We start from the raw sequence: 117,365 nt of genomic DNA, 5'->3' as shown, positions 1-117,365 counted from the left end.
GCTCTTTGGCGATATTCTGTACAATATCTGAGGTAGTGTCGCTGTATGCTGATTCGATACCTGCAATATATATATCCCCAGACCAGTGCTATTATATACATTACCGGCAACGAACCAGCAGAGTAGCAGCGATAGAAAGCCTAATTCTTCTAAACATATTTCAAATATCATTGTGTGTCGGCCTGATCAAATGAAACACACTTGTGGCGCTCAAAACGCTGATCTGGCTGGGTGCGTGCCCGGAAGAACGGCGGGTATGATTATTTGGAAAATGGTGGTTATGATTAAGCAAAATTCGCGCTGCCAGCACCTCTCCCAATGTGGTCTAATGGAATTTGCTGCATTTACTTTCTAATAACGGCTCGGGTTCGATTCATGCAGGATAAATTCAGATGACCTTTCATCCGAAAGTTTGCTGATGAGTTCGTGGCGTTCGGTGGTGACATCGAGGAGGGAGCATTCGATCTAGCACCGATTATCAGCAGCTGGCGCAAGGTGGTGTTCGCCACACACCATGCTCATGCCCCAGATGAGATCCCCTGCTACCAGCTGCGAACAGCACCCCGGCCGGGCTCTTGGGACTGGCCGAACCAGGGCTGTGTTTCACTGCCCTTCTATGTCAGCATGATTTCTGGTAGCTGGAGGTGGTACAGACTTGCCGTCAATATAGTCTGGAATCAGCATAGGCAAGCCAGAGACGAGTTAGCAGGCTTCAGCTCGATCCCACGTACACGAGGGCCCGGGATCAGTCTGTACTACGGGGAATGGATGTAGCCATACCTGCCAATGCACGACTCTGGGCAGATCTTCAACTGTGTCAGGGCAAATTACCACTGGACGAGAGATTCATGGTATTTTGCATACGACAAACTTCGACCTGACCTGAAAATGACTGGCCTCGCGGCGAGGGGTCTCAGGTAGATCTAATCCACGGCCTGTCTAATCGCTTGCTCAGCTGCAATCAGGGGTTGAAATAACTGGCCTTTAGACTATTGCCAATAACTAGTTCCAATTTGCTGATTGATGCTCCTCGGGAAAATATTTGTCCTTTTCTGTGGTCGTCGATTCTCGGCTTCCCTTCGTTGTCGCGGATGCTCCGATGGCTCGCTCGGTCAACAGTGAGGCTGGCTCATGGCCACCGACAAGCCCTCGGATCGGACGTGGGCAGGAGGTTCATAGCCGTCAGAATATTGCGAGATACTAATACATTGACTGTCAACCTTTGCCTGGACAGGGTAATGCCGGAGAGACGAATGAAAACACTTTGGAATTTTACCGTATGGCTAAGCAGAGGGCATCAAACCTTTCTGAATTGGGCCCGATAATAAGCCAGGTGAAGTGGCCGTGTAAACCACGTCTTCAGAGACAGCAAAGGCGCAAGCGTAGTGAGATTCAGTGGCTTGGCCCATCAGGCTGGTGCAGCTGGTTTAGTTTCGAGGACGAGGGGGGAACATAGCTCGGTCAGGTCGAGTGTAAAATTGAAGCTCGCCCTATGACGAAAAAGAATCATCAGCGATCCTTTCTGAAGAACGAAGAGCCACGAGCGGATAGCGATCATTTTGAGATTGAAAATGCAGTACTGGGCGTTGGGAATGGGCAAGGAGAAAGCACTAGGGGGACTTACAAGACAACGAGCGCCTCGTAGTAGAAAGTTCGCCATCCTATGAAGGGGCCGTCAGCACATAATATCCGCTCGTAATTTTGCCGTAGTTTTTGAACTTACATTGTCGCTTATTGCTGTCCACTGCAGGGGACTGTATAAAGGATGGCACCTAATTATCTTCAATCATTAGCAGGTAGCTTATGAACGCAACTTGTAACTCACCGTGCTCGCAGCTTGGACCATTCCAGATCCAGATCCTGAAAGGATCGTTCAATGGCTTCTCAGAGGAATAGCGGAGGCGGGGCTGATATCGAACAATTTCCATGTTAGCATGATTCCGAATGACTGGGCAGCTACACTCACTTGCTGTTCGAAGACCTCTTGTGTCGAGAAAAGCCAGGCTAGTGCGATGCTACAAGTCAGTCAATTTCGTTACACGATTTTGAAGTCAACATACCAATTAGTAGCCACGGAAACGAGAATTGATCGATATTCTCTTACCCGGAGTGACAAAGGAATGCTTGCGAACGACGGTTCTGCTGGTGACGGGCCGGGTATTTATAGCAATTCAGCCAGGCATTCAGCCTGCGTCAATGAGATCATCATTATGAATCGTGAGGGCTCAAACAAAAACTACTCTTCAATGATAACTGGCTCAACATTTCATCATTGATTCAAAGCAGCTCTCAGAGACATTGCCTTTTGTTCCTGGTGATCAAGAACATGAAAAATATTTTCTGGCTGTTGGCATGGTTTCAACAGTCATGAGGATGCCGCAGAAAAGAACCGACGACGGTTATCACCATTCACCACCGTGAGTCCGCCCTTTAATGCGACGGGTGAGGCGACGAGGTCATGTCATTTCATTTCATTCACCGGTGATGAGCCCATTACTCCACGCAACGAACACCTCATCAAAGACAGGCAAACACCATGCCATATTGCGACCCTAGATCTCTACCAGCCAAGCCGCGGTATTTTTCATTGCCTACCTCGTATATCGGAGAAAACCTATTACGCCTACACAATATCAAGCAGACACAGGCTATGGTGCAGCCTGTGACTGATTCGCACAGCCCACATCTCGCGAAAGAGCTCCATATATAGTTAGTGAGTCACTAGATCGATTATGCTTTCGCAGAACAACTTTTTCTGCTATCGACCTCGTCTTTGCTTATAGCAATACTTTGTCAGGGATATACATGAGGCATACACGCAAAGTGGAGGAACGGACCCACATGGTGCATCTGGGTTCGCGAGAACATGTCGGAACCTCCACGCCAGGCTACAGCCGGCCATACTTGCAATCAACATAGACTGTCAAACAACAATTTGCTGGGCCTTGCTGCCATGAATAACGATGCTGACCTCGCCGAAAATCTTCTGCAACGCAAGGCAGATGTCAATGCGCTCTTTCGAGAAAAAACCCCTCTAATGAGGGCTCTCAAGTACTCATCTATTGATGTTTGCGGCTTCTTCTAAAAAGCCCCGTACTGGATACCAACATCCAAAACCAGGCGCAAGAAAGCGCGCTATGGTATGCTGTCACGTTCGGAACTTGTTCTGTGCTACAAAACTTGCTGCAGATCCCGAGCCTCCGCGTCGACCTGCGACACAGACGAGGACGAACGGCACTCAATCTCGCGGTTTGGAAGATTCACACGCGAAATGGGAAGGAATATCTGGTCCGAGACCTATTTAAAAGAATCGCAAAATTGGTACTCAAATTCAAGGAAATCGGTATTGCTTTGGTGGCATTTGACCCGTCGCATGCTGGAGTTTCATAGGCCGCTATTCGGTATCTTTTGCATGCTGGAGTCGTTTAGATTGAAAAGTTCAGTTCTATCTTTAACGGGGTTGAGATTGTGTCTGAGTTTATTGCCCGATATGAAGAAGTCGAGAAAAAGCAGCTCTCAGGAACATCGGTGTTCAAATCCCAGCTGACTGATAACTTGGTCAAGTTATATGTCGCGATACTTGAGTTCTTAGCAGGTGTGAAAAACTTCTACTCAAAAACGCTTCGTGAAGTCTTTTATTCCGTCGACTAATCCAATAGTAGCACATGAAAGGTCTGTGTGTGGCGGCACATAGGGAATTTGAAGCTGTCATCTTGAACCCCAGGGCGAACAATCCCGATTTTCGAATTGCATGATCGTATTCCTGCATCACACATTATATCTATAGATAGGGGCCTTGATTCATTACTTTTCCGGTTGTAATTAATTCGAGCTACTAGTTAAAAGGTACGGCTGCTTAGGAAGCCCAAGTATTTATTATATCTCACTTCCGACAACGCTTAACCACACGGCCTTCTTGTACAGATTGGCCGCCTCTGCCCATGATGACCACCCCGTCTGGCACGTTCATGATAGCACAGTTTTGTGAGTTGTATGGCAAGTTAACTGAGACTAAGAAATGAATACCACCGATGGAAACACCGCCCTGATAGTGGTTGGTTTAAGAATCGTTGTATGTCCACATGTCCACAGCATCTCTCCAGGTCATGAAGAAGGGGTTTTGAAACGAGGCAACGCCTTGCTCCCCCAATTCATGGATCCAGGGGTGGCCGCCACGGGTCGTGGCAACATGTTCTGAAGCGACGTTGTGGCCGTACCACCACCACCGGGCATGGTCTTCAGGATTTGAGCTCATAGGTGGGAGTCCGTATACCTCGATAATGCCAACTGAGAAGAAGCCCCGACAGTCGTCACACCAAAAGCTTTCCGAGAGGTGAGCGGCGAGTGCTCGAGAGGCAGCAACGCGCTTAGGACTCAGAGGAGCTTGTTGGTTGTGCATCAAAAAGTGAACGAGCGACCACACTTGGTTAGGTTGCGATGAAAGCGTGGCCGCGCCAGCGAGAGCTTTGTTGATGTCCGAGTCAGGAACGTCGGCTTGGGCGACGCAATCCGAAGGACTTCCGTAAAGATTGGGATCCGGAATCAGTTGCATAACTTGGTTGAAACTAGGTATTGTATCGAAGAGTTGGGTCGGCCACAGAGCAGCGACTATGTTGTAGATCCTATGCTGCGTAGCGAGCACACTCACGCCGACGTTGCTGGTGCGATTCCAGTAGGCGCATTCTCCGGGAGAGGCAATCTCGCCCGGATACAACAGGATAGCCCTGCGAATAGCTTCCACCGCCTGGTTCATGGTAAGGCCACCTTTTGGGGCATCGGATTCCGTTCTCGGACACTGTGTAGAATCCCACCACGGACCAGCAAAGCATATATTGACGGGCCGTTGGACCACGCAGGTCGATGGGCGGACCTCAAACTCAGCACCCGTGCAGGTAAGTCCAGGTCCACAAACGAGCGGGCGAGGGAACGGCCAACCATTTTCTTCCCGGGCGTAGTTCAGACCAAAGTCGGGTTCAAAAGGGCCAAACTCGAGCGGGTTGCCAATGCAGCTCTCCTCCTCCTTTCGGAATGAAACGCACCTGCCCCTCGCAGGTTTCCAGGCTTCCGTCTTGGGTCCAAGTTTGATGCCGTAGTCGCCGACAGTGCTGGCAACGCAATCGGCATTATAGCTGGCGATCAACGCCTCGTCAGTGGAGTTCGCGACGATATCGGCGGCAGTGAAGCAGTATTCCCATTGGGGAGTAGATCCATCACGGGCCATGGCCCACGGACCCCATCTCTCGTGGATGTCGATCATGCACCACTCATCGGACGAGCAGATACCCGGCTGTTCATAACAGTCGACTCGAGCTGGGATCGGACAATACACGTCGTCGCAAGTCAATTTGATAAGATCCCCCTTTGCGGCCGTACGGATGACAGTGACATCGCCGCTCGTGTCGGCGTAGGTGATGTCTTGGCTTGCAAGGCTGCAACCGCCCTGAGTGAACCACATTGGCTGGCTGTCATCCGGCGTTCCGCATTGGACGCTGCCGTCGTCCCATCCCTGGATGGTGTCCACTGAGTAACTTTGCGACACGCGCTCGTCCCGTAACATTGCCCAGCGGTCATGAACCGCGGCAGGCCAGGAAGCGCGGTAGTGTTCTGGGTTCGAATGAGCATTGCGACAGAATGTCGAAATGACGAGGGCGAGAAAGACTTTTCGAGTGCGTGGCCAAAATATCGAGGATGCCATGTTGGCGGACAATTTTTGCCAAGGCTTGGACTTGTAAGTCAAAAGTGTCGCGTAATTAGTGTGTCCTCAGTGTTGGGAATTTTCTATATATAGACAGCGTGGACACCAAGCACAGTAGCAAATCACTCCACGAAATCCACGCGTAGACCCATGCCGCGCATACAAACTCCATTCCACGAGAGGTCCGCGATCCTAGTTAGCTCGCGAGTCCAGGGACCATCCATTCCATTAAGGGCTTCGTGGCGTCGGCGGAATGGGCTTATGGCATGGCGACAGCCCAAAGGGCATGGATAAGGTGCAGATACACAAGGAAGACAAACAAAGCAGAGTAATTGGCAATGAAGTCTCGTACTGACCCCTCTGACCATCTGAGGTCAATCTCCATTTTCCATCCCTGCCTTGTAGCTTTTCGGGCATGAACGATGGTGCTGTCTGGCGAGAATGTGCCAAGTCGGCAATGCATAGAATTCTTCCTCAAGTCAGCATACCATTGCAATGCCGACTGAACTTTCTGGCCTGTTTAGGTTACATCACAGACGGATGATCACGCATCCTACGCAGCTCGTTCGGCATCAAAGATCATTTGCCACTCACGGGTTAGGCAGACTTTAGGAGAGGTGAACTCAGAGGTATGAGACCGGTGAGCGACGACACGACTAGGCGTAGAGAATGATAGGGATATCTAAGGTATTAGGCAAATTCCTAGCTACTAGGCGATTCCTGACTACTAAAGTAATTCCTAGCTACTAGGTGAATTTAGCAGATGACAGTCGAAATGATACTTTGAAGCTTGATGGGCAAATCCTGCCCCTTCCCCGTTCCCGTTTGAGCAAATACAGCGTATTCCTTACCTCGGCTAAGTAAATTTTGTAGAGGGTCTTATCCCTCCAGCTAGGCTGTGATGATTGGATCATGTTGGGCAGTGTCAAATGGAAATCCCTTGAAGACAGAGAAAAACAGGGTGGAGGAATAGAGAAGAGGCTTGAGGCTAATGCATGAAGGGCTACCCGAACCTGGGCGAGGACGGCTTGAATAAAAGATGAGACCCTATTGGCCCAATGACAGCTCAAGACGGGCCGCGGTACGCAAAGGCGGTGGGTGCGAGAATAGGGGAAGATCATGTTGTGATATGGGGCTGGTGCAGATCAGGAACCAAGCCGAACCATCGGAATTAATCCCGAGATTTCTATACGAAGAACCAACTCGTTGTATATATATAGCCTAATGTTTCCCTCTGAACAATAAAAAAAACAAAGTAATACCTCTGAACTACAACAGATCAGATGTACCGCGGCTGCAAGCAATGCGACACCGCTTCCGACCAGCCATGCTTGTACGTCCTTGTGGTCTTGAGTGGGCGCCATTGTTAATTGTCGTTCATATGAGCCATTACGGTCGCCGACTTTTTGGATATATATGTCAATGTCTTGGATTTTCATGGTTCGGCCATCACGTTACGTAATGAACCATGGTTCTTTTTGCCACCCTATTCATCACATCACTTCAGAATCGCAAAGCGAATTTTTCATCACCAGACGGACTAACTGCCCTTGCTGTCGGCTCCGGCCCTACTTGATAAGGAATTCTTATATGGGCTAGACCGCACTATCTACCCCAGCGGGGCTAGACCCGTTGGAAACAGTTTTAGACTTTACAGCATCACATGTCAACCACGAAAATGCTTTGTTTGTCCGATGATCCACGCATTGTCGAGTGGGGCATGTGGATCGGAAAAAAGGCCGAATTTTTCAGTAAAGAAATCTCCTTCGTTAAATACTTCAGAAAAGTCAGCAAACTTTGAAGAAGTCCACTTTAGGATATTGAAGCTTAACAGTCAGAGAAAGCCTTGATAAGAATGTCGGAGAACTGTCGGTTCTCTTACATGCCTGCGAGCGCCCAGGCCTCTCGACAAATAATCGAGCAATCTTCCTACACAACTACGCCAGATCAATCTTCCACCGATCCAACGCCTCCATGTGGAGAAGCAGTGTTTAAAAAGCCGTTCGATGCAGACAGTCTCCAAAAAGTCGATTTATACCTCCAAATAGAGCAAAGATGTCATGCCGAAGACATTGAATCTTGTCGCGGGAAAATGATCGAAGGAATGGAAAAGAAGAAAACAACAGGTCGGCAAACAGATATTGCTCAAAAGAGGGAAATCAGTTGAGAATTACACCTCAAGAGTCTTCACAGTGCCAGACTGACAAATTATAATATACCAGAGTCTGCTCAGGATAACAACACCACCTAGTTTATTAAGCGCCAACCTGAACCTGATGACAGCACTATTATGTATTCAGGATGAGTACGAAATGACGTCATATCATCTGAAAGAATCCCTGAGGAAAAGGGCTGAGTTCATTCTTCTCGTTAACTTTCATAATTCATCGAATATTGGTGTGCTCAATTCCATATACTCATCTCGGAAGAGGGAAAGAACATGCATAGAAGACGTTGCGGGCAATGAAGAGGCCCGGCAGCTATAGCATCAGGATGAGAGGGATAAAGATCCCTCTAGAGTTACGGTGGGACTAAAAGCGTAAGATATCCCCGGTCCTTGATGAAGAACACCTCGTACCAGACGTTCCAGCACGCAGGATGATCCACCTGTGAGAAGATCGTCGTCACAGAGCTGCAAAGTACCTAAAGACCAGATAATGGGTATATGTAAGCAAGAAGGGCAGTCCAAGTAGGAAGCCAATGGGCCATATACTGATATTTAATATTTGAATCATGGTGTCATCGCTTTAATATCTTCAGTGAATCCTCGAAATCCTGATTTTCGCATCTCGCATTATTGCACTACAAGTATTAGATTGAGACCGTTATTATCCTAGTCCGTTTCGCAAAGCTGATTATCGGCGGTACTCCTGCAGGATGAGAAGGAAGTAATAGAATATACTGACTGAAAGGTTTTGCAAGAATGATGAATTTCTTTTTGATAGAAGGAGCTCCGGATTTTCAACGAGACATATACTGATCTTGGAATCAGTTAGAGTGCCGACCAATTCCAAGATGTACGTGGGTTGCTTTCCTATGTTCAAGCTAGATTTTGCGGCCTTGGCGGACCTTGAGACATCGTTGGCATCTGAAGGGCCCGAAACTGAGATATTAGTTTATGTGTTTCAAATTCCTAACTCCTGCAAATCATTGCTGCAGGCCCTTGGCAGCGGGTTTCCAAACGCTCAGACTTGATTTGAGTCTCAACATTCTAGGCGAGCAGCATGTATTGAACTCATGATCTGTAGGTTGAACCAATGTCGAATTAACATAGACCTTCCGAAAGCTTAAGAGTTTGCTCAAACATCGCTTAAAGTAACCTGATGTACTGCTTAAACACTACGTTCTGGTGATACTGTCTGTCACATGAGACTCCTTAAACGCGATTACGAAACACCCAAGAGCAATCAGGCCTGACGATTTATGTCAGGGGCCCATATTATACCGATCAGCTGGCCAGAACCGAAATTTAGTTTTCCATGGTTGCTAAGTGTTGTCGGGCGGTTATGATTTAAAGTGGCGTGATGTGCGGGGTAAACCGGCAATTCAGCGTTGGTCGCTAACAAGTTTCAGAAGGATAAACCCGTTTTTCAACTTCCAGTAGCAACTTTCAATGCAGCGACGCTTCTAACGCGCATTTTCCCGACGGATTCGACTGAACGTCATGATTGCAGGTTGAAAAACCACGTTTCATTGAAAAGGCGGACAGCACCTGAGATGACAAGAGTTGGACTGGGCGGGACTTCTCCTGGACAATATCTACCATGGGACTCACCCAGGAAGCAAAGCTGGGTGAGGCGAATCCAACTCAATCACCACCGCTGGATATCATCCTCTACTGTCTCGCATGTATTTTCATGACGGTTATGTACGCCAGATCTACCTCGTTTCGTCTTTTCTTATTCTGAATATCATCCATGGCTATATTGTACTCTTAACGAGTGCTGACCTTGGTTTCTTCAGGATTATACTTAGAACCAGAATCCTTGCTAGCGGTATGCAGCATAGGAACTCACTTAGCAGTCAACAGGGCTTCTCATTCCCTTCCTCACAGCGAAAGAGCCTAAGATATCTCACGGATGCTGCCCCAGTAACACAACTCGGAGTGTGGTGGGCATCACGGCAAACGGCAAAATCTCCTTTGTTGGCAAAACCTGATCCAGTGGACTGGTAAGGATTCCATATTGTCAAGGATGATTCAATTGGCTAAGGCTTTAAGTGTTCCAGCGCTATATGTCTAGATATGGTAAGGAAGACACAAAGGGTACACTGCCTTCAGTGCTGTCATGTCTTTCACTGCCAGTGTATAGAAAGATGGTTCCTCGATGGTCACAACACCTGTCCCCTCTGTCAGCGGGCCCTTTGCCCTAACACTGACTATATTCTAAGTTTGGTGTGAAGAATACAAGAACACATCCGACACAGACCCTGTAGTAGCTGAGCGTGATACACAAAGAGATGGTTGTTTGATATCACAACTCTTGACCAACTCTTGACCAAGGACTAGTTTTCGCATTTTACTTCATATGCCAAAATCACCAGTGGGATTGAGAGGTAGTGATCTCACTCCCTTTTGATTGAAGAGGGATACGGAGCGAACGTTGAAAGCTAACATGGCGCCGTAGAGATTTAAAACTTCTTTGAGGAAGAGATAATCGGCTTCCTTTGTATTTTCCAAAAGCACCTGATCAATTGCTAGGTTTTGATAGACGCATTCTTGCTCTTTGCTCAAATTCCTCGGCTGGAACTCCAGGTTACACTCAGCTAATACCTCTCTTTATTGGATGCGTGCTGTAATTTTCGATAACACTAGTAAAGGTCCTAGTATACCAGCACTATTGTTCCTCCGCCGTGTTCGGAAAGTTGATTATCAGTGAATGGAGCAATTGGCATGACCGATCACCACACGTAGGTTGTGATAGGGTTTGCAAGCCTTCTCTGCTAAGCTTCTCGCGACTATCTGCGAAATAGAAGATGTGTGAAGGTCATGATTCTCGTGGGTACAGCAGAGCAAGAATAATTGAGTTAATTCGTGGGATTCACAGATCAGACGGACGTAGTGGAATTAGAAATAGAGATAGAAGTAGTGAATGATGCCACACCATAATGCAGGGTCCGGGATGGGCAACTACCACTCGAACTACTGACAATGGATAAATACAGAATGGCACCATCAGTCTGTTCATTGACGACCCTACAGAGGATCCATGCGCTGCCCACTGGTATGGAGGATTTGTGGAATCTCGTGCGAATTTGTCTGTATTGGTGCTAATTCACGATCCCTAGCCCTTGTCTATGCCCACGATCGAAATTGGGAGGTCCAGAGGCCCCGAGCGGCTCGATCGACCATGGTTGAGGTATACATTGGTGCCGTCCAGCGCCTTTTAGCATCCTTGTACACTAGGTAATGAGTTTAGACTTCGGCATTGGAGTACTGAGCATAGTATAGACTGCCCCAAAATCGACTACATCCTGAATGGCAGCAGGATGTGAGTGAAAGATTGCAAGTATGTTCCGGTGCTCCACCCCATCAAGTTATCATAAGCTTGACATCTGCCAGTGCTGTACGTGATACCTTGCTGTCTGTTATACCTTTTCTTTCCCTCTTCTCTCCAGCAGATTGGACATAGCGCGCAGTGCGTAAATGAATCCATCTTGGTGGTATTTAGGGCTCCTCGGTGCTAAATAATTCGGCGCTTGAAGAGCCAGTTGAGCGAATTGAGAGGGCAGAGGGCGTGCAGTTTGATAGCTTGGGAGACCGCGCCTCCATGCCATTCCCGGCCTGGCCATTCGAATACGAAACCCATCCGTTCCTCATGTTTCATGGTGTGCGGTCTGCTCTTCAATTGGCGAGCAGACAGTGACATTCTCATATCCATACCTGTGCTGAACGCTATAAATTAGGTGCGATAGCTCTAGGCTACTCTCTTCGAATCATCTAATCTATGGTCTAGTTTTCTAATATTGGGATGAATCGGATTACGAAGGATATCCGAGAGTTAGATTCGCCCGATTGACTGACGACTTACCGTCCAATAGTCTGGATACTATTGCCCGGCCGGCGGGGAATATCTGGCAGGGGACAGCTCTCTACCCATGGTTCTATCTTACCATGACGCTAGCTATGGGAACTTCTCCATCTACCCTTACGTTGAAATAATTACACTTGGAGATAATCATGAGCTAGTGGTACGAACCACACAGTACCTAAACTTGGCGCGATCCGCCCCCGGTCACATTATGCTGCGCCATAGGGTAATTCTGGCCCAGGCCTTTCGAAACCCCGGTAGATAGGACGGGAAACACATTGCTCGGAGCTCGAACATATTGCCACCGAGAGATAGTCCAATTCCAATGAGGGTCATCGATCCGTGAATTAGAATGAGCATTCTTCTATCCCGCGCCGACGGCCGAAGTGATTTAGAGCCGTTTAGTACTTATCATCAGCTGTCAAGCGCACCTACTATCAAGTCTTGTAACATCATAAATAGCGGGATCATTAGCCACTGTGATAGTTAGCTTTCTCACATCACCTTTTGCTCTTAATTCATCGCCAACTGCGATCGGTCCAGAACTATCAGTCGCCTGTTCTGCTAGAACCAACTTCAGCGGTGGCTGTACATCGAACCGAAGTAACGTGCCTATATATGATATTGTAGAAATGGGTCTGATTCGGTCGCAGGATTTGCTACTCGAGAGAAGTGCGTGATGCAGTCATTGGAAGCTCCAATCGGTCGCTGCCATTCCTCGAGCCATGTTGTGGGTATTCGAGGGGGCCTGAAACTGAGCTTCATACTGCTCGAGCCTGTCATATACTTGCAAGGAGACGGAAAGCCCGATCGCCATTCCAAGAATCAGCCGGCAGTCTCTCGGGGTTATCTCCATCTTGAGGTCACCAAGCCGACCAAAATTAAGAGCATATGCGTCTCCTTCCATGGTCTTGCTAGGTTCCAGCCGTTGGGGGGTACGTCTTTTACCTGTCTTGAGCGCTATTGTGGCACCACCAATGTTTTTTTATGTGGCTAACTCATCATTCTATGCATTCACTAGGAAGTACTAGAAGACAGGATCTGATCACATGTGGTATTACCTACTTTGAGAACGGGCATGCGACATTACAAGACAGCGGCTATCACAACTTGTGCGAGAAGTCTATATCGGCTCAAGAGATTGGTCAGATTGTCAAAATCAACGCTCTAGCATTGCAGGTTGAGCAACTTTTACCTCCCGAGTATTATTCAGGCAGCTTAGATCGGTCTGGGCTTCCGCGCCCTTGTAGCGAAAGCCCCCAACATACCAACAACAGTCGCCCGAAAGGCCATTATACGATGTTTCCTGCTGGCGGTTATATCTACCCTTTCGAGTTTCTCGTGCACGACTCATTTCTTGAAACTATCAGCACTGGGCTTGTATCTGTTCGTTACTACCTCGAAGCTAAAATCGAATTCCCTGGAATTTTCCGTTCACAAATGCGTTCACAACTGGATATCCCGCTCCTTCGATTGCCTTCAGAAAACTCACTGGAACTAACTGAGTCAATTATTATCTCTAAGGACTGGCGTGAGCAGCTTCACTATGATGTTTGTTTCCTCGGCAGAAGCTTCCCTTTAGGCTCCCGGATACCAATAAGGTTGAAACTGACTCCTTTCATCGACCTAAAATGTTGGTGGCTGAAAGTATATGTGTCTCAGCAAATGCAGTACTGGAAAATGGGACGGGAAACTCGCGTATTACAGCTGGGTAAAAGAAAAGTGCTTCTGTTTGAAAAGCAGGCGGGGAATGAATATAGAAGCACCTATCCTGGCAGCAAAATCCGGATCACTTCAGACCGGGACAAAATACGACCGACAGATACGCAAACTTGGAATCTGCTCGGGGACGTACTGGAAACACGTGAAATTGAATTACAGGTGCAATTGCCCAGATGCCCTGAATTGAAAGAAATACCGCAGTGGCAACGACTTCATACAAGCACCAAAGCAGGTAAACCTGATGTGAACCACTGGATCCAGGTAAGGATCCCCGAAACCTGCTCAGCTACCCTCTGCCTTGAAGACTGAGCAATCTATACAATATGGCTAACTCTCGTACAGATCGTCTTCTGTCTTTCCAAGGAAGATAGGGATGGGACAGCAGCAAAAAAGCAGAACGCTTTCCAGCTCCTAATCATCGAAACACCCATCACTGTTCTATCCTGCAAGGCGACTCTGTCCAACATCTACGTTCCGTCATATGCAGTTGAACCCGATACGAAAGCAATGCCATTTCAAAATTTGGAATGCGACTGTGTTGGCAATGACTTTACGGAAAGTATTGCACCAATGCACAAAGCCGAAGTGTCAGAGACTGAAGCCAAGTCTGTTGAGCAAATCTTTCTAGACAATTTAACAAGGCCAGTCAGCTTCGAGAGCAGCTCCAGCGATATTAAGCCGCCTGCACAAGCCCATATAAGTAAATGGAGCTTTCAATATATTTTCCAATGAGTAGCACCATGAACAGCGACCGGGCAATATCAGAGTAGGTCAGTCAACTTCGTCATGGCCTTTCGGCGTTTCCCGATCGAAGGTCGCTCTCCCACATTCGTTGACATGGGGGGAAGGTCCTCGGTATCTTGGAACAAGATGGGCTTTTGGGTTTCCAATTGGAACTGAATTGTCCTCGCCATCCCGAGACTTCAATTTCCATCATAGAGCCAGAGCACTTCCTGCAACTCTCACCTGAAGGGGGATGCAGTCTCCAATGCGACAGGCGCCTTCAATGCGGTCATCCCTGCAAGCAAAAATGTCATTCGGAGTTACTTCACAAGGTTGTCTATTGCTCGGAAACTTGTCCTCGATCACTAAAGGGCTGCACACATTCTTGCCCAAAACGCGGTGGTGACCCTTGCCCAAAAAGGTGTAATATCCCCGTTCATGATACAAAACGAATTCTTCCATGCGGACACTCGATGGCCACTCTTCCATGTTGGCAAGCTCAAAATCCCGATCTCGTCCAGTGCCCCATACTTGTAAAAAAAGCAGGTTCCGCGCTGTAATCATACTGTTATTGTCGCCTGCCATACAGATGTTGATAGTGACGCGTATATATGCGAAGAAACTTGCTAGGTCGTGTTGGCATGTGGACATAACTGCAGGCGCTCCTGCTGTGCCATGAGAGTACCCAAAGGTCAGGAAATTGAACATGGAGCCTGTACACAAAAGTGCGGAAGACCATTCTCCACCTGTTCTCATGCCTGTAGCTTCGAATGCCATGGACAAGACGCATGCCCTGCATGTACATCACCTCGTGGTGTAGAGTGTGGCCACTCTAAATGCCCACAGCAATGCTCTGAGTCATGTGCACCTTGCGCTGTCTCACAATGTCTATCATCATGTCCTCATAGTACTTGCTCGATGCCTTGTGCGGCGCCCTGCGATCACATCCCATGCTCTTTACGCTGCAAAAATGTTTCGTTTCGACATGCGGTCACCAATGCCCGTCCGTGTGCGGCGAAATTTACCCCTCGGAGAAGTACTGTCAGATATGCGCATCCGCCGAGATCAAGGAGACCCCCGTGGACTTCATCTTAGGCGAATCATACCAGGAGATCAATCTCACAGAGAACTCCTGCATCTTTCCGAAGTGTGGGCACTTTTTGACCATCGAGAGCATGGACGGTCAAATGGATCTCCGAAAGCATTATTGTCTGGACGATCTGGAAAGGCCTACCGCGATATCTGCATCCTCAACACCATTTTCGATTAAGGACATCCGGACATGTGCCACGTGTCGCGGGTCATTGAGAGGACTTTCTCGCTATGGAAGACTCGTGAGACGTGCATTGCTCGATAAAGCAACAAAGAAGCTGATTTTGTATGTGAACCAACGGTACATGCCACTTGCCCAGGAGCTACCCCGTGTACTCTATGAGCTACAGAACCGCAATAGACTCGAGGCACTAGCTGCGGCGGTGTTCCGGGGTAATATACAAGCCAGGCTTGATGGACCCTCTGCGCATCAAGTCGAACTGATGAGCTATCGGATCAAGAAAACATCCAAAGTCCATTGGAGCGGCATTCTGGCTCTTCGCTGCAGGTTAAAAGAGTATCAATAGAGGATGAAGCTGGAAGAGCAGCCATTCATCCAGGTCCGCAATATGGTCGAAAATGCACGTCGACGTAAAACGACTTCTGGCCAGTTCGGCTTTCATGAAAGCGTACTCCAGACTAAAGGACAAATTCAAGCCGCTGTGCTGCTGCTCCGCTTAGACTTGGCTCTTCTGGGGGATTTCATTTTCATGAAAAGCCGTGTACACTCTGTTCGGGATCAGAGTGACTTGTTTGCCAACCCGAAAGAGAACAGAAAGGAAAGTCGGCTCCTGATAAGCGACTCAATATCTTCCCATCGCATCATCCAACAGGTTGAAGGACATATTTTCCTTGCACAGCTTTACACCTTGGAGCTACAAACCTCGAAACAGTCATCGCACGCTGAAGACTTACGCGAAAAAGCTAGAAACGCTCTCGAAGAGTCGGAAAGGCTTTGCAACATGCATCCTAGCCAGACACGTGGTTTAAGCCAGGAAATTTAAGGTAGCAGGTCTATGCTCAACGGTGCAACACATTACGCGCCAGTGACCAACGAAGAACGCATGGCAGTCTTGAATGCCATGGCAAGTGAGTTTCGGGGAACGGAGCATTGGTACTAACTAACAGTCACCTCAGGCGGCATACTGAGATTCCTTAAGCCTAAGGCATCTCAGTATGCCGCCTGAGGTGACTGTTATTGCGAGAATGGGCATCCGTTTACAATCGGCGAGTGCGGGGGAGCTATGGAGTTATCAAGATGTCCAGATTGTGGATCAGCCGTAGGCGGTCGAAATCATCCAACTGCTGGCGGAGTGACCTCAGCTCGCGACTTAGAGCAAGCATTTGGGCAGATGCATATTGGCCCTTGACTGATTTCAAATGTCCGTTGTGTTCTTTTGGAATGATCACTTAGCGACCCTACTATCATGAGTCTGGCGAATTTTGCTCATTGCCACTTAAGGCAGCGAAACGAGGCAGGGGCCGAAGTCGGAAAAGTGGACGAAGAAGTGAGGGCGGACGGATTAAAACTCAACCAGCACTTGATGCGACGGGGGAAAAGCTCACAATAGTAAGATTCCAGGCAGTTGGCCAGTTCACACCAGACTCGCGCCCGTCGCCACGTGCTAAACGGTGGTTAAGACTGCACCTCAAAGCTGAGCAGATCGAAGTCAATCGCGTTCGCAGACGAATTCAAACTCACTGCATACGCTTTTTCCCCGGAGTGTGACCCATGTAGCTAGTATTGATTGGATTCTAAGAGGTACCCAGATATTATGGCGCGAGGTTTCTTTTGAGGCTTTTTGAGAGTGAACACTGGGAACAATCTCTTGCTTATATGGCAGTCGACGGATTTAGCACGCAGTATTCTGGCAGACATATTCTATGAGACTCATGGAAGTGCGCGCAGGTTGAGAAGGCTTGAAATATCACATAGCTTAGTACTCGAAGGGAATCTTTCGCGCCAGCCAAAGCGTGACCGGCGTAATGTAATTCAACTTCTAATTCGATCTGAAGAGTCCGAGTCGCCATCGAATGAGACAAGTTAAATTCAGAAAGAACGCCTCTTTATTCCACAGTTATAGGGCTCTATTATGATGAGTCTTTCATCAAAGAAACCATAAGTCAACTAGGAAAACCCGCCTTGATCTTTCCCCAAATGTACGCGTTCTCCCTTGTCAGCTACATTCGGAAGGGGTGGGTCCTGCCTTGCCGCTTAGCTTCCTGAGTAGTCGTTCTCTGGGTCATCGCAGGTCGAAGGGTCCATGCCTCCAAGTCTGGGGGCGAAAGCCCAGAAACCCAGTTCCTGCCCCCAAATCAACACTCAAGCCCAACTTTCTCGCCATTCTGCCGATTTCGCCGGATCCTGCTTTACCTTCTTCGTATAGAATCGCATTTCAAAACACACTCTCAGCTTCTCCGCAAATCCTATCTTCTTCAGCTAGCATTTTTCTCTTGAATTGGTGTGGCTCTTGAAAGAATTGCAGGAAGAATCCGTTGTCTTGATAAGTTCTAGCATTTTGGGTTGATTGTAGCGCCGACTCGCCATGACTTAGAATCGACGCCTTCATTGGACGTCTGAACGCGTTGCCGACGTACTGATAGGTCAGTCTGAACACAAAATTGATGGTGTAGAAGATGCCTATCAGCTCTGCCACATGAACTGCCCAACGGTCCATCTGTCCCATTTGAATTTGTTCGGATTCCGCTACTTCCAGATTTATATCCAGTGCGACCACAGACGCGCCTAGATTACAGTTAGTTTCTCTCTCGGTTCTCCTTGGACTTTTTGGAGATGAATTGTCATCCCTTGTTGCCACTTCGGCCCAGGATCTGGCAGTCAGCCTTGCCGCTTCGATTTGCGCTCGCAAAGCATTCAGCTCTTCGTGGGTTTGCATTTTTTGTTCCTGAAGAATATTCTGGCCATGTACAAGTTCCTGAAGTTCATTCTGGGTGGTTTCGATTGCTGCGGTTTCATGGCGGATGACATCTTTCAAGGAGCCGATGAGCTTCCACACACCCTTGGCCGTGATCCGACGGATCCGACGGTGTAAAGGTATTACCGTTTCGAGGTCATTTCCATTCATTGTTCATCAAGCCGGCCGCGTCGATGACGGTGCGAGCTTGGTGGTCGTTCCCAGCTCAGTCGCGTCGGGCACAATATTGTCAGTGAACCTGCAAAAGAAACAATCATTGGCGATTCATCCTGTGTAAAATGGACAAATACCCAACCTTCACCCAATATCCAACCTCATGGCCATGAATATAGGCAATAATAATGGCAATGTACCAGGGTGGACTATACCGCGAGTGATTCTGCTGTCGACAGTGGAAGGGCTCGGCGAGCATTGACTAACAGCGCGCAGCTTGAGCTGGAAGCATTGGCTTAAACCTAGCGAATCGTAAGCCCAAGATGACCGATCAAAAACCCCCACTGATGAGATCCTACCAATCATATCTGGTTCTGAAAATCAACATGAGAGTCTGCTTTCGGCGCGATCTACCCGTGACATAGTCAGCAGAGATCACAGGGAGGGTCTACATTATCACTATTTTCACACCCTGAGTAAGATTCCCAAAGCTAGACAAGGCGCATACTTCAACTCGACTCGTGTAACACTAGAAATAGGCATGATTCTCAGGGAATCTTTCAGCATGGTGTCAAATGCTGGCATCGATCCACATACCTGCCAGGGGTGTAGTTCTCCATCGATCATAGACAAGCTAGAGGCGATGTTGCAAGCGTCAGCTCAATCACAAGTATGAGAGATCACGTTCGGTCCGAATCACGGAAAGCAGGTTCAAGCCCAGGCCATCTTCCGATGCAGACCTGTGCCACTTTGTGCTCTCTTGTCCTGGCACAAAACATAGGCCAAGCTCAAGATGTTCAATCGCGTCAGTCCAAGACGGGCGAGGTGGAAGAGCAACTAATCATGTCTTAGGGCTGGGCTAACTGGGGCGTGTTTTCAAAGAGACCGTTGTGCTGGGGTCTGGGGGACATTTTTATAGTGCTGCGGGCGCGTTGCTGCTAGCGCAGCTGCGATCGAGGGTCCGACCGAGTTGGCCCTCATATCGTGGCGTGCTGAACCGTTTCAAGATTGATTATATACTTGTTCGATTGGAACCCCTGTTTTCATCTCGATGAAAAACTATTCTGAAGTCTTATTCAGGGTTTCAACGTCGCTTCAACGTTCGTGACGCAGCTACCAGATCAAAACACCAAGAACGCATTATGTCAACTTTCATAAACATGAACTTCTACTAGTCAAAACCAATTCTGCGGCATCAATTAACTTGTCCTAAACGATGACAATCGCTCATTTCGATGATGAATATTTGACACCCAACATCGTAGGGATATATCCGTATGCAGAATCATCGACCAGCCTACTTTTGATATCTTATTGTTGGGATATTTTGTTTTCCTGCTTCTACTAGCATCAATTTCTGTCTAATATGCTATTGTCAAGGTGTTGGTTTGCGTAAAACATCGTATTCTAGAGGCCCTGCAATCACTGCTGGTTTTTAAGAATATATTCTCCAGCGATCTGCTTGGTTGAGCCCATCGCAAATGGAGGGAGAGCAAGTAGAAAACTGGACAGATGCGGAACTTAGCTAAGTCACTGTGAATATTCTAATGTAGACTACCTCGTTACGATCAGAAATTTTGAATAGTGTTAAGCAAACACTGATGCTGGGATCTTTTCCCATCAATCCCTTTTGCCGGTTCAGCTCTTGGTGGTCATCCGGAGCCGCATGCCTGACATCGATTTCTCATTCATTGCATCGCTGAGCGTCTACCCACAACGGTGCCGGCCATTTACGCTAATAGACCTACAGGGCCTTGATAGTATGTAGATATCGGCAGTCCTTATCATGAGAGCATATATGGTATCCCTGCGAGTTCAAAACACGGGGAAAGAATTCACAACATGTCCTTACCAAGGGGTATTTTCCGAGCCATTATGCAACATAGGCCGACTATTATCACTCGCCGTGTGTATTATTGAAGATGAGACCAACCCTGCAAGATGTGAATAGAATATTCCGTAAGAGCCTTTTTCCTTTGCCTATCCTTCTCTGCCCATTGATTGTACTACAAAGACTTCGACCACAGTAGGCATAGGGTGTGTGTTTCTGTCATGGGTAGTCATTTGTGTTAGATGTCCACTATCATTGGATTTCTCATAAATTAGGGGGTCCCTTGCATCAGCTAGAGCTCGGGCAGCTATCGAGCCCAAGAAGCTATAATCGCGCCACTGATTTAATTATTCGAATTTGTATCACCTAAACGTAGTGGTAGCTTTCATTCCCAAGGGATCTTGCTGGCCGTTTTTCTGGGGGCACGACACAGCAATTTCGTTCTGTAGAGGGAAATCGCTTGACAATCTTTGTTGCAAGTTGGGGCATTTCTTGGGGCAGCTCCCACTTTCAATAAGCCAGCCAGTTGGTTCGCTTCGAGGCTGAATAGATAGATCACAAAGTTTTGATTATTCGCTAGCCCCTGAACTTCTCCATTATTAACCTGCCGCACGCAAAAGGCCTTAACAGGACGCTGTCTCTCAACGAAGCGAAGCCCACATCACGGTCGAGTGGTCTTGCCGTTCGAAGGTAACCTATCGTCTCCGCCACTGCTCCAGGAGAAGTTTGGCTAGATGGAAATTACCAGCGTGCCGGGACAACAACTCAACAGGGAATTTGGTCAGCATTAGGCCCTCACCTTTATTGATCAAGAAGGAAATCTTCGCCACAAGACGTCTCTTTCCATCTCCGGAAGTGCCCAGACTATTCTGTCCCCTCAATTGACCTCGAAGTTTCTGAAGGCGGTGGCAAGATCAAGTAAAGGCGGCTTTCCAACGCCTGCTCCAGAACTGCCTGACAGCAAGTCTCTGAATCCGCCCACATCATCGCTAGCGCCTACCGTTCCTAGAATGGCAAAAATAGGCGCAAATTTGCAACTCAGAAGAAAAATCCGTACCCAGGAGCGTAACTTCGATGTCCAAATGGCCACAATATCTGTCAATGACCAAGGGTTTCTCCGTCAATACTATGAAAAGGTCTTCCAGAATTTACAGCAAACCAATTGCCGGGTTATTGCCAAAGCCTATATAAGACTCGTCGAGCCTCGCAAGAAAGCTCAATATCCCTACAATGGAAGGAAGACCGTGGCAGGCAAAATACAGCAATTCAGTCCTGAAGAGACAAAACCGCCATGGTGGCCACTTGGTGTGAGCCACCACGAACCCGACCACCTCCCTAAAGTTGGTGAGAAAAGCAGTTATTTCCCCCTTGATATTGACTCAACTGACCCTTGAATCAGAGCGCATTAAGCTGCTCGTCCATATCCTTTGCGAATTACGCGCCAGCCACAGAATCACCGCGCAGAAGTTGAAAGATGCAGGGCGGCCTGTTCAACTGCACATTTCTCCGATCGAACGATTACAACTACTGGACGAATTATACCACGTTAGAGAGGAGGAGGAAAGATTCCTGGATTCAGTGACCGGTAGGTTCTTACTATTACCTGCAAGCTCTAGGCTAACGAGGTGCAGATGGAAGTGCTAGAGTCGCGATTTCGCAAGCAAACTTACCAAACCACATGGAAGTTGCCTACGGACAAAATTCTTGGGGTATTGTGAGGTCTCGGGTTGAACAAAGGTCAAAATACAAGCTGTCAATCCATAACTTGTCAATGCGCATCCAACCTGCCAAAAGGATGATTCCATTGAATGTGCCTATGGGCCCATATACTATCGTGAATGCTTCTCGTCAATCAAGTCTTTTCATAGATTCTGGCGTCAGCCATTCATCGCTGTCTGTATGGCCTCGAGACCCAAAGCGAAAGCGCTTATGTGTTGAGAATCGCAACTCAACCACAAGAGCTGTAGATCATGAAACGAAAGTGTGTATTCTCTCCGCAAACCTTGGACCGAGCTCCTTAAAAACTAACGAACCCTCTTGAGGATCCCTGTAGACTGCCTACACAGCTATTGGCTGAATTCAATAGTGCATTTGGTGATCAATTTCACCTGGATGGACTTAGGCCCATTGGAAACACCACCGAAACAGCGCCCCGCGCTTCCGATCGTCAGATAGATGTCCACGTTTCCGACTTGGGTTTAACTCCAAGAGTTGAAAATCTTGCAAAGCCGCAGCAATCGTCACCTGGCCGTTCTGGTTATTTGAAACAAGCACGTATGTCCATATACTTCTCGGTAGCTTCTGATCAGTCTAATAATGTCTTAGTGCTTTGTTTATATTTCCGCACATACAAAGAGGCTGGGTATTTTGGAGACGATGATATTTATTTCGCAGTCTACCTCAAACAGCGGACTACAGAGGATTTGGTGAGGTGCGTGTGTGCGAAATCATCCGCCAATTATGCGCAGGTAAAAAAGAAAGTGGTTGTGAAGTCAGATAGAACGATGGCCCTGTTGGATAATGAATTTGTGAAAAGATTAATCACTGATCAAACCCTGGAGATTGATTTCATACCAATTTCTCGGGGTTTCAATACTGTAGCTAAAAGAGCCCAGCCCCTGGAAATGAGAATAAGGATTTAAAGATTCCAATATTCGAATCTACACAGTCGTCATTATGTTCCAGAGAGTACCGCTTAGAATATGGCAAAAGTAGCAAGGGATTATATATTTTCAGTAACTTGATGAAAATTACGAAGTCCTGTTACTCAAATTCTCTTGGAGCACTAACACAGTTGGACTTTCTCCGCCAAAGAATCACTGATAATATCTCATCATTGCTACTGTTACAGTCTCGCCGACATGGGGTACTGCAAGGTTACCCTCGTAGCGGAGACATGTCACCGTTTGCAGCAAAGTTTCAATGGTCTCTCTGCTAAAAGGATCATAGACATTACGCCATTATTGCTACAGTTACGCTATCTGTTGTGATATGAGGCTGGTGCAGATCAGGAACCCAGCCGAACCATCGGAATTAATCCCTAGATATCTATACGAAGAACCAAGTTGATTTTCCAATCAACTTGGTTCTTCTCGTTGTGTATATATAGCCTAATGTTTCCCTCTGACAGGAAGCGACAACTTCGCGACCTGGAAACATCTCATGACCTCCTACCTCAAAGCGAGGCAAGTCTGGGATGTCGTGTTGGGCGACCTTGAGCGTCCTGACTGCTCATTCAAGTACGCCAAACCCATTACGGCGGACCCACCCGTTGGTGGAACCGCACCTCAACGGGGCGGTGAGGCAACGCGCGATTGAGGCGCGCCTCGAAGTGGAGGTCCAGGCATTCGAGCGCCACCGTGAATGGTCGCGCCGCGAAGCCGAGGCCTACCACACTATCTTCCGATATCTGTCCCCCCCATATCAGTATCCATGTCGCGGGGCTAGAGACATCCCGCCACCTCTGGAATGAACTTGAAGAACGGTATCGGCGGATAGAGCTCGCCACGTTCTGCGAGCTGTTCGCCCAGCTGCGTGAGACCACCGGCGAGCGTTGAGGCAGTGCACGTGAATTCGTCGATCGTGTACGGATGCTAGTCCATCGGTTGAATGCGATCGCCCCTGGGTCCATCGGCGACAGAGCGCACATTGCAATCCTACTGACGCAGATCGGACCGGAATACATCCTGATTGTAGATGCGATCCAGAATGATAAGGATCCTGTCAACCCGGCAAATATTGGCAACCGTCTAGCAAATGCCGAGCAGACGGTGCAGCGAAAGGACGCTGCAACGTTCCCCCAGAGAGTCCCCGGCGGAACAAGCCACCCCTTCATCAACACGGTGCAGAAAAACACCAAGAAATGCAATTACTGCAAGAAGCGCGGTCATGTAGCTGCGGAGTGCTGGAAGAAGCAGCGCGAACAACAGCCGCCTATGGGCCATGCCCTGAAGGCGGAACGGAGTGTTTCCGGCTCACCAAGAAATAATTTACAAAATATACCATCAAGCCAGATGGAAGATCGGCAGGGCCCGCCGACTTCCAAGAGACCGAGGATCAATATCGTGAGGGCGAGGGTGACGACCCTTTATACCTACGCACCGCAACCCCGGTGGATCCTGGACTCGGCTGCCACCAGCCACATCTGCTGGGACCGGAGCTGCTTCAGCAGTCTTCGGATCCATCGCGAGATGTTGGACACGGCGGGCGATCCAGTGGAAGCCGAAGGGATTGGTACGGTGAAGCTCACGCTCCGGGGGAAGTTCAACCAACCTCTGGTGCTAAAGAATGTATACTTCGCGCCACGCGTCGGGATAAACCTGATCAGCGTGCCGAAGCTACTACGAGACCGCTATTTGGTGGTGGCGCACCCGCAGAACGTCTTCGTGCAACGCCGAGGACGGACGGTAGGGACCGCCTACCATGCGGAGGAGGATCTACTGATCCTGCGGTGCCATGTGAGCAAGAGATCCCGAGAGCGAGTCCACCTCGCGAGGGCGCCGGCGACCCATGACCATGCAGATTCCCTGGAACCGCAGGCGGTGGCCATGGACGTCGACGACCCTCGAGAGTCAAGTGACGTAGAATGTACAGCGTCAACCTCTGAACTCGGTGGTAAAGCTCGGATACTCGAAGCAGATGCGGGCACAGGAGGGGACTAAGCCTCCGAAGCGCTGTGGCACGCTCGGATGGGATATCTGAACCGGGGCGACTTGAGGGTGGCCCTCCGGCAGACTGGCACTCCGTACCGACCGCTGACGCCGGCGCAGCTGCAGGCAACGCCGCAGTGCCCGGCGTGTATGTCGGGTAAGCAGCATCAGAAGAGGAACTCCCGTGCACGACGGCCACGTCTGCATTCAACGAGAATATTCGAATTGATTCATTCGGACATCATGGAGATGCCAATGGCCAAAGATGGCTCCAGGTACGTGATCACCTTTACTGACGATTATTCTCGAGGCTCGTGGGCATATGCCATGAGATGGAAGCATGAAGCGCTCCAGAAGTTCCAGAGCTTCGAGGCCTGGGTGCACCGACAGTTCGGCGCCCGGATAAAAAGGTTCCTCACCGACAACGGGAGAGAATATTTGCCCATTGAGACACATCTCGAATCCCAAGGAGTTGAATTTGATACCTCGCCGCCCTACTGCAAAGGGCAGAATGGACTGGCCGAACGTACCAATCGCACCATCAGGGAGCGGATCAACACGCTCCTGTCCAATGCGAACCTTCCTCCTTCCTGGTGGATCGAGCTCTTGGACACGGTGGTCTATCTCAAGCTGCGCGCTGCAGCATCGATCTTACAGAAGAAGGCCCCGTATGAAATTAGACACCGGGAGCCGCCGTCACTGCTGCATCTGCGACGGATCGGCTCCCGTGCATGGGTACTGATACCGAAGGAGCACCGAGCAAAACCCGGGCCCAAATCATCCGACTGCCGATTGCTGGGTTACTCCGAATCAAACCCGTACAAACTTTATGAAGTTCATTCGGGAAAGACAGTCTTCTCCCATGATGTCGAGTTCGACGAGAGGATCCCTGTAGCATCCATCCATCGAGGGGGAAACAGGTGATAACCTCCCAAAAAAATGCTTCTCCATCACCGGTCTTTCCAACAGCGGTTCGGTACCACCACCGACTAGCGTACTGTCACCTGTAGTGATTCAGAGGAACATTGGTTGTCTTATTTCAGCGGGAATAGATAAGGCTATATACACAACGACCGTTGGTAAACATCTGCAGGACCATAAAGGAGCATTATCCTAAGCTCAGTCAGTCAGTGGCCATGATGGGCCGCTGTGAACGGTCGAAACCGCTGTGGCACAGCCCTGGCATGGTGGGGCCCTGCTGTGGGCCCCTTCGCTTTGAAAATCGATCATCCGAGTGCCGCAACAATGCAGCGTCAGTTACTCAAGCGCTAGGCTCTTTTCATCTCCGTATGGGCAGATACTCTTCAATTGAACCGCGTACTCAGAATAGGGCCAAGTCTGCGTCGCGCAGAGATCCGCCTCGAGATCCGCCGCAGGATCCCTTCCCAGTACGTCGAGTTCAATGAAAATGGAGAATTCGCTCGCTGCGTTGAAACCTTTCTCCGTATCTGTCCTAGCTAGCTGGCACGGTCTGCCGCGTCCATGGTTTCCCAAATGTGGGCCGTAGGCCAAGCGGAGTCAGGTGGGGTAGGCGTGACACTGCTAGACTGGCTGGACTTCATGGAGGAGATCGGTTTAATAGAGGTTTAGGATGAGGAGATCTTAAGAATTTCGAAAGAATGAAACAATCTGAGAGGACAATTGTGACTTTTCGACGCACGTGGTGCCCCATTAGAGCAGCCGTCATAAACACGTCACCTCTCCTCTTGGTAAATAGTGCTTATCCCCAGGCCCTTTTTCGATCTTTAGATCGTTAATGCAATATTCGTTACTTGCTCAGGCAAACAGTTCCTCCGATTCAATCAACCTATCGGTTGATCATGGCCTCTTCGTTGTTCCAGCAACACCTCCATATCCAAATTCAAGATGACTTGAAGTATGACATCCGTATCGAAAAGTCAAACTTTGCCAGGTATTTCTACTACTCCTTAGTATTCAAGGCGGTATTGTCTGACATATACGCAGCGGCCAGTTTTACAATGAGGACGACAAATGCGATAACCTGACTTCTGACGATGTTGACGACATGATTATTCGACATAACGGCGGTATACGGATGGTCTGCTCCATGTACGGATCTCAAGGAAGAATCGATCTTGTTGACGATGTAAAGGATATAAGGATTTGTAGTTTATCCTGAAGAGCCTCTATGCAGCCCGGGTCGTCGAATGAATTCGAGAATTTAACGACGATGCAAGTTACACGGTTGAAATTGGCACGTGGAACGAATCTGGGACTATGGGAGTGGTTCCTGTTACTATCAAGGAGAGATTTTGATCACAATTGCTGAAGCTCTTGTCTCAATAGGCGTTGTGATCACTCTCTCTACTTCGAAGGTCCTTGTTGGTACTCGTAGGCCGGGGGGCCCTCGTTCTCCCGGTAGCACCTCGGAGAGATTCTCCCCCGTCCACACGGGGGGCCGCTTCACGGACAGTCTCCTTCGCACTATTCTCGCTGCTTTTGTTTCCTTGCTGATGATACTTTGAAATCGTCTCGTCCTTAGGTCAGATGTCCCACATTTTTTATGGCGAATTCAATCGAAAGCGGCAAATTTTGCGGATTGAAAATGCTCGATCATGACGATATTTGGCTAAGAACTTGTGAAGCTCCATTAGATTACCTGTTGAATACCCATCGACTATACAATCAAATCACGAATTCACCTTCAAAAAAGCGCAACCCCAGATTCATGCTCTGCAGTCCACTTGTACCATCATATTTGGCTGTAGAGATGCAAGATTAAATTTTTTTAATCCGTCACTCTCGACGCGCCTGCTCGTTCTTTCGAGTATGGATGCACGAAACAGTGGCTCGATGGAGGGTCGATGATCGATCTCAATGATCGAAATTTCGATGGAAACCAGCTTGATCATATCGAATATATAGCCTCATTTTCCCTCTTGAATAATGATCCATCTTCCTTTGAACCACACCAGCTGCCAATCCCGACCTGGAAGTCTTTCGAAGACATCACTTGATGTTTCACTGAATTGGTCGTGGTGAGCAAGCAGCCCGCATGGACACCTCATGACATTTTGCTTCTACATTTTGCTTCTCCGACAAGCGGCTCATCGCGAGTGAGTTTTTCGTATTGTCTCCACGGAACGCAACCTGTCCGCTGAGCGACCGTGTGGCCTCAATGGGCTACGTTCGACCGCTCGAAATTTCCTAGAACCCCCGAATCTGCGTTCAATTAATGAAAAAAAATGATACGTGACCTGATAGAATTCGTCATTCTTCCGAGTCATCTGGTTAAATGGCCAAGACGCAAAAAGATTATTGCTGTGGTTCGGAGGTATGGAAATGATTATTATTACTCGGAGGGAAACTTGAGGCTCTATATACAACGATAAGAACAAGTTGATTTTCAATCAACATGTTTCTGCGTATAGATATCTCGGGATTAATTCCGATGGTTCGGCTTGGTTCCTGATCTGCACCAGCCTCATATCATAGCAAGACCTTTAACGCTTAGTAAATTGTTGATGACCAAACCGTGGAGTCCCGAGCCAACCGAATCCCCCGCCCACCGCGATCGACGTGCAGCTGATCACGGCCAATCCCTGACGCGCAGCTGTCTGATCGAGCTCTTCCCAGATTGCCCCATCCTGAACGGCCACCGTCTTAGACCCTAGATCGGCAAAGAACTTTCACATTGCGGACAGCACGATAATGATGCCCCCATGGGTCGTAAAGGAATCCCTGTACTGCTGCCTAATTAGCACTGATTGCTTTCAAACCTGAAATTCCTTCGCTTACCACAACAATCAGAAATTCAATGGCCCAGATAAATCAAGGAAGCATTTGTCTTTTCATGAGTCGAACTTGATCAAAATAATGCTCATAAGTCTTCAAGATACTTCGCTGCTCTCTCGAGATATCGGTGGGCAGTGAGATATCTCGACCTATCTGGCACCATCTCATTGTATTTGACGAGGATTCTTTTAGGAATATCGAATTCATCAAGCTATTGGATGAGACTTGATCGCAAGAGATGCTGAAGTGATTGGCAGTGTCGGGCGCTGACATAGATAGAGATGGGTGCATCAAGAAATAACGGCATATATCACAGCAGAAAGGTCCTTGCGATGTTTTGCTGTCGCAGGTCAAGCATATCTCATACCCCAAGGGCATATCTGGAGAGATTATTGGTGGAAATAGAAATGGTCAATATTTTCTCGCACAGTAGCTGTTGCAAAAAGAAGTTTTATTATATCCCTTGGTTACTGACTGCATCATGCATTATAATAGGTAGGGTGGGTTCAAGCGATCATTTTGATTTTATGGGTCTCTGGGTCTTCCTGAAAGAGAATGAATCTATGGATGGGATAATGACGGACGACGCTTGGTCTCTGAGTGCTACGTAAGGACCATTAAATTTCATTGGTCGGAAACGAATGCCAGTAGATTACGACCAGGATGAATATATGAGAAAGTCCACATGAGCCATCTACAGTAGGTGGTTGAAGAGTCCTGATAGCGCCCTATTGGAAATGCTATTGGCTGGCTGGTAGAATGTGGCAGAATTTTTGTAGAGAATTTGGGTTATTAGAAGTCATGCGATTGGTTGGGTAAATTAGCCGCGCATTCAATAGCTGGGACTAGGCCTCGCCAAAACCCGACGTCAGGCCCGCGAATTTCAAAAGCGGCCGATCTCCCCGTCCTATTTTCACCACTTATTTTGAATTCAGGGCCAAGTGGCGTTCAATGTCCCAGAAAGCTTTTCCTGCCAAAACCTGCTTTGCGTCAGTATTATTGGATGCAAACGGAGATCCTTGTGGTACGCATACTGTGGCTAAGGAATTAAAAGGTGGTGGGTATTTCAAAACCTCTTGCAATTTTCTTAGTTCAACTTACTACTAAACTACCAGATTACGACGGCTGGCATATCTTATCCACCTATCTACACCTTATTGACTCAATACATCAAATTATTAAAGATACGCATCTTTCGATCGCGCAAATCTCGCTCACTCAATGCTATACCACTGATTTCAATGCCATGGCATCAAACTCGGGAGCACACCAGGAATTCGGGGAAGGTCCCCGCCTACAGGATAATGCTGCCTATCAGGACGACAGTGCGCTGAATATATATGCTTTCGCTTGGGAGCGTCGAGCCAGGGTAGCACGGAAAGACGCTGATGCAGCAGAGGCACAAGAACAGTGGGAGGACTGGGATTACTATGTCGATCTAGCCGATCTATGTGAAGGGATGGCCTGGAAAGCTCGCTGTCAGATGGAAATCCACGGTATCACCTGAAGGTTCGGTGAATGACGGTCGATCGAACTGAGATTGAATTTGACCTCTGAGATCTAGGATCTTACGTGAGTTTCTGGACTGTTTGGGATAAGATTGGAGTATAAAAGTTTAGGCAGGGAGCTTTGAGATCGGTTATCCTGAATGTTTCTTAAATAGCCTATGCTAAGAACTTGATCACACGGGCGCGATTGCCATATTAAACATGGCCTTCTCTGCTAGCTAGCCAGCATAGTACACCATCTCATTGTTGGGGGCAGGAAATGCTATTTATAACTCGAAAACGGCTTTTCATCACGAGGATGGCAAATATAAGATGAAAAAGGCCCAAACGCAATTAAGAGATTTTCATAATCTTGGCCACAGGAGAATTCCAGTAAACGCTGGACTTTACAGCGACCATCAATCAAGTTCCGTCCAACGTTCACCTAAAATGGATGTACTTTCTTTGTAGCTCTCCCAAATCATCTCGCATCACAGCAAATATAAAATGGACTCCCCGGATAAGTTGACTGTGTGTTAATCACCCTTCGCGTGGGTCGTGGGTCAGTCTTCCCAAGTCATTTGCGTGGAGCTTTATTTGGCTCCCAGCTACGACCGTTTGGTAGATTTAAATGACATTGAGCTCACTTGAAACCTAGTTTTCAACCTGATATAGGCCGGAGACATAGAAGACATATGTTTTATGACCGACCATAATCCATGTTTGAAGGCAATGATCGTGAAATACATGGCGACATGGTAGAGGGTGTATTAATTGTGACTTCGAGACCTGGTTGAGGCAAATGGGACTAGTTTATTCTCTTAGCTTCTATAGAAAGATTATTCGATTTACTAGTTGAATATACGATCAAGGTTTCTTAAACTATCCTGCTCGGTTTTCACGGATGCCCACCATACTATCAGTGGTTTGGGTAACGCTTTCTTGAATTGTGCTAATCTTTGAAATCTGCATTCATCCATCGGGAGTTGGCAAATAGCTCACGTTTCCATATATGGTGATCAAGCGCTCAGAGTCCTGGCGTTCCAGGTCGCTCTATTGCCATTCATTCATTGATAGCGACAAAATTTAGAAAGGTATACTCACAGCACCATATCGACCGTACACATTACAACGATACCGTATAAAGCTGGCAAAAGCAAATGCGTATCTTCACGGGAACCGGAGATTGGCCTGTCCGTTATTAGGTCTCGTATTGGACTTCAAGATAGTAATGCAATCATTTACCGAACTTATTGGAGATACTATATATTCGCTATAGTATCGTATGATATTTCATCCATTTGGGGAGAAAAATAACCGAAGCTTTAGTATCCGTTGGTTTTCATGGGTCTAGCGAAAATTGTACACCAGAAAATCGGATAATCAGGTGACGAACTAAGGTCATATCTTATTGTCAGCGCATCGAGTGGTATTTTACCACTAGCAAGCGATTGATCACCCAGGAACCCACATTTCTTTGTGTTTTGTATGGTAAATTGGTTCAACTAGCAACCTCGGTGTAATAACCACCGAGTATACGCACATACCGGGGGGGGGGATTTCAACCTGCCCTCGATCGCATGCTTATTTCGATTCAACCAATCATTTTATCCTGAATTGGTTCCGCTTGATCTCATTCGTCCTGAATGCATACTAGTCCATACGCTTTTAACAAGTGCTGATAAGCTAAAACTCAAGCTAGGCTACGTATCGCCACGAAGACATAATTGGCCCAGTTCTGGAAACTGTATTTACGGTAATTTTGATGATCTACCAGAAATACATCAAGAAAAATGATGGGATTTTCTTTGACCATATTAGGTTTAGCGCTAACTTTGTGGGGCGCCAGAAAAGAAGGCGCGAGTGTCAAGGGGGTAATCTGCTCTCGAATTCACCGTATACTGATTCGGTCGTTAATTTATCTTATGTCGGAACAGAAATGTACGTCCAATCAGGTCCATGGATTGTTGTCTGGTTCTTGTTATGTTCGCTCACATACTAATTTGTATGCGACCGACCATGACTAAGACTCTTGGCTAAGTTACAATGATACATACTGACCATGCCTTACAATACCAATTCCCCACTGATACCGACACTTTAATTAATAATAATTAGTACAGATTTTTAACTATACAGTATGGAAAATGGGTCTCATGAACTACACTGAAAAGATGCGAAGACCTATATCCTGATCCGCAAGACTTCGTTAGATTGGATCATATTATTGTACGGTTTACACTCTGACGTCTTAATTGTTGCACTACGGCTAATATACTATAATGTTGCTTTCGTTTCTTTTTCTTTCCACTTCTTTTAGATTGTCAAGTTGACATACTATCATACGGAAGCTACCAGTATTAAGGAATGTGTGAGAGTTTCTAAGTGTGGATATTCCGAATTCTTCTCTCGCTGTCTACAGTTACTTCGCAAATGCAGTAACGAACGTATTCCACACCAATATATCCAGGCTCTTCCTCGCTTCCTTCACAGCTGCACTCCCAAGTACTTTCTCTCTCATCTACAATCCCAAAGTCAGCCAACTGTTCTCAACCACCAACAAAGGTTAGAAGATATTTCAAGCTCACCTCACTACCCTCCCACCCCAACACACCAACCCACCTCTTCTCCTCTAGATTGAGACTCGTCCCTTGAATACTATCGCCATTCCCATTCACACCACCCGCCTCTGCAACCGCACTAACAAACTTCTCCCACGCTCCCCTCGCCTCCACTACTTTCTCATCCCCCTCCCCGATCTTCACCTGCCACACCTCCGTCAGCGCATTCCCAAACACGACACTCGGCCCGAGATCCGTGTTATAGAGCTGTGGGACTGGCGGGGCAACAGAGTGAGGCTTCACGATGGATTTGAAGTTCTGGAAATTGGCTGATGCGACGAAGGTGTTGAAATGTGAGGCGTCTTCCCACTCTGTCGAAGAATCAGGATCAGTCTATGTTCGAATTTGCGCGAGCGCTGAGAGGAGGGAAAGGATAGTAGTAGGACGGGAATGGAACATGATGACATCAAGAGAAAGGAAAGGAGGAAAGGGAAAGAAACGGGGAAGGAAGAGGAAATGACGAACCAAGCCCAACACAAAGTCTGAAGTCCCCCGACACATCATTGCCATTCTCGAGGAGAATCTTCCCGAAGTATTTAGACTTAGGAGGAGTGGCATGTGTATCAAGGATTGTGATGAGAATAGGTGCGATCTCGGTGGTGAATGTTGCTTCCGTTACGGGATCTGTCTTCAATGTTGGGACAACCAACTCGGTGAAGGGCATTTTTGCTGTTGTGTTTAATCGGGGAATTAAAGGATGAGAAATTGTATGTGAGATTGAAGAGATTGGAACTGAACTTCTTATATATATTCTTCCCTCATCCACTTTCTATCTCCTGCCTCATACTAATCATTCAAAAACCCAACGGCCGAAACTCACAATTCGTCCCAAAACAAGTTATGTATTACGTCATCTTTTAACAAAACCTCGGGCCGAAGCCGAAATCTGCTCGCATTTATAATCCGGTAAGCTCTCATCGTTGAAATTTTCGTGCACTCAGGGTAATTCCAGTAAAATTCCCGCAGCAAGAAAAGCGATCCACCCTTAGAGCGGGCTTGCTCTATCTAGTTGATGAGAAGTCTGAGTAATCCGCAAACCTTACCCAGACCTTTCTGTCGAGCGGAAAGAGTGGTCAAATACCACTAAGACGCTTTTGGGTGGGATGTTCATCGTCCGCCCAATTCCCCACGTATTCGTGTGGTATTCGGTGTAGACTCGGAGTATGGTGTCGTAACACACCGAAACTAGATGATACAGACTCTCACGAGTGTTCAACCACTCTCATCTTTAATCAATCAATCATATGATTCTATTGGACATGTTCAGTACTAGCCAGTACATCAATTCCTTATCCTGACACTTTCCTCCGTGAGAGTGGCGGTGGTGTGTGTCTGGTAAGTTTCTGAAGGGGTGGTATCAGAGAGCAAACTTGTAAAACAGGCCCGCGGCCCCATCAGTCTCGTAATAATTCTCGATGGCTCCTTAGAATCGCTTATAAAGGTGGTTCTTTTGATGAGTGATCAAAACCGTGCTGCGTGCTGGTCTAGTAACAAGCTGGCATAGTAATAAGGAACCGGGAATAAAACAGATCGACGCTAGTTTTTCGGCCTATCTGCCCGGATGAGTGATCATTGATTTATCAGCCGAATACCGCGTATAGTGGTGGGTTTCGCCACTAAACGTCAGATCATATGGGGCAGATGGATTAGTCAGATGAGCACCATCAACTAAGTTAATTAACTCTCACGACAGCGACCAAAATCTCGCCACCACCACTGCGCAGAGTACCAGCATCCGCCTAGAGTAAACATGCAGCGATCCAAGAGTAATAACATGATCAGTGTAAATGTTTCGTCTGCGGAACGAATACCGAAGCGTATTACTAAGGTACCCGTTTCTGGAGATGGGTTTAAGAGAACTCAGACAGTATACTCTTGGCCAGCGGGACCTTGAGAGATTATAGCACCGAAGGCTACAATTACGGCTAGCACAGCGAGCCTATCGCTACTGCACGGAGACGATAACCTTGTCTTTGCAGCACCGACTCGAAAATCTGCAGACACAGATTCAGAATCTACATCGGACATTTCAAGCATTGGCTCCGCAGACAGAAGACAGAAGAGTGTGAGGAAGAAGTTTCAAGTGAGGTTGGCCCTGGGGGACGAAGGGGGCGATGGTGACGTTGTTTGAGTTTTCCATGTTTTTGTGCCCTACGTAGCCGAGTTCGTCTCATTTGTAACCCATCATTCTCGAGCGACCATTCAAGGGTTGAAACTAGTCGGCGCTCTGGTGGTGGTCTGGTTGCTTGCTATGCCGTGGATACAATCCCTTGTGACCCCAAGAAACACGGTTAGGCGTAGGGATCCGAAAGGAATATGATTATTCATGAATAGTCATGAATATTTGCGAATATGAATAATATGAATTGAATAATATGAATATGAATAAGCCCTCTATTCATATTCGCAATATTCATGAATATATGAATAATTCATATTTATTCATATAATAAGATACCATACATAACCATTCATTTCATTACATCCCAATACATTAACCAAGCTGCTCCTATACTCTGGTCCATAAAAATTGCATACGAAACTTTACTTCTAAACCACTCAATTTACATGCATGCACCTCTGAAAATCTATGACTGAGACTTTCCTCTTAATAACATCAGCCATCGCATAGTCTCCGCGTCAGACGGTGCCTTCGGAGGCCCAAAACATCTCGAGCATTGCTGAACTCGCGTTCAATCCCGACCTCTGCTGAAGGGATGGGTAGATAATCGCGAGCGGCTTTTGCCATCAGTGGGAAATTAAACGCGTTAGCCTTCCACCACTTTAAGACCCATTCTGCGTCTGCATCGCCGATCATATGATGGGACCAGTTGACCGGCGGGGAATCCAAATATTTATCAATATCCGACAAAGAGACCTCTTTGGATGGCTGGACTTTGCGCAGAGTCTTCCACATTGTTTCTGACATCCCAGGTGGACGTAGATGGTCAACTTCACGCGACACGAATGGCTCTGGAGGGTATTCTTTTTTTTTAGAAATTCCCGCACTTGAGAGACAATAAGCCCTGAATCTTGCTCGCTCATTTGAGACAAAATCAAAGACGACTTGATGCGCGGATCTAGCACGGAAGCCACATAATAAAGAAGGTTGTCGTCCATTTTTCTAGCGAACTTGTTCATCTTCCGAATCCCTCTTTCCACCGCATCGCGAATTTCAATGTTCACATCTTCAAAATCTCCCTCCGCATTTCGAACGTCATTTAACAAGTCATCCAAGCTCCAGTAAATCGGTAGGCTTTCCACAATTGTTGGGCATGCCTTTGAAACCGAGTTTGTGTGGTCCCAGAACGGCTTCAGAATCTTGGCTACTTGCTGAAGTGTCGACCATTCGTCATCGATAAGCTGGAGGGCCTGAACTTCTGGATGTATCCGCACGAACTGCCCCAGCTCAGTTTGTAGCCGAAGGGCATCTTGAATCATGAGATATGTTGAGTTCCATCGGGTGTCAACGTCATAACTGACTTTTTTGCTTGGTGATACTTCTTTCCATTCTTGGCGGCGCCGTGGGCTACGGGCGATCCATAGCGTCAGCAATCGGATTTTCATAATTGCTCCTTTCGTGCTGTGAAGAGAGTTGAATGCTGGGCTAGTATGAATGGCCATATCGTCCAGTATCGCCTTCGCTTCTCGAGCTGAACCAGCCTTTAAAGAAGCTAATACATCTTTGCAAATTAGATTGAGGACATGGGCAAGGCAAGGAATAAAGCTCTGTCGTCCACGGAACCGCATCAGAGGCCTGATGCGAAAGCGGTCATCGTCATTATCATACTTCTTGAGGAGCTGGTCATGCAGGCTATCGCAGAGTGTCCCGTTATTGCCCGCATTGTCCCCCGTGATGGTCAGGAGCTTAGGCGCGATGTCTAGCTCGTCGAGCATCTTCAGTACAACTTCCGCAAGGTTCTCTCCAGAATGGGGTCCATTAATTTCGGTGAACTCAAGGAGCTCTTCTCGCTTTTCAAAATCAGGGGATATCCAATGACCAATGATACCCATTATCGCAATCTGATTTTCTGACGTCCACACGTCAAGAGATAATGCGAGTGTCCGGCTACTCCTGGCAAGTTCATTTTTCACGTAAGCCCTACCCGAGTGGAATTCCTCCTTAATTCGGTTAAAGAGAGTATCAGCGGTTTTGATGGGCAAAGTAGTCCCTGTTGCTTCGATAAGTGCCCTGAAAGCCGGCTGCTCCACCACTGTGAAAGGCTGTCTTGTTTGAATGACCCATTGGACTAGCATTTCTTCAACGCTAGCCTTCTTTCTCGGTGACGCCAAGAACCGGTCGAGGCTTCCTTCGACCGCGGGTAAGAAGATGGAGTCCGGCCCAGACTTGATACGATGCTTGGTCTGGAGATGCACCAATAAATTCGAAGTGGAACCGTAGCGTGCTGAATCTCTGGAGGACCAGCTGCAATGCTTGCAAATAAGCAGTCGGTCTTTTTTCGGTGGGCCACCCTGCCGACACCAAGTGTTATCCAGATCTGTGGTCCAAAAGTGCTCAATGGTCCAACTAGAATACGACTTGGGTTTTCGTCTTTTATACGGGTGTGGACTACTCGTATTGCTCCTGCTCTCCGAAAACGCAGGATCAAGCGGGGAGGGCGAGGAGCTAAGCAAAGAGTAAGATCGCTTCGAGTGAGGTGTGTCTTCTGGGTCCCTAGATGGGGAGAGCTCAGGAGAGTAAGGGTGTCTTTCACAGGTAGATTCCTCAGATTGCTCTGAAGGCGAAGAAACCAAGCCATTGTGTAGAGCATTATAGTCCCGACGTGGAAGACCGCGCGTCCTCCGCATGGACGGATTGGGTGAAGATGCCATGCTACTATTTCCTGGTATCAGTATATCAAAGTGGTATCGACGGTGATGCATAACATACCTTGAGCTATCTGGGCTGGGGTTAGAAACTGACAGGGGGCTTGAGGATAGGATGATTGTTGACAAGCCCATCATGTTCGCGCTTTATATGCCCTTCTTGACGTGGAAAGTTGATAGGTCTCCTTTGTGTTTTCTGCAACGCGATATCGATGATTTTGAACGTAAACAAAATGCAGCCAGGGTCATCTGAGGCTCTGGCTCGTGAGGCAAACGCGTTTTTCACGTGCCATTTCTCAGGACTACTTTATGGACGGAGTTTGAAATGGATTGAACTTGAACCGGGAGAATGAGCAGATCTATTCAATTCATTGCCCAAGTTGGTTCGCAATTGCACTGTTAGATATATATAATCTTCACGGATCTTTGTGGTCGTGTCAAGTTTCTATGAATAGGCACTTATGAATGAGTATCATATCTCAAAAAGATCAACTACGGCACATCATACCGGTCAAATCCTATATGAGCGGGTTGTACCTTCCAACATATATTCGCAACGGAGATTCACAGTCCAGCGTTGCTGATGAAGTGATGGCATTGTGAAATCGACATCTAAGCGCATTTCGGTAATACGATAACCGCTTTACCGGACAAAGTATTAATGCGGAGAAATTTCACGATATGAATAATATGAATGCGAATATGAATACGGCGTTTATTCGCGCGAATAAAAAATTCATATATTCATATTCGCGGAGTGCGAATATGAATATGTCGTATATTCGCATTCCTTTATTCCTTTCGGAACCCTAGCTGCATTATCGTCGATATAAGGGGAACTGTGTCGATACCGCATAGAATGCAATCACTATAGGCCCCACATATCAGAATGCATTATGTGCCAACCGGATACCCCCAGCTTGTGTCTGTCTGATTTCGTTGGACCTCACCTGCAGAGTCGATTGCTCGCTGGATTGGTAGCTTGACATCATCAAGGCTTTGTAGGTACTGTAGTACAAGGAGGCACTTCATAACGCACTATTCTCGCAGCCTGTATTGGATTTCCAAGCCTTGGCAAGGTACGTCGATTGGGTTCGTGAGGGAACAGCCGAAACAGGGCTGATCCAAAGTATCTTTCACACCAGCATCGATTCAAGTGACTGACAGCTACTATTACCTACCATAGGCGTTGTTTTTCATCGAGAATAGACAAGCCAGAGGCGGAGCAGCAGGCGTCAGTTCGGTCATAGGTACATATGAGAGTTCAGGCTTAGTCCATAACAGATAAAATGTATGTGGATGTAGGCGCATCATAAATTCTAATGTATATCCTGGTGAAGCGGGGGAGAAACTTATTATATTTTTTGCCCAGGGGTGACCAGGGCTGACTAGGGAATGTTTCGAGAGTGGCTTGTTCAGGTGGCAAAAGAGATCTACATGGAATATTTATAGTGCTGCGGCCTGCTTTGTCGCTGGCACAGCTTCGATCACCCTTGAGTATTGTGAGGCCCCAAAAGACTGGCCCTCAGGTTATGCAGTGTATTAATCATTTCACCATTGACATTATTTTGCTTTTGTTGGCACCGCAATTTCGCTCTCAATGATCAATTATGCCAAGGTCGATTTTTTCAGTGTCACCATCGTTTCAACATCCGCGGCACAGTTACCAGAGGTCAACACATCAACGACGCGCCGTGTCAACTTCTATAAACATGGCTCTGAGCTAGGCGAGATACGTGGTTGCTATTTCTACAAGAACCTCCACTGATATCTATTACATATTGATTAGCGCTATGGAAGGGGCCAATAAAGGGATCAGGTGAGAATGAGAACGGTCGGCTGCTCTGGCGTCAGTTCAACCTCGGCTATGGGGTTCAAACCCAGATATAGGTATGTACATATTAAATTGAAAGTATAAAAGTCTCGCACCAAGGAAGTTCCAGCTGAGACAATTCGCTACCTTTAATGATAAGAATATCAGTAGTAACTGACCCAGATTATTCCTTCCTCTCCTCAAAGCACAATGCTCACTCTCTCTGGTTCATCTACCACTTACCACCTATGTTTTTCATGCTTTCTTGAGGCAATCTGTAAACCTTTTGCCCCAATTTGCACTAGTTATTGTGTTAGAATAGTGCTTGGGTCAGCTAATATCCAGAATACAGAAAAGCATAACACTCACCTAGTGTTTCGCATTACATACTCTTCTAGCCTCTTATAGTTTTCGGCTCTTTCTTTCTCTCCCATAGTAAGTGCTATATGAATAGCATCAACAGATTCGTCAATATCCCATGGATTAAAGATAATACTTCCGTCGAGGACCTCCGCCGCACCAGCAAATTCAGATAGTACTAGGCATCCGTGTTTCAAACGTTGGGATGCAATATATTCCAATGACACCAAATTCATACCGTCACGTGTAGATGAGACTAGGCAGACATCTGAGACGGCATAGAGTGCCACGATCTCCTCGAAATCAAGTGAACTGTATAGAAAGTTGACTGGCGAAAATTCAATTGAGCCTTGAGACAGATCAGCGCACTTCACATTCCCTCGGGCTCCAGGAACTCAAACGAACTAACCATAGTTTCCATTTAACCTGCCTACTAGTTCATTGACTTCTGTCTGGAGACTCTGATACTCTCTAACATCTTCTCTCGTTGGCACAGCAACTTGCATCAAAACGAGCTTCCCAACCCATTCAGGATAGCGACTCAAGAAGGTTTCCAACGCGCGCAGTTTCTGTGGCACGCCTTTGATATAGTCCAAACGGTCGACACTGACTATCAATCTCGCCCCTTGGTATCTCTGTGAAAGCATCCGGATTCGATCTTGGACGTTTCCTTTTTGGAGTGTTTCTGCGAAGCGCTCAGGTTGAATACCGATTGGGAAGGCATCCACAGTTACACTCGCTTCGTGAAACTGCACGTAGCCCGCGCAAGTAGGAGTTTCCCTGATAAAAATAACTGAACATCAGCGAAAATGGATTACGTTGGTGGATGCAGCGGCAACGCACAAGATTTCAGAGCAACTGTTCAGGAAATGCCTTGCGTAACTGGTGGTGTGAAACCCAACAAGATCGCAATGTAACAAGCCTGTGAGGATCTGTTTCCTCATCGGTAGGATTCTATAGACTTCACTACTTGGGAAAGGGGTATGTAGGAAGAATCCGATTTTGACTTCAACACCTGACTGTCGTGTACCTTCGCGAAGGAACTGCGGAAGGAGCATCAAGTGGTAATCGTGAATCCAGATGGAATCCCCGTCATGAAGCTGTGGAATGATTACTTTGGCGAAAAAGAGGTTAACGTCATAGTAGGCATCCCAGGCAGCCTTTTCAATACGACTCATTTCATGTAGTTGGTAATGAAAGAGTGGCCACAAAGTGGAATCTATGCATAAAATGTCAACACAAGCATCTATATAGTTTATGCAGTCGCAATCGTCTAGCAGCTGACGATCTGCTCATATAAACCAGGGAAAAAGTGGAAACTGACTTGAAAATCCGTTGTAGTACTTGTCAGCCAAATCACTATCCAGGAATATGGGTAGCACATTGTATTCGGCCACCTTCTGAGTTACAAGCTCCTCGTCCTCCCGAGGTATCCCAAGCCCTGGCCATCCAAACCAACGGAAGGGCATCGATTTCGTTAGGCCGCTGCGCCAGTTGATTGAGAGCATTCGTAACTTCCGCTCTCTAGCTTCTTGATTTTAATGGGTAAACGATTCGAGACAACGATAAGACATGGATGTGAGGACATCTTTCATAATACGCCTTTCATAAATATGGTCCTGTGTGGAAAGCTAACATATACTAATTTCCTGAAATCTTGCTACAGGCTGTCAGGGAATAAAAAGGTGACCTGATGACTCTGGTCATGGCCTTTACATAAATAATCCTGTAAGTTAACTCAGATCTAGGAGAATACGTCATCACTCGCCTACCAACAAAGTACAGATAGTGCGACCAAATATGGGTCCATCCATTAACTAGGCCTGGACATCACGGACAGCTCCGGCTATACTTTCGATCGCGAGTATTCTCAAGCATCTTCCAGCCATTACCTAATTACCCAGTAAGTGAACAGAGGGATAAGCCACTACTTCATCTGGGATCGATATCAATCCCCTAGTTGGCTTGGGACGTTGGATATTCGGAAATTTGAGTTTGAGCCGATGGAATGTCAGCCGCCTATGGATAGAATTGAAAATTCGAGATATTTACTTGAATAAGGGCAAGTATAGAGCGGTCTAGTCCCTTCTAATCAGGACTAGGGGGTTAGGGGTTCCTACTTTGAATATCATTGTACTGTCTTTTCGCCCTGTTACGCAGTGGTGTATTTACGTTACAACAATTATAAATACAAATTTCGCCACTTCCTGCTCCATTCGGTGAAAAGCCCAAATTAGAGACCCGAGCTACCATGTTCCCTCTCCATGTTGATATACCTATCCCGTGGTTGACTACAGTCATGTCGCTAACTCAGCCCCTGGTTGCCGCAACATCAAGCGGGGGCTTGAATTCGGGTTGGTTTGAATTCGGATTCATCCACTGAGCGGCTCAGCTTTCGGCTTCGGCAATCCAGGTCGCTTGCTGATGTCACCACCTTCATGTCATGCCACTCCCACAAGTTTAGTAGATTTTGATTTACCTATGGCTTGGTACTAACTGTTCATTGTGATGTAATCGAGGGAGCAGTACAGCTGTATTGAGTAAGCATGGGGCGGGGAGTGGGCATTTTAAATTGTGCCGTGATATACCAGTCATATTGTTTTTATTCAATCCTCCTAGGACCATCACAGCAAAAATACAATGAATGCTAAAAGTTCACCTGTTCGTGACTCTGAAAGTACGCAAGCATGGCTGGTTGGCAGTGGCATCGCTTCACTTACTGCTGCCGTTCATCTTATTCACGATGCGGGGTTACCAGGATGCAACATAAATATTCTTAGCCACCATGGCGAGACAGGAGGAGGAATCAGGAGCTCTGGAGATGCCAATCACGGCTTCGTCCTGCACCCCGGATGTTTACCATACTTCAATGATGAATCGGTAGAGAATTTGTTGTCTCTGGTCCCGAGTGCTCGAGTTTCAGGTAAATCTCTATTGGACGCAGTCGGAGATTTTGAATTGAGTGAAAGATTCTCGCTTGGAATGAAAGCCCAGACTCGTTTTTTGAGAAACAAAGAAGGAAAGTGTGAGCGATCCGGTGGTGCTCACCTCTCGATCGGGCCGTATAATCGGCTTCAGCTCCTCAAAGTCCTGGTGGAAAGCGAAAATTTGTTAGGACATAATCAGATCCAGCACTTCTTCGGTAATGACTTTTTCGCTACTGACTTCTGGGTCTTATGGTCCACTACGTGAGTTTGCTGGGTTATGATGAACAACCTCCATTCACTGACTCACGCTCACTGGTAGATTTTCCTTGCGACCTTCGCACAGTGTCATCGAATTCCAAAGATGTCTTCGCAAACATCTTCCCAATATTCATTCACTCAATGATGTCAGGACATTGGATCGCACTCGGTTTAATCTATACGAATCTATCATCTTGCCAATTTCGACATACCTCAGATCGAAAGGTGTTAATTTTAATTTTAATGCAAAAGTTATCGATATTCGATTTGACATGGACGACAATTCAAGTGAACCAACCACTGTTACTGGTATCGTTATCCGCCAAAATGAGAGAGAACGAATTGTCATTCTGAATCCCAATGATGTTGCGATTGTCACTATTGGGTCACCCCACTCAGGCCACCAGGTGGGAAGCAACTTGGATCCCCCCCTTCAGCCTTCTGTTCCAAATGATTTCAACTATGAGGACTGGTCACTATGGATCCATCTCGCGCAGAAGTCTACCAAGTTTGGTGTTCCTTTAAATTTCAATTCGCACCCTCAAGAGTCTACACTAGTTACATTCACTGTAACACTGCATGGCTCAGAGTTTATGCGTCTCTATCGCGTGCTGACCCATGATGTTCCTGGGTCTGGTGCGCTTCTTTCGTTCCCCGATAGCAACTGGCTACTTAGTATCAGTATTCCTCACCAGCCAGTATGTTCGACTCAGCCGCCAAATACTCATGTCATCTGGGGATATGGGCTGCGGCCTGAGAAGATTGGGAATTTTGTTGACAAACCAATGACCAAATGCGCTGGAAGGGATATCATGATCGAGTTGCTCTCCCACCTGAATTTTCCGATCAAGAATCTCCTTCCCAAGTCGATTACCATTCCTTGTTTTTTCCCCTTGGCAACTTCAGCATTATTGCCTAGGTATCCAAAGAATCGACCAGAGGTCATACCGCCCGAAACTACCAACATTGCACTTGTTGGTATATTTGCTGAGATTCCACACGACCCAACCTTCAACTTGGAATACAGTGTACGGGGAGCTCAGACCGCAGTCTACCAATTAATGGGGCTCCCAAAGTCACCGCCGAAAGCAAAGCAAAGTCTTCTCTTGGATGTTTTTGATTTGCTTGTAGATAGCTAAGTGAATTGAATTCAATTTGTTTGTGTTTAGGTGGTGCGGATTGTATCTGCCGAAAACGGTCTCTTTACTCCCATCCATTCTGCCTTTCGTCTCATGTTTGTCTGGCAAAAAGTTCTCCGTGCTCTTTTATTCATCGGCTGAAGAGTCTGCCAGCGCTAATCTAACTGATACAGGTTCTATGTATAGGGCCCAGAGTAAAACCGTTGTCTTTGATCAATTATAAACTGTGGAGCATTCACAGGAAAGATTTACACAAAAGTAATACACTTCATATTATCCTAAACAAGATGCATTCTTGGGCATCCTGGTCCACTCTCAATTAGCCGAACATAATGTCCTAGTCAAGGTTGAGGCTTTTCCTCCAGAGTCCAAAAACAATCGTCAGTCTTGTTGTAGTTCAGAGGTATGGATTGATTGTTGTTATTTCAAATGGAATACGTGAGGCTATATATATTTTGAGAAGATCAAATTGATCATAAATTACAATCAATTAGATACTTCGTATAGATCTCTCGTGAACTAATTCCGATGGTGCGGCTTCGTTCCCGATCTGAACCAGCCTCATATCACAACAATGAATCTCCTTCGAGAATGCTAAGCCCGTGATATTCTTTAGATAATCTTACAGTATCTTTCCAATTTGACTATAATAGAATCACAGATGGCAGAGCCTGATACCGGTACTTCCTGATAACCAAATTCATACTCAAGGTAATCGGCTAGGTAGGCTACATCCCGAATAACGATTGCTATCCTGGGCTGAGAGTTTTCTAAAAGGCCTGACATTCCGACTTATATACACTAAAGTGATGTTAGTGGTTCGAGTTCAGTTACACTGTACTGTACCCACAAAATGGTAACGGTCGAGGCGTTCGTAAGTCGAATTATTGTCCAGGCAGGAATTTGTTCTCAAATGAGGCCGATAACCTGCAACTGTATGTCGAGAAATAAAGCTTTCGTGTGGAGGCGGCTGAAACATATGAAAATTGCGTTAGTCTGTAATGGTATTGAAGCGAAACACTGGAATATATGAGGGAAAGTTTGTGGGGACGGCCGTTCCCAAAGCGAAGTTGCATGCAACCCAATTTATAGGGAGAACGATCAAGAACGAGGCCTGTTGTTTGGATATATTGGGTCCAACTTTGCTTACCGTGGAATCAATGAGCGAAGGGTTGGCGACGATGTTCGTGTCTAAAGGTAGAATGTTGCGTGTATTGGGAGGGACAAACGACCGAGACCAGACCTGCTATCTTGATATATGGGATCTAATACCTGCGTCCGTGTTAGAGAAATTTCAGGGTTCTGTTTTTTCTTGTAGTATATGTATGATCATTGTATTGCTGTCAGTCTGCGCAGTCACGACTCAGTAGTATATGTATAGTCTAATCCTGATAGTAAGCCTTAACCATTGAAGGTCGGCTAAAATTGAATTCAAGTTATTGACATTATCTATTCCAACCATTGCTACACTGCTACAAATGGAGACGAGTGAGATATTTTTGGCCCATACGGGGCACCTGCAGTCTGAACATGGTGGTGTAGGTCTCCTTGGCAAAAGGCTACAGCGTCGTGAGGGCTGCAGGCGGGCCCGTAGCACTCCGTATATTCTTAGGAGGAAGCAAAACTATGCGGAAGCATACTTAGTACATAATGAGGGGTTCTGCGGTGGGCGGGAAGAAAACCGTTGCGAAGAGAGCGCAACTCCCCTCGAAAAGGCGATATTCCTTTCGAAGGAGAGGATATACGAGCGATATCTGTGTGCGATCATAAGCACGGAATATCGTGGACCCGACGCAAGGGGGGGGCTCTCCGCAACAATCCCGAATAGAACATATCATTTGACATGTTGAGCGAAACTGGGCCATTGAAAACAGACAGGGACTATCCCTATTGAACTGAATCATATACACGAGGAAAGAAAGAAAAATCTCGATGGCCAATATTAATACAACCAGAGAAAAACATATAGAAGAGCACAAAGTTCTTGGTGTCCATCACGTAGGGGAAAATAATGGTCGCTCTTTAGAAACCGCATGTCTCTTCACTGCCAGCGACAAGTCAGGGCCGACAGAAATTGGATTAATCCTGAGATCAACCAAAATACTTGTTGGACCTGGCTGGAACGTCATGGATCAAACCTTCTGGCGATGCAAATAGGTTATTTAAGTAATCCAGAGCCTTGAGGAACTACCTGAAATTGTCAGTTCCATTTATGCCTTCATGAAAAACCTGTCATCGCTACGTCATTTGTCAGCCATCCCACGGAACTCTTGAGCAACAGTCATACACAATCATAACCCACGTACAATAAGCCCCCTTACCGGATTCAAGGACCTGTTAATTTGATAAAAATCATAAAGGCCTAGTTAATCAACTACCAGTCTCTTAATTAAATAGCACAGCGAATTTTTCAATGAGGTATTATTGTTGGATAACAAGGGCAGGGTGCAAAGGTCATAGGGCCCAGTTCAAGCAGTATTTATGCTTCGACTCCAAAAGGAACTCGCCAGGAAAACAGAAAAAAATAAAAAAATGAAGAAATTCAATAAACAAATGAAAATGAAAATGTATTTTCAAGCAGAGAACGGTTGATTTCCGATTTTTGTCATCACATCACATAGAAACTGTAACCTCAGTGTCATATCGCCTCCTTAACCAACGGCTGGGAACGAACCATGGGATGGTCTTTTTGCCACTCACGTCATTCCGAAATCATCTGATATACCTCACTCCCGCGCAACGAGACTAACAAGCAGTTCGGTCTACCATAATTAAATGCAGATCAATCTTCGTTATGCCCTTCTTACCATTATCTACTATCCTGAGGTTAAGAAAGGAACTGGAAGGAACGGCCGCCGAAATCTTGACGTGGGGAAGTGACGGATACGGTGACGGCATTAAACAATGGAGTGATTCTTGTGATGAACAAGTTGTGAGTTGTCGTTACCAAAATGATACTGAAATGCAATCACTGATACTTTTTAGGGTGCCGTAGTTCGGGTCACATCCGCCGGCGAAGCAGCTGCAGTCGTCCGCTTTGCCGCATGCCATCAAATTCCCTTCGCAGTCAGAGGCGGGGGCTACTCCACCAGCGGAGCCTCCACGACCCGTGGAGGTATCGTCTTGGACCTTTTCTATCTACGAAGGGTCCACGTGGATCCGGTATCGCAAGTACTCACTGCCCAAGGCGGGGCTCTGTGGGAGGATATCGACGTTGCAGCAGCCCAGCACAGGCTAGCAGTTGTCGGAAGTACACTGAACCACATTGGGGCAGCAGGAGCAACATTGGGAGGAGGTTATGGATGGTTGACTGGCCAGTATGGCCTGGCGATTGACAATTTGCTCTCGGCGAAGATGATCCTTGCTGATGGCAGCGTGGTCACCGCTTCAGAAGAGCAACATTCGGACCTCTTTTGGGCTATTAGAGGTGCCGGTCAGAGTTTTGGAGTGGCTATTGAGATGAGTTTCCAAGCCCATCAACAGAACCACCCTGTATTTGCTGGGACTCTTCTTTTCTCGGCGGACAAACTACCCAGGATTGTTGATTTTGTGAACCAATTTGAGACTCTCACCGATGGTATGCAGGGCTTCTGGTTTGGGTTCACCTCGTCGCTCTCAATGGGCGAGCGCTCCATCTTGGTGGTTGTCTTCTATAATGGGAATCAAACTGATGCAGAACAATTCTTTTCCCCGGTGCTTTCACTGGACCCGATGGTGAACGAGACACAAATGCTTCCTTACGATAGTCTGAACGGAATGTTGAACGCGATGGATACAATGTCGCGCCGCAGAAGCCTTGAGGGATTTGATATTACGTTTCCTGTCGATGAAATAGTGGGTCCTCGGAAAAGCTTGCGAGGATCAAATATCACTCTCCCTCTAGATCCTAATTTTGTCGTATCGATATACCACGAGTTCGACGGCATCTTGAGGGATTTTCCGCTGGCCAGGGACAGCGTATTACTTTTTGAGCTTCTGCCAAATACACAGGTCGCCAAGATTCATAACGATGCCACCGCGTTTGCCAGTCGTGGTCCTTATTATAATGTCAGTTCTCTATTTAGATGGCACGACTCTCATCTGGACAAGAAAATACACTCGCTGCAGACGGATCTGATGAGCCGGATTGGAACACGGGCAGGAATCCGAGTCCGCCCCGATTATAACATAACCAGGCACGGAACAGGAGTATATGCGAACTATGCGGGTATTTTGACGCATCTGGCACAAAAAAGTATCTCAACTAACAAGATCGCAGGGAATGATTTGCCCAATGAGGAAATTTTTGGACATAACCTCGCACGACTTAGGGGGCTGAAGAAGAAGTATGATCCTGATAATATATTCAGAAAGTGGCACAACATCAAAGCGTCTATCGACACTCCAGGATAGCCTCTGAACAGTATGGATAGCATATGGAACATCAAACCGATATGTAAATTACAGTGGGCTTTAGTTAAAGCAGGTATGTGATGCTGGTGTTTATTGGTTCAGGCGTTGAAAGCCAAAACTACCCTTTGTTTCTTTGACCCTGTGTATAATCGGCTCTACGCCAGAATTGAGAGTATGAACAGGGTCGTCCTATGTCATATCTAGTTCTCTGCAGGAAAAGCTGTTCTTTACTATCAGAATGGGTGAATTGCAGCATCTCTCGAAACGGAAAGGTTTAGTAAAAAAGTCTCCGCCATCTTGGTTGAGAATAATTTTTCTTTTTGGTGTGTCACGCTCTGTCTTGACACCAGGAAGATCCATCAGTGTCTCTTGCCTCCGAGATTAAATGCCTATCATGTTTTGAGTCCAAGATCCTAGTTCAGCCCTGCCCAATTGAAGTTGCTCATCGGAGGTTCTCTCTCCTTATAGAGAAGCCACAACCGAACCCATTATATACTCGTTATCCTAAAAGATGTATTTCGCCTACACGGACGGTTGGTATCTGCTGTTATATGTTACCCACAAGTAAACAATAGGCACCGTGATATTAACACTTAAGTACCCCCTGTTATGTCAGCGCAAACCAGCATATTAGACTATACAACACACATAAGCCCGTGAGACATCTAATCGACTGTAGTGACATCCACGGCAGATGGTAGAAACACGAGTGCCTAGGAATTAAAACCAGCAACCATCTGTCGAATAGGAGATATTAAAACACTTCTGACAGCCCCTCGTGGTGCAACTTCCTGTTTCTCCGGTTGGTTCGTTTCTGCTCGCTGTAAGACGTCGAACAGTTCAGCAATGCGGAGGAACAGGTGTGACTGTATCAGACGCTGGTTCATGGGTCGTAAGCTCTCATAAGTTCGGCTGTGCCTCAAGATAAGACGGTCTTGTCGTTTCGATCGGTAGCTGAGATGACAATGTTAACTTATGAGGCTCAAAACGACGGGAGTTTTGCCCTACTTTCCCTTGTACGCGGACTTGGACTGATAAACTGGCCGCCTGCGAAGTTACGGCTCACTTTATAAGATAGAAACATCAACATTAATCCGTGGTTTTCTGATTCCCAAGCTCGGAAAGACACCAGATCCCATCCCAAGGGAAAAAGGATCACCCAATGGAGGCCCAGAAATCCAAGCCATAAGGAGGCTATCCATTGAGGGTGTTCGAATGCTGAGACGCAGACAGTGGTATGTGCTCATTGAGGCGTTGGTCTTGCACTAGGCAGGCACATCGACGCATGACTTGATGCACAAAATCCACTGGGACAAAGGGCCGAGGTAGACAATTTGTATCCACAGGCGACTCATCTTCGATGCCACCAGTAGTCGTGTGGAAGCTATAGACAGCATGCAATCTTGCTCGCTTCGCATTCGACTCGAGTGATAGGAATATGAGGGTGTTCTCCTGTTGTGCGATCCGAGTCAGCAAAGATTGATCCAGTTGGATGAGGTGTTGTACCTTACCTGTACATGAAGAATCCCGCGAGTGTACGCTTGAGACAGATGATCAATTAGGATTGTGATCATACCAGCTTACCAACTATATCTCTTCCAATTCTCTTCGGCAATCTGGGCACCATTCATGCCACGTTGCATCAAGATTCGTCGCACTCTTCGGTTGTTGCTTCGAGGAAGCTGTGCTGGATGCACCACCCTTGGTCTAATCTGACTCTGCGGGAATAGTTTATAGTTTACTCGCCACAAGAGTTTTCGCGGTTCGTGATGGGTTGCTGCTATAACGGCAGGGAGAAGTCGATAGTGTTAGTGCTGTGGCACAGACTCAGCACAAATCATCGGACCTGATGCAGCAGCAGGCGCGATATTCCACTCACTTTATTGTGGAGAACGAACTTCTCGAGCTTATGCGTCCTGTTGTTGGCCCGCGGCCTTGGGTTGCAATATTTAATATAGGACATACTGCATAGGCCTCTTTCAATCGACAGGGCCAGAAATATTGTGTAAGTCGGTTTTGCGCGGAGCACTGACGGCGCCGCTGGTTCTACTATCTCTGGTGCGCTGTCAACGGTTTCCTGCCCGTCATTAGCTTGTAGACCGGAGAGGTATTCCATGACTCACAACACACGGGAAAGGGCTCCGTGGCTTTACGCTGTGTATATTGGACGAAATGCACGGATCTGATTGTTTCGTATAGTTTTTGTAGTTAGTCTAGTTTCGGATAGGGTCGCGCTGAGATCCACCTACCTATGTGAAAAGTCGCCCTTTTGCATCTGGGATAGATCCAGGGGCGGGACAATAGATGAGCCCAGTCGGTTGCTACGGCGGAGAGAGATGTTCGCAAAGAACATACGCTAACCAAGCTTTTTTTTCTCTTTGATCGGCTGTTATGGGTAGCAGTGGTATAGGGTGGTAATCACATCCTCACGGGTCCTGATTCAGGTCCCCGATGTATCTATTGATGTCAGTGCAAATTCCAGTAGGAGTCCAAGAGAAGAACTTATCAGGTACAGCAAACGCACGGCTTGCTCTCTGCGTAGCCAAATGATAGAATTGTAGAGCAAATTGCCGGGGGTAGAGGACGTACTTATTGACTTCTCGGATCATCCTATCACGTACGTGCTCTGCTAGGTAGCAAACGTTGGACACGGTGCCTATCCTAAATGAGGCCTGTTGAAGTATTTGCACCGACATACTTTTAGATGCCCACCGAGAGACGTGTTAAAATTGTGCTGAGAATGAGTGAAGTTGAAACGGTTAAGAAACGTGTTGGCACACTGTCAAACCTACGGTGTTCTATATTGAGACACTGGGAGCTATTCAATCTTTGATTCCTGTTTTGATAATCTCAAGCGTGAATGACCCAACGTTGAATCACCAAAGAGCGTTTACTTCTTTATCCCTAGAATCATTAAGTTTTTTTTTTTTTTTTTTTTTTTTTTTTTTGCTAGCCTTGCTTGATGTTGGGCTGTCTGAACTGTGTGTGGTCTGCCTGTTCAGACTGTGGAAAACGTCAGGTCGCGGGCGCGGGTACTCAACCCGTCAACCCGTTGAAGCTTGGCTTTTGTCGTTGGCTCCGTCAAATTTTGAACTTGTGACCATCGTTGAGAGATATGGGGTCTTGCTTTCACTTCTCTTTCAATTATTTTGACTTCTAAAACCTTTTAATTGTGGAATTACTGAGGCTTTCAACGAAAATGGAAAAAGTATTGTGATTAAACATGTATCTTCTGAAGGAGTTCACAGTGACCCACGGCATACGAGACACACTAACGATCAACACCGAGAGGCTTGATCACTGTCATCATCAAATAGACTACCAACAGCCCACTGAAAGATACCATTCAGTATACGACTGCTTCAATTGACCGTTAAGGTGATCGTAAAACTGCATACTGAAGTGGGGGATATGTGAGACGTCAAATAGCGGTGTGATATAAGATAGGACATACGCGATGTATTTAGTGCTGGCATTCGCAGAGAAAGCAATTCAGACACCCCTCTCTTCAAAATAACCTCTAGGTGTTCTCTCTCCATTACCTACTACCCCCAGTGGCTGTTCCTGGTTCGCAGACAGGACTGGTCGGGGCCATCGGCCCCTATTTCAGTACCTAATTTGAGGATTGTCAGCAATATCCAGGAAGATTATTTTCCATAACCTTAAAACTTGGATCCACCGTTTGAGTTGAGTAAATCGAAGATATTGATTGAATGATAGCGGACAAATGAGACTATCAGTAAGCCCACGCCGTAGAAATTCTCGGGACGTGAAGGACCTGGAGCCCCAAGTCTCCATAAACTGGATCAACTCCTAGACGAAGCAGACCTTAGTCATTCGGTAATTCAGAGTTGCTCAATAACATTGTTAATGGTCACGAAGATTCAATGAATGGTTACCTCGGAAATCCTTTTCTCTCTCGTCATTCCTGCGCGCCATTTCCTCCAATTCTTGATCCGCTCTCATCCTATCCTCACGTCGCCCCTCAGGTACAACGGAAAAGGCTTCTTTACGAGACCGGCCGATTAGGAGAATTTGGGCATTGGGATAATCGATGAGCTCAGGTTTCAAAGGCACCCAGCGATAGAAACCAAATATTTCTCCAAAGCTGCATGTATGGTCAGGTAAATAGAACGGGAATAGCAGATGGCGCTCTCATAAACCAACACCCACCTTTCAGGATAGTCCGGGCCCTTAGGAAGACTAACGTATGAGGGACTTGACAGTTTCGGATTTTTGGACTGCACAACCCAACTCCCTCGCGCACGGAGACCAAAGTCTTCCTGGACTGGACCAAGCGTTTTAGGATTCGTAAGAATATATGAAAGATGGGAATTCCGCTGCGTCGAGGTGATGGTGTAGACGCCTTTTGCAAACAGCGTCGCGTCCGGTGTGGTTCTTGTACCGTAGGTCTTGGTATTATACTCTTCTCCAGCAATCAAAGTCTTCTCAAGCTCTTCCAGGGTTATCCCAGCCCTCTCAACGAAGCCCATTTCCTTTATCCTGCCTGATGTTGGAAAGACTTTCTTGGGGACCACAAGTAGTCGAAATTCGGTGCCGAACTCCGTTGAGCCGTCGCTTTGAATCGAAGCTGCTTCCGAGGGTGTTGGACGGAGAACAATGAAACTTCTCGCAACATCATTTATGCCACAAGGCCCGAGGACATCAACCCGGGATCGGTAGAAGAAGTAAATTAGGCCCCCCTCAAGGGTTTTGAATGACTTGATATCTTCTCTTCCTTGGTATTTGAGACCCTCTGTTACAGGGATCCTAGCCCTGAGACTTTTGTTTTCGTGTTCTTCCGGAGAGAGCAAGGCCTCTTCGAGTTTAAATGTAGGCTCAGAAGCCTCCTCGTCTTTCTCTTCAAGGTGATTGCTCACGTGTTGGTGAATCATCTTCTGTGAGGATTTCTTGGCTTTCTTCGGTCCAGAGCTTCCCAAGGTCAATCTCTCTCGTTTGGTGCTAGACTCTTGCTCGCTCTTGATATTGGATTTGCCCAGACCAGTGTGATCAAGTCTCCTATTAGCCATCGTCACGATGGAATTTTTGTGAAAAGTTTCCTCTTCCAAGCAATGTCTCTCGGTTAAAACAAATGCGTAAAAAGACCTTTCTGAGTAGAAAATATATCAAGGGGCCAGAGGCTTTGGTCTGGTCTCCAATATAATCCCTGTAGGAGAAGATAAATATTTAGGGAAACAGGCCTAGTGTAGCCGGCTTCGATGAGATGGATTGGAGTTGACGGAGTCAAAGCTCTCTGTTTGGGGATTTATACATTTCATATAATGGCTATTTGTATTCAAAAAACGGTAACGGTAGACCTGGATGTGTCCATGACATTGTCCTAGAGATATCTCCTGGGAGTACCATTGTGGGTAATTACTCTCATCCCTGGATCCTGCGGATATGGCGGAGATAATGGTAGGAAAGTCAGAGCACTACTCCAATGAACAAACTTAAGTTGAGAATATTTTGAAATTACATAGGGCAGATTTGGTGACAATTCCTTTCCTTGTGGAGCAGTAGCTTCACGCGTAAAACTTTGTCCGGTAACTTTGCCACCCACCATGCATCACCTGCAAGGGCTAGGCCGTTCTAGACCCGTAGCTCCCTACCGGACCCCATTATGCATTGGGAATCGGCATGAGTCATTGGCTCTTTACATAATTTATCGCGCCCGGTAGTTTCGTCTGTCATTGCTCGGTTAGAAGCGGTTGCTTGTCTATACCTTGGCAAAAGAATTATATGTGATAATATGTGGGAAGTGTTGATCGCCGTAGGCAAGTCTTGGATTTAGATGTGGGAGAATCATGATCACATTCTAGAAACGTGAAATAACATTGCATAAAACGCATTCGTAGGCATCTCATATAATACAAAATAGTACTATCAGACCGGTATCTCTACGCAGCAGTGTGGTTAACTTGATCTGGAGCATTTAGTTGACATAGAGTATCGGTATGACTGAACTCTGAACCCTATGACCTGAAAGCGTGCTTTTTTAGATCACCTCAAGCTTTGTACCTCAAAACTAGTTTGGCAATTTGCCGTCGCGACCGAAGAACCACTGATCATGACGCTCTGTGGGGGACCTGTAACATGTGGGCGGAAACAGACAGTCGAATATTGGAGAAATGTCGTTTTAGATGTCAAACGTGCGCAGGCTGCGATAAACTTGGATAATTCGGCATGGTACGAATGCAACATGGGGGCAGCATCTCGCTACTGTAGATATTTGAAGGCGACTGCGAGATCAGTTTTTAGCTAATCTCTTTTCGAAATAACCTCCATTACTTCTGTCTAAAGTATAATTTATCCTTCTTGTGGGCACTGTTATATCCAGACTTCTTGTGAGCGGCCTTGGCGGATATTGAGACATCGTTGGCATCTGAGGGGCCCGGTACTGAGATATTAACTTAATCTATGTGTTTCAAATTCCTAGATTCTGCAAATCATTGCTGCAAGCACTTGGCAGCGGGCTTTTCAAACGCTTGGACTTGATTCGAGTCTCAATAGCTTGAGAGATGCCCAAATATCGCTTAACCTGATGTACTGCTTAAACATTACACGTTCTGGTGATACTGTCTGTCGCATGAGACCCCTTACACGCGATTACGAGGAACCCGCGAGCAATCAAGCCTGACGCGTTATCTCAGGGGCCTATATTAAACTGATCAGCTGGCCAGAACCGAAATTTAGTTTTCCAGTGGTGTTAAATGGTGATTGATGCTTATGATTTGAAGTGGCATGATGTGCGGGGTAATTGGCAATTCAGCACTGGTCGCTAAAAGTTTCGGAAGGACGAACCCTTTTTTCAACTTTCAGTGGCGACTTTCAATGCAGCGACGCTTCTAGCGCGCTTTTTCCAGCCGGATCCGACTGAACGTCATGATTGCAGGTTGAGACAACCGCGTTTTCATTAAAAAAGCGGAAAACACCCCACATGACAAGAGTTGGACTGGGCAGCACTTCTCTTGGGAAACTATTGTCAGGATAAGGAATTGATGTACTGGCTAGTACTGAACATGTCCCAAAATTAAATAGAAAAAACTCAATCGAGCATATAGGAAGTCATAACCTAAGGAGACTGTAGCCATCATTAGTAGAACAATTACGCCACCCATAGCTCATGTTATTGTTCTCGGTGATTTATAAGATCCGTATACCTCGATGGGGATCTGGACGGCTATGTGATACTTTCAGTGCGATAACTGCGTTCAGGAACCTGCCTTGCTTGTCACTACGAGTGTTCTGCGGGGCTTTTATGCTGCATGCCAAGAGAAAGGAACTCAGCTAGTCCATGTCAAGTTTGCAAATGATTGGCTGGAAAGAATCACAAAAAGCATAGCTCACCGATCAGTGGGTAGTGGGGCCGGGCGTTCGTAGTGATAACACTAAGCCCCACCCAATGCGGTTACGGCAAACTTAAAACGGGGCAATCCGGTCAGCAAAGCTACCAGGAGTCTGTCATTTGTGGAAGGCACTTCCGCAGTCTCTGGTGACTCTGAAGTGGGCTCTGTTCATTTCAAAAACCGGATACGCCAAATCTCAAACTACTGCTGGTTGGTCCATGTGTGGATCTCCAGGGGTATAGCAGGTTCCAGGCTTTCTTAACCTGGGTAGCCTTCTCTTTGCTCCCCGCATATTCGTACATTTTTCATTGCATAGATATACGATCCAGACCAAAGAGTTTCTCTTCGCCATGCCTGGATTTAGCCATTCCAAGCCCCTTCGTCTTTTTGAGTCCGAGTTCATGCGAGGAGGTGTAATATTATGCAACTCGCATTCGACATCACATACTATGTCTCTTCATATACATGACGGTTCATCACGTAGTATATGTATAAAAGGAGAAAGAGGCCGGTCATGCTATATGGGTCCTGTTCGTTCTCTTATCACTTAACGGTCCTGATGAGCAAATTAAGGGGCCGGAAATCACAGATATTACTGCCAATGTTCCATGCAAGGCTCAATAACTTGTACTTTGCTTTCTAGAGGAGCCTACACGTTTTATTTTATTCTTTTATTTCTTGAGCAACTTTCAGGTGGAGACCAGAACGGCAAAAACAATGCCATGGTGTAGTGAACATTCAGGCTGCTTTTCTGGAAACGAAACAAACATGGTGTTCACACTGGAGCCACCCACCACAATCCAACAGGGTGATACTTTCTCTGTTTGTGTGAGTGTGGTTCTGGGTAGTTCATATGATCTTACTGAGACACAAAAGCAAGCATTTGCTGTGAACATATCTCTCGTTGACGAAGACAATCCATGTCCCAGAGATGGACTGAGAGGTAGCTTGACGTCTTGTCTACAGTTTCATCCAGGCTATCCTTCACACGGTTTTGCTGTATTCAATTATATTAGCATCCACCGAATAGGTCTGCACCGTCTCCAAGTTGTACTGGGAGCTCTCTCGCCTACTGGAATGATGATCGAGGCACGTGTGGTGTCTAAAGTTTTCCATTCCAGTTTGGGAACATAAATCCATGCAAATACGGCAGGCCAGGTTCCTTTACCGCCTCGGCTTTGTGCCCGAATTCCGGTATCTGGCACTTCCTCGGCCGATAAAGCCCACACCCTGCATCAGCTCTTGCTAGTACTAAGCTACCTATTCGTCACTGCAATGATTCCTGAGAGTGCAGGTGCCTTAGGGGCCATCATCTACCGCAGAGTCCAGGACTGGGAAAAAAGCTTCTTCCTGCAATATAGTCTGTCGCAGTCCCGGTCCACTGATATCCGCGACGCTTTGACCGAATCGCAGGGCTTTGCATGAAATGTCATGTGAATACTTGGAAATTCAGATCATATATACTCTGTTCTTCCTCGGGAAATATGCATCGCAAGAGTCTAGCCTTCTTCGGACATGCTTTAGACAGCCTTGGTTCCCCTGCGGATTGTTTGAGGTAGGAGCCAGCATAGCTCTCCTCTGCTACGCTTTCATGGGCATTGGTGCTAGTCACATACGGGGCTACGAGTCGAAGAAGAACTGGTTACGTGACGGGTTAATGTTCTCTACCGTGCTGGTACAATTAAGAAGGTCCCCGATATTCTCCTCCGACCTCTCAATGGGATAGCTGCAGGCAGTCTTGCTGGACCTTCAAAAGGCATTCCAGAACGAAGAAGTCCGGGTTGCTTCAGTGAAGCCCCAAAGGATAAATGTCAGCAACAGCGCAGAGATGGGAATTATTACACACAGGCATTCCATCATAAGGCCCCTCCTTCTTCCAACAATCTCTCTGGTCGATTTGAGGATCGAGCTTTCCGCCAGCTGTACCATTTATCAATTGGCCACTACCTCTGCAAATGTGCTTTACAACAAGCATCTGATCCAAGATCTAGAAGAGGATTTCAAATGAATCCCTGAAGTTATGCGATCAAAGCCTGATCGTGTCGTGGTCTCAGAAATGTTTCATGTTAAAGCGTGGCAGGAACTTTCTCGGGATGAGAATCCAGAAGAATTTCATATGAATGCCTTTTATGTTGCTCTTGGACCTATGGCAAAAATATGTTCTAAGGAGGTGGATCAAATATACTGACTTGATGGTCAGGGACAAGTAGCAAATCCAATCTTTTAATCCGACCAGGGAGGAACAATTGGAAGATGTTCGACCGTACCATGGGATATAATAACGGATTAATGCTTTACCGTGCTCAGAGTAATTGTGCAAAAGTAAATATTGTAAGCTGGGTGAGCATTGCTCATCCCACGGCTATAATGAACCCTATCTAACCTGGCAAAGACCCCGAAAAGCTGTTCTTTGGCAGACTGAAAACCTGTTTCCACAATTACAAATGTTTCGAATTCAAGCCTGTCAACTGGGCTTGAGAAAGGCCCGAATTCGGTCATGGATAGCATCGGGTTCTGTACAGGTGATAACTCGTTAGAGCATCAACGGCATAGTTTTGGACAAATGGTGACTGGATGGTCTAAACTTACAGTCCCTCGCCACCACATTTCAGAATTTTATTTGGAAAAATTGCGGCCATTCACGCATGGCTTCCTTTGGGGGTTTCTTCTCTCCATTTAGTTACCTCAATTCTAATTGTCTTAATTTTCTTTTATAAAAGTGCGCTCTCCTTATACAGACCTTTGAACCGCCAGTCTTCCCTTACACAGCCTAAGTGAATTACTCTTCTGGCCGCTTCTGGTACTAATAATTACAAGGAAATGGATCATGATGGCAGGCTATCGTATAGATACTCAAAGCTGACTTGAATCTCTTCCGCAAAAGACCCATTGTTATGTAGTGCATCATTTCCGGCGATTGCGAACGAGAAAGCTAATCCTCAACAAGACAAGCCCCACCTTGCGGAATAACACTCCTCGCAAGTGTTCGTGAACAGGTTTCCTGTCCTTCATTCAAAAACTGAGGAGCTTGTCTGGAAATGGGAGCAGTCAAACCTCTGTGGCCAGAGCATCAATACTACCTTACATTCCACTATCATGCCACAGGATCATCCTTCTAACCGGTCTGACATGGCAGGCAACTTCGCCACTCTTGAGAATGGAAAGCTCAGTACACAGCTTCCAGCATATTTGACGAATCTGAAACCGGAGGATTATCAGGTCGGAGTTCTCCATACAGGAAATTTGACGGATATGAAGATTATTCTCCTTGGCTTGCCAGAATGGAAAAGACCTTCCAAACTCCGGGAAAGCATGCTTCGCTTTGAAAATTACCTGGCCGGGAAAAGCTTTCCACTTTTCTATAATTGGTCAACCGAATATTGGATCTCAGATTCGGTTGTCATTGATCCAAGGCCAACCGATGAAATCGAGATGATCAATATGGGGAAACGGACAGCAAATTGTCACGACTCGAGGTACCTTTGTGTTTGCCTTCCATCGACCACTATGGGACCCCTTTTTAACACGCTTGTGTCATCATGGAATGCAAACCCAGCCTGCTTTGAGTATTCAATGGAGTTTATTTGGATTTGCGCGGTGATAGATCCGAAGGAATTTGAAATAGAGCTGAACATGTTTTTTGATACATCATGCGATCCCATCGACAACATGTTACAACAAATGAGAGGAAGGTCTTGATTGGTTGAGGCAAAGTTAGCTATGAAGCTTGAGAGGTCGAGCAGAGCGAAGGCTTCCATCTTGGTTCAGATCTTGGGTGTTTCTCGGGTGCGCGTTACTTCTACTCATAACCCAATTTCCCACTAGTAGAATGCGTTTCGGGGTTGATGTCATGCTCATCGCGTGGGATATGCTAATTGTGGCAAGGTGTCTTCTCAAATCCAATCTCTTGTCACGTAAAAGTCAAGCAATAAGGGCTTCCACTATCTGTGAATATGTAGGATATGACATTCTCATGGCTTTGTTGCCATATCAAAAAGGCTTACTGAATGACTGGATTGGTATACAGAATCGTCACCTGAAAAAGCCTGCTAGCTCTGGATAGACGGATATGGTCAATGATGGTCGGAGAGCATGATGCTCGCGTAGGAACCGTCGAAAGTAATCGATGCATACGTTTTCCAATCCTTTCGTATAATTAAGACGTATGATGTGAGCTCACATGTACCTCCATGCGATCTGCAATATCGAATGTCTCAATAGGTAGGTGTATTGGAGAAAAGCCCGTTCACAAGACATGTACTGTACCTGTGGGCAGGTCCTACTGTGTACCAACTGGATAACCACAAATAAAATTGATGTTCCGAGCATTCTATAATCGACAATCGTGGCAAAAGTAAATGATATGTTCTATTCGGGATTGTTGCTGAAAGCCCCTCCCCCCTGCGTCGGGTCCACAATATTCCGTGCTTATAATCGCACACAGATATTGCTCGTATATCCTCTCCTTCGAAAGGAACATCGCCGTTTCGAAGGCGAGTTGGGATCTCTTCGCAGCGGTTTCCTCTTCAACAGTTCATTTTGCAATGGTGCGACATAGTTCCGAGGTCCCCAGTACTACTCCTGGGGGACAGACCACCCTGGGCTCCTCGTTCTATCCACCGGAGTATATTTGGAATTCCCTCTCTGATACCCAACGCGATTCATTCATGTCCACCGTGTCCGCTTCCCTTGTTGCAGGCGACGGGCAGCGCAAGCGCCCACGTATAGACCTCACCACGGAGGAGGATGTCGACGACGGTAGGGTCCCGTCGCTTGTTGTGCCAGTCCTCCCCCGCTTCCCCGGTCTCGACCGTGCTGCCATTATAGCCGTTTTCGAACACACCTTCCGCCCAAAGAAGGACCTCATAAAACTTCGCAGCCCCGAGTTCAAGGCCACGGCACCGGATGGCGAGTCCTTCGACTTAAAGTCCACATCTCCTCCGCAAGGTAGTTTCAATCAAGGATTGGGGTAATGAGGCATCCCTGTGGGCCCACTGCTTCAGCAATTGTATCGCTATCTGGTGTGATTTCTTCGTTGCCAAGCACTCACTATGCATCAGTGGAATGATCCTTTTACACCGCCGCATTTGTGACCTTGCCAGGGCATATAAGTGGCAGGAGTGTATCCTGCAAATGGCCTTAGACCACCACCAGATGGTCGTCGATAAAGGCGATCTCACCGTTTCTCTTGGTGACTGGGGAATTGGTAAAGCTCTCGAAAGCTCCTACCTACGTCCGGACAACGTACTCCCAGCAAATACGGTTGCCATGGCTGCCCGGGTCGCCTTCGCCGGGTTTCGTCGGGTCGGGGAATTGACATACTCAGCTGCTGAACAAAGGAATACGCAAATCTTCGTTGCTACTAAGTTAACCTGGGGGGATATCAGATTCTCCCCTACCATGGACCACATCCTCCTCACTTTAACGAGAAGTAAGACCGACCGAAACCACGAAGGTGTCAATATTGTCCTTGCAGCGACAAACGACGCGGCCTGCCCCGTTGAGGGCCTTTCTAAGCTACTCATCCATGATTCACAACCTTCAACTGCTCCTTTTTTTTACGCTCTCCTCCGGGCTATTCACCTCAGCTGCCTCCCAATGTGCCGTTATCGCCAAGCTCAAACGCTCTGGGGAAGATACCACAGGACTTAAGGGTCATAGTTATAGAAAAGGGGCAGCCCAACACGCCCACGATTCGGGCCTGAGAAGTGACCACATCCAAGCTCTCGGAAGGTGGTCTTCCGAAGCTTTCCGTCTTTACTTCACGACGCCCCCAACAACACTGTACACCTGGAACCGTCAGTTCCAGACCGGTCGTCCAACTCCGGTCTCCTCTTTCTCACCATCAGCCCCTCCACCATCCTCATTTGGCCCATCGGGTCATTTGGGTCTTCTATGTCTCAGGACCAGGAAATATTCTCTTATTGTCCAATTACCGGTGGCGATATATCGCCGACGATAATATAATTTGCCGATATCGTATCGACAATTTCTTAAACTGTCGATCGCGATTGCCGATACGATATCGGCAGACTTCGAAGTTGACGATGCCGATTGACGATATGGGAAAACAGTGCCGATATCGTATCGTTAACAGCTCTAGCATCACTTAATAAACCAACAGGCTGGGTTTTCGCGGGCGGGTTTTGGCGAGGCCTAGTTGGTGGATTGATCGTGACATCACGTGACTTTCGTCCGGGTTTTTCGTCCGAGTTTCTATTCGTCCGAGTTTCTATTGGTCGAAAGTAATTCGCCTTCTCTGCCACCAATTTTCAATATTAGAAAAATCAAGGAATTGTTTTAGAGTACGCTGGATGTGAACTTCTCAATGATACTAAATCCATTTCACTTAAATCGTTGTGGTGCTTCAGCTGCTACCCACGTTTTGCCAGATATGAGTGAAGGGCTGAAGCCGATTAGATTTAGCCAAAGTAGGTCACGAACTGTTTACAAAAAGCTTGGAGAAGAGAAGGAGTGGAACAAGCGAAACAGTAATGGGAAGAGCGGTCAAGGGCGGCGGCAGAAGGGGACCATGCGAAGCGATGCCATATCGTAAGAAACAGCTCTTACCCATGCACCTCAGAGTTCTCAGATGTCTGGAGAAGTATACATAGCCTGCCCCTTAGCAGAGTCCATTGCAGCCTCCAGTTGATGAAACGTAGTTGATGGTAAGTTCGCCGTGGTCATTGATGTTGTTGTCACCACTGTTGAAAAAGACAGGGACCGAGCCACAACGGGTGCAGCCGTGATTCACAAGGTCCTGCACGAGCTCCGGGATCAAGCTTCCCTGGATACCGCCTGTACCCTGGAGGAATGCACAGAGTCCAGTATGATTTTCAGACTCCCAACAAGCAATTCGTTGCTCATTGAAATACGTTCGATTGGGGTCAATCTTCTGCACGGATGCAAGGATGTCGGTCGACCGTCCGCCTGTATCAGAACACTGAGAGCTGCCTTGGCAGTTGATACCCAAAGCGGAAACGCTAAGAGCGAGAGCAGGAATCAAGCCGAGAGAATAACGCATTCTGCTCTAGTAATTTAGACTTTATCTCACGCGATGTGTCTGGATTTTTTACACTATACCTTAATTCTGTTTGAGGACGCTCAAGACGGAGTTGCGGTAGAGATGGTACCTGTAACCTATGATATCTTAGGATTTAAAAAAAAGATGAATTCTGGAGACATGAGGAAGGGACATTCTCAACATTATATAGGACACCTCGGCGATAAGTCCGTGGGTTCCACTTATCTACTTTTGCCCGTATTTCCTATATCGGAAAATAAGCAAAGTCTACCTTAGACTAAAACAAGGCAAAGCTCAGTGCTGTCGATGGGATTCTCCACCTATACCAGTAATCGAGCTACGGCCACTCGTGTAATCTGTGGCTAGACCTCCCTTTGGGTCGGGTTCATAGTTGAGACCCCAAACCCATACCCGTATACCCGTGGGTACCCGCGGGTTACCCGCCAAGAGCCCGTTTTAGCATCAATATCCTAATTAAGCCATGTCAAGACGCATAAAATTGCTGATTAGCCTTGATAAATTACTGTTATTTATATATGTTCCGGTCACCTCTGTGGGTCGAACTAATAAATCCCTCTTTTCTCTATGAGAGATTGAGAAATCAGCCTGTTTGCTAATTGATCAATAGAAGTAATATTACATATTTTGCCTTGAGGAATCTGTGATATTGCTGTGGTTGTAAAATTAATATTGATCGAAACTGTCGTTAGGAGTGCGCAAATAAAGGAAAACTGGTTACTCATGCACTCTCTTGCAACTACTAAAACAAGGTGAAGCTCCGTGCTGGCGGTCTTCACCCACACTAGTAATAGAGCTACGACCGCTCGTGTAAGCGGTGGCACTCTCTTGCAACTACTCAAAAAGGCAAAGTGCAATCCTGGCGGTGGTATTCTCCATCCGAACTAGTGTTAGTGGCGTTAGGTTGGCTAGCTAGTTGGTTAAACACGTTAACGACATTAGATAGTCGATATGAATTCGCATTTGCACTTCCGCATGAGTCCGGTAGTTAGTTCTTCGGTAAGCAAATAACATCTTCGGGCGTTTTGACTCCCTAAAGGAGAGGTGATTTTTGGCGATCATCTCATATAGCTTAAGTTATTCTACCGTTCTACCGTTGGTAGCACGACTATCTTAGACTCGTAAATTATACTGCAGGGTGGATAATGCGGAAGTAGGAGTTCACTGTAATTCTATCTTAGTAGATAATTCATGTCGAAAGAGGGCGTAAAGGGGCGGCTACTAGCGCAACTGAGGGCGGTGTTGGTGATGAGTAGTATTACTGGTCTAGGTGAAGAATCCCATCGACAGCACTGAGCTTTGCCTTGTTTTAGTCTAAGGTAGACTTTGCTTATTTTCCGATATAGGAAATACGGGCAAAAGTAGATAAGTGGAACCCACGGACTTATCGCCGAGGTGTCCTATATAATGTTGAGAATGTCCCTTCCTCATGTCTCCAGAATTCATCTTTTTTTTAAATCCTAAGATATCATAGGTTACAGGTACCATCTCTACCGCAACTCCGTCTTGAGCGTCCTCAAACAGAATTAAGGTATAGTGTAAAAAATCCAGACACATCGCGTGAGATAAAGTCTAAATTACTAGAGCAGAATGCGTTATTCTCTCGGCTTGATTCCTGCTCTCGCTCTTAGCGTTTCCGCTTTGGGTATCAACTGCCAAGGCAGCTCTCAGTGTGGAAATGTAGATGGACGGTCGACCGACATCCTTGCATCCGTGCAGAAGATTGACCCCAATCGAACGTATTTCAATGGGCAACGAATTGCTTGTTGGAAGGCAGGAGCTGGTGATGGACTCTGTGCATTCCTCCAGGGTACAGGCGGTATCCAGGGAAGCTTGATCCCGGAGCTCGTGCAGGACCTTGTGAATCACGGCTGCACCCGTTGTGGCTCGGTCCCTGTCTTTTTCAACAGTGGTGACAACAACATCAATGACCACGGCGAACTTACCATCAACTACGTTTTATCAACTGGAGGCTGCAATGGACTCTGCTAAGGGGCAGGCTATGCATACTTCTTGAGACATCTGAGAATCCTGAGGTACATGGGTTAGAGCTGTTTTTTACGATATGGCCTCGCTTCGCATGCTCCTCTTCTGCCGCCGCCCTTGACCGCTCTTCCCATTACTGTTTCGCTTGTTCCACTCCTTCTCTTCTCCAAGCTTTTTGTAAACAGTTCGTGACCTAGTTAGGCTAAATCTAATCGGCTTCAGCCCTTCACTGGGAGCGATTTACCGTTTGAGTAGGCCGCTGCTTATTATTACCCAATCAAGACGGTACTCTTGTGTTTTATGTGGATCTTATACGACCTGCTACCACGGGTCCGTTGCTTTCGTAAATCGTGGACGAGACGTAGCCTCCTCCCCTAATAGTCGACGGCGAATTGGAATATCGTTAAGGAGCTACTGGACTATAAGGTACGAACGGAGGGAGGTGCTTTAGGAATGGACTATTAGTAATATAGGTAGGTTATGTGGAAACTACGCAGGAAGTGTTAGATGCTATTGAGGAATGTGAGGTACTTAACAGGTATGAAGGGCGTTTCGGGTCTATCTCACGCACGAATCGAGTCATGGTCGAACGGATGGTGATGTCGCTATGACCACCGTCAGGATGAGAAGAAGGGTCCTGTAACGGGCCAGAGCCCACCTTCAAACCATGTGCTACGGCCGTAACTATAGATCACGGTGATGAGATGCGATTGTGAGGGCGGACACCGCCTTAGGCAGAAAGGCCCCCATACCGTTTTACTACAGATATGGAGCCGTTTCTCTTCCTTTCCTCAAGATATGCTTTTAGAAAGTTTCAATCCAGGATAGATTAGGTTGCTGACAAATGCCCAAATTAGATGAAAAGCGCACCATGTGACTTCCATTTTTTCAAGGTAATTTTTTGGCTGTTCAGATCGTTGCCATGTAGGAACTATTCGCATCGATGAGACCCACCTGAAACAACTTCCCCTTTTGGCGAGTAATGATTGTTCTGGCGATTCTTCTTTTACGTTACCTATGGGCAAACCGTCTCAGAAGAGTACTGTTACCGTGACGTCCTCCCAAAGGATGTCCAAGTGACATGCAAAAAGGTTCATCGATTGAATGTTTTTGCATTCCGCAAGATCACCCTTTAAGGAAGTTGTCTCGAGTGGGGCATCAAGACTGGGGCATCTAGACCCACACGTCAACTCTTTACCAATTGCAAAGCTGCGGTAAGATCTGCGATATTGGAGTCACCCTACACGGAGGGAAAGCTCCAGTTGCTATCGAAATATAACCATTGTCGCTCCGAAAGTCCGAATCCGTCTCTGACAGTAATTTATTGTAATTGGTTTCGAAGCGGTATAACTTCATGCTCGTACATCCTAGTGCATGCTAGTGAAACGCGTTTTTCAGTTATGAGGTAAAGACACCCGACCTTACCAGAGCTATTATTTGTGGCGAGAAGCCGGCGCTATGAAGTATGTGCTTGAAGACTTATCGCGACTTGACCTTTCAAAAAGATAGCACTATCTAATCAAGAAAAATTTTGCATTATTTGGTGCATGCAATATGGTCTCTGATACTTGAGTCTCTGCAACACTTATGAAAGACACAAGGAGGCAGAAAGAACGGTCAGAGGCCGCTATATACCATCACGGCCTTTGCGATTTCATTACGTTGACTTCGGACGCACTCTTAGCAAATGTAGGTACGCAATCACTTCGGTTTGTCCCGTTATCACGAAATCTTTCTTGGTACTCGAGAAAAGTCTTTTGTCACCGCCAGGATCTGAAGTTGAAAATGAATGCCGGCTGCTACTACAAAAAATTCATCGATTACTGCACCATTAGCAAGATGTCATTTGGCCTTGCAGAATATCGCAATACCCCAACAAGGCTGCGCTCATTGAGACTGCCTGTTTAATCTTCGCCGAGGTTAAAACTCTGTCAGTAGAACGTAAAGTTGTCTCCAAGCCTGCTTGCCTACTTCTGTATTCTCCTTTTGGTTTTGGCCCAATATGCTGATGAGTCTTGGTGTTACATATTCTAGCACCCCTGGGAAAGACTTTGAAGAATGATTGAATGCTCAATATGGCCCCGGCAACGAGTACTATGAGAGATTCGCTTCACTCATTTGGAAAGGTCTTGTGGACAATCATGACTGGGTAGCTGTGGGCGAAGTTGATGGCCCCCGATATCGCCGAAGCAGGTTATGTTGACCAAGCAACCAAACTCACTGTTTCAGCATCACAACTTTATACACGGACAGTAACGAGGAGCATTCAGACCGATATCACAAGCATCCTTACGGCGAGTTCAACTGCGTTATTCAGATCACCCCTGGATCCGAGCTAAAGGGCATATCAAGCTGACAGAGTGATGGATGGACGTCGCCGGGACCGCGAACACAATTCTTTGCAAGTGAGAAATGGTGCTTTCGTAGCGCTCTTTTTCCTACCAGCAGGAAGAATATCGTACTCTTTCCACCCTGTAAAGCCCCAGCCTCTTGCGAATTAAGAAGGTCTGAGATGAGCTATTTTGATTCGATGAGGCATTGAATCAGAAGCAAGCTCATTCAGCTTGATTGAAATAATAGTCTTATCCCAGGAATCAAAATCCCCCAAGCATGACGTACCGAATGCCGGCCGAATGTGTACATGAATTCATGATCATGATTCCTTGCCAAAAGTCGACACGGATTGGAGTCGCCGTGGGTTTGCTCAGCTCCATCAAATACCATGCATAAAATAACTTCGACATCCTGGAGACAACATTGAAAAGAAAGGAAATTTACAAGCAGCCGCGCCGACTATGAAACCAGTGGCGAATAAGGGAAGCGAGGCGAAGGGGAGGGGTGTCAGAAAGTCCATACGAATGAATAGAGCCTGCTCATGTTTCTCAGATGTTCGGATTAGTGAAAAAGCCAACCAAAAGAGACCCTTGACATTCGGATGATCTAAGTGGCGGCATTTCGGAGAGGCTATGTTGGCATTTTTGAACAACATCTATATAAAGGGTTATTAAATCGTTACCAGATTTCGCGGTATGCGTTGATCCTTTAAAGTACGCCCTACCATCTTTCCCCAGGGCCAAAATTGGGTTCGCCAGCCGATCAAATGGATAACGCTAGATTACTCTTGTCTCAGTCTGTCAGCCTCCACGACATCGGGTCTACGGAAGAGAACATGACGAAAACTAGGATAAGTTTCGAGTTTTACGGTGGCTTCTTGGCTTTGCGTATTCTGCGAGACACCCCACCCTCATCGTCAACGGAAGCTGCTGTGCCCCAGAATTTAGCTGAGAATATCACGGAAGCTATTATTCGACACCAAGATTTCCGGAATACTGGGAATATCACGGCCGTAGGTCAATCGCTCCAGCTAGCCACTATTGGTTCGTTGAATATCGGCAAGATCCTCTTTAGGGCTTTGCTACTTTGACTAAAATAGACAACACTTGTCGCTATGCTGAAGTCGTCAATCCCTTTACAATCGAAGAAACTACGAATCATCATCCTCGACAGAAATGGAGCCGCTGCTTTGCAGCTGGACTCCACAGAGAGATCGAATTGAAACCGTGGTCCCATACCACTGCTTTGGGCGAAGGGGCACCGGCAAGGGTACTTGCCAATGAAACAATGGCTGTACAAGTAAGGTCATTTTAGCTCTGATCCTCTTCTCATCACTTTTGCCACACCTTATCAAGTCCTCAAAGACCCCTCATATCTTTACATATCTTCTATCTTAGTACAGCCCATAACGAAAAATTCATTACAATCTATGATCAGATTTACTGTTACTAGATTAGTTTGGCATCTTATCTTTGCTGTGTAAATTCTGGGTAGAACCCCCCCGTTAAAATACTACTGTGTGCACGAGATCTATTGAATTTAGGCCCGTACACACTTCCTTGCAAGATCATATCCGGCATCCGCGTGATACCAGTCCGCGGCGGTATAATTCCCCAAAAATGCCAGGTACTGGTCTTCCAGCGGCCTCGCACTGCAAGACGAATGATCTTGTAGCGCTGTAACTTGCTGCTATTTGTTTGGTTGTTTTGTCTGATGCCACCAGGGTGAATGTTAAGATATGCGCTTTGCTCCCGATCATAGGAAAATTCAAAGAGGGCCTTTTTATTGTTCAGGAAGATACCGAGAAAAGGAAACCAGAGTACCGGTTTCGAATACAAAACAGAATGTGAATAATAGGCGGGTGTTGATCAGAGTCAATGCTTTGAGATATTGGGCTCTACAATAGGTGGAACTTAGTTGGTAAATGAGGACGTTAGGCCTCATGCCGAAAGCGTAGCATTTTTTTGTATCTTCCAAGCGATTTAAACACTTTTAGGCTTGTTGAGCTTTTCAAGTTTGCAGCTAAGAAATTATTTCTAATAAAGGTTTGCGGGGCCATATTACAGAAGGAATAAGGAGGCGTCCATTTGCGCGAGAGTTGCCTCCAATCAAATCATGTAAATCGCCATCTCTTAGTAAAAAGGAGGCCGTCGCAGTGACTTCACTTTCTAGCCGCGTCACGGCGATCTTTCAGAACAGATGCATAGTTCCCTCTATAGCCAATCTTTTCCATCCATTCTTTAACACTCTTCACTCTTGTTGGCAGGATTTCGTCCAACAGCTGATAATCTCTCTTCGTCAGATCATCTTTCCAAGTATTCCAAAACCCAGAATAGTTCTTCCGAATAGTCATGCAGGAAGAGTCGTCAGGACCGCCGGTAACACCCAGTAGAGCCTCTGGATTCGGCCACATGCCCAGCTGGAAGTATTCATCCAAAGTGAAATCCCGATAGACTGCACCTGTACCCGTTACCGCTGTAAAGACCGCTGCGAGATCTTTCCACGCAATATCTTCGGTGCCCACATGCAATTCAAGACCATTACTTCTTGTGGGGTTGTCGAACAGCCATCGTGCATATAGACCGTAGTCTTCAAGATGAATGAGTGGACACTTTCCGTTTCCTAGAGGCGCTGCAAAGACCATGGTTTCCGGATCCGAGGGATCCGGAAAAGGCCGGAGAAATTCAGAAAGGCCTTCAACATATGGGCACGATGTCAGAATAGACCATCCCGTCGGAGCGGTAGGTTGGCGAGAGATATAATCGACCACTTTCCCTTTACCGTCGAGAATGCTTGTCCGATAGTTAGCGTCGAAATTTCCAAGCTTCGAGGCATACTCTAGACCGGCGTAGACAAAATGCTTCACACGGAACTCCCGAGCGAGCTCGTAAAGGCGAATTCCCCAATATATCTCGGCTTTTTCACCAATGACCAAGCCGTTTGTGTTGACAAAAACCAGCGAGACGTCTTTCAAAGCCTCCCGAAGAGTCGGCTCATGATAGGGCTCGCCCTCCATGACCATCACTCCAGGAAGTCCCGACACTTCCACCCACCTAGAACTGGGGGACCATCTCAGCGCCCAACGGGGAAGTTGAGTGGTGTGGGTCTAGAAGGGACAAGAGAAACTTCAAGGAATTTCGTCTCGTCTTTTGTAGCGCCAATTACTCGCTATAGCCGTTGCTGAGCCGTACTCCGAAACTTTTCCAGAAGAAGAAAAAATCAATGGAGCGCGAGATACTGCTAGTTTGTATTTGATGTTGACATGGCCTGATTTAGCAAGCAAAAAACTTGAGAGGACTGACTCAGTAATTTTCGCCACCTCGATCTAAACAACAGGTGAGCTCCGACTAAGTCTAGTGTAATTCGTCTTCTTAATTCATGATCCGGTGCAATTTCGATATCAGTGGCCCGACGCGTTTCACTAATCGACGAAAGAAATATTCTTTAATAACCCTCCAGCAATATAGACTCAACAAATATCTTGGATTTTTATGTTATTCAATTCAGAAGCAATATGGAAGCATATTCAGATTGCGATAATTGTCGATACGTGGCAACAATTTCACTGGCATTTTGGCGTTTTCCAAGAGCATTTTCTTTCTAAATCCCCCAGGACAAATATATATCAAAAAGTAAAAACAAAAATAAAAACATCAAGACATAAGTCTCAAGGCGATCTCGACCCACCCTAAACAACATCTTAGACAGAAAAGTGTCCTGGTGTACATTTCTCGAAATGGTGCCCGAGCCCTCTACTGCGTGGCTTCGTATTATTTTCGGGCTTCTATTGAAACAAATCTGCAATTATCCTGGCCTGTACTTTGTAGCTTTAAAATTTCAAGTATCAAACCCAAAAGACTCTCACTTAACTCTTATTATATCTCAACAATTAGAGATCTACCCCTTTCGGATAGTGGCAAGTTTGATAATTCGTCCTTTTTTTTTTCCGAAAGTATCGCGACCGAGCACTCTGCAAGCCAAATAACTCCCCTTCCTCCGCCTCTGACTATCCCTCTATCTCTTAAGCGCTCTACAGATCCAGCGCAAACCTACGTCATATGCGAAGATATAAATAAAGAGCAATTTGTCGATTGGTGGATTCAGACACAGAGCGGGCACTCTGAGCATCAATCTACTATCTGGGATCGAAAGGGTCAGCGAGCAGGTATATAGGCTGATTTCGAACAGGTTTCCCATTTTGTTACTGGGTAACTTAAGGTGATGTAAAAGCACTGCGGTGCTATTTTGCATCATCCGAACTCTATAGTCCATACCAAAGCAGGGACAGCAGGGAAATGTAACGAACTGGTGTTGTTACCATTCGTGGATGCCTTATGCCTATGGCACCCATCTAGGCATCCACGCCTACGCCTATGTATCTAGCCTTCTGTCTTAGCTTCCTTCTTATTCTCCTCAAGCTATTACTTTCGTCGAACGCTACTATTTCCTTTACCTGCTACGCTACGTCGTATCTTGATCTCTGTGAGTACTTGAGCTCCTCACACACATACAATTTTCTAACGCCCGACAGCTAAACCGAAAGGGCAACTATCACTAATCTACCAATACATATCATAGTATATGCTGTGCCTCCTTAGAGCCCATACATTGTTCCTTTCAGTATATGTCATCTCAGCTATCGATATCGTGGCGGGTCCTCGCGGGTTAGTAATTTAGTTAGTAGGCTGGCTTGAAGGCGCTTCTTCGAGTGTTCAACATACTATTCTCGGCAGTTGAAGCGCATCTCCTGTTCCAGTATGAGGTGGTTGATGTAGGTTAGTTTAGAGGTGGGAGGGGGGTTGTATTCGTCGACATAGCTAAGCGGCGTCGAGTCGGCCTTTGACGATTGCAAACCGTATTAAGGCTCGCACTGCTTCCAAGTTCGTCGTCCAGTTCTGATCATCGGACGGCGATTCTCCGCCCAGGAAGAAGAATCTTTTGCCGCGGTGGGGATGGGTACATTGTAGTATTTCCGTACGGTATGCGGTCCACTTCCGAAATCGAAAGAGGAAAAGCTCAACAGTCTCTCTGGCCTGTTTACATGCACACTGGTCCGTCTTCGTGACGTTGATTCGATGGAGATATTCCTTCAATCTAGCCATGCCAGTCCGGAGTTGGGCCAACACGCTCGCTTCTTTCCACGATAATCGATCACACAGCTACCGGGTGTGTTTTCCTAGAAGAGCTGCATCCACCCGCTTCGCGTGTCTCCCTACGTTTGTGACGGTTCTGAGATACTCACAGAGATCAGGATACGATGTAGTGATATCGGGCAAAGAAATTAGTAGCGGTTTGACGAAATCAATAGCTTGAGGAGAAAGTAGAAGAGGAAGCTGAGACAGAAGGTGAAGGCTTGGATGCCTAAGCCGATGCATTCCGCGCAAGGCATCAGCAACAATGGAAATGACCTATTTCGTTACAACGTTCTCTGGCTAGCCTTTGCTGGCGGCTGCTTGGGATCGTGCGATATTTAGTGTCGTTGACTATTCCGGGTACCTGTACTTGGGGGTGGTATCCTCTTATGTTGCGGCCCTGGCCTGCTCTTTGGCCAGGTCCAACAGTTGATTATCTTCGCTGGTCAGGACCCACCGGATGTTGGTATGGTTTCTGTGTCTCCGTAGTTAGCGTGTTAGTTTGCTTCACTCTAATTTATTCTTGTGAATCTATAGGAAGTATATATTGAGCTAATTTGCCTTCTTCCAGCGGCTTTGCTCTGTATATGTTACTGCCATGGGATACAGGCTGTCTATATGATCTTGTTGATTATGGAGATGCATAGGAGGTTCGCTGATGCGTAATTCTGGATACAAATGAAGTATATTCCTGGATAAAAATGAAGTATATTCCTAGGCAAGATAATCATTGAAAATATCCCATCATATGAAGCAGTGCTTCTTCAATATCTCCATCGGTGTCGGTCATGTGTGGCAAGAATTCTGACATACCGTAATCAGAATCATCGACTGCCAACGCGGTGCGTGGGCCATAAATAGGGCCCTGGTTACTTTGCAGGTCTTGGAAGAGTATGCCGCTGCTTTCCTCGCCGTTAGAAAAATAAGGGTAATTTCCTGGCCTGGGATTTTGTAGATAAGAAACTGGTTGGTTTTCATGCTGAGTACCCTCCATATCTGCTTGTGACGTATCTTTCGATGATCCATCAAGGCTAACTGGTGAGGGTACACCATTCAGATCGAGGCCTTTCGTAGCGGCCATTCGGTGAATACAGCTGTGGCAAAACTTGAAAGCACGTCGAGCTGCCTCTGAAGTATTTCCTAAGCAATGCAGCCAGGAAAGTCCCTTTTTCAAATTGGTCACAACAACCTTGGTTGATTCAACAGGGACTGCAACTTCCTCCGGTCTTGTGGGTGCTGGGCCGATCGAAATGTCTAGTAAAAGAACAACAGTCGCCTGGGTGAGGATATGTAACAAATCCCACCATTGTACATCTTCATAACATCAATTCAGATCCGGCTCGTCAGGTAACAGCATCAAGACAGCTAAAAAAGCTTGGAGATATGCCAAGGCAGAATTATTGCTAAAACGTGACCGCGCGAGCCGTATGCCGCTATTCTTGTCAAAAGCTGGCCGGTCAAGACAGGGTCGGTTAAGTATAATCCGGGTGCTGTAATAGTGCAACGCGAGAGAGATCTGGAAAGAAGATTTACTTTCTGGCAAGTGATTTAGGTCACTATCTCCGAAGCTGAGCGAAGGATGTAAACTTGTCGCCCACCAATCCATTTTCTTGCTGTAGAAAGATATACGGCTTTCGACGCGACCCTATCCTGTGCGAGAAATGTCGGTCGCATATACCTTATTAGTAATAGCATGGACGATCAATGACAGGTCAGCTATGTAGAAAAAGTAGAGCGATGGACTGGGCACGATGGACTTCAGAAAGTTCCGTTGAGACTCCATCTGCTCTTTGTTTAATTTTATCGCCCATTGTAGGTCCTGCATATGCAATGATGGCTCATTGATTGGGTCGAGGGTACAGAGGCCTGCATGAGAAAAGGCCGACAGGGGAGTCGGCGGAGGCGCAGAGCTAGAAGCATCTCGAAGGCAAGAAATTCGCCCAGTCATGACAGAGAGAAGATGCTCTAAGCGAACAACCTACCACCATAAGTTTGTCTGAGCTTCGCGGGACTTTACGTCAAGTGTGTCGTTTTTTTTTAAGATTCATTTCCAATGCGACACCCGAACGTGCGGCAATACCAATGATTTTCCACGACCTAAGAAGAAATTAATTCTGACATATACATGTCGGGGAATCAGAAGAACGCCGCCAAGGATCGAAGGTGATATCATACCTGTTCACCTGCGAGACAATCAATAAGAAAAACGCAATCAGGGCCTCGATTTGCACTTGCTGCAAATCGTCATGATCATATAGAATAGTGTCAGATACGTTGAGCAATTTAGCTCTTGCAGAAAAGAGTGTTTCGTCGGCCACCTGCTGCGTGTATTGCGAAGAAAGCCGACAAAACGCGCAACTAATGGCCATGATCAGATTGAAGATTGCCAACCATTTATCCCCGGGATTTCGAAAACTCCCATAATAAAAGCGCTCATATTGCTCCACAAAGAGGTCTTGTTGAATGAATGGCAAGGATATCTGGACTTTATTAACAAAGATCTGAAAGAATCGATCTGCTAGCGCTTTGAGAGGCAGATCATAAGCATTGACCATGGCTGGCTCTGAAAGACTTTGGTTTCTGGGTCTACAGTAAGAAGCATTTTTTGGTTTCATGAGGCTGGGAGAGATCAGAAATCACACCGAACCAACGGAATTAATCCCGAGGTATCTATACGAAGAAGTAAGTTGCTTGGAAATCAACATGTCCTTCTTTTATATAGACAACGTAATATTTCCTTCTGAATAGCAATACAATTCATCGCTCTGAAACACAACTATGTCTGGAGATTCTGGATTTGAAGATACGGTACGAAAATCTTCAAATATACTAAAATGCTAGAATAGATACACGAATAGCAGCCCGAAAAACAAAGATGAAGATGGAAGATGTCTCTCGACGTAGTCAATGAATCTACCCACCTCACCGCTCAGTACTCTTGTGTTGTATTATGCCATGCAATTCTAACCCACAGCTTGCAGCATTTGTTCGAATAGTTGATCAGAGTCGGGCCAATTAGGGTTCGCCAAAGTAAGCGCTTCCTGAGAATCGTGGGGAGGATAGATCAATTGCTGGTTGATATAACATTTCACTCGCTTTGCTACATCTCCAGTATGCTTGACCTTCCTATCCCAACCGGCAGAGATCACAGCACCCCAGGAGCCAAGGTCCAGACAGCAATTATAGGCGGCTTGGGAGTACTCGATCATCGGTTCGCCCAGAAGGTCCGCAGCCGCATTATGGCCCGACACGCGACCCAGTTGCAGAGCATGCTGGCAGGACATAAGGGCATAATGTCCTTTGGTATCGGCAAGAGCAGACGCAGCATCTCCCGTGGCGAAGGCATTCTCGATTGTAGGAATTCGAAGATACTGGTCGACATGGAGGCGAGACAGCTCATCTTTAGGAGCGGGAAACTGCTGCGTCAGGGGTGTTGCTCTTACCCCGGCAGTCCAAATAGCTGTTTTTGTCTCAATACGCTCACCAGAAGCAAGAGAAACGCCATCGGGGTCAATTTCGCAACGGGAGACCCAGCCTTGACCTCTATTCCGAGGTCTTCTAAGGCCTGAGTAATGACAGGGCGGGGTCCCGGTCCAAGCGCCAGGCCGATTTGGTCTGTGTTTTCAACCAGAACGACGCGATAATCACTGATATGGCCAAGACGCTTGGGTAGTTCGGTTGCTAGCTCAATGCCCGTGAAACCACCACCGCACACCACGATGGTATTGCGACCCGGGCTTGGTGGAAGGGAAGCGAGATCCCGCAGATGAGTTTCGAGTTTCGTTGCAGATTCCAGCGAATCAATGTCAAATGTGTGTTGCTGGATTCCGGGATACTCTTTGGCCGGATAACGGCGCTTCCAGCTGCTAGAATGAGGCGGTCGTAGCTGGTAGTCGATTCGGCGCCTGAAGCGGACCGGACGTCCAGAGTTTGCGCATTGTAATTGATAGATCTCACCATGCCTTGAAGAAATTCAATTCTTGCTCCTTCAAAGAGAGCTCCAAGAGGATGGGTCATGTCGGAAGCGTTTGCCTCATAGAGTCGCGGACGAATGACCAAGGAGGGCTCAGGAGCAATGACCAAGATTTCAATGCCTTGATTTTGGCTTCGAAGGTCGAGCAGACGCTTGGCCGACAGGGCACTCCAGACACCAGCGAACCCAGCACCGATAATGACGATTTTCTTCGTCATTATATTCGAAACTTGGAGTCGGCAAGAGGGTGGTAATAGATGATGTGTTGAGTCAATAGTAACCAAGCGGTATTTTAGGGACAATGTGTGAGGAATATCATCTAGGTCTTTCTGATCCATTTTATAGGTCGCTCGTGAGAAAATCGGCTATCTAGCCAGCTATTCTCCCGATATTATCTGGCGTTCCGGGGTCCCATAGATAGCAGCAATAAGGGTTCCCAGCGGATCCACGGATACCCCGAGTGCCCGCGCTTCAACTGTTACCCGTCTTCGTTGACGAGATCTCACGTATCTCCTTTTACTTCACCCTCATGGATCCAAAAACGCCAAGACTTAATGGCAGAGCAACACGTTCGTCTCTTGCGTGTCTAGATTGTCGCTCGCGGCACTTGAAATGCGACGGGAAGCGACCGTGCTGCAGTCGCTGTACTGAAGTGGGCAAGCAGTGCCAGTATGCTCCATCGCGCCGTGGTGGGCTAGATCGTGCCGCCCTCGCAGAGCGGCGCAAACGAATAGCCGCTGCAGCCAATACTACGGAGATCGAAGAATTTAGTCCGCAGTACCCGATAGATCTTCAGCTAGCCCAAGGAGTAGGATTGTCTCAATTCCCTGAGGCGGGCACGTCCAATGGCCATCGTCTGCTCGACGGGTTCAGGACTGGGGATGCAACATCCGGCACATCGTCGCCACTGGCCACTCAGGTTTCGCCTTGCAGTCTTTCGAATGATGTCCTGATCAATTCCTATTTCAGGAATTTCCATACATTCCACCCATTCCTGCCTCCACAAAACCACCTGATGAGACTATATCAGGACCAGAGCAAGCAAGATACTCTTATGCCGCTGATAGCTATTATTCGCCTGGTTGGGTATATCTATAGTGCGCGACGATGGTCAGACTTGCTGAAGGACTATGCCGAGTCCTGCTTCTCTCAAGTATCATCAACGGACCCAATCATGGTCCAGTGTCGCCTTCTATATTCAGTTGCTCTATTTTGGTATGACTACAAAGCCGAAGCCAGGAGGCAAATGGACCAGGCGACTCGCTTAGCCATTGACTTGCAGATGAATTGCCAAGAATTCTCCACGACCCAAGGAGCCGAAGACCTCATCTTACAAGAGTGCTGGAGGAGAACATGGTGGACCCTGTACATTCTGGATGCTTACTATGCGGGAACTCAAGGAACCACGAATTTTCAGGTGGTAGATATAGAATCTACCGTGGGCTTGCCTTGCGAAGAGAAAGAATACGAGTCAGGCGTATGTATAACAAATAGGACTTTAAGGCCATTTCCAGTTAACTAGCTGACTTTATCCAGGATATTCCAGAGCCAAAAACCATACAAGATTGGGAAAATCGGGAATTCGCTCCGGATAATTTTGAGTTTTCATCCTTTGCATATCTCATTGGCGCTGTAAGATGTACAGCATTCGCAGTATCCATGGCCCCAAAGATTGCGATGAAGGAAGACTCGATGCTTGTAATTCAAACTGCTGACTCGATCTTGAACGGGTGGCTGCTTTTATTGCCGGAAAGCCGCAAGCAAGTCATGAGCAAAACAGGGGAGGTCAATGAGCTCCTATTCCAAGCCAATTTGCTTATTCATGTGTAAGTGTCTTCGTGATATTTCTCCAAGGGCTGCAAAAAAGGGGCGATTCTAACAATCGCAGAACCGCAATCTGCTTGCACCGACCATTCTCGAACCTCAGATTTAACCCCGTGGAGGACGTCTCAAGCTGTGCTCGAGAGCCACCACCAGATAATCCTAGAACAGATCTCATCAACGTTCACGCTGTGTGCGTTTTACGCTCAGTCGAGGCCCAGATACGTCTCCTAGCGTTGCCGGCCCGGCAGTTCCACCACACGCCCTTCGTCACTTGCATGACTAGCGAAGGCACGCTTGCGTTGTTGTCGGCTTGCAACTTCCTGTTGGAAGGGAAGGATATGATGATCGCCAGAAATCAGATCCGAATGACAATTGGATGCCTCAAAGAACTAGGCGAAGTATGGCCGAGAGCGGCGAGAAATGTGAGAGAGATTCAGACAATCGCCCATCATGTTTTGGGATTGCTATCCAAAGTACCAAGCGTCAGTGAAAAATCCAGCAAAGTACCCCTCTTTCCAGAGGCGAAGGTCAGAGACGTATGAGATCGGAGGCTGATACATTGAGTGAAAATCTGGACATGCTTCCTTACCTGGGGTCTATCGACGACCTGCGCGGGTGGTACGACTTTGGGTACCTTAACCAAAACATTCTGTGTGACATGAGTAACCCTTCATCGTTTCCATGGCGTAACGATAACTAAAGAATTAGTATGTAGTATTATTCAATATCATGAACGGATCCAATGACTTGGAAGTGTCAAAATTGCATGGTTCTTTTCGAATAGAGTATTCTGGAAAGCTTTCAAGATAACGGCTCTATATTCCAACAAAATCAATCGCGACCTTTATCCCCGGTTGCGATTTCGAGCATGCATCTAAGCCTGTTCCGCCCGTCTCTTCGAAAGTCAAGGGCCTGACCACCAAATGCGTTAACAGAGCCTGTATCGATCATCCTAGCTATCTGACCCAGTCTCTCGGCATTAGGAGAGACTATGAAATGCATACACACAGGATTATGTGAGACATCCCGTGACTTGCTCTTTTCGTTGAGTGCTCACCCCTCGCTCCCTGAGCAAAACTGAGCAAGACGCCGTTGTAAGGTAGTGTCATTTAGGGAGCCACGGCCATAATGGCTGGTTTCCCGAGTTTGAGCCAGGTATACTTACACTCATGGAGATATCGATCGGCCTCTTCATATTCGAGGAGCAAGTAAAGCCGCCGTGTTGTAGAGAAACCCGTGATCACGATACGTCTTCTCGTAATAGGCCCTCGGTTCTCGCTTTGCCACGAGCATGGCACCGTATATGTCTCTTTCCAGAGTGCCGTTTTCTTTCCCGGTTTCCGGGCCGATCGTTCAATGTGTTCCAAAAGCTTCCTGCACACGAAAAGACTCTATGGATAGTCAGGTTTTTGGCCTTCATCGGAGCCATGGTGGATTCGAAGAATGTGATTCTGAATTAGCTAATTCATGGTCTCGGCAGTATTCATCAATGCTGTTCCTGAGTACACATTTAATTTCGAGGCATCCAGATATAGCATTAGTTGGTACCGGGTGGGTGAGACAACCGGTCCAAAATCAGAAATACCTGCCGTCCATGAACGTTAGATATTTCGGGTCGCAAGAGGTTATGCCCATGATAGACCGTATTGTCAATATGAAACCTATATCAAAACAAATCACTAGGAATACGTCGAATGACTAATCATATATTACGTATCAATTGTGTATATTCACGGGTATCCATTATCCATTCACGGGTAGTTTGGATACCCGTGAAGGTTTTCCACAAGCCCGCGGGCGGGGTTGCGGAGTGCAAAACTCGCGTTGGGGCGGGTAGGAAAAATAAAAACCGCCCCGAACCCGCGTTTGGCAAGGTCTAGAATTCCCGGCACTCACACGATCCTTTTGGCAACTTCCCGGAAACAAATTGCTGACTCTTACTTCATTCCGGATCATAGATTTTATGAGCAATTCCGATGGAACACGCCGCCCACGAGGAATGTTGGACATGCCGCAGACGCCGCGTCCAGTGCGATAAGTGCGGTATCCCCTGTTTAAAGTGCCAGAATGCCGGGTTGGACTGTCTCGACAAGAGACCGATTCGGTGGGTTCAAGGTGTAGCCATCCGCGGCAAGATGCAGGGCCGGTCATTCGGTGGGTCGCCGGCGACTATCTCTATTAGGCCTCAATGCCCCAAATTCGTTGGTAAGGTTTCTCGCTCTTGCGGTTTTCGTGCTTTGTTTGACGTTCAACCATCGTCAGCGTCCTTTAACCCATCAATTGGCAATATAAAAAGTCATACAGACGGCCTAATAAGCCTGCCAAATGAAATGCAAGATCCGATTCTCAAAGACTTGAATCCTACAAGCCAGGGCTACATCGTTTATTGTGGGTCGTAGCTGAGACAGAAGAGAGGGGAAAATTAACAAGAGTAGAAGACGCTGACGCATTCATCAGATCATGAACGTATTTGCAAGCTACTCATGATACGTGACAGCCCGGAAAATCCATTCAGGAAGCTCGTCCCTTTGTGTTTACAACATAGCTTGCTGCAAAAGGCAATGCTCGCTCTCGCCGCTCGTCACTTTGCGAATACTTTTCGGGCTTTCTCCACTCCCGCAGGTGGAAATATCCCCGGCTTTCACCGCGCGAACCATACCGCGTTTCTTTTCAAACATCAAGCCATAGAGGAACTATCTTTCTCTCTGCAGAATCCAGATCGGTCCGATGTCAACATCACCTTGGCCAGCATTTTTCTTTTGATTATTCTTGACCTCTTCGAATCTGGGAACGACAGCTGGGAGACTCATTTGGAGGGTGCGAAAACCCTCATCGCCTCCAATCGTGCCCTCTTAGACACAGAGGCAGCAGATAGCGACAAAATTGTGACCGGGGTGATGGAATACATCTTGAAGCAAATTCATATGTGAGCTCTTCTATTCAGATTCGCGCTCCAAACTCACTGGTTAATCGATTCAAGGATTGAGGTTCTAGGGGCAACCTTTTCGAGATATGGATCAAGCCGGGCCCAAAGAGTAATCTATTTTATTGTGCTGAAAAGGCAGAGAAGACCCTAGGCCAAGTATTTGTTGGTTGTCCAGTGGTTTTGGCTCAGGGAATTGGGTTTCTATCCGCTGAAAGAGATATCATCTGCAGACTAGAGTCTTTCGAAGCAGCCTCCGTGCAGGCCCACAAAAGCTATATCACTTCAACATTGGAACTCATTCAAAACTTCGATTCACGTCACTGGGCAATAAGTCTCTCGCAGCCGGAGGGCCTTCCTTTCGTGCGAAAACGCCATATGCACTTTGTCGGAAGCTTACAGAATCAGTTCTCTCATTTATGGTCAGCGATTGCTACGTACTCTTATGCAAGAGACACGTCCGTTGAACGTTGATCTGATCGACGATCTACTTCGTACTCTTGGTTCTCTGCGCAGCGATCTTGACCTTTTTAAGTGCGCTCTCTGGCCGATTTTTATTGCGGGCCTAGAGTGCAGCTCAGAAAGCCAGAGGGCATTTCTCAGTGAATGTTTGGAGGAGTTCTGGTTGGAAACACATTGTGTGAATGTAATCAATGCCGCCATTATTCTTCAGAACTACTGGCAGCAGAAAGACCACGCAAACTGGACAAATTGGATGTTTGGTATCGGTTCCTCAAGTCGCGCCTGGCTTCTCATTTAGTTTCCGTTGGATGATGAGGATCAAGCCGCTGAGTTTTGTGGCAGCCATTATGAACAAATTCTCGGTCTTGTTGCACTTCTTGAATTAGGGCGTTCATGTTTCAAGAAGATGAGGGTACGTTCGTGCGCAGCTCATTGACACTGTCGAAATAATCCAAGGCATATTTTGAAGCGACAACACTCGACTTGGGTGATTTATACCCTAAGGATCACACCCGTAGTCGGGCTTCAGTGTGGACTTTTTATGGTAGGGCAGATCCTCATTGGATAATTTGAAACAAATCCGAGGTAGCCCTTTGCCAACCTGGCATCCTATCAACTCAGCGCCGGAAGCGAGCGTGATCACAAAGTCAATTTCCTCGTAAGGTTTCTGGTGGTATTGTCCCGAGTATTCCTCATGGCTGTTCATGTAGACTGTCGTAATGCTTAAGAACAAGTCCCGACCAAGGGGGGCAGAAAGTTTGCTGCGTCTATATTCCTACCTATGCAGCTCATCCACCGCAACTCACCCTTCACTCTTCTCAGTCCTATCGAGTGAGCGAGGGAAAGCGATCGTAATAATGAGTTCCTGTCGTATCGTGTATTCATTTAGTTGTCAAATTCCCGGCCAGGCGTCCTGCAAAAAGCTGGTTGAGTGGATTGAAATCTGGTGATGCTATACCACGAATTGGGATTGGCAGACAGATTCTCAACCGCAGCGAAGGAATGACGGGCTACCTGAAAGTTCAAGAGTAAAGTTGAATGTTAAGACATCTCAGCTTTACTTTGAATCGACATAGCGTGACCTGTAGGCAGGGGTAGATCATCGCTTCCACGATAGTCCGTAAAAGCTCCGTCACGCTGCGTCGCGAGCAAATGTAGATCGTACGAAGCTGAAATATCGTAAACATTTCTGGTTGCCAATTAGACAACATGCGCTTTTTAAAAAGTCGATCGCACAGACATCAGGCGGCTATGTGTCCATTACTATGTGCATAACAAGATTACCTTGGAAGGACGTTAGCAATCTTTGCCTAGCCCGGCACTGTAATCTTGTCGTATTCCGTGGCGGGAAATCTTCTACCAATTGGTGGAGTGAGTCATCGATGTAATTAAACAATGGCTACAGAACTAGCCTTTACGCGATCACATGGGCTGTCCGAGAATGGCAGTTGTCCGCGGTGGGGCCCGTCTACACAAGGTTGAGCGCATCACTGGAACGTTCTCCAAGTGTTGCCACCACAAGCCATTAACGAAAGATGCCCTTGGGATGATCATGCTGTGGCCTCTATTAAGATTAAGCTTTTGTCAGCATCGGAATCTAGGCCCAGTTAATTTAATTTTGTTATACTACTGTGTAGACAAATAAAAACCGCAATGTTGCCGGTGATCTTGACTGGTATGAACACCATTCATTTATAACTAGTGGGATTACTTCTATATTTGGATCGACCGAAATGGCTCCTGCTTCTGCACCGACTGACATTACCCTTGACTCCGTGTCAGTTTATGGGTTTACCGCTGTCCCTGCATCCGCATCTTTACTGCTCTCAACTACGACCTCGACTGCTGCGCCTTTTATTCCAGTCTCAGAGATTCCAGTCCCGGACACAGCACTCTCTGAGCGTATCAAGAGATACGCGCAATCTAACCTCCCGGTACCCACATACAACCACTCTCTTCGTGTTTACCATTATGGGTTTGCCATAAAGAAGCACCTATTTCCTTCTTGGGAATTCACAGATGAGGCCTACTTCCTTACATGTCTACTACATGATATCGGTTCTACGGAAGAAAACATAACCAAAACAAAATTAAGTTTTGAATTCTATGGCGGCTTACTAGCATTGAACGTCTTACAAGAGACCTCGAATACATCGGCACCAGAGGCGACCGCCGCTCCTGACCTTGCAGAGAGTGTTGCTGAAGCTATAATTCGGCATCAGGACTTTCGCGATGAAGGAAAGATCACGGCCGTCGGGCAATTGCTACAGCTCGCCACCACCTGGGTAGGTTGATAAGATTCCGAGCTGGTGGTATTAAGCTTCCTTTTGTTTCGTATAAAAACTAACGAGCAGTAGACAACGTTGGTGCCCATACCGAACTTGTCCATTCATTGACCATTGAAGATATCTCCCGGCATTTCCCACGACGGGGCTGGAGCCGCTGCTTTGCCGCTACTCTTCGCAAAGAGACCGAGTTGAAGCCATGGTGCCATACTACTGTCTTGGGAGAGGGGGCTTCTGCCAGGGTGCTTGGAAATAAGCTTATGGCGCCGTACGAGTAACCTCAGGCACACCTTACATTGGGAATGTTTAACAGCTACTCTCAAATATAGAGAGATTTCGCAATTTAGTACGTCGCTAGCAGTGCAGGAAAACTGAAACTCACCTCCCGGCTCTTCATTCAAATATTCTGTTTCTAGCAGATGTAAACATCACAAGCTTGTGTTTTATAGACGGAAAAGTTTGCTTAAAGAGAGGAAAAGAGAGGAAAAGGAGACCTTTATATTTACATTTCTGGCATGGATGACTAGTGTTACTTTAAGTAAAGGAGAACAACAAATACTTTCCTTTGATTTGGACAATGACCGATGCACATCTCAATTCTCAATCAAAGACTAATAGACTACTTCTCACAAGCTCAGAATGTGACGAGTGATAATGGAAACAGAAAAAATTGGTACTTAAGCCTTAGGATTTATTCCACTTGATCTCGTCTTGTTGCCTACTCGCCTGAGTGGAGTACTAGCGTATGCTATCTTGGATTGCTCTACAAGTGCACAAGGCACAGCACATCGTGATAAATCATGCCAAATAATGAAAAACCATGACAAAAAGAGCCTGAAGAAGTGGGGAGAACTTCGCGATTGATTTAGTAAGGATGACTATGGCAAGCCCGGGATAGAGGATAAAGCCGTACGAATCCGGACCAAACTTAATACTCAATGAACACTTTGCGCATAAACGCCAGGAATCCTCATTACTCTCACTGTATTTCTCACACTGCTCCTGCTAAATATACCGCGTTATCCCACAATTTGTCTTCCAATCGTCATGTCTCGCCAGAACAAAATACCGAGCAGAGTATTTGCACTAATCTATTACACTGAAGCTGATTATCTACGCGTAGAGACCTTGTCGGTGACGAATTCCAACGAATTCCAATTGCTTCGAAGAGCACCTTATCTTTGGTAGGGCGGTTGCTTAACTAATAGAGAACTGAGGTGGCCTGAGCCTGCTTCATGTTCACCTAAAATCGGTCGCTGTGGGGTTTCAGGATCTGTGAAATCCTCCGCTCTGGCGGGATCTCCATTCGCCTCTCTCCGAGGTTTACTCCAGGACATTCCTTGACCGTCAAGAAAATTCCCGTCACTACTCCCTTACGTCGACTCGCGAGTGTGGATACTAGCCAAAGAGTACCGCCGGTCTCAGGCCGCCACCGCCCCTTTATCGCCTTCAACTGCCTGGTAAGCCCTTTTCGTGCGTGATGATCTTGCAACATCAGGAAGAGATACAGCAAATCATACTATAAAACGAACTCTTATGGATATGTGTCAAGAAACATGGCCTCCTCCTCACAGTTGTTATGTTGCAACACGACAAAAGACCACCGTGGCGTTGAGAAGGAAGTTGATGGTCTTCTTCATCGTGGAAACTGATGGGCAACAATCGAGAGATGTTTCTGAGCTACTCAAGAGAGGCGAACATACAAGGTGACCGTGGGTAGTGAGTACATCCCAGAAAATTTAATAGAGGGTTGCGCTAGGTTGCAAGGTGGTCATCTAACTGGGAAAGTCGTGATAGATCTGTGAAGATAGTCAAGAAAAAAAATGCCAATGCCTTGTCAGATAACACAGAATAGTGTTAAGCCAAAGACGTGACTAGATGTCTCCGTTTTTTGTCTGTGGCGCAAGAGGAGGTTCATTTATTCAAGGCCAACTGCCGCCGATAGCCGCAGGAGATGTTGGCCCAAGAGGCCCATTATTTTGGCACGAAAGTCGGAGCTGGAGCTACGTAGAGAAGGGTGCGTTACTCCGTTTTGTTTCAGATGAGTGGGAAACAGTGATCGCACGCTAAACTGCGAGAAGTACTAAAATTTTCCCATATGTAGATTATGACCAAATTTCTCGAATAGGGCCATGAGCCTTACACCCTGGATTTCCTCGGCCATGCACGAAGCGACAAACCTACGCACTAAGAGTATATTTTTTGGCCTTCACGCGCGGACGTTAAGTGCGTTTGTCGACCATGTGAAGTTCGTGTGATCCCTAGAGACATTGCTTGCTCCCAGAACCGATACTGAGTTTCCGAGGGCCTCTGCTATATCCCTAGGAATGCGAGAGCTGATTTCTTTTGGTCACAGTAGACATTCTGGCTCTCAGGGACCGCACCATAGTCTCCTGTAAACCATCCGACCTAAGGAAACATATATGTTGGGGACTAGGAACCACAGATTCGGGGCCGAAATGGACGATTTTATTAAATAACCAAACGCAAGAGTTAAGTACAAGATCATACTTCTTTTTTCAATCACACCACGGCGGCTTTTTAAAACAGATGCGTAGTTCCCCCTGTATCCTGTTTTCACCATCCATTCCTTAACGCTCTTCACTCTGGTTGGCAGAATCTCATCCAACAGCTGATAATCCCTCTTCGTCAGATTATCTTTCCAGGTGTTCCAGAACCCAGAAAAGTTCTCCCGAACGGTCATGAAAGAACCATCATCATAACCGGCAGAGTAACCGAGTATGGCATTTGCATCCGGCCAAATGCCAAGCTGAAAGTATTCGTCCAAAGTGACGTCCTTGTAGGCTGCGTTGATGCCCGTCACTGTTGTGAAGACTGCTGCGAGGTCCTTCCACGCAATATCCTCTGTGCCGACGTGTAGTTCTAGACCTCTGCTCTTCGTAAGATTGTCAAACATCCATCGGGAATACTGGCCATAGTCCTCAAGATAGATTAACGGACACTTTCCATTTCCTAGAGGCGCCGTGAAGACCATCGTGCCCGGATCATGTGGGTCTGGTAAAGGCCGCATGAACTCAGAGAGACCTTCCATGTATGGGCAAGATGTCAGAATAGACCACGCCATTGGAGCAGTTGGTTGATGAGAAATAAAATCGACCACTTTCCCTTTGCCGTCTAGATTACCGGTTCGATATTTAGGGTCGAAGTTCCCGAGCTTGGAAGCATACTCAAGACCGGCGTAAAGAAAATGCTTTACCCGGAATTCACGAGCTAGCTCGTAAAGGCGAATGCCCCAGTATATCTCAGCCTTTTCACCAATGGCCAAGCCATTTGTATTGGCGAAGACGTAAGACACGTCTCTTAAGGCCTTCCGAAGGGTGGGTTCGTGGTAGGTCTCTCCCTCAAAGATTATCACTCCAGGAATTGCTGCCAGCTCAGTCGCTTCTTTCGAAGAAGCATTTCTGGTAAGGACGCGAACTGTATATTTGTTACCTGATGCCAATGCTATGTGTCTCGTTAGCTATTTTCCAGGATTCTTGGAAAGGATTGGAGAACCTTTGACAACGGGTCTTCCCTGGGCACCAGTGCCCCCAATTACCAAGACTATATTGTCCGACATGGAGTAGAATTTCACGGTCGTGATATATCGATAAGCCTCTGGCGTGCTCTTCCGTCCAATTGAAAAGTAAGCTGATGATTAAGTATGTCATGTTCTAATGAGGGACACAACAGGTTACTTATATAGGTTTTCGCTGTCGATGAATCACCACGTCTCTGTGAATCGGGGAGGGCCATCGATGGGTCTGGGCCAGTAACGAATTAGCTAATTCTTTCAAACCTTGAGAAGGTTTTTGATCTCGAAGCATACATTGCGCCGATCCGATTCTAGTCATTTGTCAGCCCACGTCTACCCATCTGACGATTGCACGAAAGAGCAATGACACAGGCGCGATTTGTAATCCACATTCCACTCTCATTCTGCGCTACAGTGAGAGAGCTAACCTTCGTTGATTGAAATATTTCGCTGAGTTACTGAAATGGGATTGGCTTAAACTCCTCTCGGGCTTTGCTGGTGGCGGGATTTCTAACATGCAGCCGTGCCAAGACCACAATCCACTCACAGAGGTTTGGCGTCCCACCGCCACCCGGAAACTCTCATCTACCCGGCATGTGACCTGGCCCATTCCGGATTGAAGAAGTTGTGTGATGTGGGCCTTTCCGGTGTGCTTAAAGAGCCAACAAGGCAATAATAGCACGCATCACGCAGGGTCACCAAATGGCACATTCCCATACTTTTCAGACGCGTGTTGTAGTTCAGAGGTATGAATTGTTATTTTTTTAATCATTCACAGGTAACATGAGGCAATATATACAACGAGAAGATCAAGTTGATTGAACTTCAACTCGGTTCTCTATATACTTACTTCGGGATTAATTCCGATGGTTTTGGTTCCTGATCTGCACCAGTCTCATATCACAACAACGAGACCTACTTCTTGACGTATGCGAAGCTTCTTCTACTCTAGCTTGGCACTTTCTAGTTCAAGAGACTTCAAATGTGGAGTGTTGTACGACGCGACTGTTGGGTTACGGACACACACAATAAATCAACGCCCGACGGCTAAGCCGAGAGGTCAATTCTCACTGATTTACCAATACTTGTCCTGGTACATGCCGAGTCTCCTTATGAGCCCATGCATAATTCTTTTCCGTATATCATCTCAGCTGTCTATATCGTAGCTGTTCCTCGTGGGTAAGTTTTTGTTCAGTAACCTGGCTTGAAGGCGCTTCATCAAGTGCTAAGTATCATATCCCCAACGATTGAAGCGCATCTACGGTCTGAGGCACGAGGTGGTTGATGTGGGTTAGTTTCGAGAGAGGGGTTCGTTTGTATTGGGCGGAATCTTCAAGTGGTCCCAGTCCGGCCGTGAACATTGCAATATAGAGGCACGCATTGCTTTCAAATTCGGCGTCCAGCTCTGGTCATCAGGTGGCGATTATCCGCCCAAGAAGAAGGGTAGGATGATATAACAGTTAGTTCATGCCTCTGAGTTGCAATAGAATTGGCACAGTTTAGCAGTGGCGCAAAGGATAGGGCTTGAAAGGCGTAAATCAAGCCAACGTCGTTACGCTTAGTAAATTTTGACGAAATGAAGGACTGATAGAATACCACCATGTCATATCACGCCATAGTTCAAGTATAGGGGCCCTTGAGATTGTTCAATCGATTGGAACGCCCTCGATCAATCATCTAATTCTGTTGGCCATGTTCAATACCAGCCAGTACCCTCAATTCCTCATTTGACACATTTTTCTCTATTGTTTTATAAGATGAGGGCTATTGGGGGCGAGCTAATGAAAAGAAAACAAATGACCCCTTAACATTACGACCTCAACTAAAAAATAATTCAGTGAATAATTCTATTTCTAGAATAATTCTACTACCAGAATTGGCCCAAGAAATTTTACGGCTTTCACAGGGTGGTTGCTAGGAAACAGGGAGTAGATATTTCGGGCAAAGATATGTACAAAAATGTGTTTGGATCTAAATACACATTTATTGGTGACCTCATGCAGTCAAGAGGACAAGGAGACAATAGTTTGGCCGTAACGGGTCACCTGTCGCTGCGGTCTTAGACCATAGCGTCAGATAGGGCCCCGTCCGCGCTCCCTGTTAGGGAGGCAATGTGTCTGTTTTGCAATGGTTTCTATATACAGAGGGAAAGGGGGAGGGACAAATTCGAGCCTTGGTTGCGTGGGTGGTGACGAGATAGCTACAGAAGCAAGAAATTGACTCTCGTGAGGCAGTTGTAGAGAAAGCCCTCAGTAATGTCGGCATATATATCACGTGAGGCAACCCCAATACAACTTCCCCTCGAGTTGTCATAAGCAGGACATAGCCAAGAATCCAATCCAAAAAAAGCCCAACAATTTGAGGCATATTATCTGGAAGCATGTACCACTCACTAGGCCAGCCAGATATTCACAGTAAGCAGCGTACTGCCCTACACTGGAAATTCAGAATAGCTTTCTGCCGCTGCATATGGAACTGAATGTGTTGTGATATGAGGCTGGTGCAGATCAGAACACAAGCCGAATCATCGAAATTATTCCCGAAGTAAATATATAAAGGACCGAGCTGAAGTTCAATCAACTTGATCATCTCGTTGCATATATAGCCTCATGTTACCTCTGGACTGCAACAGAAAGTATTCACTGGGCTCATTAGCATATGAATATTCTTTCAAACTTGTTTCCACGCAAGAGCTGATACTATACGGAAAAGTTTCAATTTCAGACAGCTTACATATTGTCTAAGCTTAGCAAGATTGAGCGCCGACTGGCGATCACCGATCTAGCAAGTGAAAAAGCGGTGGTGAGTATCCGAGTCGAAGAAGTCGCTGCTTTGACTTCCTCAGCGACGTTATTGTCGGCAGGAAAATAGTATGGTTCACCGCCACGTATCGAAGAACAGTTTTCGTTTTATAGCGTCAGTCTTTGGACAAATCGTCATTGTACATTGTTTTCGCAAGGAGCAGGTTTTTGTGTCTTTGACAAGGTTGACTGGGTTTTGTTACATGTAATGAGCATCACAATATAGAAAGTGCCAGTGTAGATCTTGCTTTAACGGTACCTCTAAAGTAAGTCCAAGTGATTTAGTCGAAGGTCCGGGTACAATCTCAGAAAGAAAGGTTCCGGCGCTTACTGTATCTAGATTAAGAAGCTCTTTCGAGTGGGTCGGTATCGACGGTAGAGCTGTATCTTGTTGTTTTGTATTGAAGCAACGTCGGTCCTAGGATACTAAAAAGGAAGCCGTCTTGACAGATACCAATTAGAATGTCGCTATGCATCGGCTACCATCGGTATTATATTTGACTCTCTGTTGCTTCTGAATGCAAGAGATTCAAACCGCACGGGTTCCAGTTAGTCTTTATTGCTGTATGATTTATAAGCAATTTTTCATATGCCGAGTGGGGAATTGAGTCGGCTTACTGTTCTTGAGAGTAATCCAACTAGTTATGATTCTTAGGGAACGATTAGTAATTCAAACATAGAAATTAAAGTTCCGCGATGAAGTATTGACATTCAACTATGTCGATAATTTATGTAATTCATACACCCAGGATAGGGCAAAGCTGTGTTAAGAGCTCAACGCTGTGGCACGCCTTGGAGTACCTTTTCTGTGATGTAATAGTGTCTCCTTAGCTTGGAAAAGTTCGATCGACCCACATGAAACCAACGTCCACAGGTGAATGCGCCCAGCCAATGCACAAAATTCCAAGGCTCATACCAGTTTTGTACTTCCAAAAGAGTAAAATGGTTAAGAGTCCAACGCAGAGAGAAGATTCGCCTATTCTTTTGTTAGTATCTCAATGAAGATATCCAGTCGGTGTATTTCAAGGCCGTCTGACACTATGCTTCGCGGGCAAAGTATCCGATAATAGACTTTTCGTCGATTTAATAGAGTTCATCCTTTCCAGGAAGAGAAGTTGTCTGGAGTGGATCAATGATTAGTCATTCTCAGTGCTAGATCAGGAACAAATTTAGATATCCATGGTTTCTTCACGTACTTAAAGACATTTGGCAGTGGATCTAGATGTCGCTTAGAGGCCACTGGACAACTTGCCCACGGGCCGTCATGCATAGTTACTCCGAAGGCTAACATATACAGAAGTTAATATTCTCCCTGTATCATTTTCCAAAAAGGGAAGTTATTTGGTGAAGTTCTTACAAGGTTCTATGAATCCAAAGCTGCACTGAGTTGCCACCACACAATTTTGGTAGATAAATGAATACTTACATGTTACATAATGGATTGTCTCCAGTGGTGAGTATGTTACGGGATCTTATTGAAAGCGTTTTGGGCTACCTGTATGGTGTCATGAGCGTATTTCAAGCACTCTGACCGGGGGGGTGGGGGGAGGGAGGAGGGAAGCTTCAGAGACAGTAGAAAAAGCGACCTTATATTCTTAACGCCGACGATATTTTCAGTTTGGCAGAAATCACGAGTTGCTCATCTTCCGCGTTCTTGCCAGTTACACGGTCTAAATTTCATATATAAAGCCTGTCCCCAATCTCATTTTACATCCCTAATCTACATAACTTCCTATCCATTTCTACTTCGGCTCATAGCCCTATTACTCGAATATCCCTTTCAACAACCCACACAACCATAGTCTAAATATGTCCTCGTTTCCGAGAGGAGGCACAGCTGCTCGCAACAAAGCCTCAAAGCTCCTCAGAGGAGGAGTCGTTCTAGTTCATGGCGAGAAGGACAATGTATTACCCTATTTGGCTGATATCCTTATTGAAGGGGACAGAATATCTAAGATAGAGGCCTGCATACCTCCGCCCCCCGGATGTCTTGTCATAGACTGTACTGATAAGGTCATCTCCCCTGGATTTGTGGATACACACCGCCATGTTTGGCAGTCGCCTCTCAAGGGGTTCTTCGGGAACGCAGCTCTCTTTCCGTACCTTGCAATCAGTTCGTGCCCTCAAATGGTAATCGAAGCGATAAACTACTAATAATAAGCAGTAATTGCCGCAGGGATGGAACTCAAAGCAGAAGATATGTTTTGGGCGAATCTAGCTGGGAGCATGGAATCTATCGATGCCGGAACAACCACCACTCTGGACCATGCTCATTTGAACTGGTCAAAAGATCACAGTAAGTGCAGCAGTCCCCTATGAGATATTCCAATTCTCATTTCGGCTTCAAGGCTGGTCCGCAATAGCCGGGACAATTTCTTCAGGCGTCCGATCAATCTTTGGCTTTACTCCGGTTTACATTGTTGCAAGTACAAAGCCGAAGATTGAATTTTTGCCCGAGCCTTTGCCTAATTGGCTTATGGAAACCTTTGAACAACTTGCCACATCGCAACCACTCAACGACCCCGGTTGTCGTGTCAGATTGGGGTTCGGGTTTGACTTTTATCATCTTCCCAAAGACGTTGTCTTGGGGGTTTTCCAGAAAGTCAAATCCTTGGGCACGAAGATAATTACATCACATTTCATCCAAAACTTCGTCAAGGATAGTGAGAGTCTACCTGCCTTGTTAAAGTCTTATGGCCTGTTACAGAAAGGCATAGTACTTTCCCATGGTGGTGGAGCTACCTCTGAAGATGTCAAGTTACTGAACGATGCAAACTGCTTTGTCTCTGCTACGCCGAATACCGAACTTGCTATGGCGGTTGGACCTCCAGTCTGCTTCCGGAAAGATCTTCCCGGTATCGATAGAGTATGCTCTCTAGGTGTTGACTGTCACTCAGCAACAAGCGGCAGCATGGTAAATGAGATGCGGATGGCATTACAGACAGCAAGAGGGATTGAAAGTGAAACTCACATCCAAAGCGGAATATGGCCCAGAGATGTAACACACAAAACTTCTCATGCCTTCAACTTGGGCACTATCAATGGTGCCCGTGCCCTTGCCATGGAGCATGACATTGGTAGCATTGAAGTGGGCAAAAAGGCGGATCTAGTGATATTTGATGCTCTCAGTCCCGCTATGATTGGTGTTGCTCAGCGGGATCCTGTCATGGCTATTGTGCTACATTCCACAATACGCGATGTCAAAACTGTAATTGTGGATGGAGAAGTGAGAAAGGAAAATGGCGAACTATGTCCAGTCAAGGGTACTGAGTGGAATGAAAAGAGTGGTTTCTTAGAAACAAACCAGGACATCCACTGGCACGAGGTGGCAGATCGAATTTTGGCTATACAAAAGAGGCTAGTGTCTAAAATCCCGGGCCCTCTTCTCTTGCAGATCGAAGATCATGTTCGCGAGGTCTTTGGCCATAAGCCCAGAGCTTCCAAAGCTTGATCAATACATAACCCTCGAAATTCATTGAATATCAAGCTATTCCTTCAAGGTTGGCCATGGGAAGATGGGCAAGCTGATCTGATTGATTGGTAAATATCTCTTTTCTTCTGGTAAGCTTCTGTTGTGGATAGCACCGGAATCTCGTCGTTGAGCTCTATACTACCTCTGCCCCCTCCTCCATCGTAGGTTTACGTACATTACAGGCTTGAGTGGGCCGAAATTTGGATTGGCATTACAATCGAGAATATCCAACGTAGAGAAAGATGGTGGCGATATGTCTTTCAGGGAGCATAGAGTGAACCAATACGAACAAAATATATACTTTGTACGATCCAAACATCTTTCTTAGAAATCAACAGGTTTATTTTGTCACTTATCCTAGAGAAGCACCCCATCCCAATTGATCTCCCAAATACTAGTGGTACCATCTTGGGCCATAAGTTTGAAGACACCGCCTAATCGGGTAATTCTGCCATTTTACCCACCTACATTCAAATATATATATTGCATGCAATATGCAATATTATTGCACCAAATTTTGCTATAATATAGAATAACCAGCTACAAAGTATATAACAAAATTTCAATTACTAAAACCGAGTATAGTAGTCACGTGCCTTGCGAGTCTCGCTTACACGCTGAGGCATCGATCTAATTATACTATCAATTTTATTTTGATCTAGCGCATCCCAGGCCTCTGATATACACTCCCTAAATAGCTTCCAATCTGCCTCAGATGTACCACAATGTAATAGATTAGGATAGAGCTCATATAATTTACGTTTGAGCATACGCCATACAGGTTCAATAGGGTTAAGATCTGGCGAGCGTGGCGGCCATTCCATTACGTGTATACCATGACGTTCAAACCATCGCTGAGCAACGTAGGAGCGGTGGATTTTAGCGTTATCTTGCTGAAATATAGTTCCAGGTTCATAGTGTTCAATGAACCCTTCTTCAAGCGCTTTCAAGTAGGATTTCGTTGTATAACCCCCTCCGCGACCTCGCTGTCCTTCTGAAAAGTCACGCTCCATAATCACAAGTTTTGTACGCCCTCCGAGCCATATTCCAGCCCAAACCATTTGACAAATATCCTTCACATGAACCTTAACTTGCACCATTCCCTGCCGGTAAGCTTCTCCTCTAAGCCGGGTAACGTATTGGCCGTTTAAATTAGGGATACGTTGAGCGCTGCATTCGTCGGAAAAGATGAAGGTTTGTAGTTGGGAATTGTAGCGTTCAGCCCTCCAATTTCGGCAAAATCGGACTCTTTGCGGGCGTTCTCTCTTGAAATTGGGATACAACGTCTTGCTCGATAGCGCTGGAGGAATTTTGAACGTAGGAATCGCTTGATTGTTGATCGAGATGGATGGCTGGGTATACGGGCGCTCAGCTCACTAAGGCTTAGCCAAGGCTCACGGCGTGCAAGTAAACAGGTGTATTTGATAGTAGAGTACCTATAGACTTTAGGAGCACCTGAACGAGGCAGTGATTTAAGCGTTTGGTGCTCTCGGAATCGTTTGATTGTAGAGTATATACTTGAGCGTGCGACGTTGAACTCAGCAGCCATTTTAGTGGGCGATACACCACATTCATGAGCGTATATAATAGCTGCGCGGGCCTCAGATGAAAGCTCACCCCCTGGCCTTCGATTCCCACTTATTTCAGTGCCAAACCGACGCATTTTGGTGGTGTAGGGGGTAGTTGAAGAAGATGGGTGGGGGTGACGCAAATCGCGCTAAAAAAATAGCGCGATGTCTTCAAACTTCTGGACCGCCTTTGTATCATGGAGGTCACTTTGGTCTCCCGCAACGGGGTTTAACACCGGACACCACGAGAAGGTATGAATCCATTGTCCCAACAGCCTGGCGAGGACTGTCGCCCAGTGCGAGCTCACTGGGGGCCCGGTCATACACTCGAATTCGAAATTGGCTTCCATATTTTACACAGATAAACTATCTCAGACCCTAAAATTGGGCCATTAAGAGAGGAGGTTATACCTATTTGAGCGTGACTGTGGAGTCTAACCTTTGGTTTTATTTGCCGTGATTGGATCATCAATCTTGGCAGAGGGTTCCGGAACACAAGTATGTGTATTTCTCATGGAAGCCAATTTCGAATCCGTGTGTAACCCATGGAGGACCGTATACTGAGGTTGACGAGGCAAACAGAGGTGATTTGTTGAAGCCGAACGTATATAAAATCATTGTTGTGTGTGCCGAGCGGGCGCTAGCGGTGAACGGATGGCGGACCCACCCACGGGGCCTCCCGAGCCCCTTCCAACCAGGAACACGCGACGGTCGGCGGCGATCGACGCAGGAGAAAACTCTGAACCAAGGGACGCCCCTCGTACCAGGAGGCAAACACGCCTAGAAGAAGACAACAGCCATGTGACTTGGACTACTACAGAGCCGGAAAGCGCAGTGACCAGCAGTGGACGTGTGACAACCAAAGAGATTCGACAAATTATTGAACAACTGCAACACACCATTGACAAGCAAAGCGTGCTGATCCAGGCTACCAGAAACGAGCTTCGCGAAGTGAAACACAGCCAGAGCGAGCTACAGACCCAGAATGAGACGCTACGGGAAGAGATCCAAGCGCTGCGAACACAGGTCGAAAGCCTAAAGACACCGCCTTCGGGCCGATCGTGGGCGGCGGTTGCTGCAGACGTCAACAATTCGGACCCTCATGAGAACAGTCGACACAGAAAGAAAGAAAAGAACTGCGTCCGAATCAGCACTCGCCAGACATCAACCGACGCACTTGAATCAGAAGACAACGAAAACACCTTTGGACGATACCTACCTACCACGGAAGCGAACACCCACATCCGGAACGCACTATCAAACGACCCATCCACGCAAGATGTACAAGTCGCGGGAGTCGGCACCACTCGAACGGGATACATCATTCGATTTAAGGACTCGGAGTCGGCAGAGGCGGCCCGCTGCAACACTGAATGGCTAAGGGACCTAGGAAACGAGACCAGGCTGGTGAGACCACGGCACGGAGTAGTTGTGCATCACCTCCCTACCCACGGATTGGACCTCGAGAAGGATAAAGCAGGTGCTATCAAGAAACTCACAAACGAGAACGATCTCGCTGCTCGCGACTTCCGAATCGAAGATATCGCGTGGCTCAAGAAACGGGACAAGAACCTGGGGACGTTCGCCTCCATAGGCATTTGGTTTGATTCGGCAGAGGCCGCGGAATGGATGGTTGACAATGGACTGCTGATTGACCGGCGGTACATTGGGCGCATAGAGAGATACAAGGCTAAAGAAGGACGATGCTTCCGATGCCAACGGTTTGGCCACCAGGCGTGGTCCTGCAAAGAAAAAGCAGCGCGGTGCGGACACTGCGGTGGCCCTCACGAACGATCAAGATGCCCACCCGGAGTCAGAGCACGGTGCTTAGAATGTAGTGGTGAACACCCAACCGGGGATTCCCTGTGCCCAACGCCAACCGGCCCTCTCGCCCCGCAATGTTAGGGAAACCTCTCCGAATCCTACAATTGAACATCATGAAATCGAGAGCGGGCATGGAGGCCCTCATAAACGACCACCAGAGCGAAAATCTAGACATCCTCCTAATTCAGGAACCACCAATCACTGCATATCGAACACATGTGAACCACAGCGCATGGCGACTATACAAACCAACAATCGAAGACGGCTCAGCTCGACTGCGAAGCCTCATCTATGTGAACCGTAGGCTCTCAACGGCCTCTCACCAACAAGTGCAATGCGACCACCCAGACCTAACAGCAATTAAGATCTGGACGGCCGAACTCCAGATCCTGGTCTTTTCGGTCTATATCCCACCCGTACCGATGCACAATCCCGACGGAACATCGGCAGAGACGACTCTATCCGCGATCCACCACACGATTCAGGAAAATACTCAAAACAACAGAAGGCCCACCTGTCTTATCCTATCTGGAGATTTCAACCGCCATCATCCGGCATGGGGGAACAACAACATCCAACCCCGCTTCGTTGAGGAAGCCGGCGAACTGATCAATTTCTTCCACGAACATGGTCTGCAGGGATGTCTCCCTCGAGGAGTCTCAACCTACTGGTCGCTGAGCCACCCGGGAAGAAGGTCCACGATTGACCAGACAGTGACGGATAAATCTGAGTTACTGCTCAAGTGTCATCTTTACCACGATAACTACGGCTCGGACCACCGGGCCACATACTCAGAGTGGAGCCTCCAGATACATCGCAACAACAATAAACCTCCAAGAAAGGCCTACGACCGCGCAGACTGGGGGAAAATTGGGAACGAGGTCATAAGTCTCATGGGGAAACAGACCGAGATGCACTCAACCCACGCACTCGATATGGCCGTGGAAAACCTCACTAAGACCACTGCGATCGCTGTCGACAGACACACGCCCGATCAGCGACCCTCCCCTTACGCTAAACGATGGTTCACGGCCGATCTCAAGGAGCAACAGAACAAAGTAAACCGCTTGCGACGCAGATGGCAGGCGAGATGTGCGGAAGCAGGACGAAACGATCCCCACAGCATGGCACTTTTCCAGGACATGCGCCAGTCGCGGCGGGCGTGGACCCGGACGATCGAAGAAGCAAAAGCATCACACTGGAAACAATTCCTTGATGAGGCCGGCGAAGGGAAGTTATGGAAGGCCGCGTCGTACATGAAACCACGGGAGGCGTGGGGTTGCGTCCCAACGCTCCGGGTCGGCGACAGGGAGGTGGCTGATAATCCAGAAAAGGCGCAAGCTTTCATGGACGCATTCTTCCCGTCGATGGCGCCCGCCGAAGACGAACAGCTGCCTAGACCCCCAGCCGAAATCCCATGGCAACCGATCTCAGAGATCGAGATCTACCGATCGCTCAGTACTGCAAAACCATCAACAGCGCCAGGTGAAGACGGTCTTCCCATGTTAGTCTGGAAACGTCTCTGGGATTACCTCGGGAGCATCATTACCAAGATTTTCACGGTGTCGATCGAACTAGGATATCACCCCCAGGGTGGAGATGCGCCCAGATCGTAGTTCTGCGGAAACCAGGAAAGCCAGACTACTCGCAACCAGGAGCCTACCGCCCCATCTCGCTCCTCAACACGCTTGGAAAGTTATTGGAAGCAGTGGTCGCCCGACGGTTGTCCTTCTACGCGGAGCAGTACGGGCTACTACCGGACACTCAGTTTGGAGGCCGACCAGGACGCACCACCGAGCAAGCCCTTCTAGTACTTGCCAACGCAATCGACAAAGCGTGGTACAAACAAAAAGTGGTGACGCTAGTCGCCTTCGACCTAAAAGGGGCGTTCAACGGAGTCAACCAGACAAGCCTGGACGCTCGTCTCCAATCCAAGGGCATCCCTTTGGTTGCCCGACGATGGATCGCGAGCTTTATGAGCGGACGCCAAGCCAGTATCCGGTTCGATGACTACCAGACCGAGGTAGCACCGCTAGACAATGCCGGGCTGGCGCAGGGCTCTCCACTCTCGCCCATTCTGTTCACGCTCTTCAATAATGATCTGGTGGACCAGCCCGTAGATTCCAAAGGCGGAGCTTCGGCCTTCATCGACGACTATTTTCGCTGGCGAGTTGGCTGGAGTGCAGAGGAGAACCTAGCCAGAATCCAGTTTGAAGACATACCACGCATCGAAGCATGGGCCCGGAGGACCGGATCCTGCTTCGCGGCCGAGAAAACTGAACTTATCCACATCACTCGCAAGAGAAAGGAACAGTGCCAAGGGGAACTGATCATGAATGGCAAAGCAGTCAAACCATCCACAACGGCCAAACTACTGGGAATTATCTTCGACCATGAGCTACGATGGAAACCACACGTACAGCAGGCGGTCAAACGAGCTACAAAGGTCAACCTCGCTCTTGGTGGACTACGGCATTTACGCCCAGAGCAGATGCGTCAGCTCTACGAAGCGTGTGTCGCACCGGTCATTGACTATGCGTCTACCGTCTGGCATGACCCACTCCGAGATAAGACGCATCTTCGGCACTTACGCACCGTACAGCGGACTGCGCTCATCCGCGTTCTATCGGCATTTCGAACGGTGGCCACAGCTGCGCTGGATGTAGAAGCACACGTCCGGCCAATCCATCTTCGACTACGCTTCCGTGCACAGAATACCATTACAAGACTCCACACCCTGCCCAAAAACATCCTATCTGGAGCACCCTTCTTCGGGCCCAGAGAAGGCGGGACAATATTGGATCATACGCCAGGTTCCCTCTAGCAGAGGCGTTGAAAACAATGAACTTGGAGAGACTGAGAGAAATCGAGATGATTGACCCGACCCCGCTCCCTCCATGGAGACCGGAGGGGTTCGCCAGAATCGAAATAGAACCTGATCGAGAGGTCGCAATAGAGAAAGCGGAAACGGTACGATCCATCTCGGACGTGATGATCTACTCAGACGCCTCGGGGCGACAAGGTCATCTGGGAGCTGCAGCCGTCGCGATCGACGAGAGGCAGCAGACAACTGACAGGATACAAATACAGGTGGGCAGTATGGACCGCTGGTCGGTCCATGCGGCAGAGCTCATTGGGATTCTATACGCTATCAATATCATCAATCAAGTCGCGGTTCGACGTTGGACAGCATCGCACGCGCGGGTGAGATCCGCCACGATCTTCAGCGACAGTATGTCGGCACTGCAAGCTATTCGAAGACCGGGGAACAAGTCGGGACAGCAGATCATCCACGCCATCCTACGAGCAGCCGAAACCACCAAGAACCATGGTACAATGATTCGACTACAATGGATCCCCGGTCACTGCGAAATACCGGGGAACGAGATCGCCGATCAGCTTGCTAAAGAAGCCGCCATCCCGGGCAAGACACACCCGTTCAGTCCCTTGATATCACGCGAGAGAGCACATATCAGGCAAGTTATTCAGGACCAATGGGCAGAGGAATGGAAAGGGTCGAAGACTGGCAGCCACCTGCGCCGGATTGACAACACCTTGCCAGCCAAGTACACACGTGGCCTCTACGGTTCCCTCCCGAGGAACCGGGCTTATCTACTCACCCAATTGCGAACTGGCCACTGCTGGCTATCAACATATGCAAAGACGTTTCGCTTCCGCGACAATGACCTATGTGTCTGTGGCGAACGCGAGAGTGTAAGCCATGTTCTGCTAGACTGTCCAGAGCTGAGAGCACTTCGGCGAGAGCTCCGAGAAAAGGTCGGCGAGGCGTTCAACAGCATTTCAACCCTACTAGGAGGGTCTGGAGGAGAGGAGAGAGGTAAGGTTAGCCATGCTTCGAAGGCGAAGACGGTGGAAGCCGTCTTGGACTTCGCTGAAGCATCACAACGGTTTCAAAGCCGAGCACCATGAAGACAACATGAGAACGAAGGGCTAGGGAGCCACGAAAGGCTTCGGCGAGGCATTAAGGTCGCTTAGGAAATTAGACACGGCAATTACGAAGAGACACATGTATATAGTTGTTGAATCCTGCATATCGTTCGCGAGGGGTCGGGGTAAATGAAATCATCCATCCATCCATCCATCCGTGTGTAACCCATGCCCCCAGTGAGCTCGCACTGGGCGACAGTCCTCGCCAGGCTGTTGGGACAATGGATTCATACCTTCTCGTGGTGTCCGGTGTTAATCCCCGTTGGGGAGACCAAAGTGAATCCGACGTGGTTGTGCGGTCCGGCCCGGCGCGGTGGGCGCGGGCACGACCGCACATTCACACCAAAAATCAGGGGAAAACGGCATATGAAAACCATCCGACTTCTTCTTACCCGACTCGCACTCGGGCCCAGACGCTGGTCTTGCATTACCAGTTGAAGTGGTGTCGCCCTAGGAAGAAGACAGGACACCCCTGAGCTTGCATACGGTCTGGGATCGCATCGTGCGAGATGCGGCGAGGCGGTAGTGAACCAGTGGCGCAGGCAGTCAAGCTAACATCGGACAGACCTCATTCAAGGCCCAGAGGCCTCGTTAAGACTCGAACTCGTTAAGGCTCGGAGACGTCGATTACTGGAGACCTCGTTAAGGCGAAGCCACGGGCAAGCTCTGGTGCGGCTGTCCTTCGAGACACGGGCACCGCCGAGACACGGGCAACCCTCTTGGGAGACACACGGGCAATCTGGAAGATATTGGTGGTTGACTGATGGCAACTGATGAACCTCGTTAAGGCTGTGCCACGGGTAAATCATCGGCCCTGTCCAGTCACTGGGGACCAAGCTTGGTTAGTAGAGAGCAACCGACATACACTGCCGGCTGGAGCGTATACGAGGGCTCTCTGCAAGACACGGTCGGCCTAGTGGAGGGAGACCTCCCTAGGTAACGCGAAACGAGAGCAACAGCTCTCGCGGGGCGTGGTGTACAATGGCAGCCACTGTGGCAGGGCTGGGTCCTGCCAAGAGACTGTTTGTATAGCCCGAGAGGACGGATGCGCGTGTCGGTGTACAAAGAGACGGGAGTCAACTACCTCACTCGCACTGGGGGCCTGAGACTGACCTAGGTCGGTTGAAGCGGTGTCGTCCTAGTTGGCCTGCCCATGATGTATGCTTAAGGAGCAAACTAAGAGACACCCAGGGTGAGAGGCCTGGTGAACCTCAAGAGTCCAGAAACCTCAATTATCGGGTGAAAAACTGGGGTAGTGGTCTATGCAAGTAGGCCTGTCAAAGCTACTTAATGTCTTTTGGGGCGGACCCACCCACGGGGCCTCCCGAGCCCCTTCCAACCAGGAACACGCGACGGTCGGCAGCGATCGACGCAGGAGAAACTCTGAACCAAGGGACGCCCCTCGTACCAGGAGGCAAACACGCCTAGAAGAAGACAACAGCCATGTGACTTGGACTACTACAGAGCCGGAAAGCGCAGTGACCAGCAGTGGACGTGTGACAACCAAAGAGATTCGACAAATTATTGAACAACTGCAACACACCATTGACAAGCAAAGCGTGCTGATCCAGGCTACCAGAAACGAGCTTCGCGAAGTGAAACACAGCCAGAGCGAGCTACAGACCCAGAATGAGACGCTACGGGAAGAGATCCAAGCGCTGCGAACACAGGTCGAAAGCCTAAAGACACCGCCTTCGGGCCGATCGTGGGCGGCGGTTGCTGCAGACGTCAACAATTCGGACCCTCATGAGAACAGTCGACACAGAAAGAAAGAAAAGAACTGCGTCCGAATCAGCACTCGCCAGACATCAACCGACGCACTTGAATCAGAAGACAACGAAAACACCTTTGGACGATACCTACCTACCACGGAAGCGAACACCCACATCCGGAACGCACTATCAAACGACCCATCCACGCAAGATGTACAAGTCGCGGGAGTCGGCACCACTCGAACTGGATACATCATTCGATTTAAGGACTCGAAGTCGGCAGAGGCGGCCCGCTGCAACACTGAATGGCTAAGGGACCTAGGAAACGAGACCAGGCTGGTGAGACCACGGCACGGAGTAGTTGTGCATCACCTCCCTACCCACGGATTGGACCTCGAGAAGGATAAAGCAGGTGCTATCAAGAAACTCACAAACGAGAACGATCTCGCTGCTCGCGACTTCCGAATCGAAGATATCGCGTGGCTCAAGAAACGGGACAGGAACCTGGGGACGTTCGCCTCCATAGGCATTTGGTTTGATTCGGCAGAGGCCGCGGAATGGATGATTGACAATGGACTGCTGATTGACCGGCGGTACATTGGGCGCATAGAGAGATACAAGGCTAAAGAAGGACGATGCTTCCGATGCCAACGGTTTGGCCACCAGGCGTGGTCCTGCAAAGAAAAGCAGCGCGGTGCGGACACTGCGGTGGCCCTCACGAACGATCAAGATGCCCACCCGGAGTCAGAGCACGGTGCTTAGAATGTAGTGGTGAACACCCAACCGGGGATTCCCTGTGCCCAACGCCAACCGGCCCTCTCGCCCCGCAATGTTAGGGAAACCTCTCCGAATCCTACAATTGAACATCATGAAATCGAGAGCGGGCATGGAGGCCCTCATAAACGACCACCAGAGCGAAAATCTAGACATCCTCCTAATTCAGGAACCACCAATCACTGCATATCGAACACATGTGAACCACAGCGCATGGCGACTATACAAACCAACAATAGAAGACGGCTCAGCTCGACTGCGAAGCCTCATCTATGTGAACCGTAGGCTCTCAACGGCCTCTCACCAACAAGTGCAATGCGACCACCCAGACCTAACAGCAATTAAGATCTGGACGGCCGAACTCCAGATCCTGGTCTTTTCGGTCTATATCCCACCCGTACCGATGCACAATCCCGACGGAATATCGGCAGAGACGACTCTATCCGCGATCCACCACACGATTCAGGAAAATACTCAAAACAACAGAAGGCCCACCTGTCTTATCCTATCTGGAGATTTCAACCACCATCATCCGGCATGGGGGAACAACAACATCCAACCCCGCTTCGTTGAGGAAGCCGGCGAACTGATCAATTTCTTCCACGAACATGGCCTGCAGGGATGTCTCCCTCGAGGAGTCTCAACCTACTGGTCGCTGAGCCACCCGGGAAGAAGGTCCACGATTGACCAGACAGTGACGGATAAATCTGAGCTACTGCTCAAGTGTCATCTTTACCACGATAACTACGGCTCGGACCACCGGGCCACATACTCAGAGTGGAGCCTCCAGATACATCGCAACAACAATAAACCTCCAAGAAAGGCCTACGACCGCGCAGACTGGGGGAAAATTGGAAACGAGGTCATAAGTCTCATGGGGAAACAGACCGAGATGCACTCAACCCACGCACTCGATATGGCCGTGGAAAACCTCACTAAGACCACTGCGATCGCTGTCGACAGATACACGCCCGATCAGCGACCCTCCCCTTACGCTAAACGATGGTTCACGGCCGATCTCAAGGAGCAACAGAACAAAGTAAACCGCTTGCGACGCAGATGGCAGGCGAGATGTGCGGAAGCAGGACGAAACGATCCCCACAGCATGGCACTTTTCCAGGACATGCGCCAGTCGCGGCGGGCGTGGACCCGGACGATCGAAGAAGCAAAAGCATCACACTGGAAACAATTCCTTGATGAGGCCGGCGAAGGGAAATTATGGAAGGCCGCGTCGTACATGAAACCACGGGAGGCGTGGGGTTGCGTCCCAACGCTCCGGGTCGGCGACAGGGAGGTGGCTGATAATCCAGAAAAGGCGCAAGCTTTCATGGACGCATTCTTCCCGTCGATGGCGCCCGCCGAAGACGAACAGCTGCCTCAGACCCCCAGCCGAAATCCCATGGCAACCGATCTCAGAGATCGAGATCTACCGATCGCTCAGTACTGCAAAACCATCAACAGCGCCAGGTGAAGACGGTCTTCCCATGTTAGTCTGGAAACGTCTCTGGGATTACCTCGGGAGCATCATTACCAAGATTTTCACGGTGTCGATCAAACTAGGATATCACCCCCAGGGGTGGAGATGCGCCCAGATCGTAGTTCTGCGGAAACCAGGAAAGCCAGACTACTCGCAACCAGGAGCCTACCGCCCCATCTCGCTCCTCAACACGCTTGGAAAGTTATTGGAAGCAGTGGTCGCCCGACGGTTGTCCTTCTACGCGGAGCAGTACGGGCTACTACCGGACACTCAGTTTGGAGGCCGACCAGGACGCACCACCGAGCAAGCCCTTCTAGTACTTGCCAACGCAATCGACAAAGCGTGGTACAAACAAAAAGTGGTGACGCTAGTCGCCTTCGACCTAAAAGGGGGCGTTCAACGGAGTCAACCAGACAAGCCTGGACGCTCGTCTCCAATCCAAGGGCATCCCTTTGGTTGCCCGACGATGGATCGCGAGCTTTATGAGCGGACGCCAAGCCAGTATCCGGTTCGATGACTACCAGACCGAGGTAGCACCGCTAGACAATGCCGGGCTGGCGCAGGGCTCTCCACTCTCGCCCATTCTGTTCACGCTCTTCAATAATGATCTGGTGGACCAGCCCGTAGATTCCAAAGGCGGAGCTTCGGCCTTCATCGACGACTATTTTCGCTGGCGAGTTGGCTGGAGTGCAGAGGAGAACCTAGCCAGAATCCAGTTTGAAGACATACCACGCATCGAAGCATGGGCCCGGAGAACCGGATCCTGCTTCGCGGCCGAGAAAACTGAACTTATCCACATCACTCGCAAGAGAAAGGAACAGTGCCAAGGGGAACTGATCATGAATGGCAAAGCAGTCAAACCATCCACAACGGCCAAACTACTGGGAATTATCTTCGACCATGAGCTACGATGGAAACCACACGTACAGCAGGCGGCCAAACGAGCTACAAAGGTCAACCTCGCTCTTGGTGGACTACGGCATTTACGCCCAGAGCAGATGCGTCAGCTCTACGAAGCGTGTGTCGCACCGGTCATTGACTATGCGTCTACCGTCTGGCATGACCCACTCCGAGATAAGACGCATCTTCGGCACTTACGCACCGTACAGCGGACTGCGCTCATCCGCGTTCTATCGGCATTTCGAACGGTGGCCACAGCTGCGCTGGATGTAGAAGCACACGTCCGGCCAATCCATCTTCGACTACGCTTCCGTGCACAGAATACCATTACAAGACTCCACACCCTGCCCAAAAACATCCTATCTGGAGCACCCTTCTTCGGGCCCAGAGAAGGCGGGACAATATTGGATCATACGCCAGGTTCCCTCTAGCAGAGGCGTTGAAAACAATGAACTTGGAGAGACTGAGAGAAATCGAGATGATTGACCCGACCCCGCTCCCTCCATGGAGACCGGAGGGGTTCGCCAGAATCGAAATAGAACCTGATCGAGAGGTCGCAATAGAGAAAGCGGAAACGGTACGATCCATCTCGGACGTGATGATCTACTCAGACGCCTCGGGGCGACAAGGTCATCTGGGAGCTGCAGCCGTCGCGATCGACGAGAGGCAGCAGACAACTGACAGGATACAAATACAGGTGGGCAGTATGGACCGCTGGTCGGTCCATGCGGCAGAGCTCATTGGGATTCTATACGCTATCAATATCATCAATCAAGTCGCGGTTCGACGTTGGACAGCATCGCACGCGCGGGTGAGATCCGCCACGATCTTCAGCGACAGTATGTCGGCACTGCAAGCTATTCGAAGACCGGGGAACAAGTCGGGACAGCAGATCATCCACGCCATCCTACGAGCAGCCGAAACCACCAAGAACCATGGTACAATGATTCGACTACAATGGATCCCCGGTCACTGCGAAATACCGGGGACGAGATCGCCGATCAGCTTGCTAAAGAAGCCGCCATCCCGGGCAAGACACGCCCGTTCAGTCCCTTGATATCACGCGAGAGAGCACATATCAGGCAAGTTATTCAGGACCAATGGGCAGAGGAATGGAAAGGGTCGAAGACTGGCAGCCACCTGCGCCGGATTGACAACACCTTGCCAGCCAAGTACACACGTGGCCTCTACGGTTCCCTCCCGAGGAACCGGGCTTATCTACTCACCCAATTGCGAACTGGCCACTGCTGGCTATCAACATATGCAAAGACGTTTCGCTTCCGCGACAATGACCTATGTGTCTGTGGCGAACGCGAGAGTGTAAGCCATGTTCTGCTAGACTGTCCAGAGCTGAGAGCACTTCGGCGAGAGCTCCGAGAAAAGGTCGGCGAGGCGTTCAACAGCATTTCAACCCTACTAGGAGGGTCTGGAGGAGAGGAGAGAGGTAAGGTTAGCCATGCTTCGAAGGCGAAGACGGTGGAAGCCGTCTTGGACTTCGCTGAAGCATCACAACGGTTTCAAAGCCGAGCACCATGAAGACAACATGAGAACGAAGGGCTAGGGAGCCACGAAAGGCTTCGGCGAGGCATTAAGGTCGCTTAGGAAATTAGACACGGCAATTACGAAGAGACACATGTATATAGTTGTTGAATCCTGCATATCGTTCGCGAGGGGTCGGGGTAAATGAAATCATCCATCCATCCATCCATCCGTGTGTAACCCATGCCCCCAGTGAGCTCGCACTGGGCGACAGTCCTCGCCAGGCTGTTGGGACAATGGATTCATACCTTCTCGTGGTGTCCGGTGTTAATCCCCGTTGGGGAGACCAAAGTGAATCCGACGTGGTTGTGCGGTCCGGCCCGGCGCGGTGGGCGCGGGCACGACCGCACATTCACACCAAAAATCAGGGGAAAACGGCATATGAAAACCATCCGACTTCTTCTTACCCGACTCGCACTCGGGCCCAGACGCTGGTCTTGCATTACCAGTTGAAGTGGTGTCGCCCTCAGGAAGAAGACAGGACACCCCTGAGCTTGCATACGGTCTGGGATCGCATCGTGCGAGATGCGGCGAGGCGGTAGTGAACCAGTGGCGCAGGCAGTCAAGCTAACATCGGACAGACCTCATTCAAGGCCCAGAGGCCTCGTTAAGACTCGAACTCGTTAAGGCTCGGAGACGTCGATTACTGGAGACCTCGTTAAGGCGAAGCCACGGGCAAGCTCTGGTGCGGCTGTCCTTCGAGACACGGGCACCGCCGAGACACGGGCAACCCTCTTGGGAGACACACGGGCAATCTGGAAGATATTGGTGGTTGACTGATGGCAACTGATGAACCTCGTTAAGGCTGTGCCACGGGTAAATCATCGGCCCTGTCCAGTCACTGGGGACCAAGCTTGGTTAGTAGAGAGCAACCGACATACACTGCCGGCTGGAGCGTATACGAGGGCTCTCTGCAAGACACGGTCGGCCTAGTGGAGGGAGACCTCCCTAGGTAACGCGAAACGAGAGCAACAGCTCTCGCGGGCGTGGTGTACAATGGCAGCCACTGTGGCAGGGCTGGGTCCTGCCAAGAGACTGTTTGTATAGCCCGAGAGGACGGATGCGCGTGTCGGTGTACAAAGAGACGGGAGTCAACTACCTCACTCGCACTGGGGGCCTGAGACTGACCTAGGTCGGTTGAAGCGGTGTCGTCCTAGTTGGCCTGCCCATGATGTATGCTTAAGGAGCAAACTAAGAGACACCCAGGGTGAGAGGCCTGGTGAACCTCAAGAGTCCAGAAACCTCAATTATCGGGTGAAAAACTGGGGTAGTGGTCTATGCAAGTAGGCCTGTCAAAGCTACTTAATGTCTTTTGGGGCGGACCCACCCACGGGGCCTCCCGAGCCCCTTCCAACCAGGAACACGCGACGGTCGGCGGCGATCGACGCAGGAGAAAACTCTGAACCAAGGGACGCCCCTCGTACCAGGAGGCAAACACGCCTAGAAGAAGACAACAGCCATGTGACTTGGACTACTACAGAGCCGGAAAGCGCAGTGACCAGCAGTGGACGTGTGACAACCAAAGAGATTCGACAAATTATTGAACAACTGCAACACACCATTGACAAGCAAAGCGTGCTGATCCAGGCTACCAGAAACGAGCTTCGCGAAGTGAAACACAGCCAGAGCGAGCTACAGACCCAGAATGAGACGCTACGGGAAGAGATCCAAGCGCTGCGAACACAGGTCGAAAGCCTAAAGACACCGCCTTCGGGCCGATCGTGGGCGGCGGTTGCTGCAGACGTCAACGATTCGGACCCTCATGAGAACAGTCAACACAGAAAGAAAGAAAAGAACTGCGTCCGAATCAGCACTCGCCAGACATCAACCGACGCACTTGAATCAGAAGACAACGAAAACACCTTTGGACGATACCTACCTACCACGGAAGCGAACACCCACATCCGGAACGCACTATCAAACGACCCATCCACGCAAGATGTACAAGTCGCGGGAGTCGGCACCACTCGAACTGGATACATCATTCGATTTAAGGACTCGGAGTCGGCAGAGGCGGCCCGCTGCAACACTGAATGGCTAAGGGACCTAGGAAACGAGACCAGGCTGGTGAGACCACGGCACGGAGTAGTTGTGCATCACCTCCCTACCCACGGATTGGACCTCGAGAAGGATAAAGCAGGTGCTATCAAGAAACTCACAAACGAGAACGATCTCGCTGCTCGCGACTTCCGAATCGAAGATATCGCGTGGCTCAAGAAACGGGACAGGAACCTGGGGACGTTCGCCTCCATAGGCATTTGGTTTGATTCGGCAGAGGCCGCGGAATGGATGATTGACAATGGACTGCTGATTGACCGGCGGTACATTGGGCGCATAGAGAGATACAAGGCTAAAGAAGGACGATGCTTCCGATGCCAACGGTTTGGCCACCAGGCGTGGTCCTGCAAAGAAAAGCAGCGCGGTGCGGACACTGCGGTGGCCCTCACGAACGATCAAGATGCCCACCCGGAGTCAGAGCACGGTGCTTAGAATGTAGTGGTGAACACCCAACCGGGGATTCCCTGTGCCCAACGCCAACCGGCCCTCTCGCCCCGCAATGTTAGGGAAACCTCTCCGAATCCTACAATTGAACATCATGAAATCGAGAGCGGGCATGGAGGCCCTCATAAACGACCACCAGAGCGAAAATCTAGACATCCTCCTAATTCAGGAACCACCAATCACTGCATATCGAACACATGTGAACCACAGCGCATGGCGACTATACAAACCAACAATAGAAGACGGCTCAGCTCGACTGCGAAGCCTCATCTATGTGAACCGTAGGCTCTCAACGGCCTCTCACCAACAAGTGCAATGCGACCACCCAGACCTAACAGCAATTAAGATCTGGACGGCCGAACTCCAGATCCTGGTCTTTTCGGTCTATATCCCACCCGTACCGATGCACAATCCCGACGGAATATCGGCAGAGACGACTCTATCCGCGATCCACCACACGATTCAGGAAAATACTCAAAACAACAGAAGGCCCACCTGTCTTATCCTATCTGGAGATTTCAACCACCATCATCCGGCATGGGGGAACAACAACATCCAACCCCGCTTCGTTGAGGAAGCCGGCGAACTGATCAATTTCTTCCACGAACATGGCCTGCAGGGATGTCTCCCTCGAGGAGTCTCAACCTACTGGTCGCTGAGCCACCCGGGAAGAAGGTCCACGATTGACCAGACAGTGACGGATAAATCTGAGCTACTGCTCAAGTGTCATCTTTACCACGATAACTACGGCTCGGACCACCGGGCCACATACTCAGAGTGGAGCCTCCAGATACATCGCAACAACAATAAACCTCCAAGAAAGGCCTACGACCGCGCAGACTGGGGGAAAATTGGGAACGAGGTCATAAGTCTCGTGGGGAAACAGACCGAGATGCACTCAACCCACGCACTCGATATGGCCGTGGAAAACCTCACTAAGACCACTGCGATCGCTGTCGACAGATACACGCCCGATCAGCGACCCTCCCTTTACGCTAAACGATGGTTCACGGCCGATCTCAAGGAGCAACAGAACAAAGTAAACCGCTTGCGACGCAGATGGCAGGCGAGATGTGCGGAAGCAGGACGAAACGATCCCCACAGCATGGCACTTTTCCAGGACATGCGCCAGTCGCGGCGGGCGTGGACCCGGACGATCGAAGAAGCAAAAGCATCACACTGGAAACAATTCCTTGATGAGGCCGGCGAAGGGAAATTATGGAAGGCCGCGTCGTACATGAAACCACGGGAGGCGTGGGGTTGCGTCCCAACGCTCCGGGTCGGCGACAGGGAGGTGGCTGATAATCCAGAAAAGGCGCAAGCTTTCATGGACGCATTCTTCCCGTCGATGGCGCCCGCCGAAGACGAACAGCTGCCTAGACCCCCAGCCGAAATCCCATGGCAACCGATCTCAGAGATCGAGATCTACCGATCGCTCAGTACTGCAAAACCATCAACAGCGCCAGGTGAAGACGGTCTTCCCATGTTAGTCTGGAAACGTCTCTGGGATTACCTCGGGAGCATCATTACCAAGATTTTCACGGTGTCGATCAAACTAGGATATCACCCCCAGGGGTGGAGATGCGCCCAGATCGTAGTTCTGCGGAAACCAGGAAAGCCAGACTACTCGCAACCAGGAGCCTACCGCCCCATCTCGCTCCTCAACACGCTTGGAAAGTTATTGGAAGCAGTGGTCGCCCGACGGTTGTCCTTCTACGCGGAGCAGTACGGGCTACTACCGGACACTCAGTTTGGAGGCCGACCAGGACGCACCACCGAGCAAGCCCTTCTGGTACTTGCCAACGCAATCGACAAAGCGTGGTACAAACAAAAAGTGGTGACGCTAGTCGCCTTCGACCTAAAAGGGGCGTTCAACGGAGTCAACCAGACAAGCCTGGACGCTCGTCTCCAATCCAAGGGCATCCCTTTGGTTGCCCGACGATGGATCGCGAGCTTTATGAGCGGACGCCAAGCCAGTATCCGGTTCGATGACTACCAGACCGAGGTAGCACCGCTAGACAATGCCGGGCTGGCGCAGGGCTCTCCACTCTCGCCCATTCTGTTCACGCTCTTCAATAATGATCTGGTGGACCAGCCCGTAGATTCCAAAGGCGGAGCTTCGGCCTTCATCGACGACTATTTTCGCTGGCGAGTTGGCTGGAGTGCAGAGGAGAAACCTAGCCAGAATCCAGTTTGAAGACATACCACGCATCGAAGCATGGGCCCGGAGAACCGGATCCTGCTTCGCGGCCGAGAAAACTGAACTTATCCACATCACTCGCAAGAGAAAGGAACAGTGCCAAGGGGAACTGATCATGAATGGCAAAGCAGTCAAACCATCCACAACGGCCAAACTACTGGGAATTATCTTCGACCATGAGCTACGATGGAAACCACACGTACAGCAGGCGGCCAAACGAGCTACAAAGGTCAACCTCGCTCTTGGTGGACTACGGCATTTACGCCCAGAGCAGATGCGTCAGCTCTACGAAGCGTGTGTCGCACCGGTCATTGACTATGCGTCTACCGTCTGGCATGACCCACTCCGAGATGAAGACGCATCTTCGGCACTTACGCACCGTACAGCGGACTGCGCTCATCCGCGTTCTATCGGCATTTCGAACGGTGGCCACAGCTGCGCTGGATGTAGAAGCACACGTCCGGCCAATCCATCTTCGACTACGCTTCCGTGCACAGAATACCATTACAAGACTCCACACCCTGCCCCAAAAACATCCTATCTGGAGCACCCTTCTTCGGGCCCAGAGAAGGCGGGACAATATTGGATCATACGCCAGGTTCCCTCTAGCAGAGGCGTTGAAAACAATGAACTTGGAGAGACTGAGAGAAATCGAGATGATTGACCCGACCCCGCTCCCTCCATGGAGACCGGAGGGGTTCGCCAGAATCGAAATAGAACCTGATCGAGAGGTCGCAATAGAGAAAGCGGAAACGGTACGATCCATCTCGGACGTGATGATCTACTCAGACGCCTCGGGGCGACAAGGTCATATGGGAGCTGCAGCCGTCGCGATCGACGAGAGGCAGCAGACAACTGACAGGATACAAATACAGGTGGGCAGTATGGACCGCTGGTCGGTCCATGCGGCAGAGCTCATTGGGATTCTATACGCTATCAATATCATCAATCAAGTCGCGGTTCGACGTTGGACAGCATCGCACGCGCGGGTGAGATCCGCCACGATCTTCAGCGACAGTATGTCGGCACTGCAAGCTATTCGAAGACCGGGGAACAAGTCGGGACAGCAGATCATCCACGCCATCCTACGAGCAGCCAAAACCACCAAGAACCATGGTACAATGATTCGACTACAATGGATCCCCGGTCACTGCGAAATACCGGGGAACGAGATCGCCGATCAGCTTGCTAAAGAAGCCGCCATCCCGGGCAAGACACACCCGTTCAGTCCCTTGATATCACGCGAGAGAGCACATATCAGGCAAGTTATTCAGGACCAATGGGCAGAGGAATGGAAAGGGTCGAAGACTGGCAGCCACCTGCGCCGGATTGACAACACCTTGCCAGCCAAGTACACACGTGGCCTCTACGGTTCCCTCCCCGAGGAACCGGGCTTATCTACTCACCCAATTGCGAACTGGCCACTGCTGGCTATCAACATATGCAAAGACGTTTCGCTTCCGCGACAATGACCTATGTGTCTGTGGCGAACGCGAGAGTGTAAGCCATGTTCTGCTAGACTGTCCAGAGCTGAGAGCACTTCGGCGAGAGCTCCAAGAAAGGTCGGCGAGGCGTTCAACAGCATTTCAACCCTACTAGGAGGGTCTGGAGGAGAGGAGAGAGGTAAGGTTAGCCATGCTTCGAAGGCGAAGACGGTGGAAGCCGTCTTGGACTTCGCTGAAGCATCACAACGGTTTCAAAGCCGAGTACCATGAAGACAACATGAGAACGAAGGGCTCAGGGAGCCACGAAAGGCTTCGGCGAGGCATTAAGGTCGCTTAGGAAATTAGACACGGCAATTACGAAGAGACACATGTATATAGTTGTTGAATCCTGCATATCGTTCGCGAGGGGTCGGGTAAATGAAATCATCCATCCATCCATCCGTGTGTAACCCATGGAAGCATCTAGCGGCACTGCGCGAAACATTGAGTGCCAATCGGATAAGGATACGGCAGCAAGCTATATGCCGAATCTATCCATCGCAAAAGCTGACGTATAAATCAGCGCGATCAACGCGTTTTCATTTGATGGTCGCCTGAAGCACCGAATGCAGTGTCTAGCGACAAGGCCTGAAGCAATACTGCCAAAAACTGGGATTTTACAATGGCAACAAGAACTTTGAAAGAGATTCAGTAAAGGCGGCAAGTCAGAACTGGCGCAGGCAAGTCACTTTCGGACTTGAAGACCGTCCAGCGAATTCGGAGAATGTGAAGCATCAGGCAAGTGGTATTGATGAGGACGTCACTGTAATAATCAACTCAACCACAACTTGAGACAAGCCAAGTGGACAATCTTGTGCTGAGATCTACATAATGGCTACCTAATGAACATAACCATGAAGTGCTACATATTATTAGTAGGTTTCCGGGTGGCGGTGGAATGCCAAAACGCTGTGAGTGGACTGTGGTCTTGGCACGGCTACATGTTAGAATCCCGCCACCAGCAAAGCCCGAGAGGAGTTTAAGCCAATCCCATTTAATTAGCTCAGCGAATATCTCAATCAACCAAGGTTAGCTCTCTCTCTCGGTAGCGCAGAAGGAAAGTGGAATGTGAATTACAAATTCCGCCTGTGTCATTGGCCTTCGGAGCCGTCAGAAGAGTAGTCGTGGGCCGACTGCCGCTCCGCACGAACTTTAGAGCTATTCGAACAATCTCAACAAATCGAATAGAATTTGAACCTTGAATTTCGGGCTTCGAATCTACGGGCGATTCGATTCGACAAAAATCGTGAGTTTCGAACAGGTTCGCGAACTATTTTCTAGTATTCAAGCAGGGGTTTGCTCATGCGAACAGCCATAACCTCAACAACCCTGGCCACTGCATCCATTGAATTCGCACATAAGAAGGGTGTTCTAGGTACGACTCATAATTTTTTATTCTACGCTGTAAAAAATTTAACTATGTAACTATTCAGATTTCCAACGTTCAGCATCTTTCAGCCTTAATAAGGTCCCAAGCGCCTTATCTCTCGATATCTACCTCTGCTGCTGGTATAGCAAGGTGATCTTGTGGTACTTGTGCCATACAGGTAAATTCAAGCCTGTTGATCTTCCACCAGTTTCGTTTCATCTCGCCTTCACCACCTGTGTCCCCTTTTAAATTCATTTTCTAACAAAACTTTCTCCCTTTAACTTCGAATCCAGAGGAATTATAGCCAGTGGCTCGTAATAGTGTGCTCTCCTTCAAGATTTGGCCAGACCAGTGTTCCTTGGCAACGATAAATTTTCTTCGTTTTCAACAGAGCCTGATTTAGTGTCAACTAGGGTTGTCAATGCCGCACAAGTTTCCTTCGCTGCATGTTGCCTCGCCATCGCCACCGGAAACTTTTAACCGTCTTGGAATAGGTAATACTTTGACAATCAGCGGAAGGACCATTCAAATCACTCCTGATTAGAGGTGAGATGGAAGATTAGAGTAGCAACAAACTTGAGCGACATCTTGCAAGCCATGAAGAAAACTACTTTGAGATAGTCTGAATCAAAGACCCCTTGACGGTCCATCTGGAGCCCTCGCAGTGTGAAGAAGAAGAGATGCCATTGACTAGAAAGGGCCGAGGCATGGTTTGAAACATAGGTTCCACATTCAAGTAGGTAGTCCAAGTCTGCTTCTATTTAATTCTCTGCTCTGTTCGTTTCACCCTTTGTTTCCTTCGAATAATTCTTTTCTCGCGGACTGGTGGCTGGAAAAATGTTTCATTCTCTAGAGCCAGTGGGCTGCATTTGTAAAGTGCTTTCGGTTCCCCTAATTGGAGCCGTTGTTGAACAGATGCTGAATAATGCTCAGAATATCTGTCGTTATCGCCAGGAAAATTTTACAAGCATCGAAATTCAAGAGCTAATGATGTCCCCATGTTCTTCGAAATTCGATACGGAACATAAGGAAGATGCATTTTACGGAAAGGTTGGTCATATTTTGAGAAAAGAAGCAAAAGAAGCAAGAGCTTGTACGCATAGTCGGGTTGATGTAAATCCCTTAAGTAGTACAATAAATAATAATCATTGATGTCATCCATTAATTCAAGAAAATGTTTTATGGGATCATAATTCCTTGTGCAAGCCACATCTCTCAACATAATCTCCGATATTTAATTTCCTTGTCTTCCACCAGTAATATCGCTGCGGCCAAGGCCAGAAGAATGTGTTCTGTCCCTTAGAATTGAGGTAGTAGAATGCAGGTCCATATTTGGGGCTGGTGGCCAGCTTTTCGAGCTCTGGCTGCATCGACTCCGTCCATCCAATCTCTTTCTCTGGTCGAGGCTCTATCGTGTAGCTAGGATCTTTTTTCGAGCTCTTGCGTATGTGTCGGATAATTTTGCGGTTGACCCTTGCCTGATGTTCGAGGCTCCGTATCAGGCTGCCCCAAGGAGTCGTTGTATTCGGACTATTGACCAGAACGAGGTTTGGAAAATCGGATGTCATAGTGCCTGTCATAGCTTAACGCGGGCTCCACGGATGTAGATGGAGAGTGTACGTACCAAAGAGCGTCTTTGGGGAGTCTTTCCAGTGTTCGCTGAGCAGTTTACCTTCACGGCCTAAAGTCGGCACCGCTCCACCCCATCCCTGCATCTGGAATCCGGTGCCCCAGATGATTACATCTGCCTTTATATGTGTGCCTCCAACCTTCGGTCTTTCTGTGGAGACGCTGGAAACACTGCTGTCTGCGTCATCTATCTGAATGACTGCATCATTTGTCATGGGTGTTTCTGTGGTGATGCCAGCTTCGTCCACGGCCATGATTGGATTGCTGACCACATTAACGTTCTCTTTCTGGAGAACATCGAAGAATCCGGAGAGGGAAACCAGCGGTCGTTTTGACCCGAATCGACCGGTAAGGCTCAGCTTTTTCCGGAGATCCGGATCAGGAACCTGTTTCTCTAAAACCCTGCGGCAATAATGCTCCGTGTATCTTGCAAGCCACGTTTCGGGCCTAAAGGCAAAGTAGGCCCAAGGGGCGAAGAGCGACGCGACAATGAGGGAATACAGAGCAAGTAGGCCGGGAATCCACCGGAACGCCCATTTTACCCAACCTGGGTACTTAATATTTGTGAATGGGTGGCAGTATGTCATACTTCTGCAGAACACGCTGACCTCTTTCGCTTGTGCTTGAATGTAAGGAAGGACCTGGACGGATGTTGGTCCAGTGCCTACATATGCCACACTCTTCCCCGCGAAATAGTAGTTCTCTGGCCAGTCAGAAGCATGCCACATCTCCCCTTGAACAAATGCATGCCAGGGTAATTCGGGACGGATTTGCGATTGTAGGTGCCGGCCGCCTGGATCAAGACACGGCAGGTCCAACGTGCCCGACTCCCCGGAGTGAACATCCTCCAGGTCTGCTACCCACAAAGACTTCTCCGCGGACCACGTGGCCTTTACAACATTTTGGCCAAA

At 47.9% G+C, this 117,365-nt stretch overlaps 27 protein-coding genes across 27 annotated transcripts in view; 16 read left to right on the top strand and 11 right to left on the bottom strand.

The window, feature by feature from the left end:
• Nucleotides 1-4,060: 4,060 nt before the first annotated feature.
• Nucleotides 4,061-5,695, bottom strand: N7509_006496 (uncharacterized protein; the record flags this gene model as incomplete). Its single annotated transcript, XM_056631133.1, has 1 exon — nucleotides 4,061-5,695. The coding sequence occupies one exon, from the start codon at nucleotides 5,693-5,695 to the stop codon at nucleotides 4,061-4,063; it is 1,635 nt and encodes a 544-aa protein (XP_056488394.1).
• Nucleotides 5,696-12,403: 6,708 nt separating this feature from the next.
• N7509_006495 (arrestin C-terminal domain-containing protein) lies at nucleotides 12,404-14,145 on the top strand (the record flags this gene model as incomplete). The annotated part of the gene is made up of 3 exons (XM_056631132.1): nucleotides 12,404-12,659; nucleotides 12,746-13,707; nucleotides 13,789-14,145. Coding segments are annotated over 3 exons (1,575 nt in total), but the record flags the coding sequence as incomplete, so codon positions are not given.
• Nucleotides 14,146-15,119: 974 nt separating this feature from the next.
• Nucleotides 15,120-15,788, top strand: N7509_006494 (uncharacterized protein; the record flags this gene model as incomplete). Its single annotated transcript, XM_056631131.1, has 1 exon — nucleotides 15,120-15,788. The coding sequence occupies one exon, from the start codon at nucleotides 15,120-15,122 to the stop codon at nucleotides 15,786-15,788; it is 669 nt and encodes a 222-aa protein (XP_056488392.1).
• A 3-nt stretch (nucleotides 15,789-15,791) lies between these two features.
• On the top strand, nucleotides 15,792-16,265 carry N7509_006493 (uncharacterized protein; the record flags this gene model as incomplete). Its single annotated transcript, XM_056631130.1, has 1 exon — nucleotides 15,792-16,265. One exon carries the CDS (start codon nucleotides 15,792-15,794, stop codon nucleotides 16,263-16,265), a length of 474 nt encoding a protein of 157 aa, XP_056488391.1.
• A 4,650-nt stretch (nucleotides 16,266-20,915) lies between these two features.
• Nucleotides 20,916-21,899, top strand: N7509_006492 (DUF2841 domain-containing protein; the record flags this gene model as incomplete). The annotated part of the gene is made up of 4 exons (XM_056631129.1): nucleotides 20,916-20,961; nucleotides 20,995-21,525; nucleotides 21,581-21,759; nucleotides 21,798-21,899. 4 exons carry the CDS (start codon nucleotides 20,916-20,918, stop codon nucleotides 21,897-21,899), a joined length of 858 nt encoding a protein of 285 aa, XP_056488390.1.
• A 4,751-nt stretch (nucleotides 21,900-26,650) lies between these two features.
• Nucleotides 26,651-27,120, top strand: N7509_006491 (uncharacterized protein; the record flags this gene model as incomplete). Its single annotated transcript, XM_056631128.1, is given in 3 exon segments — nucleotides 26,651-26,742; nucleotides 26,796-26,959; nucleotides 26,975-27,120. The coding sequence occupies 3 exon segments, from the start codon at nucleotides 26,651-26,653 to the stop codon at nucleotides 27,118-27,120; spliced, it is 402 nt and encodes a 133-aa protein (XP_056488389.1).
• Nucleotides 27,121-29,832: 2,712 nt separating this feature from the next.
• Nucleotides 29,833-30,093, top strand: N7509_006490 (uncharacterized protein; the record flags this gene model as incomplete). The annotated part of the gene is made up of 1 exon (XM_056631127.1): nucleotides 29,833-30,093. The coding sequence occupies one exon, from the start codon at nucleotides 29,833-29,835 to the stop codon at nucleotides 30,091-30,093; it is 261 nt and encodes an 86-aa protein (XP_056488388.1).
• A 2,402-nt stretch (nucleotides 30,094-32,495) lies between these two features.
• N7509_006489 (uncharacterized protein) lies at nucleotides 32,496-33,379 on the bottom strand (the record flags this gene model as incomplete). Its single annotated transcript, XM_056631126.1, has 3 exons — nucleotides 33,160-33,379; nucleotides 32,662-33,005; nucleotides 32,496-32,594 (listed from the first exon to the last, which is right to left on the bottom strand). The coding sequence occupies exons 1-3, from the start codon at nucleotides 33,356-33,358 to the stop codon at nucleotides 32,496-32,498; spliced, it is 642 nt and encodes a 213-aa protein (XP_056488387.1). The 5' UTR covers nucleotides 33,359-33,379.
• A 1,932-nt stretch (nucleotides 33,380-35,311) lies between these two features.
• Nucleotides 35,312-37,503, bottom strand: N7509_006488 (uncharacterized protein; the record flags this gene model as incomplete). Its single annotated transcript, XM_056631125.1, has 2 exons — nucleotides 35,312-35,702; nucleotides 35,759-37,503. 2 exons carry the CDS (start codon nucleotides 37,501-37,503, stop codon nucleotides 35,312-35,314), a joined length of 2,136 nt encoding a protein of 711 aa, XP_056488386.1.
• Nucleotides 37,504-39,589: 2,086 nt separating this feature from the next.
• On the bottom strand, nucleotides 39,590-40,872 carry N7509_006487 (trehalose-6-phosphate synthase; the record flags this gene model as incomplete). The annotated part of the gene is made up of 5 exons (XM_056631124.1): nucleotides 39,590-39,635; nucleotides 39,704-39,872; nucleotides 39,933-40,043; nucleotides 40,104-40,474; nucleotides 40,538-40,872. The coding sequence occupies 5 exons, from the start codon at nucleotides 40,870-40,872 to the stop codon at nucleotides 39,590-39,592; spliced, it is 1,032 nt and encodes a 343-aa protein (XP_056488385.1).
• Nucleotides 40,873-42,334: 1,462 nt separating this feature from the next.
• On the top strand, nucleotides 42,335-44,018 carry N7509_006486 (oleate hydratase; the record flags this gene model as incomplete). Its single annotated transcript, XM_056631123.1, has 2 exons — nucleotides 42,335-42,882; nucleotides 42,941-44,018. The coding sequence occupies 2 exons, from the start codon at nucleotides 42,335-42,337 to the stop codon at nucleotides 44,016-44,018; spliced, it is 1,626 nt and encodes a 541-aa protein (XP_056488384.1).
• A 2,794-nt stretch (nucleotides 44,019-46,812) lies between these two features.
• On the top strand, nucleotides 46,813-48,410 carry N7509_006485 (FAD-binding oxidoreductase; the record flags this gene model as incomplete). The annotated part of the gene is made up of 2 exons (XM_056631122.1): nucleotides 46,813-46,950; nucleotides 47,004-48,410. The coding sequence occupies 2 exons, from the start codon at nucleotides 46,813-46,815 to the stop codon at nucleotides 48,408-48,410; spliced, it is 1,545 nt and encodes a 514-aa protein (XP_056488383.1).
• A 3,867-nt stretch (nucleotides 48,411-52,277) lies between these two features.
• On the bottom strand, nucleotides 52,278-53,440 carry N7509_006484 (BTB domain transcription factor; the record flags this gene model as incomplete). Its single annotated transcript, XM_056631121.1, has 2 exons — nucleotides 52,278-52,518; nucleotides 52,584-53,440. 2 exons carry the CDS (start codon nucleotides 53,438-53,440, stop codon nucleotides 52,278-52,280), a joined length of 1,098 nt encoding a protein of 365 aa, XP_056488382.1.
• A 6,863-nt stretch (nucleotides 53,441-60,303) lies between these two features.
• N7509_006483 (uncharacterized protein) lies at nucleotides 60,304-60,732 on the top strand (the record flags this gene model as incomplete). Its single annotated transcript, XM_056631120.1, has 1 exon — nucleotides 60,304-60,732. The coding sequence occupies one exon, from the start codon at nucleotides 60,304-60,306 to the stop codon at nucleotides 60,730-60,732; it is 429 nt and encodes a 142-aa protein (XP_056488381.1).
• Nucleotides 60,733-60,892: 160 nt separating this feature from the next.
• N7509_006482 (uncharacterized protein) lies at nucleotides 60,893-61,411 on the top strand (the record flags this gene model as incomplete). Its single annotated transcript, XM_056631119.1, has 1 exon — nucleotides 60,893-61,411. One exon carries the CDS (start codon nucleotides 60,893-60,895, stop codon nucleotides 61,409-61,411), a length of 519 nt encoding a protein of 172 aa, XP_056488380.1.
• A 970-nt stretch (nucleotides 61,412-62,381) lies between these two features.
• N7509_006481 (uncharacterized protein) lies at nucleotides 62,382-62,783 on the bottom strand (the record flags this gene model as incomplete). Its single annotated transcript, XM_056631118.1, has 1 exon — nucleotides 62,382-62,783. One exon carries the CDS (start codon nucleotides 62,781-62,783, stop codon nucleotides 62,382-62,384), a length of 402 nt encoding a protein of 133 aa, XP_056488379.1.
• A 1,608-nt stretch (nucleotides 62,784-64,391) lies between these two features.
• N7509_006480 (uncharacterized protein) lies at nucleotides 64,392-64,793 on the top strand (the record flags this gene model as incomplete). Its single annotated transcript, XM_056631117.1, has 1 exon — nucleotides 64,392-64,793. One exon carries the CDS (start codon nucleotides 64,392-64,394, stop codon nucleotides 64,791-64,793), a length of 402 nt encoding a protein of 133 aa, XP_056488378.1.
• A 3,094-nt stretch (nucleotides 64,794-67,887) lies between these two features.
• N7509_006479 (uncharacterized protein) lies at nucleotides 67,888-68,573 on the top strand (the record flags this gene model as incomplete). The annotated part of the gene is made up of 3 exons (XM_056631116.1): nucleotides 67,888-68,164; nucleotides 68,221-68,420; nucleotides 68,559-68,573. 3 exons carry the CDS (start codon nucleotides 67,888-67,890, stop codon nucleotides 68,571-68,573), a joined length of 492 nt encoding a protein of 163 aa, XP_056488377.1.
• A 709-nt stretch (nucleotides 68,574-69,282) lies between these two features.
• N7509_006478 (uncharacterized protein) lies at nucleotides 69,283-70,143 on the bottom strand (the record flags this gene model as incomplete). The annotated part of the gene is made up of 1 exon (XM_056631115.1): nucleotides 69,283-70,143. The coding sequence occupies one exon, from the start codon at nucleotides 70,141-70,143 to the stop codon at nucleotides 69,283-69,285; it is 861 nt and encodes a 286-aa protein (XP_056488376.1).
• Nucleotides 70,144-75,216: 5,073 nt separating this feature from the next.
• Nucleotides 75,217-76,444, bottom strand: N7509_006477 (NAD(P)/FAD-dependent oxidoreductase; the record flags this gene model as incomplete). The annotated part of the gene is made up of 3 exons (XM_056631114.1): nucleotides 75,217-75,672; nucleotides 75,738-76,119; nucleotides 76,170-76,444. The coding sequence occupies 3 exons, from the start codon at nucleotides 76,442-76,444 to the stop codon at nucleotides 75,217-75,219; spliced, it is 1,113 nt and encodes a 370-aa protein (XP_056488375.1).
• A 311-nt stretch (nucleotides 76,445-76,755) lies between these two features.
• Nucleotides 76,756-78,592, top strand: N7509_006476 (uncharacterized protein; the record flags this gene model as incomplete). Its single annotated transcript, XM_056631113.1, has 3 exons — nucleotides 76,756-77,703; nucleotides 77,763-78,052; nucleotides 78,115-78,592. The coding sequence occupies 3 exons, from the start codon at nucleotides 76,756-76,758 to the stop codon at nucleotides 78,590-78,592; spliced, it is 1,716 nt and encodes a 571-aa protein (XP_056488374.1).
• A 1,434-nt stretch (nucleotides 78,593-80,026) lies between these two features.
• On the top strand, nucleotides 80,027-81,733 carry N7509_006475 (Zn(II)2Cys6 transcription factor; the record flags this gene model as incomplete). The annotated part of the gene is given in 6 exon segments (XM_056631112.1): nucleotides 80,027-80,438; nucleotides 80,508-80,976; nucleotides 80,995-81,085; nucleotides 81,112-81,292; nucleotides 81,309-81,360; nucleotides 81,382-81,733. The coding sequence occupies 6 exon segments, from the start codon at nucleotides 80,027-80,029 to the stop codon at nucleotides 81,731-81,733; spliced, it is 1,557 nt and encodes a 518-aa protein (XP_056488373.1).
• Nucleotides 81,734-81,934: 201 nt separating this feature from the next.
• On the bottom strand, nucleotides 81,935-82,141 carry N7509_006474 (uncharacterized protein; the record flags this gene model as incomplete). The annotated part of the gene is made up of 1 exon (XM_056631111.1): nucleotides 81,935-82,141. The coding sequence occupies one exon, from the start codon at nucleotides 82,139-82,141 to the stop codon at nucleotides 81,935-81,937; it is 207 nt and encodes a 68-aa protein (XP_056488372.1).
• A 1,027-nt stretch (nucleotides 82,142-83,168) lies between these two features.
• N7509_006473 (uncharacterized protein) lies at nucleotides 83,169-83,998 on the top strand (the record flags this gene model as incomplete). The annotated part of the gene is made up of 2 exons (XM_056631110.1): nucleotides 83,169-83,724; nucleotides 83,793-83,998. 2 exons carry the CDS (start codon nucleotides 83,169-83,171, stop codon nucleotides 83,996-83,998), a joined length of 762 nt encoding a protein of 253 aa, XP_056488371.1.
• A 2,093-nt stretch (nucleotides 83,999-86,091) lies between these two features.
• N7509_006472 (uncharacterized protein) lies at nucleotides 86,092-87,300 on the bottom strand (the record flags this gene model as incomplete). Its single annotated transcript, XM_056631109.1, has 2 exons — nucleotides 86,092-87,201; nucleotides 87,286-87,300. The coding sequence occupies 2 exons, from the start codon at nucleotides 87,298-87,300 to the stop codon at nucleotides 86,092-86,094; spliced, it is 1,125 nt and encodes a 374-aa protein (XP_056488370.1).
• Nucleotides 87,301-91,865: 4,565 nt separating this feature from the next.
• N7509_006471 (uncharacterized protein) lies at nucleotides 91,866-93,507 on the top strand (the record flags this gene model as incomplete). Its single annotated transcript, XM_056631108.1, has 3 exons — nucleotides 91,866-92,169; nucleotides 92,221-92,352; nucleotides 92,420-93,507. The coding sequence occupies 3 exons, from the start codon at nucleotides 91,866-91,868 to the stop codon at nucleotides 93,505-93,507; spliced, it is 1,524 nt and encodes a 507-aa protein (XP_056488369.1).
• Nucleotides 93,508-116,012: 22,505 nt separating this feature from the next.
• The window catches only part of N7509_006470 (flavin-containing monooxygenase), a gene marked incomplete at both ends in the record, with an annotated part of 1,714 nt that continues 361 nt past the window's right edge, over nucleotides 116,013-117,365 (bottom strand). The window contains 2 exons of the mRNA XM_056631107.1: nucleotides 116,013-116,398; nucleotides 116,450-117,365. The exon at nucleotides 116,450-117,365 is cut by the window's right edge and continues 47 nt beyond it. Of these exons, the coding sequence (XP_056488368.1) occupies nucleotides 116,013-116,398; nucleotides 116,450-117,365 (1,302 nt within the window). The remainder of the gene's footprint in view (nucleotides 116,399-116,449) is intronic.

Source organism: Penicillium cosmopolitanum, assembly GCF_028827165.1.
Source record: "Penicillium cosmopolitanum strain IBT 29677 chromosome Unknown utg000007l:1.0-333516.0:1.0-333752.0, whole genome shotgun sequence".
Classification (NCBI taxonomy): Eukaryota; Fungi; Ascomycota; class Eurotiomycetes; order Eurotiales; family Aspergillaceae; genus Penicillium; species Penicillium cosmopolitanum.
The sequence above is the reverse complement of the archived record's forward strand: the minus strand, read 5'-3'. Positions and strand labels throughout refer to the sequence as shown.